Genomic DNA, 110,558 nt, shown 5'->3' with positions numbered 1-110,558 from the left:
TGTTTTTTGTTCATATCACTTCTATATTACATCCTCACATATGTTTTACAATTGAATGTACATGTATATTAAGTAAAAATGAAAGGCACAGCACATTAAATGTGATTAATTAAAAGTGCTCAATTAGTGTGGAATTTAATAAAAACATTTTTTTGCAGCTCAACCAGAAGCTTTTGATTTGGCAAATCATTATTATTTTCCTTTTTATCCTGGTTGTATTAATAAATAACATGTTAAGCCTGCTCACAACTCAAAGGTTGAGCTTATCGTCACGATTCAGCAGTTTTGAGGAAGTAAACTAATTTCTATGGTGAATCGTTTGTTGAGTTGAAGAGTGGAGTTAGCCTTACAGTATTTTATTTTTATTAATACGCATTATAGAAAAAGGATGAATGTCAATTCAAGAAGAATCAAGTTAGCAGGGCAACAACAAGATGTCACGAGAGCCTTTTTTTTTTTGTACTTTTTTTTCACACATTCTTTCGCGCTTGATATAAAACTCAAACAACAAAATACTTTTGAGTTACTGTGGAATTATCGACTCACAATGTCAATACAGCTCTTTGCTGATAGATTTATTTATTTTTTTGTTAAATTCCTTCTTCAGGTGATCTAGTTAATCATACCATATCATATCAGCTTTGCTCGGTCGCTGTGTTTTATTAAACGAGCCTGGTGAAAAGCAAACGCTTTCAAATAATGAGAGGAATTGAAATTTTATCACTGTGCAAATGTACAGTACTAATACCAGCATATCTAATTCAGAATTAGAATCTGTTTTGACTTAAAAAGTCCAAAATATTCTTGAACAAGAAATATTTAAAACAGCAAACACAGACAATGGCTTATAATTTTTCACATTTGTTATATCTGTTTAAGCAAAAACGAAATCTTTTTTACCCCGTTAGCATATTATTCTTCTCATTATCTGCAGTTTAAAGTTGTTGTACTGTAAATGTGACAAAATGTTAGCCGGTTCCAAATAAAGAACCGCACGACTCCAGTTGATAAATAATGCTGCATCATATTCTACATTTTATCATGTTTGGGCGTAGCAAGATAACGTAACAGGCTGAAACATTTTGGCCCAAACTTGTCCTAGATTTACTCTATAACAGTAATGTGATATAAAAGTATATGTTTGGTGAAGTTATCATGGATAAAGGCCAGTGAAGAGCGTCACTGTGACATCATATCATGTCAGCTTACTCTGTTACTTGAAATGAGCGACAATAAGAATCAATGTTTAATTATCTCCAGAATTCCAGAATCTGAACATTTTTTTTATAACATCAATGATAACTCAACAATTATATCCATCCAGGTAATGTACGACAAAATGTTTGCCAGCTTCTCCCCCCCCCATGTTGAAAAAGCAGCGTTAGATATTTCCCTTCTCACCTGCCCTTGGACAAATATCTCTTATCAGCATCAGCAGAGTGGTATAAAAAGACCAGCACAAAGCAGGGGGGGGGGCAGACTTTTGGGTAAAAGAATCAGACAGTACGAGGTTACGATGGAGAAAACGGCATTGTTTGTCTTTTCTATGTGGTTGATCTTCATGGGCATGAGCTCCACTCAGGTAAGAGCATTTCGATGACCTTTAGGGTCACTAATATATAATTTTTATGTATTGGCATTGCACATAATTTGACCTTGATTTATTTGACATTTTTTTGTTTCTGAAAAATCTCACGGCAATTACATAAAATGGATCGACGGAATAAATATACCTTCTTCCATTTAATGGAAGAGCGTGAAATTGTGTTTGTTACTCTGGTATCGATTGATAAACAGAAACTTTTTTTGTGGTTGTGAATTAATCATTTCTGGCATATTTCTTTAATTATTTCCAGGGCGGCACATGATCTTTTGCAGTAATGTTCCATGGCATGCTCAAAGTTGGATTCCACTCCAAAGTTCTCTTTTTTTTTTTTTTTATACAGAGCAAGACTTACCGATTTATTTTCCTTAATTTTGCATCAAAAAATTCATTTAGCTGCTGTCAGATTTTTTATTTATTTTTTTTACCCTTGATGAAAAAAAAACTGCCTTTATTTGGCAACTTTATGAAGAGTGAAGATGTAAAGTTTACTTGATGCAAATTAGGATTTAATATTTTCCATTTGCTATGTCATATATGTGAGCAGGCATTTAGCAATTAGTCTCAATTTCCTTTTTTTTTTTTTTTTTTTTCCGGGGGGCCCATGGCAGGTCGTCATATTTGACGTCATAGTTTGGTACCGTAATAATATTCTAGACGAATAGAGTAGCAAATCAGAAAAAATCACATCACACATAGAGTCGGTGTTCGTGTGCGTTTTTATCCGCCAAGCAATATGCAAAGCGTGGTTAATGTGTTCATGCCTCATGTAGTCAGCTGGACCAACAGGTGCGTAACCTTTGCATGATGTGACCGTGAATGATTTGCCTCTGGAACAGCAACTCACTATTACACAGCCATGTTTTATCTGACGGCTTTGCACGAACGGGAAATGTCGATTGTTGAGTGACACGGAGAGAACAATGAGAGGAAACTTTAATCGCCAACTCGTATCATCGCCCATTTACAAAAGCCAGTTTTTATTTAAATGAGTTCGCAACATTGCTTAAAATAATGATTGGGTTGATTATGATTTATAGTTTAAAATACCACGACAGTTTATTCAATATACTGCATACAAACTACAGCCCAACCAATTAATCTCTTTTTAAAATAATTTTAAATTGGCTAGACTTTTACAGATTAAACGCTAAAATATTTTCATATTAGTTTTACATTTTTTAAATTTATTTTAAAATGTTCTCCTGTTCCAGTTAAACTTGCTCTCTGTGCATCATATATTTCAAGCTAAACCAATCGGTTCATGGTTTTTACGTGTTTTAGTGCTTAAAAAATTCTCGCTGTTGTTAAATTAAAACATATTAAAGAACAAAGTGTTGTAAAACAGTCAAACATTTTTGATTTATTTATATAAAAAAAATAATAAATTATAATTTTTTAAAAATAATAAATTTTTATTTTTTTTAAATCAACCGATTAATCGGTTATCTATTTTTTATTATTTTTTGGAAGGGGCAAACAGTGACTGAGTGTACCTCATGTACAAGCCAAAAAGGCATGACTGAGGACAACCAACACGACAGTTCTTCCAAGCCTACAGCGAGCACACCGATGCCTGGCCACTCTTCTACTCAAGCCCACCAAGTTGATTCATCAACCGCAGCATCACCGCCACCATTGTCCACCCTTGCAGAATCAGCGACCACCACCGCCACAAGGCAGCCCGCAGAAACCGCCTCAAGCCCTGGAGAGACAACTTTGACCCCAACCAAGACACCATCCCCAAGTGAGACCACCTCTGCCAGACCTTCAGCCACAACATTAAAAGCAGGGACTACTTCTTTGTTTCAATTATCTAACCCAATGCTGGTGTGCGTAATCTCCATTCTAATCTGCAACGCGTAGAATGTGAGACCACGGGACTCTTGCAAAGGTTGAAAAATATTTATTTTCCAAGGAAAAGTCATTTGGGATTTTTAACGATTAAAAGATTCAATTCTCGTTTGTTGCTTGCATTGTCTGTCACTTCATTGTTTGTGTTTTCCATCAAAGTCAAATTAAGTCTTACTACCTCGAACCTTGATATGATAGACTTTTTATGTTCTTCAATAAAACTTAATTGAAAAGAATGACATTTGAGAACTCGGAGACAAATATGCCGCAAAGCATGACAGGAAAAGTCTACTAGAAGAACTGAACTTCATTTGGGGTTAACAATTGGTTATAGTTATTCAAAGGTGTGCACACTTTTGCAACTACATGACTTTATGTCAGTTCTTTTTTTTCCCCTTTTCCTCTCAAAATGATTTAATTATAATAACATTTTGTTTGCATCCATGCGAGAGCCTCCTTCGAGGGTGGGCGGGAATGAGGTTTTGCATTTGTGGTCCGTGACCCGGATGCAAAGCGAGAACCGCTTCCCGAAGTGGTACCAGGTGCACAATCTGAAAGACTTCAGAAAGGATAACAACTTGAATTTTGGGTCTCCATGTTTCCCATTCCATTTGATTGACCGTCAACCTCAGACAAGATCCCGAAAGAAATGGCTGGCCTGCAAAAAGGAAGACTTCAAATGAAAATGTCGAGGAGCAGAAAAGACGACGACAGACCTTTCAAGAGGAAATCATATTGCAATATCAAGTATCTTGTCCCGGGTTTCTTTTCACTGGCTCTGCTGGAATTTTTCTTTGTGCAGGTAACAAAACATTTTCTTTGCTATATTGGACTCACTGAAATGTAAAAAAAATGAAAAAAAAAAAAAATTATATATATATATATATATATATATATTTTATTTTATTTTTTTAATTTATTTATTTTTTTCTTGTGTTTTATTTTATTTATTTTATTTTTTTACAACAGTCTATTATACAAGCTGCAACCCCTTTTACGAATGGCACCATTATTACAAGCTGGCCTTCGAATAACACCGTCGCCACCACGACTACCACCTCGGTCTCTCTCGTCTTGACCACGACATCCCAACCTGCGACCACCAAGATTGTCTCCACGGCAACCAACGGGCATCATCACCTCTCCATCTCCGCCAGTCTGCTCATTGGATCGTGTGCATTTCAGGCATTTTGCCTCTGACGTGCACAAGCGACGCACAACTTGACGTGTCGACGTGAGCATGCAAGGAGTCTATTTGTGATTTGATCATTCAATTCGAATAATAAACAACAAACATGTATTGGTTATTTCAATATTCCAATTTGCACGCGGATCGATCACAACTAGGCCAGTCCATGAGGAAATCTGACGATAGATATGGCTCAAGCAATACAGTCGTATAATTTGTTCCTGCTCACAATATGACGCGTCATCCAATAACTCACAGGACCATTCTAAATATAACTCCCAAGGTTGTAAAAGACGATGGGGACATAATTCTTTTCAGGAAGAGGAAAAGAATTGAATTAAAATGTGGCAAAGGGGGGATCATATGTAATTAAAATTGCATACTGAAATTTTATTTTTTGTAACAGAACGAGTTGTTCGCCTGTGAAATACTTTTATGATAGGTCACTTAGTATGTGGCTGTTTATTACAAGAAGAGGAAACGCGTCATTTGAGGAAAAGGTGCTTTTGGTGTTTTTCCATCTCCCTCCATATGATCGCAATAACGATTTTCAGATCAATTTGTCCAGGCTAACCCTTTTGGTAGCCTACTGAAGGCAAAAAAAAAATAATAAAAAAATCTGACGAAAGTGGCTGCCTTTAATGAAAAGTTGGCTTGAGTCTATCACTTTCTCATAAAATCTCCCATTGCACAAGGAAATCATATTAAAACCAGTCTGTCAATTATCCACCATAAGAGGCTAAAGATTTGTTTTTTTTCCTCTTCATGATTAATCTCACGCACTTCCTTTTGTTGGACATGACTGCATCACAATTGCCTTGACACATGACATTCAACAAGAGGAAATAGTCGGGACATTTAAATTTAACCCAGCACAAAGAGGGAAGAAAATTCTATTTACATTTTGAATCAAATCCATACATAGAGTGGAAGGAATATTTGTTTTAAAAAACAAAACAAAACAAAACAAAAAAAAAACTTCTTGCTATGAGGCCTTCTTGGGAATGTTAATTGTGATCATTTTTATGAGATAAATAGGGTCCAAAAACTTTTTGGGGTTTAATTCTAGCATTCAAGGGTATGCAGTCCACTATTTAATATCGTGCAATGCTCACCTGCGATTTTTGCTCAACATAATTCTCTCTCTCCACACAACTTCCTGGAACCAAGGTCAGAGCATAAAAGTGAGCCATAAATTGACTCACCCGATATGATCGATGAAGCTCTTGTATAAAAGCGAGAAGAGACCTCGGCCTGTCATTGTCGGAGGGCGAGCGGGTGTACTGAAGACAAAAGAATCATTTTGGGATCATCTGCATTGAACTTCTCGTCTATCATCTCGACATCATGATGAATTTGGTTGTGGGACTTTGCATGGGGGCACTCCTGGCCTCAGCAATGGTATGACTTTTTATTTATTTATTTTTTTTACTCCATTATAACTTTGTAATACATTGACAACAATTTATTTATTAAGACAAAAAAAAAAGATATAAAAAAAGGCTCGATTAATAAGACTATGAAGCAATTTAAACAGAAGCTAAAAACTCAAAGTGAAATATTTATTTATTTTACCCTACCGTTATGTTGGAGGTCTATCTGAGCTGTTTGGAAAGCTAGACATTTTTTTTTTTTTTTTCGAAATTATCTTTAAATTGTGGTGTTATAATTTGTGGATAAATTCAAATTGAGTTACTCACATTGACGTGAATATTTTTGGGAAGAAAAAAAACAACAGCAGGATTAAAATACAAATGTTAACTGTATCGCAATCTATCAGGATAAAAATAGCTTTTGGGAATTTATGGAACCCGAGAGACAACTTGAACGTTTTATAACATGTATATTTAATTTATATTTAAAAAAAAAAAACATTTTTTCTTTTAACTCTATTTTGTGTTAAATTGATAGTTTGCAATAATTCATTCAAAGTATATAACGTCATTTTTTTTTTTTTTGTAACATTTGTGCTTATGCCCCCTTGTATGTCAAATGGATAAAACTACGACTAACAGCTCAAGAAACATCCCGAGGTCTCAAAACTAATTTATTGAATGAACATGCCTTTGTGGTTGAACAGGCTCAAGGAGCAACAAGCCAGCCCTCACCTGGAATAACGACAAACACCCCAGTGCCAGGCACCTTTCCTGCCGCGACAACACTGCCAGCCGCCACGACCACCACCAGGACTGTCACGACAATGACAGTCACCTCAAAACCACTCCCTCCTTTCTCGACCGCCAGCACAAATGCTGCCACGGCAACCACCCAACCCGCTCCCGTGACGACCTCCACGGCAACGACCCATCCCGCTCCCGTGACGACCTCCACGGCAACGACTCAACCTGCTCCCGTGACGACCTCCACGGCAACGACACATCCCGCTCCCGTGACGACCTCCACGGCAACGACCCATCCCGTTCCCGTGACGACCTCCACGGCAACGACCCATCCCGTTCCCGTGACGACCTCCACGGCAACGACACATCCCGCTCCCGTGACGACCTCCACGGCAACGACCCAACCCGCTCCCGTGACGACCTCCACGGCAACGACCCATCCCGTTCCCGTGACGACCTCCACGGCAACGACCCATCCCGTTCCCGTGACGACCTCCACGGCAACGACACATCCCGCTCCCGTGACGACCTCCACGGCAACGACCCATCCCGTTCCCGTGACGACCTCCACGGCAATGACACATCCCGCTCCCGTGACGACCTCCACGGCAACGACAACGACGCCTACAACCACGACGGCCGCCAAAACAACTCCATACAACAGAGGAAGCGGAGTAGCAACGTCGCTGCTGTTGCTCGGCGTCTCACTCTTTCTCAGTGTCGTCTTCCCATGAAGAAAAGAAAAGAAAAAAAAAAAAAGAAAAGAAAAATCTGCCTGTGTGACTTTTACAACTCAATCAAATGGTTCAATGTGTCTCGGCAAATAAAGATGAAATAATAGCTGATTAGTCATTTTAATGTGTGTCACATTGAGTCAGGCTGTTCATAGTTTTTGTTTATAAATTACAAACACGGTACACTCATGAAATAAATGTCTTACAGTACATTTGTGGAAGAGATCAAAATCCCGCACAAAGTCAGTTGGTCACGTTAGTTGCACCACACATATGTCAACATTAAAATCGGAATTCTTGTATCGCTTCAGTTCAATCTTCAGATCGGCAGATGGCCAACAGAGCTTCTAAATGATATCCCTTGAAATGTTTCTGTTGGGGAGAAAATGGAATGCTTGTAAAATAAATATTAAATCATGAAAAAAAAAAAAAAAAGGAATTTCGCATTTTCAACAAACAGTTTCCTATTCAATTTGCTTCACGGGATTTGCCACCTCACATCCTTCATTTTGCCCCACCCTTCTGTTTCAGCCAATCAGCTCTCACTCTGCTCCGAGATTATTAAAAAGGAGCCCCGAGGCTGTTTGTGTTTGCGGGAACCGATCAGTGGTCACTCACCTGCAGGGTCGTGTAGAGAGAAGTGCCTGTCAGTTTAAGGAACGCGACTCTGATGCAAAGTAAATCTTCCTCACTGTGGGACACCATGACGCCGTGCACGAGTGGTGCCTGTAAGAAGAAATTATTACACATGGACAATTTTGGAGCTCAAAACAGAAAGCGGCTTTATAGCAAATTTGACTTCCGGGAACGATTTGAAAAAAAAAACAAAAAACGGTTAAAGTGCGTCAATGCGTTCCTTCTCAAACCTCGTTTCCATCCCTCTTTAAAAGAGACAGCGACAGATCAGAATATCTTACCTTCATTTCGGTTAATCTTTTGGCAAGGTACAAATGGGGGTTTTCAATGCACTCCACTGTTAAGACACACAAAAAATAAATAATAAAAAAAACTAAATAAAAATGCTTAATAACAGTGTAATAGCAGCATTGCACATTTATAACGACAAGTACCTAAAACACTCAAACCCAGTTGAAAATCCCCGGAGAATTTTTTCTCCAGAGCTGGAATCACCATCTGTCCACGCTCCAGCTCCAGCCCCATCATCACTGTCGGTAAGACAAAATGAACGTGCTTTGAAAAAGAAACACCAAGTAATCACACTACGAAAATAAGTTCCCATTTTGTACCTCACCTTTCTTAAGATGGTTTGAATCTCGAGAGGTGAGAATATCAATCCAAGGAGCTGAGTTGGCTTTTTTCTCATTTAGAGATGCGGAGAGAGACTGAAAAAGTGCAATCAAGAAATCTGTTGAGAAGATTTCGGTAGATAGGGGGCAAAGGTTGTTTGATTGATTTTTACAAGTAACAAAAAAATGTCACCGTAACATTAAAACATAATAAAAAAAAAAATTACCTCAATGTCCCTTTGAACAAAGCCTGCAACATCTTCTTTCTTAATGGCGTGGGAGGAGAAAAAGATTTTCAAACCAATTTGAGAATCTGCTTGGTTTTAAGTCTTTAAACGTCATTCTTGGAACCGGTAATTTTGTTACAAAATGTGTAATCTGTTTTTAGAAGTTGCTACTTGCACACAATTTCAATTCTCTTTTACATTTAAGAAACATCTTCAAGGAGTAAAAAGAATATATATATATATATATATATAAAATTTACATCCATTGCATTTATGTTCAATAAATAAGAATTAAGGACACAAATTAAGAAAGCTTATTACATTGATCAGAGCTACGACGAGCTTAGCAAAGTCTCCACTGGTTTCTCCTTTCGCTTCCTTCTCTAGGTTCTTTTTATACACTGAAAAAGAAATGAACCAGTGACACAATTGACGTTAAAATAAAATCTGACACAGCTGATTTGATGGCTACAATCCATAAAAAAAAAAGAAAAAAAAATGCAAGGCTTGTGTGCTTACTTTCTTTATAGGCAACGCTGATGGCCCGAAGCTTCTGGCTTGATCTTGTACACAGAATCTCCAATAGTGTTTCCTCGTCTGTGCCAAAACCCTGCACATGTGCACAATTTAGCATACATATATATTAAAAAAATAAATAAAATAACATACACACCGCCATGGCCTTTTGAAGACGATAGGCCTCGTACTGCAATGGTGGCATCATCAGTTCCAGGATGAGAGCCTCCAGATCACCAGACAGAACTCTTTTCACGCCAGCTGTCAATTCCTGTATCCAAAAAGAGCAGTAAAAGTGATGATGAAATCTAAACATATATTTTGAAATTGAATCCCAACTTCTAAACAAATGGCTAGTTTCACACTTTAAGTGTTTTTTTCAACAAGCTTATTTAAAAAAAAAAAAAACAACAAAAAAACCCGACAAATCATTACATTAATTCATGAGTAGGATTTTGAGGCTATGTTGAATTATAAAATTATTCTGTTCCATCCAACTCCTGCTGCTGATGAGCAGATCATCTTGTCTGTTGTCTGTGATTTTTAATCTTTGTTCTGGGAGCATGGAAAAAACAAAATGAAAAAAAAAAAAAAAGGAAAAAAAAAGGAAAAGGGACTTAAACTCGTACCTTGTGGTACACCACATGTAACAGTGGTATAGGTGCAAGAAAAAGGCTCTCTTTGGACAAAAAGTACAAAATATCATTAATTAAATGCTTTCATTTAACTTACAGGCTTGACAAGAACTTGTTTTTGCTCGTCAGGAAAACCTGAGAAGCCAAAGAAGATAACCAACAAACTCCCTGCACACAATCAGACACTCCAAGCCCTTCGCCTTGTTAACATCAGTTTATATGCATTTTAAATGAGTGATAACTTCAAAGCTACAACACAAGAATGTCATCCGTCAGATCATTTTAGTTTATACTGAACGGTGAAACTCCCTCACTAAACAAAGGCGTGTTCTCGAGACATTCAAATGATGTTGGATGAGCAAACCAAAGTTATAAATGAGTGAACACCGCGTCTGGTTAGACTTTGACAGAAAACAGCAAATATTGCCTTTCTTTACCTGTTGTGTCGTCTCTTGATATAGTTTGGCAACGTCTTGTCTCTGAGCATTGTTGCGATTCGTTAGGATCCTCACAAGAGTAGCTGCATCTGCGGCGACGAAACAGACGCTCGGAATTTTAGTCGGCAAACAAAAAGGAATTCACAAGCCGCAACGCAGCAGTCCACTTTCGGATTACCTTTCTTCTCCACGGCTTGGTGGAGTTGTATCACATCTCTTTGTGGGTGGAAAGCGGAGAAAGGTCGCACAGTTCCAAGGGTACCCCAACACATTGTCTACATGAAACGAATACCCGAGGATGAATTCCGGCTTGTTATTTGAAAGTCTATTCGAGCCGGCGTTGAAATCGAAAGTGGTACTCACGTGAGACTTAAAATACTGCCGGTCCATCGTGTTCTTTCAAATCCCTAAAAATAAGGAAATGAAACAAAAGAAAGCAGAAGGAAACCCGCGATAGAATGCTGCGGCCCAGTTCGCGGCAGTGCTAAGTAGTTATGGACTAGAACTTTTTTTTTTTTTTATCAGCCTTGTCGCACCCCGCCCCACCTCCTGCACTCATTTAGCCAACCAGATTAGCGCTATCGTTCAGCACAGTTGCTACGGCAACCTACCTGTGCAATGTATTGTTCAGAATTATTACTTTGAAAAGTGCATTAGACAGATTTAGGTTCGAACCTGGTCACGTGATTAATTAACTCACCGGTCTGAGAGGAATTTCAGGGTCAAAAACAACCTTGCGGAAAATATATTTTCTTTCTTGCAGGGTCGTATTTGCACGGACACTCCTTAAATCCTTACATAGCCGAGTGAAGCCATCATTCTTTGGGACTTTTAACCTTTCTGAGCAGGTCGAAAAGAAACCCGACACCTTTGTGGTTATTACAAACAAAGCAGACGAGGGCGGGATCATTTCCCAAGTCCGGTACTCTGAGCTTCAAATGGAAAAATTATATATATATATATATATATATATATAAATAAATAAAAAAAAAAATTAATAAAAAACCAATTTCTTTTTCTGCTATGTTGCGAAAGCTGAAAAAGAGTTTCAACATGAAAAGAAAAAAAATGGCACAAAATGCATGAATGGATTAAGTGCAGGGTGGGAAATGATAGCTAAAGTCAATATTTAAAAAATGCATAAGAAAAACTGTTCAATAGAGCAGAAGAATGATACCTCTCACACACACACACACACACACACACACAACTTTTTATTGTCGCTTCGACAAAGTCGATATTTTATTGGCATTTTAAAAACACACCCTCCTTTATATATTATGACTTTAGTCGCTACATATATATTCCTCAATAGCAATTTCACAAAAAATGACTAGAAACATACGTACACATCCCACATACTGCATAGAAATGAGGAACACCATAAACATTTGAGACAATATAAAAATAGCTTTAAAATATTTAGCATAAAATTCTTTGGCTTTATCCATCAACTGTCCATTCTAAGCATTAAATGAGTATTTATATATATATTAAAAAAAAAAAAAAACGTGAGTGGAGTGTGCAATTGCAAACTGCAGGCATCAGAAAAGTAACGGTAAAGTCGAAAACTTACCCCCACAAGCTGTGAATACTTCTTCCCGTGCTCCGTATGCATACATAACACTAATATAGAATATTCTTTGGGGAGAGATATGATAAATACAATGATTAAATTAAGAAGGAAATTATGCAAAGGGACTGCTCTTGGGTGTAGGAATTATGGGTAATATCCTGATCAGGTCAAATCAGGTGATGGGAAGCTTCGCCAAAGTGAGCAACATGTCTTAATTGATCAACACGATCTCCCATTGTTGGCTTAATCTCTCGTCACTCTCGGGCATAATCACCACATGGTCCTTGTCATAGTTTTGACCACCTGGAAAAAAATAAATAAAATTTGTGTTAAATTAAAATTAAATTAAATTATTTATCATATTTTAATTTTTTTTTAATTACAAAATTGAACCCCAAAATATAATAATAATAATAATAATACAATTATTATTTTAAATGATTTAATTATTAAATTTAATTATTTTAATGTAAACTTTTAATTGATCAAAAAAGTTTGATGCGTTCATGCCTTTGACGTCAATGACCATTCCGGGGAACGTAATGCTGCTGAGTCGCCCTCTCATCTGAGCCATCCAAGTCTGATTTGGCTGCCTGCTCACGTTCCATAAAATCAATTTGGCTCCGGGCTCAACGTTGCCCATCACTTGAAGGCTCATGATGGGGGAAAGCTAGACAAAACAGCGGAAATATTCACCAGTCAGTAATATCATTGTTAAGTTTTAATCAAAGTATATGTTCAAAGTCATTACCTTGTTTTTGATGAGTCCATCCTGATAGAACCAGATGTCACTCATGGGCTCCACATCTGGTGAGACCACCACCCGCCCGGACTTCATCTCCTCCACCCCACCCTGGATGGACATGAGGTGATGGCTGTCTGCATTTCGGATGCGGAAAAAGTGGCGCTTCTGCAAAATATCACAGCATTGAACGAAAATTACAGCGAGAAGACAAAAGATAATATTTTCACAGTCCAAAACCTAAAACCGAATGAAAGCATGGTCGTGAAAATCTTTTATTTTCCTATGGATGTGAATTAGAATTCTGTCAACGACAGCAGAGATGACAAACCTGTCTGACCGGATACATTGAGCCAACAGTCTGAACAGAGCTGAACTTGGGCCAATTTGTGATTTCCATTGGCTCCAAAAGGAACTGGCGCCCCCTATAGTTGCCAAATTCACAAAGCACCCAGCTGGAAACAAGACAGGCAAGAAGTGATCAGAGAAATTCAACGTTAAAATGCTATTTTCCCATAAAAAAAAAAAAGAAGTCAATTTTCAGCGAAGTACATTTGATTAGAGGCACAAATGAGACATCGAAAATTCAAATAAACTCTCTTCCAGCGGCATCACTGATACCGAACCCTCCACACTGTCCTAATGGGATCATACCTCAAAGACTGCTCTTAGTTCGGTCAGCTAAATTTCCTTTCTTGCATCCGGGTCACTTCAGGTGTTCCCCAGGGCTCTATCCCGTGGCCCCTGCTCCTCATCGTCTAACTCCGCCATTTTACTTAAAATGAGTATTCTTTCATTTCTTCACGTATGATACCCGACTCTACATCTCCTGCAAACTCAAAGTCTCAGGTCCAACCACACCTCCTGATGATCCGTATTAAGTCCTGGTTCACCTCTAAATTCTTTATTAAGACTCTTTCCCACTCACATCCGGGAACTTACCAGCCACTGTTAACTCTGACTGAAAGAATGTGGTCATTAAAGCCCTCCGCGACCATGTTGACAAGCTCTGAGTCCGCTGCAATCTCCCTTCCCTCCAGGCCTTCCAGTCCAAACAATGAGATGGATGGAACTGAGAAACTCTGCACAAAGAGAGATGGACCTTGAGAGCCATGCGGGAAAAAGATCAAATCGATGTTGGTGTGTAAATGTATCCAAACCATTGGCACAGCCTTGACGGAGCGGATGAAGGTGCTTGGTGTGCAGCCCATGCTTATTAATGAGCTATAACCTCCTTCTGATAAGACATACATGATCCCGGAAAAGTCTTTATTCTCGTAGAGAACCCAGCTGAAAAAACAAAAAAAACAACAAAAAATCAGACTGACAGATAAATTTTTTTGTGCACATCGTGACGGGTTTAAAACCCCTCACCTTCCCCCAACAACTCTGCAGGACTTTGTCTGGAAATCTTCTGTGGCAGCGTCCTGTTTATAGTTGAAGATAAGGCACTGTCCCTTGTAATTTGGCTCCGAGAACAACAAGATCTGAGAAAGGGCAAATCAAAAGTTATTTTTGCCAAATAGGAGGACACTCATGGTCTGGCTATTAAAAAGGAAAAACACACACCTCATTTCTGGTCCTGTTCCCATCAGCTGGAGCCTAAAAGCCAACCGAGCAAAATTAATATTCATCAACACACTACACTAAAATGCAAATCATTTTCAGTTTCTCGGTGGCCTCACCAAACTAACGGGCTGCACAGAGCAGATGCGAGTGTCCCGGGATCCCCAGTCACCACTATTACTATAGAAGCCTTTCTCCAGGATGTACTGGTTCCCAGAAAAGTCCACGTGGGAGTAGGCTACCCACCTGGCAGGGAACAAGTCAACCAAACCATTAAATGATCCGTTTACATTTATTCCCGGAGTACTTTCAGTTTTGACTCACAATCCACTAAATACTTGGATGGAACGGGTGCTAATCTTGTAGCCAAAAAGCTCAACATCTGGAATGGCCTCCGTCACCTCGAAGGTGTTCTCCTCTTGGGCAACGGCACCCTCCTCATCCTCCGGCTGCTCGAACATCACCATTAAGGGGTCGCTGAAGTCCTATAGAACAATGAGAGGAACGGAGATGACATAAAACGTGTAAAAAAAAAAAAAAAAAAAAAAAAAAAAAAAAACTCCACACACTTCATTTGAATAGATTTGAATTTGTTTCAATGTTGATTTAATTTGCTTTCAATTCAGTGATTATATCACAAGCAGCCACAAGAGGGCGCCAAAGAACCACAAGTGGTGCTCAAAGCACACTTTGAAAACCACTCGTGTAGTCGTCGTAGTTTTGAAAATATGGACTCGAGCACTTTACTTGAGTATTTTTTTGTATGATTTTAGTCTCTCTTACTGATTTAAATTTTTTTTTTTGTACTGAACTAAATTTTCCAGTACCACATGGAAAAAGTCAATGTAACGCAGTACTGTTGCAGTTTGAAACTTTACATTCCATTGTTGCAAAACACCAGCTGTAGTTATCAAAACGGAAACATGAGAGAGAAAAAAAAAAGCAAAAATTAACATCCCGGTCAACTTACAGCTTGTAGAACCCGAACAGAGCGCAGCTCCGAGTTCGATCCTCCCCACACCCTCCAGTCGTGATACTCGCCTTCTTCCAGCAAGTACTGGTGACCTCTATATCCCTCCTTCTCGTAGCCCACCCAGCTACATGAACACAAACATGTTCTCAACATACAATAAATGCATTTCCATGACGACCATGACAATTTCAAAGCGGCACTCACATCCCTCCGTGCACTTTGACGGAGCCCACAGAGTACATGAAGGCGCCCTGCTGCCTGTCCATTCGTGTCATGAAATCTCTCATGTTCGAGGTGAGGATCCTTGATTTGCCGGTGAAATACGATCTTTCGTAAATCTCGATCTGCAGACCAGCAGTGTGGAAATTAAACGACGGTGTGGTGCGGCGGGAGTGTTTGAAAGTGAGTAAAGCTCAAAATCCTTGCATCGGTTTACCTTTGGTTCACTTATGTTTTCCACTCTTGGCTCCCCCTGTGGGAAAAAAATGGAACACCCATTATTACTGCCATATTTTTTTGTAAAAAAAAAAAATGTGGACTTGCTTGACTTACCACTTTGAGTGGATGCACCGACCCCACATAGGGTTGCTCAACACCCCAAGACGCAGGATTGGAATACCCGCCGACCTCCAACACGCGCGGCGAGCCCTCGAAAAAAGGTTTCGAAAATACGAGCCACCTGCGGAAAGCCAGAAATCATTCAAATCATCGCACTGCAACGTGTTACTTCCTGTTTGTTTGTTTTTTATTTCATTACTCACAGGCCAGCATTAATGATGATGGAGTTGGCCTTGATGGGGAATCCGAAAATTCGAGCATCCTCGGATGTATCTCTGAAGATGACTTTTTTACCCTCGGCGTTCTCCTCTGGGAAGAGACTAATTTCTGGGACACTGTAGTCCTACAGGATTGGAAGAGAAGTTTCTTTCTTCTTTCTTAAAAGTGTTTTTAAGGGAGTGGTTGCAAATTCGCATTTGCATTACCGATACCTTACCACTAGGTGTCACTAGAACATTTGACATATTCCACACATTGAGCACATGCATTTAGCAAAAAATTGCATCTTAATGTTTGGTTGAATTATAAATTATTATCACAATATAAACTCCTGCCGGAAATCAAAACAAAATTGTATCTAATAATTCAGCTCTATTGCGTTGCATTTATCGAAATTTACATTTCAATATGGAAAAGGCAGTTTATTCATATATCAAGTATTGACATTTTTTTTTTTTAATTTATCATCTAACCAGGCCACTCCCATTGAGATCTAAGATCTATTTTTTGAGTCAGAGTAATAACGTAGTAATAACACAATGTATACGGAAAAGTGAGAAAAAATAAAATCAATGAAAACATCACAAAACATACGCAAAGAAATGCATTAGGTCACTATTTTAACCCAGAATTTTTCTGAGATTTGTTTTCAGTTTTTCAAAACACAAGAGGGCGACATGACTTCCTCTTACCCTCACAGCTCTTCGAACGGATCCAATGACGAACTTCTTGGCCGGTTTCGTTTTCGCCTCTCCCTCCTTTGTTTCTCCGTTCTGCTCACCCGTTTGCGCTTCAGCGACTTTCTGTCCATTTGTCTGCTGCTCCCCCTTCCCCTCCTCCTCCGGTTGCTGAAAAGGGCAGGTCAGCTCGATGTCTCCCTCATCCAGGGCGATCTTCTCCCCTTTAAAGTTGCGTTGCTCATACAGCACCCACCTATAGCGGAGTAGGAACCCGTCAGTTTGAAGTTCTGAACCGTACTCGATTAGCAAAATAGCGCTTTAAAGGTTAATTGGGTTTCCACGGTGCGCAGTTTTCATGTGGGTGTGTTAACTATTGAAGGCATGTGGATGAACTATTTTGACACAACATGAGCACACCCGGAAATGAGGGTTTCGTTCGACAGAATGACGACAAAATAAAAAATTATGGGGCAACAAGGTGTGTAGTTCACATCCGCATTTATGGATTTGCATTTTAAAGACAATGCAACTTGCATTTGCCACGAGGACAACGTTGAAACGATCATGTTTGTTAGGCGGTTTACACATCAGTGGGATTTATTTACGTGTGTAAAAGCGGTTTGGACGTATCGAAATGTTCTCATACCCTCCCCGGACCACCCTGATGGAGATGGTCTCCTGCAGGTCCCAAGATGTTGAGTCAGCCACGTCACTGCTCAACTCGATCCTCTGGCCGCACATCCCGGGCCGGTCAAAAATGTACATCTGCGCACAAATTGCATTCAAAGTTTCGCGATAGTCAGAAGGGGCAAATTTATGGAAAGATGACAAAATGTAAACGTCAACATTTGTGAATTGAATATACATCTGATTTTAATTTGATTATTGTTCAGCCTCAGTTCAGTTGTCTTTAACTTTAAGCACATCGTATTTGCACGGAATCACAATTTTTTTCATTTCAATTTTATGTTTTTTTATTTCCCAATGCAAAGCTGACTTCGGGTAGAAAGTTTGTAGTTGAATTACGAGACATTGCCATGGTGAAGGCCATTGACATCAAAGATCCATTTTTGAGGACTACGATTGTTCCCCTCAATCTCAAAACAGCCGCTGCACACTCCGTCTAAATTACACAATCACCAAGTCAAGCCAGCGCTTTGTGCAGAGAGACTCACCTTCCCAGGACGCGGGTTGAGCTTCCCATGTTCCTTTTCTTTGGTGAGCTATCGGCAAAACAGATACAATCGATTCACAACTATTCAAACACAATCAAACATGACAATGGTGAACGAGATAAAGTCCCTTTCGTTGCATGTAATTCACATTCACATTTAATTTCCGACCAATGAGTGACCACGGGCCATCGAGCTGGACATTGTCTTGATTTTCTCTCACGTTATAATCCACGAAGGGGATGAAAGCGCAAACAAAAGTTTATGTTTTGTATTCCACCCAATCGCAATCAAATAACTTCAAACAAACAAACAAACTAAACAAGCACTATGGAAAATCTAACGATACATTTTTTATTGCCAATTGAAGTTCAAAGGCATCTGTGTTCAAAGGAATTTTCTCGTCTCCCCGACCGCATCTCTTTGTCAGACAAGTCTTGATTAATGTGTACCTGTTTAACCTGATGCCTCGCCGTCTTTTGCACACTGATAATGAGAGCGCATATTTAGCGCACTGAAACAACATTGAATGAATGAAGTCACTGTACGTTTCACCGTTTACACTTTGGCCCTTATACGCTCGAGGAATGTTCGGAAACGTCCGATGCGCTCGCTCGTCAACCCGAGGCCTGGTGTGCATTTTTGTGCGCGTTTCGATTTGGTATCGGGTGTCACTCCAATGATTCTGTGTGACAGCTCAGCAGCGGCTTCTGTACTTGGCTTAGAATTTGGGCAACAGGCGCCAAGGCACCTCCGCAACATACCTAGGAAATCACAATGTTTTAGGACAGGACACTCATGTGGGTCCGGGGAGCCACCTGGTGCCATGTTGGTGACCCCTGATAGAGGTCGGCAACCATTCACATGCATACCCAAGGAGGGGGATTTAGAATTTTGAATTAACATCACAAGCATGTTTTTCTTAAAGGGGCCGTCAACCCCAAAAACATTTTGTCACTTCACTCGTCTAAACATGGCATTCTGATGAATATAGCATTTGTGGAATAAGTGTTAAGCAACAAAATCCCCAAAAGTTTTTAGCTATCTCAGTAGGCGCTCATGTTGTCACTCCTGTCGACTGAAAAAGACATCACAGGTAACGACCAATCATGGCGCACCTGTTTTTTTAAGCTCAGGCATAATTGGTTGTTCGCTGAGCCATGAGCGGCTATGATGTCATTTTCAGTCGACAATAGTGACAAAATGGCCGCCCACTGAGACAGCTAAAAATGGGTGGATTTGACTGCTCAACTTATATTCCACAAACGTAATATCAATCAGAGTGCAATGTTTCAACTGGTGGTGCTAAATAGAACATAATCTCATTACAAAATATTTTGGGTTGACTTCCCCTTTAATTGGAGGGAGCCCGAGTAACTGGAGAACATCGAGTTTCATAGGTCATAGTTCATAGAGATGCCTGGCCTGGTAAAAATATTATAAATCAATGTACTTGTTATTCTTATTTTTATCTTTTCAGATAGCATTTGAAATGGATCACACATTTAGGAGATTTTTAAATATCTTAAGTGTTTTTTTTCTCATGAATGTAAAACTTTATGTGACCTCTTAATGTAATACAGCTGTGTGGTCTGATGAATTAAATAATTTAATGCCCACACGCAAACTACTGTCCATGAAAAAAAAAATAAAGAGGAATTTCCTTCAGGGCTGCTAGAAAATCTCTCCCGTGTTTCTGGAATGCGCAATTACAGCATACACGAATGTCAACATTTACCTACTGAACAAACCAAAAGAAAAATCATCAGCCGTCGCAGGTGATCATTTTGTCAGATGTCAAGTGTACTTCATCAAATATTAACGAGAGCAAAAGGCAAACCCAAAAGTCTGAAGGTGTGGCCGAGCGAGACAGATAGCTGAAATGGGTGTGGAGCGTGGGCGGCAACGTCGGCGATAGAAAAAAAGCGAGAAGTCGTGTGCCCTCAAGTCAGATGTGTCACGGACGGTTTCAACGCATGGAGACGTTGACAGGATGTAATCTTCAGAAAGCTTCGGCAAGCTGCACGAATCGGTCAAGCACCGACAAGTGTACTTTGCGCTTCCTGATTTCCCAGCATGCACCACTTCCCCTTCGTACACAAAGGAGGAGGATGAAGCTATTAATCGCATCCTTGTTCACTCCCATTATACAGGCGCACATTTTAAACGGGGAAAGGAATCGTTTACGACCGCAGGGCTTGGCTGACCTCATCTTGACCTTTGTTCAGTCCCTTTTTTCCATGAGACGTTTGTCCTCACTTTTATTTTGAAAGCTGTGCTTTTATTCTATGGGCACACAAGGATGTTTGTACAAGCGAGGTAGCGAGCACGAGCTAAGACTTGTATCTGCAATGAATTGAACCCTCTAGAAACTATTTAAAAAAAAAAAAAAAAAAAAAAAAAAAAAAGAAACTTGCAAAAAATGACAACAGGTGTCATAATTTTAACATTATTTCCTGCACAGTACAGGGAAAACGGAGAAGATAATACTGCACACCGACGCGGCGGGCCGGGAAGACGAAAGAAACAAAAATAGCAGTACTTTAGTTATTTATTATTCGCGGCTGAAAAATATGTTATTTTGAAAAACGACCGGCTTCTCTTCGTCAGATGACACGTGGCAAGATGCGAATTGTCTCGGTCGCATGACGCTAATTCTAAACCAACAAGCTAGCAAAATGAGTAATAAAAAAAAAAAAAAATAAATTAATTAAATTAAATAAAAAAAAAAAAAACAGACGATGCACGAATATATTTCAACATAAAAAAGATTTCAAACTAAAAACTAAAACTAAAGTTAAATCTAACCTCAAACAAAAAAAAATTCAATTAACATGTCTTGTCCCTCAGCAAGCGTTCCCATTTATCACGTGGCCGTTTTGCAAAATTAATTGCCCACATCTGTTTTAGATTGACTTTCTGCCAGCAAATCACACGCCACCAGGTGCATCTCAAAGAGTTGGCCCGCCCACCTTGGCGCAAAATCAATCTGCCGAATGAGCAAATTATTCTTGCGCCGATCCAAAAACGAAGATCCGAAGAGATTTGCGTTAACATGCGGAAGCACAAAAACAGAGAACGTGGCTAAAATATAGGCTGGATCTGGATTCAACAATAAACTGAACCCAACTGGTTGTTTCCTGGATTTCTATCCATCCAGTTGACCGTTTTTGCCATTCCTCCCCAAATCTTAACCGCTAACATATTTCTATGACAACCACGACGCATTGCTGTCGTGCCTTCACAGTCTGTCACATCTCAAACTCAATCAAACGCATTTGTGTAGAGAGTGGTTACCAGTAATCACCTGTCGACTTAATAGAAGCCATTAAAGTACTTTGTGTCATTCCTCTCACACGGGCTCAGGCTTATTACTTTGGACTTTTCAAGTTTCCACCATTTTACAGGTGCAGCATAGCAATCATGATCTCCGGGCTTTTGATGCAGATGTTGTTTACTTAACTTGTGCAAACATCGCTATGGAAACGACCAGTGGCAGCTCTTGGAGTGTTTTTGTGACACTTCCAAAGAGAGCAGAAGTCGACACTCCTTTTGGACGGACGGCACGGTAGAAGTCTGATTAGATAATCTGGTTTCGCCGCTTGTAGCAGTTTCTCAAGGATCTGCTCACTTAACTCATTTAATCACTAGAGGAAACCCCTCAATCACAGCATTTTTCTCGATTTTGACAGATTATGCAAAGCAAACAGAATATTGTGTTCTAATGCTCTGAAAACACGGAGTTATGACGCAAAAAAGAAGGAAAAGACGCATAAATACGTCTTTGGGAGGCAGGGACTACGTTTTTTAAAAGGTATATGAATGTCTTATGGATTGAATGAGTTAAATATCGTTACAGCGACCATTCAAAATAAAGTCGCACGGATCCTCAGCAAGATTAATGCGTCCATACCAAGAAGAATCATTAATTCGCTGCCGTTTATATTCAAACGAGGCAGCGACGTAAACGCCGCATGTAACGGTGTGACAAAAAGGGTCTTTGCGGGTTTTTTTTCGCTCGAACAACCCACATATGACATCACCTGCCTCGCCTACTTGAAAAGTCAACCTATTGTTGCGTTTTTTTTTTCTTTCATAATTGCAATGGCAACGTGCAGCACAAAGGATGATCGGTATGCAGCACACACCTCCTCAAAACAGTCGACGTTTAGCTTCTCTTGACTTGCTGCTACGACAACCGCTATTTAGTTTCTTGTCCAAGGATTTCAGATTTTAAAAGGATTTTTCTGGAAATGACTAATCATGCCGCGAGTTCAGGGAGTTAGTTTGTTAAGCAAACACGAAAAGGATAAGTGGGACTCACGTAAGCATCGGGAAAGGCTCTGTATTTTACATTCCTCTCTGGTTCAGTTTTTGGGATTTGAGGTCCTCTCAGCAGGCTGTTGCTGATCAGCGGATTCGGTTGCGTGCCCACGGAAATGGAATCGTGGCTGAAGCTCCTCTGCAGAACAGGGGTGCTAAGCGTACCAATTGGGGGGCTCACTGTCTGGCCAAACTTTGAGTAGGAGGAGGCGGGCTCAGTGGTGGGGAACAGCCGGTGATTCTCCAAAGAACTGGTGGGACTGAGAAGCCGACTGGCGCTGCTGCTGGAGGCTGACGATGTGATGCTCTGTTGTAAGGGAAGACTTTTGCGGGCGTTGTGGTCGTCAGAGGCGGTGGAGAAGCTGGATGAGGAGGCGGGGGGATTCATGAGAAAAGATAAGCGTTCAAAGCGAGATGACGAGTCCGTCGTGGTGTTGACTTCACTGAGCGTATTGAGAAGATTGGAAGAGCCCAAATCTGGGAGCGAGCCCGTGCGGAACACGGAGCGCTGGAATTTGTTGTTTTCCTGCGTTTGATCCACGGAAGAGGGTTTGTAACTTCCAAAGATGACGCTGTGGTCCAGGCGAGAGTTTGGTGACTGCTGTGTCGCGTTTCCGTTGAGGGATTTGTGCTCATCTGAAGCATCGGAGGATTGCCTCATGAGCATACTTTTGGTGGCAGATGCTCTGAGGGGCATGTCTCTCGTTCCAGGTTGCTCCTGATGGGAATCGGTAAAAATAGAAGAATAATAAACATTTCGTTTTCAGGATGGTCAACATGGAGCCTTCCTTTGGGAAGATTAAACAACTGGGCATGCCTGATGTTTTTTTTTTTTTTTTTTTGTATCAAGGGGATGCAATATGCAATATATTAATTCAAATACGTTATGTTGCCATGGTAGCAAGGATGATTATTTTATGATCATGGCAATTTAGAAAAAATACGCCTAAAATGTTTAATTTTTAACGATTAATTGAAAATTGAGTTAAAATCGATTGAATCGGCTTGAAATATGCATCGCTGTAAAAATAAAAAAAGTTAAAAGAAAAACAATAAATTTTGATCACAAAAGGATTTGCAATCATAACAGTCCAATCTATTGTGCATTTATTTCTTTTTAAGTTTAGTTCTGGCATGAACAAAACACCAACTGTTAGAAAAAATATATACTTTTTGTAACAAAGACAAAATGCAGACAAAGTAAAAAGCTATTTTGTTCAAGAAGAGCGACAAAAAAAAAATTCCAATCAAAATCGTTAGCTGGGAATCGAATCACGGTTTGGGTGGATCGTTACATCGATATTTATTCATAATAGTGCAAACTACTTGACAAGTGCTGATAATATTTTTTTTTTTATCTTCTCACTTTATCTTCAGATCATTTACGTTTACGCACTAGATCTGATTTTCAATTCGATTGTTAAATTGCACCTAATGACCTTTAGGTTTCGGCGGTGCTGCAAGGAACACACAATGATGCTTACACCCAAAATAAAAATGCAATACCTTCTTCATTAACTCCATGGGCGAGCGTGTGTCTCTGGTGATATTTCTTTTCAAGCCCAGATCAGCCGGGAATGTATAAATTCCATTGCGGGCCTCGGCAGCAGCCCCGGCTCCCGTCCTCTTTGTGGGACTTCCGATATCCGGGGTGACGGGGCTGGGGGCATCTTCGACGATTGGCGGCAAGGCGGAGACGGGGCCGGCGGCTGGCCCGCGCAGACTCATGCTTCTCGGCCTCAGCGAGGGCCCCATGCTCTTGAGGGTATCCACCAGGTTGTCCATGTCGAACTGGCTGCCGTCGACGTCAGGCGAGGCCGGGGGCGTGGAGGCGAGAGCCGCTGGGTCGTCGAGCTCCACGAGCGTGGCTTTAAACACGCCGGTAAAACAGGATGCGTCTGTGTCGTCTGCGGAGAAGGCTGAAACACAAGTTGGTTGTGAGTCCTGGCATGACTTAATTTTCTCCGCCTCTCCCTCCCACCATCCCTCGCTTTCACCTGCAGGTGCAGCAGACACGCCCACCTCAAAAGCTCCTCCCCACTAACCTTTTGGCTGTCTTCCAAGCTCGCTTTGGCTGCGGTAGCTGTACGACGAGGCCTCGGGGAGAACAGAGGAGTCGATTCTGGAGGAGGTGTGGGACAATCGGTAACTTTGACTATCGGACAGAAACGGCTCCTCTTTCGACATGACTCTCGATACACCTTCAAATGAATTTCTCCAGCTGTGTTCTGTGCCAAGAGTTGTTCCATTTGATTGCATTCTGCTGAAATCCACCGCATGCTGTTTGGGTGCGTTGCGGAATTGGTATCGAGATTCATCCAGTTTATCTGGAGGCGAATTTTTGAAGGGCAGGGAGCTGTTCAGGCTGCTGTAGCCTGAATTCATTTTGTCATCAGGTTGTTGGTCCGAGTGCGTCTTGGGATTGTTTACATTAAAGGCTGCACGAGATGCTGTGGGGGATCTGGAAGGAACAAGCACAAAAAAAAAAAAAAAAAAAAATCAATTAAAAAAAAGGGGATTTTTGACGTCCTTAGCCGTCAATGGCATTCAAAAACCTTTTTATTACGCTATGTTTGCCTTTTTTGGCATATCACACAGTTTTGAAAGAGCTGTGCAGCCCAAAACTGAACAAAAAGAATGTATGCAATGACTAATGCTTTGATCCCGAGATTTAGAGCCTCCATCTATTTTCAACAATGAGTGTGGTATGTTTACATTAACTGCAATAATATTTTCTCAATGACCTAAAACAGGATTATAATATTTCAATTTAGGTCTTGACACAAGATGAAAGTGAATTCATAAAAGATTGTTTTTTTTTGTTATGACAGCAAGCATGTATTGAGAACTAAAACAGATGATGTCACCATGTCTAAGACTCCATTACAATTTTTTTTTTTTTAATAAACCAAAACAGAACAACATTAATTCGATTCTCAGTCATTTAAACTGCGTACTCATCCTACAATCCAAACAAATGAAAATATTTTTTGTATCAACCGTGTTAATTTTATTGCATTCATTTATATCGCATTTCAGTTTCGATCGAGGTACTCACTGATGCGTCATTGATTAACAGCAAAGGTATTTTATATGAGCAGTAAATTATCTTCTAGAACATCAGGTACACTTACGGTGTCGTGCCGATTCAAAACACGACAAACACACAAATTCAAAACACAAACTCGTCATCAGAACAAACCAAAACCAGTTTCAAGCTTTCGCCAAGTTGGCGTCTGTCAAGTCAAGGTGTGGCCTTGACACACGGGTAGGCATCCTCTGCAAACTTGTCATTCCGTTCATGTCTAAAGTAGGCTGGTGCACAACGTCGCGTTGGCATCAAGCACCACGGGAAGCAATAATGCCATTTTTGAGATGGAGGGTGGGGGGGTATTTTTAGCCTTTGTAGCCAAATAGCCAAACTTGAATTAATCAGAATTTATTTATTTAAATTTGGGGTGGCTTTGATATTAATGTGGAGGACAAGGTGGAATGTGGATGGCATCATTCCTCATTTTAACGTCATGACGGTGCTACAGGTGAAACCTGTATGGTGTGTTGGCAGGGGCAGGGCGCTTTTGTCTTTCACTTAAGATTAGCACGATGACCACATTTCGAGCCCAGATTCCTTGAATTTTTTTTTTTTTGTTTTTTAATCACAATTTTGACAATTTCCATCTTCAGCTGTTTCCTAGTCAGCTTCTCACAAGCTCCGTCTCGGCTTTCTTGCGCTTTGGGGATCCATGAATGCATTCAAGCGAAAAGTCAAGTATTTGCTGACATCATGTGGCGTTAAATTACAGTGCAATTGCATCTCATTGCATTGTCAGGCTCAGAGATGGAAAGTAAAGTCGAAAAAAAATTGTCAAGTGTCCTCAAGTGGAGTTTTCAGCTCTATAGATTTGCCTGTCTTTAATTTTTAATCAAAATGGGGAATCATCTTTTTCTTTTTCTTTTTAAGTTTGCCAACTTTGGATGACATCACAACATAAAATATAAAATAAAAAAATAAAATAAATACATAAATACATTAAAAAAAAAAATAATAATATATATATATATATATATATATATATACTTTAAGTCAGGAAAAAAAAAGGGCCAGTTGTGTCATGGAGGAATGTGAACTAAGGCACATTAGCAATGATGACACATTTGGCAAATAATCCCGATCCGACGACTTACTTAAACGGATTGCTTAAGATTGTTGGCGCCAAGAAAAAAATTGGAGCAAATATGCAGTCTGGAATACATCCTAAAAGAAAAAAAAAAGAAAAATCTGTTTATTCTGTAAAACACTATTATGCTAATCAAAAATTTGGAAAAACAATCACATTCAATGTTTTTATTTATTTATTTCTTTTTTAATCCTACATTGTAAATTAATTCTGAAATCGAGAATGCAGCCACACGTCATTTACTGAAACCAAATGTGATTTCGATTTTAAAATTCTTGCCGTGATAACAGCTCGGCATATTTTCCCAATCGGCTTTCTGATGCGGATGATGCGATGCTGACCCGAATGACTTTCAGTTCACAGTTGTACATTTTCAAGAGTTAATAGCTGGGATTTTATTTGACCTCTTAATGTCTTTGAGATCACTTGAATGTTCCAAAAAATTTGACTGGTATCATTCTTGCATACACCAGTTTAAAAACAAATCTATTTACTACTTTCCTTTACTACCTACATAGTGATTAAAAATAAAATCCTGCTGGATTTTGTCTTTCTTGGTCACAATTAAATGAAATTAAATTCCATTATTTATTTATATTATTTAATAATAATCTATGTGGTATGTCGATTGTACGCAACAGTCAGATTTCGGAGTTATAACGTAGATACGATACTCATTATTTAACGTTCCCTGTTAGTTAGCGAACATATTGATATCGCATACCACCAATCAGTTTTCCATATTCAATTTAAGCAGAACAATGATCCAATCAGACAAAAGCTCATTTTTATATCAAATAATTAGAAATACAGCTGTCTTATCCGCCAGGCGTTTTTTGAGCAACTTGAATGGTGATTATCAGATGGTGGGTCGGCGCCCAAAAATCGCAGACAGCTCGTAAGAAATATTTTTTTCAAAACAGTCCTGAGGCCTGCCAAGTCCCCACAAACAACAAACGCAACATACAATCTTGGGTAAGCGTCAGGAAATGAATCCCTTGCGTTCTAGCCACTGGCTACTCTGTAAACAAATACAGAGCAGCTCAGCTTTTTGGCTAGCAAAGATTAGAGCTAGCTAGCAATATGTTTTTGGCAGCGAGTTCAAAACTACTGAACTAGAATAGCTTAAAAAAAAAAACAAACATCTTCAAAAGGCAATACACTGACATTAAAGACTAAAATAAATGTGGCATGGGACCTTTAAGAAATGTATATAAAAACCTCTATGTTAGCAAAATTGAAAAGAAAATTAACCTGGTCAGGTTGGCTCAGTTAAAACATTACCTCCTTGACACAGATTATTTTTCAACATGCAATAATATCAAACTCCAAGTGTGCCTCCAATACCACGTGTGTATTTGAAATGCAATCATCTGAGCGATTAGGGTTGACACATGGTTGCATAAACAACGTGGTCAAACTCCACCGATTCAAAACACGCATCCTCCCCTTTTTTACGACAGGAAATGTTGACATGTATGGGTCTTATCAAGTAACCACCCTGTAAGCTGAGAAAGTAGGCCACACATGGCTCGTTGTCTTGCTAGGAGATCTCTTTACATCCACACGGGATCATCCAAGACTTTCCCTTAGGCTACGCCGACAAACATTCGAAATGTCGGCATGTTCACTTGCAACAAGCTGCCATTCGCACAAAAGTGTTGGCGACTAACCCCATGACGATCGAGCGAGACTCTTAAAACCTGGACACAAAGACAATCTGTTCCCGTTTTTTAATTTTTTTTTCCCACTTACCGCTGTTTAAGTTGGTTTTGTACGTCTTGATGCTCCTCTCTCCCAAAGAGTTCCTCTGTAGCTCCCTTCCGAGGATGCCGTGCGTCTGCCTTCAGGTCGGACAGCTCAACTGTCACCTGGTCTTGCTGTACTCCGTCTCCTGCGCTCCCAGTAATCGTATCCGCCCACTCGCTCTCCTGGGTGAGCCTATTGTGTTCAATCGCAGTGGCGTCTGATTGCCGCTCGGCGCCGCGCGTCCATATTTTCGACACTCCGTCCGCACGAGTACAATCAATTTGGTCATATGCCTGTTCCTGGCTCGCTTCTTTAATTGTACCTGCAATAGGTACACGCTCCAAATCTGCGTCTTTAATTTGATACGTGCTTAAGTCTTTATCTTCCTGTTTTGTGTCGTTCTGAAACAAATATGGAGGACTATGCATATCTCGGTCCGATAGATATATCCCCTCGCTTAAGGGCTGCGTCTCTTCATCATGGTGCTCTGTTGTTTCAGTGACCTTGATCCTGGTTTCATCAACCCCTTCCCCCTCGCTGTTACCGGAGGGTGCAGCAAACTCGCATACCATTGGTGTTTTCACCTGCAGAACAGGTGCGGCCAGTAACTCCTGTTCTTTTATCTGTGGCAGTACTTGGGCGACAAACTCTTCATGACTTCCATCTTCAGCTTCAGGAAAGTCGGATCTATCATTAAGCAGTTCTTGAAATTGAAAATGTTCCGCTTGCTTGATTGTGTCTTCTGTCAGTGGCGCCTTCTCAAAGTCGGATGACCCCACGGAAAATTCTTCTTCTATCATGTCCATAATGTGCGTCTGCTCATCCAAACTGTCCATGTTATCCTCCTCTGCGCTGAAATAGAGGTCCACGGTGCTCCCATCGTCTGATCCTACGCTCAGATACACTGGGCTGCACGGCTTGGAAAAGGTCTCTGAGAGTCCGGGAGGAGGAGAAGAAACAAACTCTTTATCTGCATCCATTTTCCACTCAAAATCTATTGGTGTTGTCGAGTCATTTGATTTTGAGGCACAAAGTCCGGAATCACTACTCTTCTCGTCGGCGACTACCTCTTTTATGAGGATCGCCCTCCGTTTGGAGTCTGTAACCTGAGATTCTGTCCCGTGGGATGCGACATAGTTGGAAACAGGAGGGGCAGAGTTGGAAGTCACCGGGGCTGAAGTGAGGCCGACACGGTTTAATTTGGCGCCTGCGTCGGCGTGCATCAAATCAGGACTCTTGTCTAGTTGTTCAGAATAAAAATAGGGAGAGGACGGGAGATAGCTGCGAGGGATCTCGGGGTTTTTTAGATCCTCAGAGGTAGTGGGAGTATTGCAAGAGTAAAACCTCTGGTGGGAGGGCGGCTCATGGGAAACACTGAACGTATCAATTCTACTGGTGACACTTGAAGTTGATAAACACGAGTAAATACATGGATTTGGTTCTTTCTGAAAATGTGAGGACGTTTCAACCAGAAGAGGTCCTGGTTTGCTCGCAGTTCTGGTTTGGTGGGAGACTTCGGCATGACTTGTTGGGAGCGAAGACAGGATTTCAGAGGTGAAACTTCGGGGGAACAACGATTCGTAGAGGGCTCCGTAAACGACGTCTTGATTGACAGGGGGACTGATGTGATTGCTAATAGGGAACGTTTTGGTGGCACTCGCTGAAGTTTCAGTGGGAGGAAATAAGATTTCTTGTTGGACACTAGTGGATTCCCTGAAAGGAACAGGCTCAGCTTCATTAGGAGTGAAAGAGGGTTCACAATTTGGGGGTCCATAACCTTGGACGTTCATTTCATGATAGGATAGAGGAGCACTGCCGGTGATCAAGATGTCGGTGTTCGGTTTCTGGAGAGCGTCGCGTTCCTCGGGGAAGTTGCCGTTGACTTCTTCATCAGGAAGTTGATATGAAGCATCCGGCAAAGGAGGCTGGCTCGGCTGAGAGGTAGAACCAGAGGTCACCCCGACGGATTTATGATTGCATTCCGATTGATTGACCTCCACAGGAACTTTCAGGAGAGCGTCGCGTTCCTCAGCGAAGTTGCCGTTGACTCCATCAGGAAGTTGATACGAAGCATCCAGCAAAGGAGGCTGGCTCGGCTGAGAGGTAAAACCAGAGGTCACCCCGACAGATGTATGATTGCGTTCCAATTGATTGACCTCCACAGGAATGTTTTCTTTCTCTTCTGATTGAACAAGAACGACCCTATTTGGGGAGTTTTGACCTTTATCGTGCAAACGATGATCTGAGCCGTTTGTTCGATGTTCCTGAAGTCCAGGTTTGGCGGTCTGAGTGACAGGTGTTTGTTGTGAGAGAGCAAAGTATGATGCTAACAGATTTGAATGCATAGAGGGCGGAGACGGGATGTCAAAGGTGTCGCTGGTGTCAAGCGCTGGCTGAGACATGCTGAGCATTGCTTTTCTGTTGCCCTCATCGTCCTGGTCTACGTTTCTCTATGACAAGATCGCAAAAGTATCTAGTGAATAACCTGACAGATCTATAAAACATCTTAGTCATAAACAAAAATATTTCTACTATTACCTCATCATGCTCTTCAATATCAGGACTATGGAGGCCAAAAGTGCTTCGAGATAGATTCTCGTCTTTCTTCTTCTTGCGCTTTTTCAGAAGACTGAAGGAAAAGGTGGCAAATTTGTTGGGTTTATGGAGATCTGTCTCAGAGTGGCTCAAATCTTGGCCCTAAGGATGACAAACAGTGAGAATACATAAATAGCATATGTAAGCTCGTGTTAGGGGGTTAATTGAAAAACGTCAATCAAGACTACTTTCAAAGGAACCTTAATATAGGAACAAAAGCGATTCAACCACAAATCAGTTCTTAATCGACTTTACACGGACAAATGAGCTAACACGCCGTCTTCATTCCAAGCATTACAACCGCTCCACCCTGAACAAAGATTAAACGAACATGATCTGCTTAAACCCAAAAGCAGTACTGGTTTGGTAATATATGTATGAGGGCTCCAGACTGCCCCTAGACGGTGGCATATTGTCCTGTAACTTGAGACAGTGCAAGTTCTTTTTTTTTTTTATCTACTCACGCATGTGCGACCAGGATTTATTTTTTTTTTTTTAATTCCTGTTGAATATTTACTGATGTTGGCAAACTCTCGCTCTACACTTCAGTCCATCGATCAGTAGTGGAATAAAAATGAGTGGAAATGTGAACATTTACAGAACTCCCTAAAATGTTTTACTTGCGCCTCTAAAATTTCAGGTTAGGGGCTATTGTCCTAAGGAGAAAAAAAAAAAAACGTTTAGTTTGTATGTATGGTATATGTGTGTATATGTCTATACTAGGGCTGTCAAAATTAAAGCATTAACTCTGGAGATGAATTATAAAATTATTAATGCAATTAAATATGTTAACTCCGTTTTATTTATTTATTTATTTATTTATATTATAAGTCCTGAAAGGCGCTTCCAAATCTAATTTATTCATAATTATTATTATTATTATTATTATTCGTACCATCAACTCAATATGTGAATTTCCTGTCCTGGCTTGGTCCATTTAATTCTTCTAATTCCAATCAACCATTAAATCGTTAAGACGATCAGACTGACTGTAAAACTGTTTGTGGATGTTTTGCCGAGACTTGATGACAATTCTCGAGTGGGTGTGCCCGCGCAAATTCTTCCATCTGTTACGGATGGGTTGTCACATAAAATGAGAAGCCAAAACAACGATCAAATTGCACTGTAAGCTGCGATATGAAACGCTAATCACCGACAACAACTGAACAGTTCCAGTTTGAAGGCCAAACCATCCAAAAGGCATCACGTCGCTTTTAAATTACGTACATATCCTAACTAACATGTGCACAATTTAAATAATAGTAATAATATATATATATATTTAAATATGATTAAAATTTGCAGTTCACAAGGCTTTATGGGAACAGGTTCACAATTGTCACGGAATAAACAAACATGTCACGAGACCAGCACATTTTGCAGCTCACTTGATGCATGAAGAAGTCGCAGCTTGCCCTGCAGCACGAAAGCTCAGTAGAGCACTTGCACCCTCTTCTGGAGTGAACGGTACTCACTAACATTTTATTTTTTTGGACTATACCATGAGAGTGAGAGAGTGAGAGAGTGAGTGAGAGAGTGAGAGTGAGAGTGAGAGTGAGAGTGAGAGTGAGAGTGAGAGTGAGAGTGAGAGAGTGAGAGTGAGAGTGAGAGTGAGAGAGTGAGAGTGAGAGAGATAGAGAAAGAGAGAGAGAGAGAGAGAGAGAGAGCTTGAAATGATTTACATTTCGACAAATAACTGTTAAGAGTCTATGATATACAATTTGGGAGTACTGTAAATATTTTCCATCTTTGTAAATAGCTGTAAAAAAATAAAATAAAAAATAAGTGAAGGATGATTCATGTTAAGGTATTTTTCCAAGATTTATTTGGAAACATCTTCATGTCACAAGCAGGGAAAATGTAAATCAGAATAGTAGATCAGTGAAGCAAGAAGCAAAATGTTTCGTTTAATTTTCATTTTTTTTAGTTTTTGGTTATTTTTAGTAACTTTGACTAACTTTTATCTGATTAATTTTCAATCCATTTTAGTTATGCAAGTTGTGTGCCAAACCAAAATTGCACTGTCTATTGTTAGCTTTTAATGACTTATAGTTACAAAATAATGACAATGCAACACTGATCACATTTTTTTTTTTTTTTTTCGGGGAGATGTCTCAGTCTAAATTATCCTCCATAATCAGCGACAGTATGGGGTGGCGCTTGAAATAAAATGTCAAACAATGAGATATTTTTCTCATTTAAGCAGAAAACTACAAATGTTATAAATGTGCAATTTTAGCAGATCTGCATCCTTACACAAACTTTATACAAGTTCTCTTTACGGAAATCAGCCATCAGGTTGGACTGCAAATCAGGCAGCAAGAACAATACGACTTTATGATATTGTTTGACTAAAAACAGCCGCACGAAAAGAATAGCGCGAACATCGTTTGCATAACAAGAAGTTCCTGATTCTTGACAGGATTACAAACTCATCGAGTGGTATTAGGCCGGCTTCGCGTTCACACAGATTTGCTACTTTAGTAAATTGGATTTCCGAGCGGTGCCACTTTTCGACAATGAAGACGTCTGAAATAATTAACTCAAATAATTCAATTCCCAAAAAAAAAAAAAAAAAAAAAAAAAAAAGCTCAAAGTAAATACTTGGCTGACCTTTGACCTGGATGCCGTGGCATATATCGAGGAGGTCGTCTTGTCCAACACGTTGTCAGCCCAGCCGGGTCCATTCAGTGGCGTGGTAACGGGTTCAGCGGGACTGAGGATCACAAAGTGGCACAAATTAAGAAATTAGCGCCGTTTAATGATCGGAAATGATGCATAGCTCCAAGATGGGCAAGAAATACAAAAAAAAACAAAAAAAACACAACTGCTGCATGTTTTAATGACTTGCGGCCTGTCGCGTTCCAAAATGATGAAGGCTTTTGAAAAACTTGTCAAGTTTTATATCTTTATATCTTTGAGGAAATTTTTTTTAAAAATAAATAAATCACAGAAGAAGCTTTTTATTAATATTTTTATTAAATCCACAATGACGTTCATTAATCTCTCCACGACGATAGAAGGCACCCTGACCACATGGACGAGATACAATTTTTTATTTATTTTTTTTTTTAAAAACAACAATGAATCATTGCTTCGAGAATGTCGATGAGAACCGGCTAAACAGAGATTGACGTCGTGTTTGTTGGAACAGCATTCCTTATTCTGTAAGTGCCACTTTTGCAGCAAAGGAAGTGGAAATGTACCATTTGGGCTCATGTTAGCAATCAATCAAAAAATAATATACATTAAAAATAAAAATGATAATAAGCTGTCAATTCATGAGCCGGCAGCTACAATATTCACTTCGCATAGGCCGCTCTGCTTTGCACAACTGGAAGGTCCAGAAAGCCACATAGCAAAGTGACATCTCGAGCCAAAGTTAAAATTTATAGACCAGTGGCTCCAAGCCATTTTCACAGTTTTTTTAATTCCCGCACTCAAGCTTTGAAGAGATCTTTCGGGCCACGCTTCAACAATTGGCGTTTGTTTTATATGTAGCACATCCACAATACACACTACACGCTGTAATCGAGGAGCTGTGCCCCAAAAAAAAAAAAAATGCTTCAACAAAGGCAACCAGTTTATGATAATAATAGAAGTCGCATGTCGGAGCATGTTGACACGACGGCCCTTGAAAGCATGGACAAAACAAATCGAGGGTCTCGCCATGGTCCAATTTGCCCTTCCCTGCATCAGATTGCGTAATGGCAGGAAATGAAGTATCCGCTGGGTGTACGCGGGCATACCTGACAATCGTCAATTGAAAACAGAAGAACACACACGTACGTGTATATAGAGGACGCATTGTTATGCTTTTGACAAGCCGTCAGCATTCATTCTTTTCTTTAAATCCCTGTCCATCAGTCAGAGGGAAACACGTTCGGCCCTGCCTCGCGTCCATGTTTTTTTGCATGTAAAAAATGTTATAATGAAAAAAAAAAAAGGTTTAAAAATGAGTACAAACGACATAAAAATATCTATTTTAGTTATCGCTATTTAAAAAAAAAACACACATTCCACTATTAAGATTCTTTTCACTTTTTTCTTCAATTATTATTTTTGAGCCAAATATTACTGCTGTCAGTGCTCAAATATGTGGTTAACCTTTCCCCTAGTCATGCGGCTCTTGAGCAAATCCATCGTTTATTGGTCTTCACTAAAGCAAACACACACTGCCAGGCAGTGTAGTCCGTCAACGTGCGAGGAACAACACCATGGCTTTTAAAAAAAAAAAAAAAAGAAATTGGGGGCATTTCCACCATCTTGAACATGCAGCTACAACACACACATTTTGCCGTGTCCTCACTCACTTAAAATGGACATCCTTTTTTTTTTTTATCCTTGTTTGATGTAAAAAAAAAAAAAAAAAATAGATATGTCACCTTCACTTGACATACTACATCCACGAATATTAAAACTCATCGGAATAAAATAGTTGCCAGCATGTTAACGCCTAGAAGGCAAAAAAAACAACCTGATCCAGTCAAAAGGTGCAAAATACCAGCTCGACTCCATGCAAATACATAATTTGTATAATTTAATTTAATATCAGTGACGAGATACACAAATAGTGTTTCTGACCCTGCATGACTGAACCTTCCTCCAGTAAAAAATAAACAACATTGCAACAATCAGCTGAGTGTGAAATGTCTCACAAAATCAACACTGAGAAGAGTTAAAATATGTCTAAGGTCACATGCAAATATACCATCCCACTGCATCAATGAGATCCAATTTTGCCTTTCCTAACGGGTGTTTTTGGAATGTGGCAGGACACCAGAATACTCGGACACCCAAGGCAAGCACGGAAAGATCATGCAAACGTCACGCAGGAAATCGCCTCATGACGATGGCCTCTAACATGCATGCGTAAATGACTGTCTTGAAAACTATAGTTCAAGAAGCACTGCAGTTCAAATAATTTGGAATTGGCACGAGGTGCAAGATTCCCTCCTTAGTTGTGCCCTTCAGCAAGTAGCCGACTGCTTCACTCTTGTGTAGTTTTCTTTGAGTCATTTAATTAGTCAGGCTCGATTGTGCAGGTGCTCCTAATATAGAGAGCGACGACGAGTTAACCACAACGGGCAACTACAACCCAAACAAAGCATGATGACACTTTTTTTTTTGCAAACTTTACCTGAACACCTGTTTCTGAGAAGCGGGACTCTCCTTCGACTTTATCTTCAACTTTGGCAACTTGAACCTCTTTTTCTCGTCCGTTTTTTTGTCCGCGCTCTTCACCGACGACTCGCCCAAGTTGGGTTCACTCTTGGAGAAGAGGTTTTTGAAAGACTTTTTGCTGAGCGACTTCTTGGCCATCTACACGTTTGAGGACGGAGAAACTCCGTAGATGGGGAAAGCTCGCTGTAACTCCGATTACATTAATGGTGCGACGCAGAGACGCCGAAAGGATGACACTTTGTTGTCAGATGACAGTTTCCCTTCATGCAGCCTCTAGTGGACAAACACGGGAAGTGCAAGAGCAGACACGCCCACTATTACAATGGGAAGACGCTCAAGCTCTTAAAGAGATTAAAATAAAAATTAACGGGGCTCTATTAGTGATTATTGGGCCCCATTCACGTCTGGCTCTGGCTTGAAGGCGAAAATATTAGTTTTATCGTGTCTTAGTGTCATTTTTTTAAAGGTAGGCAATGTTTTGATTGGATGTAAATGTATAGAGGAGGTAAACGACTTTTTTTTCGCTGAGTCAAATTATCAAAACGGGTATGGTAAAAAAACGTATTTTATATTAGGACTTCGGTGCATTTCAGTCAGTTGAATCGCAATTTCTTTTTTTTTTTTTTTACAGTTTCTGCTTTTCCGTCTTCATTTTTACATCCCTATGTTATACTGTATCGTAAAATGTTCTCAATGGCTGACTGTATATACAAAATAATACTGAATTCTGCTTCGAGCACCATTGAAATCCTAACTTATTTTTTAGTTTGGTAGTTTATTCAAAAAGTATAACGTGCTGTACAGGAAACGGATGGGTGGACCAATATTTTATACATAATTTACTTTATGAATCTATCTGAGTTTCACTTTATAAAATGAACTGTTGTACCTCGTACAAATGTTGCGTTTTGAAAAGGTTCATTACCGTAACATTCTCTCTCTTGACGACATAGTGTGGTTACTCATCACAGCGCGTCTCTTGAATTATATTCAAGCAAGTTCCAAATTCAACCGCTGGATGGCGTCAGAATTCCACCACAGCACGAACAATCATTGACATGCGAGTGTCCTATTCTGCCACTGAGCAGCGCTACTATTATACTTTAAAGTCTATAGAATAGAAAGAATAGAAATCCCTTTATTGTCATTGTACTCAAGTGTGCAACGAGATTAGAGGGCTCCCCTCTCCAGTGCAATACAACAATAATACAGACAAATATATAAATTAGATAAATAAAGAAGACAGTGCAATGGAATTCAGTACTGAATAGGGCATATAGAAACACATCACAATGCTGTTTTGCGAGGTTAGGGTGGTCTCGTGTGTGTGTGAGAGTTCAGTATGGAGATGGCTCTCGGAAAGAAACTGTTTCTCAGTCTATTGGTCCTTGATTTGATGCATCTGTAGCGCCTGCCAGAGGGCAACAGGTCGAACAGGTGTGAGTTTGGGTGGGTATTGTCATTGACGATGTTGAGAGCCCTTCTGAGGCACCGGGCGGTGTAGATGTCCGACAGTGGGGGAAGAGGGCAGCCAATAATCCTTTGCGCTGTTTTGACTGTCCTCTGGAGCCTCACTCTGTCCGCCTCAGTGCAGCCGCTGTACCAGGTGGAGACACAGTACGTCAGCAGGCTCTCGATGGACGAGTGGTAGAAGGCCAGCAGCAGCTTCCTGTCCAGGTTGAATTTCCTGAGGACTATATAAACTGACCTACTGCAGTACAACAGAAGACAGCCTGCATAAAAAATAAATTTATAACGCCATCGTATGGACAAAATAAAGCGCCATATAATAAAAGTGCACAACATTTAAAATTGAGGACATGTTTCGCTCTCTCTCTCTTTTTTTGTTAACCACAAACGCCAGAGTATCAAATGGACACAACACGAGAGTGACTCATATCGTGACTTAATTAAATTATAATTTCTTCTATGTAAATCACATTAGTTTGTCCTATTTTCTACTTTATTTCATTTAACCCAATAATGATGTATTGCCAAAATACTGTTGTCAACTCAGAAATTACAGTAAACATTTACACTCTTAATCTTAACAGTTTCACCTTTCGATCTACTTATCATGTCCTGTGACCAACTCGTGTGTGTGTGTTTTTTATTTATTTTTTTATTTAACAGCCACACCCATGGCTGTACTTTGCATAGCCTTTCACTCCTGGCTTACAAACAACTGCAACTGAAAGTAAAGTCTGCGTGAGTCACACAAGGCAGATTATGTCTTTTATTTGGACTGTGGACCTACTGGGAAATGACTGCCACATAGCACGGGGTGTTTTGAAATTGAGTTGGGTCAAATAAAATCTCAAGTTATTGGGAGGATCCCTAGTGCCAAGGCATCAGGATAAAGACTCGCTCAAAAGACTGAGCTAAAAAAGAAAAGCTTTTTAAGAAGGAAATCAGATGGATTGGCATTAAATGAACCCTGACCTAAACCCGGTTAAATTCCAGTTTTCTGGGTTTGGTCATCTGACATTCTCAAACTGAGACAAAACAAAATGGATTTATTCATGTATCAATAAATTATTAGTTCTAAAACATCTGAATTCATAAATCTTTTCAACCTCGTTGTGCTGGAGTAAAAAAAAACGCAATGGCGTGAGAGACAGAGTGAGAAGGGAGCAGGCGAGACAAGTAATCCTCATCCACTTTGATGAATGATGACTTCAATGTGCAAAACCAACAGAGGTGCGCCGAGCACTGAGCTTTAAAATGAAAAAGAAAACATTTTACAGTGGATCTCACCCAAATTCAGATGCGATAGAATCCCGCTGTTGCTTGACCCGAGTGACGTAACAATTTGAATTGGAACCTGAAAAGACATCCAGAAAATATGTAATTGAAATCAATTTCTGAAGGAAAGCATCTTATTTTTATTCTTCATGAAATAATATATTTTAGAGGGTGTGTCTGATGTTCAATAGATCAGCTTTGCGCAAAACTTCCTCACGAGTCACTTTAACTCATTCACTGCCATTGACGGTTAAATACGTCAAAGATCCATTTTTATTTTATTTTTTTTACTTGGCTGGTTGTGAATGAGTTAACATATCTGCCTATTGTCTTAGAACCGTTAAAAAAACAAAAAAAAAACAAATAAGTAAAAATCCACAAGAAACTCGCCATCGCGTTATTATGATGCCGTTGGGGGTAATAGGTGGAGCTCTGCGCTTAACTGGTTTCAACTGATAAGTGTGCAGCAAGATAAGGAAGGAGAACGGTCAAGCTGGAGCCACCCATTTAATTACGAGCCCAAGAGGCCTAATCTATAAAAATTTCATTTACGCACATGAATAAAAAAAAATGATATCCTGCAATTTCAAATCTACACTCGACACACACAGGTGTCAAAACGCTTCGATTAGATTAAAAGTAGAGCTGCGCACGTGAACAAGGAAATGATTGTGAAAGTACTTTTTATGGTTGCACTGAATCACCCGAGCCTGGTCATCATTTCGAAGAAGAGAATATTTATTTTGAAGCCACCACACACACACACGTGATGTGTTGAAACAGGTCGTGTAAAATTCCTTTAATGTCCATGACTCTCGGAAAATGTCCAAAATTGGCTAATTGGTTTTGGTCACCCTGGGTGACATTTGATGCCATTGGGCATCGTAGCCACGCCCGATGAATCGCTTGAGTCGCTTTTGTATTTTCATTGCAAAGGTCAAAATGCATTATTAATTTGAGAAATTTCACCCCAAAAATTCTTTTGTCAATTCACGTTCGAATATTTTTACGTGCTTCCGTTGTCAAGGTGCACGAATGGCTTGAACCTCCGCATGCGTCTTGAGATAATCGAAAACAAATTGTTTGTAGGTATGAATACGAGCGTGAACTGTTTTGTCTATACCAGGCGTGGGCAAACTACGGCCCGGGGGCCACATCCGGCCCGCTGAACTTGAAATAAAACAAATGAATAAACCTTGTTAATGTTTTATTTTCTAAATACTGTGACTAATATATTTTTGTAATGCTTTTATTCACTTTCATTTCAAATTAAATGTATTTAAAAAAAAAAACAAAAAACAAAGGACAAGACTACAATTTTAACCGTACGATAAATAGTACGGCATGCATCGGTACAACCAGTGTCACATGACAAGTATTTGTGGTCGCATTTCAACGTGAATAGAAACAATATTTCCTGTCATTGTTGCTGAATGACAACAAAAACGCTTGCATGAATTTTCGAGAGATTTTACTCAAGCTCACTGGCGTAGGAGTTGCTGATGTGGCAGAGCAAGAGGAAATACAATTTTTTTTTTTTTTTTTTTAACTGGTGGAAGGCAAGTCACCAGAGGCAAAACCGAAACAGAGTGATCAACCAGCACAGAGAATGACTGGAAAGAGTAACATTTGATTTGTTGATGAAACTGTTGCCTCACGGGAAGAAAAAAGAATTTGAAACTGTGAGATGCAATCATTTGAGCTGGTTAAGTCAAGGTCAGTCGCAATTTTCATCCCAAGTAAACGAGCATGTTTCGGCCTTGTGACTTAACTTGCTGTATGAATTGTATTGAATTAATAGTAAAAGTAAACTGATTAAAGAAAGAAATCCTGGAACAGACGATTAACTAACCACATTTGGATTTAAACATTAGCTGGTGTCCGCGTCTGAATTTTCATATTTTTAAAATTCCGTCAAGAATATTACAATGCGACATTGCAAGCGGGGGAAAAACACCACCCAACATATATTGTAGTAACACATTTATTACACTATACCATATAAAAGTAGAATCAAAATAGTCTCTCACATAAATTCTTACCATCTCAAACCAGTTTCAACAATTAAAGAAAAAAATACTATTGGGTCAAACCTCATACAACAAAAAAAAAAAAATAGAAAATTAACACAATACATCCAGCATTGATTTAGTGGTAACATTTCTCGTCAATAACTAAACACCAAAAGCCAACTGGTCCGTTTTTTTTTTTTTTTTCTATCGTGGGTGCAGATGATATACTGCCGGTTTGGTGACTCATTTTTAAACATTGAGAGGAAACAGAACATCTGCACACACAATCAGCAATTCTATATTATTTGTAACTCCTAAAAAAATTATTCAGATTGCGTTTGGATTGTAACACCGGAAAATTTGGAATCCAGTGCAAAGCTACAGCTAACTACTTTATGACTCATCAATAAGGGTCGAAAACATTACAGTCGGAGATAAAACAAAAATTCAATTTTAGCCTGTATTTAATACTAAGTGATTTTAAACTTGCTAAATGATTCTAGAAAATAATTTTAAAAAATCTACATTTTGGCAAATGCTCATTTAAATTGAATTAAACACACCAGATTTGACCCTTTTCATTATAAATAAATAAATTAACAACTTGGAAAAAAATAATTTGTGCCGGAACACACGGCAAAACGACGCAAAAATAAAGAAAGCATGACAACGTAAGACATCATTCCTGAGTTGTTTTAATGTCTACCATCAGATAAACAAGAAAACGGCTAAATAAATAAACAGAACAGGTGGAAAACATAATAAGTTAACATGCATAGACACTGAAAAAAAAAAAAAACTACCTGAGTAAAAGAAATTTACTTCACAGCTCATTGGAAGGAAACACAATCTGTATAATGTCTAAGAAAATATCACGTCCCTGGGTTTGTCACCAAGTCCAGTCTTTGGAATGCTCTTATTTTGGTGCTGCTCTCATTTAAAAAAGAAAAAAAAAATCTTGCTGTGTTTCTCTTCTTCAGTCAAAACAGAGGCTACTTTTGGCGACATTGGTTTCTCTATTAGTGGTATTGTACATTTTTAAATCTCCTTTGCTCCTTTTCGAGGGTCCGTTCAGTTCGCGTCTCACTGACCCTCCAATTTCACCGGCGACCGCTTGTGGAGATGGACGACGCTCGCTCTTTCCTGATAGGCCGCTGAAGACGTGTGCTGGGAAACGGGAGCTGCTGATTGGCTGACAGGTGCGTTAATCGCCACGGTCAGCGCTTTGAGCAGAAAGGTGGCCTCTTTCTGGTCCTCCTTCCCTTCGCCTTCCAAGGTGCGAGCGAGCCATCTCTCCACAGCCTCCTCCACCTGTGACGCCGACGCCGTTTCCGTGAGCGTGTCGGCCTCCTGGCTGGCGTCGAAGCGCTCCAGCATTTCTTTCATGTGGACGTTGACCGGTGAGCTGGAGTTGGCCAGGCAGCAGCTGCGTTGGTGGATGCGAAGGGAGAAACGATGGAAGAAGGCTTGGGAACACAGCTGGCAGAGGTAAGGGCGGTCGCGGCTGCTGTGGAGGCGGCGGTGCAGCTTGAGGTGGATGTATTGAGTGAATTTGGTACTGCACAGCTTGCACTGGTAAGGTTTTTCCCCAGAATGGAGTCGGAGGTGCGTTTTCAAGTTGCTGGTGCTACTGAAGCGCTTTTGACACACCTGGAAATAAAAAAGAAAAAACAAATGTCAAAAGACTTCTCAAAGTACCTCAGGTAATGGAAAAAGTAGGGACAGACGGAAATATTGATGTTGGGTTTATTTTAGTCACAAGGTGCAATTACGCAATGTTGACGTGATTAAGGTAGAGTTGTTATTCCTGTTCTTTACCACAAGCATTCTATAACAGACCAGTTTTGTTTGCACTTACGCGCACTTTGTCACGTATGCAAACAAAAGCATACAAAAGTGAGACGTCGAGCAGTGATTGAATGTAATTTAAATAGACCGTGTTACCACAAACAATGACAGCCGGTGACAAATTACGCGAGACGTTAATAACAATTCCGTATCACCAGTGATTTCCATCTTTTGACAGTGAGAACAGCTTTTAGGTCTGTATCAGGGGTGGGCAAACTTGTTGATTGGTGGGCCACAATGGGTTCTAAAATTTGACAGAGGGGCCAGACCAGGAGCAGATGGATGGAGTGTTTTGGTAACCTCACCTCATCGGAGAAAAAAATAATAATTTTAATTTTAAATGAAAATGAACAAAAGAATTACATCAAAATATATGTCTTTGACAAACCACAGTATTTAGAAAATAAAACATTAACATGGTTCATTCATTTAATTTTTTTTCAAGTACGGCGGGCCGGATTAAAACGTTTAATGGGCCGCATGTGGCCCCCGGGCCATAGTTTGCTCACACCTGGTCCCCCCCCCCCCAAATCAATTTACCGATTAAAATCGATTTTCCTTTACATCGCTCAATATCGATTCATAAAACCATATATCGATACTTTTAATGGCATCTTTCGGCCTGTAAATGTACGTGACTTCACACATCACGCAAGCTCTTCATGTGAAAGTAGCACATCAAAACAAAATGGCGGAAGTAGTGAAGTCAATGTAACTTCTATACTTAATGTAAATAATATTTTGACTACCGCAACTAGTTACAGCAATTGCAGCATTGTTTTTTCGGAGAATGCCTTCTGCATGAAATCGAAAATCAATCAAACTGACTCGTGTATCAAATCGAATAGATTTTGAAAATTCGAATTGATCCAGAGTAATCGAGTTTCAACATACCTGACACTCATGTGGCTTCTCCCCTGTATGGACGAGGTGATGTTTCTGTAGATGAGCAAGCTGAGTGAAACTCTTTTTACACAAGTTGCACTGGAACGGTCTCTCACCACTGTGCACTCGTAAGTGGACCTGGAATCGGAAAAATAAAGGCAATGTCATTAAAAGGAGAGCTTATACGCACAGGTGGAAACGGATAGTCGTCGAAGTCGGTACCTTGAGATTTGACAACTGTCCAAAAGTTTTTGAGCAGGTGTTACATTCATACTTGATCTTGCCATTCTGCTTTTTCAGAGGATAGGGCAAGGATTTGTGCCCGGGACGATTGCGCAGCCCTGAGTTGCCTTTGGTAACATCCAATGTGAGGTTCATTGCCTCCTCGCAGCCAGAGGAAGTATGTTCTGGTGAGGGAAGCTGGCTCATTGGCTTGGGAATGGGAGAGAGCTCAGGAGTCGCCGGGGCGCCTCTTGGAGGGGACACATTAGGGGTTAGTTCTTTCAGACCACCCTGAGAGGATGAAGGGTATGGCAAGGACATTGGGAGTAGATTCGGGGTGCTGAGGTGAGGGTATGGGATTCCGTCCGTCCCCAGATAGCTACCGTACCGGAGGGATCCTCTAGAAGGCAGCATACCAGGGAATGGAGGCGAGTATGAAGGAAGGAGGAGGCGAGGATAGTGCGAGGCGAAGGGAGGAAGGAGCTGGAAGGTCGGCTGGACGGGTCTGGATTGAGGGTAAAGCGGGTAAGACGACACCAGCCCTTCTCTGTGGCCGTAGAGGCCATGGAGGTGAAGAGGCAGATTTCGTTGCTCTGGGAGGTGTTCCGCAAAGTAAGGAAGATTCATTCCATGGTTTCCTCTTTGTTCGGCCTCTGAGGGTTGAATGAACCCGGGATCCTCTTGGTCTCTGTGGATCTTCTCCTCTTTTTCAATCTTTTTGCTGAAATCCATGATTTGGTCATCGGGGGTATCGGGAGGTGTGTCTCTCCCCAACATCTCCACATCCACTTCCTCATCATTCCTCTCCTCTTTCACTTCTTCCTTCGTCCTCTCCTTGGGCCACATCTGCTGAGCGAGGTGCTGTTTGGCGTTCTCATGCTCGTCCTCGACATTCATGTTTTCTGCCACAGACACAAAATAGAACATGTTGAGTATTGGCAACGTTTGGTAAAAATCTAGAACACTACTCATAAACATATGTCACAGAGGTTTAAAATTAGAAAGTGATTCTAAATTTGATCCAGCTGCTTTCATTTGTTTCTCAGCAGCACTTGGGAACTAATCCACGTCTTTGTCAATTCTTGAGTAGATAACTGTAATTCACTTTATTTTGGAGTCAGCCAGCCTTCCTTCAAGCGATTCCAGCTGGTCTAAAAATGATGCTGCTCGCTTTCTTACTGGAGCTCGGAGGAGGGAGCACATAACCCAAATCTTGGGTTCTCTTCACGAGCTCCCGGTGCACTTTGGAGTTAATTTCAAGATACTTCTGTTTGTCTTTAAATCTTTAAATGGTCTCGCCCCAGTGAACCTCTCTGAGCACCTTCATCTCTCTGGTTTTCGTCTCAACATGACACTGCCGCTCTTCGGATGTTTTTCTGGTATCTGCTGTATATGTGTTTTAATCTGTAGCTTCCATCTATGTCATACTAATTAAACATATATCACCACATAAAAATATGATAAGATGCTGAGGCATACGTATCTTGAGAGACGTACCCACCCACATATGACACTCCCTGTGATGGTAAATGATAGTAGTATCAGGTTTGAGTCATAACACACACAAAACCATGAAGTTTAGGTTTCAGTTTGCGTCACGTCACGTCGGCGCCTCCGAACCGCTAATTACCGGATCATTTTACGCGCCGCATCAGCATTGTCGTTTCGTCATCCATCACTATTCACGTTGATGGCAATTACCTGATTTCCCTCTTTCCATCTGACTAACATGTTAGAATGTGCCTAATTGTTTGCCGGGGTTTGGATTTAACCTTGAAGCTAAAATGAAATAACTGGAAAAAAAAATTGTCCCAGATTACAAATAGTTGCGCAACCACAGACTTGTAATGGAACTCATGTGAGTGCTTTGAGGTCGTTTACAATGTAATTACACCGTCGTACCTTTAGTCACCAGGGTAAATAGTAACACATACGCATATTGTGTATTCAGTTGGCGTGAGTCATTCCACTTTGGAGCGATAGAGAATGACTCTGGATGAGGATATACTGCCGTGGTGTTTGGTTAATAGCGTTAAAAAAAAATGTCTCATTTCTAAATGCGTCGGCGCAGGACGTGCATGTTTGTAATCATTTGATTTGGTTCATTAAACCTCGACAGGTGGTATAACATTCACAGAGGGAAATAATGCGTCTTCATTTGCCGTGAAGGAATTTTCCAGCCAATCACAGTGACTGAGTCAGTGTCAAAGATCTATTTCAAGTCTTATCAGATTTAGACGAAAGAAAAATCAAGAAGAGGCACATTCTTCAGCGAGATGGATATCCCGGCAGAAGGATAGTCACAACATCAAATATGTCAGATGATAAAAAGCAAGATCTGGTCGTCTTAATCATACGAATATATTTCTTCTAATGTTGCACTCACTGTTTTTGGCGTTGTCCTGCTGACTGCACAACCTCTGAGCAAACTCCTGGCTGTACCACACCAGCAGCTCCTGTTTGGGCTCCACGGGCCGAATGGTGTAAAAGTAGATGTCTCGGCCATTCTGGCACGCCACCAGGTTCTGCTCGGTCAGAGATCGCGCCGGGTTGACATAGCGCATCCAGTTGCTCCTGTGGACGTCGTAGCCATCGATGAAGTTCTGCAGGTGCCCGTTGTTATAAATCTGCAACAAGCCAAAAATTTAAAATTGGATTTAACACCATTTCAAGTGTTAAACTTAGTTTGTATTCACGATGTAAAACCTTTATTTATTTTTTTTAATGATATACATATTTGCAATCTCCTAAAAACAAATCGAAAGTACGAACATTCACCATTGCCATGTACTGTAAAATATCCTCTGTCTCCTTCCGTTGTAATATATGATGTGTTACACTCCGCTCCTCAAGTGTGCGCAGCAATGTGCGTCGTGGGTGTTCTGTCACTCCTGCGTGTTTGTGCTTCATCTGTCATTGTATTTGAAGCTTGGAGGCGTGGTCCATTTTGCTGTGTCACGCTCTCTCTCTCTCTCTCTCTCTCTCCCTTTCACTCTCGTCATTGTCAATAGTCACAAATAATTCCGCTTCTTTTAGAAGGGGAAGAGAAAAAAAAACAAAAAAAACACACAGTTGGCCGGCAGCCAAATTATACAGGCATCTACTTGACTGCACTGAGCGGTGTTATTGAGTTCACGAGCGTGGCTTCCCACTTCTGCTCGTAAGGGTTACAGGAAATAAAGCCGGAAGGGAAATGCCGTGCGTGGGGAAAAGACTGAATGGGAATTCACTTGGAGTAACGATATTTCCTGAGTGACACAGCAAGTCTCAGTAAAGCAATCTAGTTTAAAAATTCAGGACCGCCAGTGATCACAAGTTATAAAAAAAGAGAAGGCCAAAGGAGGTCTTATTTTGCGTGTCAGCGGACTTTACGTGAAACGTCTTTATATGGCTTTATTGGAGGATGATTCAATGCTCTTAAGCGACGACAGCCAAAGTTGAGTCATGGCGTATCCGTTTTGTGTGTTGTGCTTACCCTCCAGAAGTATTTTCTGTTGGCCTGTTTTGGGACGTTTTCTTTGGTGTAGATGTCTCCTTGCAGGGGACCAAATCGGGTCCCTTGAGGAATGTATTCTTTGCTGAACACGCCGTTCACCTTGAAAACAGATCACGCGGAAAATGAGTCGATGATCTTCAAAATAGTCCACTAAATTGTTTTGCATAATGTGTCAATGTAATGCTGGTGGCTTCTTCACGTCGACCCAGACGGCTCAGAAGGCACGTTTAAACCTCCAAGGTGGCCTAGTTTCCGCACTAACGACTTTGCCAAGCGAATGGAATTACAGTACACTTTCTCTCACCTACTCCACTGATCCCTGACCTCTTTAAGGCAACACGCAGCAAAATGGCATTGACAAGATTCAGACACTTCATTGTTTATTCGAAGGATCGCTTGGCAAGTTCCTGAAAAGTCCTCACTTTAAATATATTTTGTTCGAAATATGATAAAATGAAAAATTTATTTTTCCCTGGTAAAAAAAATCTGAATTATTTTTTTACGGTGATTTAAAATCAGCTTTAAAAAAAAATATATATATATACAATTACACTGGTCAACAGCAAATTTTAATCCGAGATGGCTTTTATTCCGTAAACATTTTTATTTTTTTAACACCGGTTTAAAAATATTTTTTTCTAGCACAGCTGGTTTAGTTTTATTTGTTCTTAAATTGGACCTATAAAATCTTGCACAATATGGATTTTACTATGCGTTGCAATTTATAGCTGTAACGTTTCAGAAAAAAAAATCCAAATGTTTCTCAAATGGAAACCAGCACGACAAAAAATATTCATTGACGAAATATTTGATAAAAAAAAAAAATAAAGATAAATATATAAATAAAACTATAAAAATAAAAATAAATAAATAAAATAGTAAAACAATTTGCTGACCGGCTTTATTTTCTATCCTATCCACATAACAATACCAGAAAATTCAGACATTTAAATATTAAATTCAAAGCCATCACACATGACCAGCCTGAGATCAACCTTACGCAATCCACCCCACCCCGTCACCCTCACAACCAACACGCTGCATCTGTGTCACACTTTTCCTCGACATCTTCAGGAGCTTTGTGTCCCGTCTTTAAAAAGAACCCGCCCCCAACCCAATCCACTAAGTAAACACGCTCTCCCTCTTCCTGCCACTGAGCAACTACCCTTCAAAACGATTACAGGAGCGCCTTTGTGAACAGGTCAACTCTTAAAAACAGCACGACCTAAAAACCAAACACTTTGTGTCCTTCAAGAGCAGTACTTTAAAGTGTTTTTTTTTTGTTTTTTTTAAATGACGCCAAGGACAGGTCACAGAGGACAAGGGCGCGTGTGGCCGTGCGTGTTCAAGTGAGGTGATTCTTGGATGTGATGAACTGGTGTGACAGGGCGCATTGTGCTAAGCCGGCGTTGCGTGGCTAACGAACCGCTGTGCCGCCGTCGCGTTATCGCTGCTCAACCGCTCAGGTTGTTGAGAGGAAGGCGGAGGGCGAGTAGAGTGAGTAGGGGGGGGGGGGGTTATTTTGGGGAGGAAGCCGGGCCAGCTTGAGGATACCCACGCTATCACACTCACCCCCCCATCCCCCAATGCGTCATTATTTTTTTTTTTTATATTTTCCAGAATTGGAAATGGCTTGTGCGCTTGCCAGGTTGAGGGCTGATGCCTTGCTGGCCAGCCTGTTCCCAACGAAAGTTAATCATCTGGTTTTAACCTAAATCCCCCTCCGCCCCCCACCTTCTCAATACACCCGCACCGCAACCCCCTCTAACGTCAGCTAACTGGCACTTCACTGCCCCCCAGTCCCATCTGCCACGTGCTTTCAGGGCCCACTTCAGACTAAAAAGTTTATATTCGAAAAAAAAAACCTAAAACGACGATCTCGATGGACCCCCTTGCATCTTGACTGCTTAATATCATCAAGAAATAACGGTCAAACCTATGCGTCCAAATCCGTCGGCACTCACGAGCCACCAGTGCCGATTGCACGATAACGATCACGATGGATGAAATTTCCAAAGACGAGTTCCGAGAAGCGCTCAAAACCGTTGGAGTCTATTCTCTTCCACTTTCAGTATGTGTAATGGCAAGTTCGTCTTAAAACGCCCGACATGAGACTTTTCATGCGTCCACTGTGACTTCATCAGAAGTCATCCATTCACAAAACGCACAGAAACGTCAGCATCCTGGAATGAGTCAGGAAAAAAAAATGTTTCACCTTGACGACAGCAAGAAGAACGAGTCGTATTTTAGGAACGGAAACTAGTCTGGACCGGCGCCAGTTTGCTTAGAGCTGCTGACTTGAAAACATGTTTTTGTTGGACAACTTCCTTATTGGCATTCTTCATCGGAAAACACTGACACATGTGGGCAAAAGGAAGACGACCGCATGGCGATGGGTAACGATATGAAAATACCCATCCATGTTTGCCGGTAGAGAAACAGAAGCAGAAAATTTGCAATGAAACTGAAAGCAGAAGAGGACATTTGAGCCCATGCCATCCCTTTCACTCCGCTCTGGAAAACAACTCCCTCCGTTGCAAACCAAATATTTTTTTTTAATTAGATTCAAAAGCCAAGCAGTCAGCTGACTGAATTGTTATCGCAAAACGTCATGAGTCACCTGAGTGGAAGAATCGGTGGGAGGCAACGTGGGTGTGCATGGTTGTAAAGAAAGCAAACAAGGTGTGATAAGATCGACTAAGCAAAATGTCTTGACGTCATTGACGCTAAAGAGAAAGTAAAGCCTTGTTTAGTTTTTCTTCCGAGTTACCCAATGTAACTCGATATTAATCGTCCAAAAAATACAAATAAAAATTTCCATATTTGGGTTTTACATGAATCAAAACTGCCCTTACCTCATCTTTGCTGTACTCGAACGAAAGGTTGCGTGGGATGGAAGTCATGGCTTTTGGCAGGTTGAAACTCGGGTTCGACACCTGATCCGGTACAATGTAAGTACAGTTGAGAGCAAAGTCCACTTCCCTCCAAGTGCTCATATCACCCTGTGTGCTGTCCCCCTTCATTTTTTTTTTTGGGGACACTGAGAATTCACTGCAAGTGTCGGACGAGCTTCCGTTCGCTTTGGTTTAAGGAAGGCTTTGGTTTGCTTGGGGTTGATTCCCTCGGGTCTTAGGTATGTCGTTTAAAGCTCAGGATCTGAAAACAAAAAAAAAAGAAAGAATTAAAATTGATTTGCCTCGCAAAATGTGCCATACTATTACAAAATTTAAAATTAGTCCTATTAAAATATTTAAATGGTATCTACTTGCTCGATCCTAATCATTGACTTAAAATAAATAAATAAATAAATAAATATAAATAAATAAATAAATAAAAATAAAAATAATAAAATAAATAAATAAAAATAAATAAATAAAAAAAAATTAGACCAGAACAAGTAGCCAACTTCGAAAAAGTCTGCAATAATTCTCCCTCTGACTAAATTTCTCAAAACGTTACTTAAATGAAGAAAATCAAAACTTACTTGTGCACATTCATTCAGCTGTTGGAGCATCATTTCTTTGGTTAGGCCATCCCCGCCGTGGCTTCTTCTGACCTCACTTGCTCCCGTCTTCCTTCACTTAGATCCCGCGGTCACTCTTCCCACTGTCACCCGAAACTCTCGAGCCCGGATTGCGCCGAGCGTTTTAAGCCAGGAGGCCCGGCCAATGGCAAGCGACCGCCGTCATGTGATTGAACCATCTGACACACAACTGTTGGTTGCGGACAACAACAATCGGTGACGTTGTACACTTGGTCCAGCGAGTGGCTGTTGTGATGTATGCTTACACACACACACACTCACATGCACACACAAACACAAAGACGGGATGATAATGAATGAATAAAGGACGAGCAGATGGCTGGCCTGTTGCCACTGGAAAACACACTCGGAGAATTTTGCTTGGTTTGGCACATAATGAGCAATCTGTTGCCACTGTATCGCCTTGACCTATATCTCGCCGAGGAACATCTTTAACTAACCGCTCACACATATCCGTAAACACACACTTATATGCGTAAATATCTTCCGAGCGTAATCCGGTTTCCGAGGGTGTCGCAAATTGTGGACGAGCATGATTTGTGCTTCTCGCTCGAGTGCACTTGAAGATGTAGGCCAGGTCACCTAAGTGCACAGGAAAGAGACTTAGAGGACTGTCTGGTGAGCATCCCGGTTACTTTTAGACGCACGCAACTCTGTCCACTCACCTGACGGTTATAAATAGCTGGGAAAGTATTGGAAAAAAAACTTCATATATACATATATTGGTTTCAATATATTTTGATTGATGTACTTGTTATTATGAATATTCTCAGTTGGGAATTCTATATTTTAAAATATTATGAAATAATGCCCCCGTGTCTTTATTCTAAAGCCGAAACCCCCCGGCCCCCCCCATCCTCTTGTCTTAACTGAGATAGGAAATTGGCTGCCATATGGCGAGATTGCTTATTCCAGGAGTGTGGCTTGGGGGGGATAGAGGGGGGGGGCAGTGTAGTCGTGTGTATGCGCGCGTGTGCGTCTCTCCGTGCACGTGCAGGGTTTTTCACTGGCCCGAGCCCCACTGGGCTAATTTCTCTAATTTGCAGACAGTCTAGGCTCGGGCTCAGAAGCTCAAGTCTCCGAACTTGCGAGACAAGTGGCGAGTTGACCAGGCGCAGATCTTATTATAGCTGGCACATCGTGCCGTCCAGACACACTTTTCAAGAGGGGAAAACTCTTGTTGGGTAACAGGGTTGGAGGTGTGGGGCGGGGTAGATAATGGTCCAGACGAGATGAACGGATAAAGTGAAGACCTTAGGTCAGCTATACCGAAGCTGTCTGAGACTCGCAAAATTAGACAAAGGGATGTGAGCGGACACGTAAAGATGCGACTACCTGAGTGTCACACTGCATGTACACTTGCTTGTTCGGTCTGGTCGGCTACTTTAGGGTGATGCTGAAAATCCAGTTACAGACTCAATGTGAGCAGGTGAAAGGGAGCGAATAAAGAAAGTGTATTGGGGTTGACAAAAAAAAAAAAAGCAAAAAAAATTCAGTCGAAAAATTCTTGGTGTTGATTACATGTAGGAACGGAAAACTTCAGTGGCCTTCTTAATAATCTTTTGTCATGCGTGAAAAGAATGGCGTCATGGAAACAAAGACTCAGAGACAGTCAGGTAGTCAGTTTGCAAAGTGCACGTCATGGAGAGTGTTAAAAAAAAAAATTACAATTAAAGTCATTTATTGTGATGAAAGAATTTTAATCAATCCAAAAGGTTTTAGTTGCTATCCATGAACGAATTTATTGTTCAGTGAAATATCAACACCGAAGCACAAATTGACGTATTTCTCTATCTTGCTCATTTGTTGCGTTGCGATTTTCTTTCAGACAAAATGAAAGTGAAAATCCATCCAAAGGAAGAATTTTAATTTTCTGTCTGGCTCCTTATGACTCCGTCTTCCTCGGAATTCTTGCCCAGCCCATTTTTGTTTTGTCTTTCTTGGCTCAACACTGAGCCATTGTTGTTTTTGATCATTGTCTTGGTAAACTAAAAGCATCAGATCTTTAAAAAAAAAAAAAAAAAAAAAGAGGATTACGTACTGTTGATGCATTGTTACTGCACTCATGCACAGCAGAGAGAGTCACTTTTCAACCGCCTTGTTGTTTACCGACTGGTCAGCCTAGTTTTCGATCAGATCCCTTTAACCGCAGGGATTATCCTCACTGACTGCAAACCTTCAATATGTAAGATGGCATTATTACATTCGGTGTTTTGCTAGAAGCATCTGTGTTTTATGAGGTATTTTTGATCTTATCTTAATGGGTCAACCATAAAATCTTCTAGTCAAGATATTTTCATTGCAGGTTAAAGCCGCAGTTTATCTCGTATGATAAAATTAAGATACATAAGATTCATTTATTTGGACATTAATTTTAAAATATGAAAACAACACATAATACGGTCAGGTTACGTATTGCGGCTCATTTCATTTCATCATCTTGTCTGAGTCAAAGTCGGAAAAGTCCAAACAACCCTCTCATTTTCAGACCGCATTGTGGCAAGGTGGCCTCGTAAAAGAAGAGGAAGGAAGAAGATGGGCAAGCCAGAAAACTCGACATCATTGCGACACCACATTTGAAAACTTCCCATTAGTGTTTGCTTTTCTGATCTGCCAATTGTTTCCTCTTACGGAAAATACAACGGAACTGGCTTTACTGTTTCATACTGGGCAGTCGCAAAACTCACAAATAATCTTTGATATTTTAGCGGTTATAGTTTTAGAAAGGAGGAGATAAACCGAATATCCAAAATAATAGAACGCATATCTCCGTTTTGGCTGAACGGTCAACAAAATCCCGGAGGGTCACATTTATCTGCCACCTACGTGGTGGCGAGTAGGCAGGAATGCTAACCACAGACACACAATTTAGCGACCACAAAAAATAAAAATGAAAAAAAACATTGACGTCTCACAAATCATGATGTGTAGTGAATATAATTGTTAATTATTTTTATTTGTTTTTTTATCTTTAGGAAGTGGGGCACAAAGCAAGCTAACGTCTGCTATGCTACCATTAGCATCCAGGGACAAAGCATCGTTTCCTTTGGACAATATTCATTCTTAGCGAGGTATTAAAACCTGTCAGATCAGGCTCATGAAAACTTATTGAGGGGTGACAGAGGATTTAAGGATTTGGAGGGTCGGCTATGGGGTGGCGGAGTAGAACAGCGGATAAGAAAAAGGGTGAGGTAAGGGTGTAGCAAAGTCTGCACGCTTCTGGCTTGTGGTCAACAGGTGGGCCTAGCGCCCCCCCCCCCTCTCCCCCAACCCTCTTTCCTCAATCTCCCAGACCACCAGATAGAGAAAGACTTTAGCTCGGATCTGTCTGGCAGACAGCGAAGGGGATTTCGCACACCAAATCCAGCGGATCAATAAAAATGTCTGCTAATTAGGCGGTTCTCAAAAGAAGGAGGGGTGACCCGATGACGGTGACACAAAGGTAGGATGAGGCAAGAAAAACAAGAGCAGTCCATGCTGATTCACAGGTGAGGACAGATCAAGACAATCCCCAGACGGGCGTGCCTGGTGTGGAAATCGGGTGAAGTTCAACCTGTCTTACTCTTCAGGTCAATCCAATGAAGTCTTTCCAAGGATCACTCTCTTCCCCAATCAGAGGAACCTTGCATGCTGCAGTGATCAGTTTCTCTGACCCCAATCCGTCCTCCTTTTTCCTCCCACCTTTTCTTAGCCCTCCTCCTTGCTTCGGCCCCTCCTTGGCCCGGGCATCCCCACTTTGACCTAAATCTCCTCATTTAATCTTCTCCTTCTCGTCTTTTGGATAACAATCAACCCCCTAATTGTCTTAATCTCACTAGTCTTTTATTGTCTCCGGGGCGTCATGCGGACCGCAGAACAAAAACAGTCACCTTCGATCGATAGTTGGCAACAGGCCACAACTAGCGGGACGGCCGCTATTGATTCTGTCTAATGAAAGAAGGGCGGGTGCGCCTGCTTAGAAAACGCGTCGTTGTATCGGTTTTCTAGTTGACAAAAACTCACTGAAAAGAAGAGTGGCAGCGCTCGTAAGATGTTTTGAAGAAATAGCAACATCTTGAGCGCCTATGGATTAAATACAACCAGAAAGCAACAATTGTAAACACTTTTCAAATCTGCCCGCAAATCCTCTTTTATACGCTTCCTAAAATCTTTATGTTGTCAATGTCTCGAATGAGAAGCTCATGCGGAACTCTCATTTATTTGACGACACGAGCCGCGAGCTGAAGATATTAGCTTGGGAGCGGCGGTAAAACCTGGATCAAGCTAAGGTTAGGGGGCGATTTGCGTATGCTTTTGAAATGACAACCATGACGATAATCAAAAATATGCAGAACAATAACGGATTATCTAGTTGAGAAGCAGCTCCATCTGTTGAGAGGTGGCGTATACACGGGATGATGCCCTCTCAGTGTGTGTGTGTGTGTGGATTTATAAGCGTTTACCAATCAGCCAGCCTATATTAATCATACATAATACAAGAAATATTTTTCACGGCACAATGAGATTAGATTACAGAATGGCAAATTTATTAGATCGTCAATCACGAGGCCATACATGACCTGTTTTAATACACTCGTTTCAATCACATCGCAGCGTTTTATTATTTTCAAACTGGCACGTGGAATTTAGCAGGCTCTCTGGGTTTCTCAGAAGACAATTGAGAATTAAGAATTTCTATGTATTGATTTAATATCAAATGTTATTAATTCACGGAAGTTGAGATCTTCTGTACTGTACTGTAAGTGATTGTAATTTATCTTTCCAATGCAAGTCACAATGTTTCCAGTCTCACAACAGTTCAACCCCCGCCGCCTCCTTAAAGGCCCCCTCCCCACAACGGCATCTCCTCTGTCCCTCTCTCGCAGTGGGCGAGTCTGGGATGACACTGTCTGACTGCGCTCGAGCTGTAATCTGACATGGCTAATCTAATCGCTCAGTCTTCACAGACGAGTAAACTACCAGGTACTTTCCAGCCAATTAGGGGCCCATATGCACAGCACGCTATGCAGGCCAGGTCCGAGCGATGCGGGCACTGTAGGGGCCCAGCCAAGCGGCGATCCTCGCTGGAAAGCTCAGCAATGGCTCAGGCCGTCTGAGGCACCAAAGATCTGCTTCCATAACAGTCCATCTGCCTTTGGCTTGGCCTGGTCCACTTTCATCGCCAAGCGCTCCTGAGATTAAATTGGGTGCCAATTAAAGCACCTTTCAAGTCATCGCCAGTGGTGTCCATAATTAGTAACTTTTTTTTACAGTTTTTCCTTTCCTTTCATTTTTTTCTGGCATTATTTTTGAAAATTGTTCAAATCCAGGAAATAGACGTAGCGTTCCAGAAAATGGATGTAAATAGGGTCAGAGATCTTTTTAGATCCGACTTCATCATCAAGAGAGTCTCACTTAATCACCTTAGCCAAATTAGTTTGAAATTAGCCCTCTTACTAACTCTGGCTAATGTTTTTTTCTCTTCCTTCCCACCCCCTTTTCTCCCCAGTCGTTTTCACAGCTTTTTGGATTAGACAGATTATACGTCTGGATCTCAGTTTTTTGTTGTGTTTTGCTGGTCTCTTAGTTTTTGACGGGTAATAATCTCGGATACAAACTAACTCAACAGGTTGTTCTCCCCAATGAGGTTTTAATGTAAACTAACGAAATAAATGGAAATGCTTTTTTTTTTTTTAAATGAAAAATAATAAATTACATTTTATGTTCATAAAATTAACGAGAATTGTAGTGTAAATGGGTTTTGTTTTAGTCTTTGTCAATATCAGACATGCACTAATAAGATTATCACCAGTAGTTATTTCAGTATTGACGTTTGTCAAGAGTTGTTTGAGAATTGCAGTTTCCAAAGTATTGTGTTATGAAGTCTCTTATTTTTTATTTGATATTTGACAAATACTTGCGATCTTTAAAAAAAAAATAAGACTAAAACTAAGAAACTGAACAAAAGTAAAGCATTAAAAAAATATTGAAACTAACAAACTCTACAGATTGGTTTGAACTCATTTAAATTAAAAAACCAAAAAATACCCAAACGAAAAAAATAAAACAACAAAAAAATATAATCGTATATATATATATATATTAAAAATGTAAATAAAATGCAAATGCTAACAACCAGTCTAAGGCGTACTTTCACCGCTCGCACGAAATCAAACGAGATACACGCCAACTAATCAAAACTAGATTGATTGATATCTCATAAGGTGACCGAAACATTCAGAAACAAAAGAAGCGCTAGACAAATTAAATAAACGACCAGGGGCATTCAACCTCATTATGAGCCACTCCTTACAAAAAGTTGTAATCCTCTGAAGACCACATTAAAAAAAACAAAGACAGTCAAGCCCGACATATTCAAAACAAACACGTCGGGCTATTCTTGTATCTCAGCTGACAACTTGAGTTTGACTGGCAGCACATTACATAGTTAAGCACATTTCAACATGAATTAAAAAATGTGGAAATTACCTCAGGTGGTGTTTTGAACCTTAAACCATGGCCTGTCGAGGTATGTTGTGCTTCGTTTCCATGGTCGTCGGTTCCCGCACCTGAATGTGGTTGCTCATCAGCAAGGGGTTTCCATGCTTTTTGACGGACAACTTGTTTGACTGAAACATAATGCACTGTTGTTTAGTTTACTGTCATTTAAAGTCACCAAATCAAATCAAATACAGTGTTTTATGTACAGTATTTTAATTATTTGGGCAATTTTACAGACATTATATGAAATGTTAAATCATCATAGCTGACATACAGCCAGCTTTTTTGTTCTTCTCCGTTCATTAAACAATTCTGTTCTTTTAAATCCATGTACAATCCTTTTCTAGGCCAAATGTCACGCACCCTCCTCTTATTATTATTTTGATGAACTTTACTAAGACTGCCAGTTAGCAAATGATTGGAACATAATTCATGTGGTTTGGCAAGGGTGAACTCCGACGTTTGTCTGTCTAAATGACTCAGCGGTTTCAAAATTTGACAATGCCATGACATGCCTTAAAAGCAAATAAAAGTTCTTACTTCATCATTGTATGGGTTAGAGGGTTTCCGGTATTAGGAATTGCGTATTGCCCAATTTAATACAAAATTGGCACATTTGTATTATTTGAAATAATTTGTTTCTCTGAATTTGCAAGTAATTTTGGTGGGAATTGAATATTTTCTTCTACACGCCGTTGTCGCACCTGACAATTAGATGAAAGAAATTACCCTCAACCTTAGAGCAGCAAAAAGCAGGTCTAAGTTGTGGCGCAGGTGGTATAATGCAATTTTGATCACTTATGAAGTTAATTAATATATATGATGAAAGAAATTGAACACTAAATCCTCATTGAAATAAATCCATTGACGTTATAATAATTGTCATCACCGTGTAATAGTTATTAAAGCATTTGGCGAGGTGATGTCACTCGCAGACATGAATAATCGGGGCGGAAGGTTGCTCTCTAAGTTCCCATTTCTAAGAAATGACGTCACCTTTGTATCATTTATTCTTTATAAAAATAATTGTACATTTCGATCTTCTGCATTAGTAGCGGTGAGTCTATTCAAGCTTCCGCGATGTCAACGACTGTGTGCGCACCTCTCTTGCACGGAATTTTAAGGGAATGAGTGGAGCTGCTTGCTTTGACCAGTAAGTGAGTCAGATGTATTCGCTCCCACAACGGCGCAAACACTCCTTTTTATCCACAATAATGACAAAACGCCAAGTTATGGAACAACAAACCCTGAGCAACGCAGCTACTTTGAGTGTAAAGTACTTTAGTCAGTGGCGAGCGATGCATTTGCATACCAACATCATCAAGTTGCAGATATGGAAACAAATCAATTTAACATGTAACTGTATTAAGTGCATCATCTCCATGGAGAAGTTTAGAATGGATTTATTAATCTAATAACGTGACAAAATATAATGCGTTTTCCATGAAAAGAGATGGTTATTATTAAATCCATCAATATGTGCCGATCACGAGAGACTACCGACAGCCATCTCGCTGGCCTTGCCAGATCAAAATTGATAACTTGAAATGAAACAATCCCATTGATGATGAAGTTACACCACCCAGCACTAATGATTTTGAAGGCAATGGACAGGTTAGAATTTAAAAATAACATCGAACAACTATTTGAAATTATACAGTATTGTAGGTCAATGACATTGTTTCAGTCAGCAGGTTTCCTTGCCCAGACAGGCCACAGCAGACTATGTATATTATACTGCCCCCTACTGGCAATTGAAATTGATTATTCAAATCCTTACAATCCGTATAATTGATTATATGTATTCGATTGTTCATTAGAAAAATATTATATAATAATATAGTTTAGTGAGATAGTTAAACAGAGAAGTAGCAGATACGGGTGACAAAGACGGATTTTCAATTAAACCAAGAACACACCTTCCTTTAAAGATCTTGTTGCAGGTTTGGGTTCCTGTACACCACCGCCACCTGCTGGACAACCTTGTCCATGACTTGGATGGCCTTCGACAGCACATCACATTCAGGCGTCGATCTGTCGCCATCTTGTGGTCACGATGAGTAATGCTGTTGGTGACGTCTCAGGAATTGAAGAGCAGTTTAGCTATGGCAAGGTTGAGTTTTATGCGCTAAACAGTAAGTTGTCCTGTTGAAGGATACCAGTACTTGGTACAATTAAATCAAAATGGAAACAAATGGGTTGAATTTACTTTATTTTATTTTGTCAAGGTTCTGCCCAAAATAAATTAATTTGGATCCGGATACATTATTAAAGTCTACTTAAAAAATGTACCATGATCCTGTTGATTTTATTACATGAAACCACTTGACAGATTAAAATGGAGTAAATTCAATTTTTTTCCCCCCCAAGTGATATGGTTCAATTTGAATGGATGAAGTCTTCTCGATTGCCGTCTACAGCATGTTGTAGTGATTGCAACGTCCACCGAGTGGCATTGTGGCACTGCCTAAACTCCCTCTGCTTTCTGAGTAGCTTGATGGCGAGTTTAATGCTGCTTTGGGAGCAACTTTGTACGACAAGACAAAAAAGCATAATGGTTGCATGTGTAGCGATCACGCGTGGTCTTGAATAACTGAGGCAGTAAAGCGGGAAATATCCTTGATGGATGCTGCAGAAAAGCCATGATGGAAGACAGTGATAAATAGCCGCTATAGTAAACGATGTGACAATGAGAGGTACAAGGTACAGGCTATTAGATAGGGCCGCAAAGTGCTCTCAAGGAGAGTTTCAGGAGCCAGCCAGACTGATTGGTGTTTAAACTGTCCAAAAAGCAAGATAGAAGCCAACTACACCGAGAGAAGTTGTCAGTGCGGTCACTTAGAGTTTAATCTTGGCTCAGTGGGAAGTTCAGATTTTGTCAGACTGAACCCACGCCGCCTCACATAAGTACATCTCAGTGGAGAGATGCGATGGGAAAGCAGTGAAGGCTTCAGGAGGAGGATTTGCAGACAATGACTTTTTGCCACTCGGGCAAAGTGGCTGAGTGAAGCCGGGGAAAGACAAAGCCAGCCATAAGCTGGACCTAGGCCAGACAGAACGAGGTGCTTTAAGATCAAGCTGTTAAAAAGCTGCGACGCTCTTCCTTCCCTGAGGGATCTCTTCGCCTTTTGCTGCTTCGTTTCCTTCGTCAGCCCCTTGCCACTTTTGTTCCCTTCGCTCTTTTCCCAGAGCACGTTCACACAAGCATGCGTAACCTTCATCTCTCTGTGGAGAAACCAGCTTTTACCTAGAAGAATTTCTCACCTTCCATGTGCTGTTTCTGTCCCCCCTGGTTTGTTTACTCATTCCCGCCATAATGCAGGGATTAATTTCCAAAAGCCGATTTGAGCCGTGGCACGTTTCTGCAAAGAAAGGACAGGAGCAACTATACAGAGGGGAGGTTTCCCCTTCAAACTGCTTTAGAGGTGGACGGTCTCCCCTTTTTATTGTGCTTGCTTTAATCTTCACTCAGAGCCGAGGGAGGAAAGGGAGGGAGTGCGGGACGAGAGCGGAAGACGGCTCTCAAAACACAGCCGGGAATCACTCTTGCGTCCCGACTTTCCCATGGGCCTCTTTAAATCCTTACCTGACATTTCCTTTGTTAATCTATTTAAGGAATTACTGTATGAATCAAAATGCCTGGTTTGATTGGAAAAAAAATTGTGATAAAGGGCAGAGCACTTGAGATGAGAGGAACGAGTCAAGAAATGACGCATAAGGGGCCGTTATATACATATGTAGATTGAATAGATGCAAGGATGGAGTCATCAAGGTCAGATAACTGCGAGCTTAATCACTGAAAATACCTCAAGCGCACCTCAAATGGCAGCCAGAGATAACAATAACGACGCATTTTTAGGCTCTCCACCTATTATAACATTTTCCGTACGTACGTAATCAGTTCTGTTATATGTTGCGCAATCAAAACTTCCAACACATATTTCAGTTTGCTCCCCAATTCAATAGACCTTGGGAAAAACTGTTGTGACTGTATTAATGATCTTTTAATTTTATAATTATACGCGCATATAATGGCGGCACGGTGAGCGAGTGTTTGTGGCGCGTTCTCCAAAAAATGCTTATATTGATAAACAAATGGCAAAGAAGGAATATGGAACGATACAAATACTAAACAAAAGCCCCCCCCCACCCCCCCAAAAAAATAAATAAATAACACGGTGCACCGTAAATATGGAAATTTCCCAAAATATATTTAAATATTTATTGTGTTACTGATTTCCTAACTGGTCTTCTTCATTTGAACGAGTCCAACACATTTTCACCCTCTGTACCTGCCTGCTTGCAAGCACAGAGAAGAACGAAATTGTTGTCTGCCTCATCATAAATGCCTCGTAGCCTGTGTTATGGTTTAGCCTGAGGTGTTTTACAAGAATTGTTGTGTTGCTACAGCCCCTAGTATCGGTTTTCCACAAACATCACAAATCACTCTTTGGCTGTTTGTAGAGCTGCAATAACTCCATACATGACATTACCGATTTAAGAAAAAGTAGTTCTTAAAATCTAGGATGAGCATCAGATATAAAGTATCCCAAATATTATTTTTTGGTCGCACTCAAAAGTTTGACTGTTCTGCAAGCGATGGCGGGAATGTTTGATTGCGTGGGAGTCGCCGAAAGCTGCGCCCAGCGCTAGCTCGCAGATGAAACTCATTACGTCTCAAACTCCAATCCGCAATGCCAATAAGACAGCAATATAAAAAGTATGGATTGCAGCCGCCGCTGTGTTTGAGAAATAAATAAAAATTGAATAAGAATCTCTTTTTCAAATCCCCGGTCAAAACACACACACGATATGTTGTACGTATACACACACACACACACCCAGACCCGTGCGAGCGGGCACGAAAGCATGCAGCGGCGTCCACACGCCCACACAATCGCCCGCAGCAGTCCACCACAATCCTCATTTGCATTTGCAATAATTTCCCATACGCTGAACACCGGTCCAACTGTGGGTGTTGCATAATAAAGTAGTAAGTAATATAACCCCATTCCCGGAGAGAGCGACTTAGTAAGTTCACATGTTAATGCAGCCGGGGTGTGAGAGAGAACCATGAACCTGCAAAAGTATCCTTGGCGAAGTAACCAAAAGTTGAATTGGAGAGTAAATGGATTAAAGGAATTAACCTTGTAACAGATCCAAGTACAAGCAGCTCAGGTAGACTTAATGGGTGAAGAATGAGTTTGTTCTGAAGGCCAGTGGCTTGTTTCTTTGCACAGGAAGGAAAAATAAGAGCATACTTTTAATTGGAGAGGGAGCGAGAGGAAGGGAATAGATTGTGCTAAGATAAATAATCTAGTTTAGTTGGTGAACAGCGTCCAAAGTACAAAACGAGTTTGGGTATTTCTGATTTATAGTAGGGAATATTTTTGTATGGAAACGTCAAGTTTGAGTGGGGACATTTAACTCATTTGCAATCACGTTTTTGACTAATATCCGACATGGGGGTTCAAATCAGAACATTACAGCGCAGTGTAAATAAATAACAGACTTGCTTTTCAGTCAAGACAGCAATCAAAAGTTGAACTTCCTTGTCATCGCCATTAACCAGCCCTTTTTGTCCCCCTTTCGTTAATTTAAAGGTCATCTGACACACAATCTTTGAGGACTATGCCATCCATTGTCCTTTTCAACAGATCACTTCAAATGTTAAGGCAGTGAAAATTCGAGGTCCAACTCACAATTTGAATTCTGTATCGTTCCAAATCTGGAATTGTTTCACAGACTTTGCACAGTTTGATTGACGGTCACTTGCCGATCATCAACAAGGTGGCGTGCGTATTGTATTCTACAAAGTGATACTAGTTCCGCTAGTGGAAGTTAAGTTAACCATTAAGTGCAATTGGTTATTTTTATTTTATTTTTTTATTTTCCCATGTTCACATTTTAGAACAAATCTTTGTCTTGTTTTAAATTAACATTTGGGCACTAATGAATTTTAATGTTGTTCAGCTTGGTGGCACTTTTGAGATTTTCAGACGGCCGCTCAATGCATCACTATGACACATTAGGAACGATACGTTTGCTTATATTGGAGATTTTTTAATAACACAGTTCATAATTGTAACAACCATCAGAATTTCTTCTAATGGGTAAAAATCATCCAAAACTAACAAAAAGACATTTTTTTTTTTAAATATTCCAAACACCAGAGTTTGTTGGCCGTGGCCCTAAATTCAAACAAATAACCCCGTACACAGTGAGCAGATATTATATTCAACACATTGTTCTTCAAACAAATTATAAAAATAGATTTAGCATTTTCAAGTACATATTTACAGTATTAAACATATAATGGGAAGAGATGGGCAAAGAGAGGGCAACGTACATTTCATTCATTGTGGCAACAAGGTCCCGTCATTATTTATTTATTTTTTTTTGTGCATGTGAACGCATGAGGATGCATTTTGTTTGTGGCGTTGACAGAAATAGTAAACTTTCGTCATATTTATCTCTGTTCAATCAAAAGGCCTTGCAATCAGCTGACAAATGAAACCTTTCGAATTTGTCAGCTGCCTGCCCGAGTTTCTTCATTTTGACAATTACTAAGAGAGACGGACGAGAGAAAGCAGACCGACGCAAACTGTATTCGGAGGCAAATCCAAACCGGTTTCATTATTCCAATCAAGAAATCCCTTCCCGTTGTGAAATACGGTCATCAATGAACGCTCGCTTTCAAATCTGCTGTGATAACTTAATAAAGGCGACGGGGCAGATCACTTTACACAAACACCCGACAAAAATGGGAAACCGTAATCGCAAAAAAAAAAAGAATATCGTCATGACATTCTAATACTGTATTCACACACACACCACATCCAATGAGAGACTAAACTGCTCATGAATACACAGATACTGTGCGCAGACGCCTAACATCCTCCATTGGTCGTCTCGTATGAAACATGTTCAAGATGTCACAGTCATATAATTAGCAAACTATTTTTTTTTCCATTTACATTAAATACTTTAAATTAACCATACTAACCTCTGTTCATTAATAAATTATCTAGAGAGGTTATTGCTAAATAAATATGAGATTTGGGTCATCTTCCAGAGTTGACCTGAGTTTTAAAGAGAACTTTGTGGGAGCAAGAGGGGAAGATTACAAGATGACATCCGGGCTAAAAGGTGTGGAAATTAAATATTTCATTTGCACATCTTGAGAGAAAGAGAATAAAATCGTGAAACAGACAGTGACATAAATTAAGGGTGATCAAACACGCAACTCTTTTACAACACGCGCCCCCTGACAGCTTTTTTTCCCCCCATCAGTATTTAAAAAAAAAAAAAAAAAAAGCAGGCCGATATTCCTGAAAGTTCATTCCATCATCCCCCGGGCTAGAGCTCCATTTAGGCCTGTCGGCACACTTTACGCTCGCAAGCATCAGCCCCCGTTTATTTAAAGTGTTTTTGCAGGCCTCATTTAAATACGAAACTCAAATTTGTTGGACCCTTCTGCACGGGACAGCTCAGACTTTCCAAGTATTGACAGCTGCTGCACGGAGTCGTTGGATTACAAGCCTGCCATTTTTAATATTCAGAGATATTCCTTCCCCATCTGATATGAGATCAGGCATAGTGATGCTATTTCGCATCTTTCGATTATGTCCCTTTATATTTCAAGTGAATTCCGCCAGTGGAGGAGTGTCTTTGTCAAGTCTTGACTCAAGGCCAGTAAACAGTACTAAAAAAAAATACCAATAAAATAATTGTGGTAAAGGGAACAAAGTAGTCCAGTAACCTTTTGGAGTCCTTCTCTGCAGCCCCCCCCCGACAGTTCAGAGGTCACCAATCTGGAAGAGACTCTCACTTTCTATTGTGTTCACTCACCCATTCCAAACCCAGGACGATTTAGCCGACACAGTTTTTGAAGGTCTAAGTGCAGATAGAGGTCACAAAAAAGTCACATGACATCACTCCTCTGCCATCCCCCAATCACCAGAGGGTCTCGTCACTGAGGGGCTTCGTCGTAAAAGAAAGGAAGGAATTGCGGAAGGCATGAGGAAGAATGGGAAAGAGGAGTAAATAGAGGAGCGCAAGGTCCTTTTGTCTGTCCTTCACTCGGAAAGACAGTCTCTCTTGCCTCGTCTCCACCCCATCATCCACCATCTGCACGTACGTGTGAGCCTGCAGCGGCAGTGCCTTCGGCCGGCTGTTACACTTGCACGCCGCGCCCGTGCATTTGGATGACCTGGGCTCTTAGGGTCTGGATGGCCGCCAGGATCAACTTCTGGTGCTCCAGGGAAGTGATGCCGAGGCTCAGGACATCTCTGCAAATACACAGTTCGGTTTTATCCGAGATTAATTAACACGATAGGAAACAATAAACAAGGCTGCTGGTTAGCGGTTAGCATCGAGCGAGTTAGCAACAGCTCTCAAATGAGTCTGCTGACCTCATTGAGAGCCAAGAACTGAGTGTATGACTGTCATGACTAAGTCACTTGTGCTCTTTAAACTTGAGACACATTTTATTCAGCAACTCCAGGAGATAGCTCGGGTAAAATCATTTTTTTTTTATCTCTGGCTTGTTTTGCCGAAAGCTGCGTCACCGATGACAATGTGCATCGGCATAAAAAATGCATTATGTTGCATTAACTATCTATTGAAAAAAAATTGTTCCATGTTCTAATTAAACTACTCTTAATTTAAAAAGAAAATTTGATATTACTAAAACTTCCAACATGAAACCACCTAGTGGCAGTAAAATTACATGTTTTACGCTGTATTTCAATGCAACTAAAATATACAATATCTGTTTCGGGTAAACATATTTACAAAGCTTGAAACATTTTTTTTTTTTAATTAATTTGCAATAATCGTGACTTAACTACGGAAATCACATTTCGACTGACAGCCCTAATTTTTATATAATTTACGAGAACAGTGGTTGCGTGACTAATGCTGAGGCCTTAGGCATGGATGCTTTTCAAATAATAATCGCTAGTAAAACATGTAAATTACGTATAAAATATCAACAGAGTACTTTTGCGCATGTCATTTTTACCTTGCACGTTAATATGAAATTCGTGGCTCGGCCCATCCATTAGTCATAAAAAGCCATAAGTAGCTGGATTCAACTTCCACACAAAGCTGTTGCAAAAAGGCTTTTCTCAGCAGGGTTCTAGAAATTACTGCACTTCACCGTAAAACATTTTTATTGCTAAAAGCAATGTTTCGGACAGCGACGATAAGCTCATAACCATTTTTCACAATCGGTGAAAGTGAATCTATCCCCAATGACACAAAACAAAAGCTCAACGACGATTCGTTTGTTTTTTTTCCAAAGTGAAATCGGCAAGTTACAAACAAGCCTGTAGCGGTATTTATTCAGAATGATGGAGTAAAGCCATGAAGACAAGACACCGGGTAGCGAGAAAAAACTTCAACAGGAACGTGAGTGTGAAAACGTGTTGCAGAGCAGAGCTACTCACTGTACGGTCATCCGTGCCACCGACTCCAAATAGCAGTATCCCGCGGCAGTGAAGTTGTCTTTGTATCGGCCCATGTCTACGGCATCCAGCCACTCACCTACCGAGTTAAATGATGGGAAGGTGGGTAGCGGCCTCTCTGCTAATGTTATGGACGAACTCAGGGTCCTAGAAGAAGCGCCAAAAGGGGTTTTATGAGTCTACAGAAGGTTGAAGTAGAAGTTTGCAAGGCTTCTATAATGACCTTCGTGCCAACGTGGAGGAGCCAATGCCGTCGGGAGAGCGAATGCTTTTGCTGAGCGCTGAATGGATCTGACTAAAAGTGGGTCTCTCCGTTCTCTCCTTCTGCCAACAGTCGAGCATCAACTGATGCAAATGCGTCGGACAGTTGACCGGCGCCGGCAGCCTGAAGCCATCTTCGATGGCCTTGATCACCTACGGCACGGACGGTGGGAAACAAAAGACAATTCGATTTGAGCCGTTAGGGAGAAATGTGAAACTAATCTAAAAATCTCCCGAGGAGAATGACTCCATTGATTGACACAAATTTGAAAAACTGCGAGTTAACATTTCCGCTCAAATTATTCCAAAACGTCACTACCCTATTACAGGAAAATAAAAACTAACGTCCTAACGTCCATTTCAGTATGTCGACCTCTCTTCCAAGCTGACATTACATATACAAAGAAGAGGTCAAAGTTGACCAGAACTTAGCCATTACAAGGTGTCTTCAATCCTGTTCCTTGTCCCGCTGTCCTATGCTGCAACATACCTGATTCAAATGATCAGGATCGTTATCCAGTTCCTGCAGACCTTGTTGATGATCTGATCATTTGAATCTAATATGTTGCAGCGGGGAGAGATGGAAAACAGGCAAGAAAGCGGACTTCACGGAACAGGATTGAAGAGATCACAACAGTAAAACTAAACTGAAGGTTAGGTTTGGCTAGCTCAGGAATCAGCCACGTTAAATACGCAAAGAACCATTTGGACTTTCTCTCAAAAAGTCCCAAAATTTTGGACTACCTTCCTACCAGACCACCAAAATCCCTCTTAGGGTGAGCACAACCATAATGCTTCAAAGGATTTTAAGATGTTCTTTCAGATTGCTTGTTTCTAGACCCAGTATCGGTTTCTCATCCAGATGATACCACTTGTTTCCCCTCTGTGGGAGAGTTATGGAATTAAAAAAATATTAATAATCGGAACTGCAGTGATATATCACCTAGTTTAAAGGATAAGCAAAATTCGGGATCCACCTTTGTAATCAACTTTAATAAAGCTCGGCTCTCCCCCTCTCACAATCGGTAGAGCATGACCACGTCCCTCCAGACTTACTCAATGGTCCTTTCGCCTCCATCTAGCTAATGCCGCTCCCATTCAAAAACCATTCAGCATAACACCTCACTGGGGATTTCATCTTATCCATCCCTCTCCTGAATCACTCCAAGAACTACACTCTCCCGAAAGGAGGAGATACAACTCAGGGTATACTCATAAAAATTACATCTAACAGCTGCATTATTTCCTAAAACACTCTTGCTTCTCTCAATCTTGCCAATCTCCTCCCCTATTGGGCTCCTTAAGCTCCCGCCTCTCTAAAGAGCATTCATAAAATGCTTTTCAGCATTTGACATTTTCCATTTAATCAAAGCCAGCCAAGTAAAGGGCACAATGAATTACAGGTGGACAGGCTAACCAACAATCCCGTTATGATATAATGTATCAATTCAACGCCGATTAATATCCCGGGCGCTCTACAAGCTTTGCCCTTTGCCCCCCGCAAATGGAAAGTTTGATAATACGCGCCTAAACCGAGAGGAAACTTTGTGAAAGGGGACTGAAAAAGATCCAGGAAAAAAAAACAGAAGTTGCTTGCACCTGCTGATTATCTCATGCATATTAATTTCGGACTTTAAAAATTGGAACACAGGAATAATGGTTTGCTTTCTTTGCGCCCGCACCTGCATATTGGATACATTATGCGACTCCAATTTGCGCACATATCAGCAAGATAGATCTTTTAGATTCAGTGGATTCTATCTTCGTTTGCGTTTTAAAATTATTCTATTAAATTGGAATTATATTATTGTCCAAAGAGGAATGACTTTTACTTGAAAGTGAAATGAAACCATTTTGAAAGGCCAAGAAAAGTGAGCAAGCCTTTCTATTCACTAGGAAATAATAGCAACAGGGGGGGTTCTATCAACCAAAATAGAAACTAAAAATTGCATTTTGCCGAAATGTAAAAGAGGGATTTTCAAGACTTTTTAAGAACAGGATGGCATTGGAGGAGGGACAGGCAGCGGCCACGAGAAGGAGGTCACTGCTTCCTTAGGAGAAAACAGGATTGGTTATGGAGCTGATGCAGACTTAAAGTGGGGGTTTTGGCCTTGGAAAATCTTTCAGAGCGACTGCAGCTTCTTTTGCTTTCTATTAATAAGATCCAAGCAAGCTACGGACACCGCGTTCATTGAAGCAGATGGTGACAAAAAAAAAAACAAAAAAAACGAGTAAAGTCAACGTTTCTCACGGCAATTTCATCGGAAACAACTGACAAACACAAAATAAACCCTGAATTGACATTTTCATTTTTTATATTTTACTAATCCCACTGCCATTATTCTTCAGATAACATCAAACTAAATGATTTGACTCTCTAGAATAAATAAGGACTTACATCTTGGTTCCCCATGTCCCAGTAGGGCCTCTCCCCATACGACATGACCTCCCACATGACGATACCGAAGCTCCAGACATCTGAAGCAGAGGAGAAGCGATGGTACTGGATGGCTTCTGGAGCAGTCCAAAGCACCACACTCTTCCCGCCATGCTAGTAGATTAACAGAGCACAGCAAGGTAAGAGGGTGCAGAGAGTTCACGCTAAGAAATCTTCAATGAGAAGTCACGGTGTAATCGGAAAATCAAGAATCAAAAGTCACCCCTCGCTGAACCCCGTAATCCAGAAAAACTCTCCATTTTCATTATGGTAAAATGACGTGACCTCAAACAAACCCTGACAGCTAATGATTTGATCCAAATCTTATTAAAAATATCAGGCAAGCAAGCTTGATCCAGGGGTGATTAATGAGCTCCAAATTTAGAGTAAAAAAAAATGCATTCGGTTTTCTTACCAGTGTTGTGTAGATCGCTTCTATCTTGTCCTCTTGAAGAGGTCTGAAGCCAGACACTTTGCAGCCTAGGTTTGCGTTAACCAAAACCTACACATAAGGGACACCAAAATCAAAGTCTACATTTCAAGGGAGTGAAAAGACCAGGTGACATTACGATGTATGATTTTGAAGATTTTACAAGAATTGACAGCCTATTATGAGTAGAGAATACATTTTGGAAAAACTCCTCTCAAAATGTAGTACTTTTACTCCACTATTCTTTCCATCAGAGGTTCATCAATCCTGTTCCTCGAGGTCTGCTGTCCTGTCTGTTTTGCTTTTTTCCCTGCTGCAACACTGATTCAAATGATCAGATAATCAGCAAGAATCAGGTGTGTTGCAGCAGGGAGAGATGGAAAACAGACAGGACAGCGGACCTCGAGGAACAGGATTGAAGACTCCTGCATTTCATAGCTGATTTTCAACGGTTGGGTTGGGACACATTTTGGGTGGGCGTGGACAGCTCATAAAAATACAGTGCAGCTAAGCTTTTGGCTAGCAGACGTCTTAGCTAGCAATATGCTAACAATAATAAACTGCGTTAAAAAATGTAACATACTGTACATGTGTTTTTAAGGGCTATTTTTAACCCAAAAAAATCGCTCCTAAAATATCATCGCACTGGTGGACAAAACTTTTGTTGCACCAGACCAGGCCTGATCGCTTAAAATAAAATAAAATAAATAAAATAAAAAATGCGACAAGAGCACTTGCAATTTAGACAGCTTGGCTCCTTTTTAAAGAGGAACAAACCGACAGAGCAAATCGTCACGACAAAATGATTTTGACAGCATTGTCTTGTCATTTTCAGCTTCATGTATTCCTCAAATAAGCGACTGACAAATGACTGTCAAACACGCTTGGAGACAAGGACAAATTGTATTCTCCACGGCTGCCAACGGAAAACCGAGCCGGAGACATATATCAACCTACACACTGTAGTCTATTACGGCCCACAACAGCACCTGCTCTCTTACCTTGTGTGCAGCCAGGCGTTTGTGAACAAAGCCCATTTCGGCAAGGTACTTCATCCCAGATGCCACACCAGTCAGCATATCCATCAGCTGCATTACGCTCAACTGACCCTCATGTTTCTGTGATTTTCAACGTTGAAAAAAAAGGAAGAGGACAGCGTGAATAGAAGCGTTGGCAAGAAATGAGAAAAGCTTCTACGTTGGTGTGGAGTCGCAAAAAAAAAAAGAAAAAAAAAGTGACCCATTTGTTACTGTGGTATTATGTTGCGCTCAACTGGATGTATTGTCTTCATTAGGGGAGAAAAACAAGCAGGCCATTAATTCAAATCATTATAACCCACACTGAGCTGGTTCAGAGAGCAGAATACCACAGTAGCAGCTTATATCATCTTGAAGCAAAAACACCCCGTTTGTGTGTAATCGGGAATATTTTCCATTAAGCGTTAACAAGCAAACTGGCCTTGAAATGCTGAAAAATAGTTTGAATTTATGTTGGAGTAAAAAAAAAAAACGCCCCTTAAGGCGAAGCTATTAAAAATAGCAATGACCAAGATGTCAGAACTAGGAATTTAACAATTGATCATAAATCGATTTAATATCGATTTAAACTGCGTAAAATATGCATGGAAAAAAAAATAATTAAAAGAATCTAAATATATATTTTCATGATTAGTTCAGGCACTTAAATTAAAATATAATTTAAAGACTGAAAATGATTTTCAATCTATTTGTACAATTGTAAGAGTTAGTTTATGGAACAAGGGCAAAATGCAGATGTTAAAATCAAAACAAATTTTAGTTATAAAATTAGCTCTTCATTTAGAAAAAAAAAGAAAGAAAGAAATCGAACCAAAATCGGGAAAATAAAATCAAAATCTGAATCGAATCGAATCGAATCGGTGCTTGAGTGAATCGTTACATCGCTAGTTAGCACATATAAATACCATAAAAATCCTGGATGTTCATCATTCAACAAATTCTGTGACGAAGTGGAGCTTTTATGTCAACAAAGTTGCTACGTATGTGCCCTGCCCCCAAAAACAAACAAACTTAAAAAAAAAAATTAAAAAAATCGGTGAATCACATTTGCTATATTTGGAACAGTTAAGACCCCCCCACCCCACTATGCTGGTTTTATGTCCAGAATGGCAGAATCTAGAAACACTAACTTACCCTAAGGAAGGAATCCAAGGCCCCATTAGACATGCTCTCCACGATGATCATCATGGTGTTCCCTGAACACAAACAAAACAGGACACATTCACCTGAGATTGAACGGCGAGAAGTTACATCCTGGAGGTGAAGTAATAGAGACACAGCCACAAAGAGAGAAGAATAAAGTGAGGCCAGTCCTCTTGGCAGCACTGCAGGATTTGTGGCAAAGCCATTCTTCACTCAGTGAACTGTGGCGAAGCTGGAAGAACCTGCATGCTGCCCTAGCTGTCTCAGCAAGTTTAAGCACCCTTAAACACTCACTCGACAAGCGCACGTACACACGTGCGCGTGAACAGACACGCACAATCCAACAAGGTCCAGGTGCATGTTCCTGTATCCGGCACGGCTTTGAAATGCATTGTTTGCAAAATAACACAAAAATAGGAACGAAACGGCAAAGAAGGAGAAGAGGGGTGAGAAATTATTATGGCACACCTGTAAACTAATTATTTATGACTGAACAGTAGTTTTGGTCTTTCCGTTTTATTATAACCATTCGCGAGGCTGAACCAAAATGCTAGAAATATCTCTTGCGGTTTAATTCGTCACCCCTGTAAACAAAGTGCAAAAGCAAAATATTGAAAGGTGATATAATAATTCTCCGCAACGAGACAGAGCCTTGCAAATCGGCCCCGAAATAAAATTGAGAAATTTACACCTCTCAAAAGCTTTACTATTCCCACAATTTAAAATAAATATCTTTGATATATTAACTCATTACATGCAAGACATTTCTTTTTTCACTCAAATCACAAATTTGGTAAAAAAAAACGCGGAAAACGAGCTTTTGAGTAAAAGACATTTAACATCTTTTATTCGAATCATTTATGCTTTAGTGACGCCTCAAACCTATTTACAAAAGAAAAAATAATTCCAGTGTAACAAATTTACACTTGACAAGCTTTTCAAACTAGACGCTATTTAGTCGTAGTAGTATTTAGTTACGTGTGCGTGCATCAGCGATGCCATGTTAACAGGCGTCTAGCATGGTTGACGGTGACCTCATCCAAGACACCCAATGTTGCCATCTGTTTTTTTTCCCCAGCTGAATAGTCAACCCAGAGTTGGCCAAGACTTTTTTTCTCTGTCCATTCCCATAAAAAGTAGTTGACGACAATTCCCGTCGAGTTTGCGAATAGCAAACCCAGAACATGCAATGAGTATTACATATTTGTTAATACAGAATCTGAATCTTTTTTTCTTATTTTCTAGCGGGGAACTATGGATTTATTTCTCATGCAAGCACATTATTGATAAATCCCAACGTTAAAAAAATGCACGAATTCGAAGAGAAACCAAGGTACAAGGGGGCTATTGTTCGTCTTCAAATTAATAATCTATGCGTCTTGATGGTCAAATGAATTTTACACATTTAATTTAATCTTCTATTCCCTTGATTAGCCAGAGATATTGGCAGCACGGTGCGCTGCCATTCAAATAAAAGTTCCAACAAACTGGCTGAATTGGCTTTTCTACTCGGGCTATTAGTTTAGTTTTGATCCGTCCTCCTCTCTCATCAAATTGTATAACTATTGTTATTAGTTTCTTTGCTTAAATGCCCCACGGTATTCACTGCAGGGACGGTATTGTGTGCGTACGTGGCAAGTTTTATGAGGAGCCAAATAATCTGTCATAAAGAAATTTTAAGTTCATAATTTAATAAACAACAATGCTGTCAATAGACAATAAAGAAATTGTCTCCATAAAAACTCCCTCGGGATTTAATGAGAGCTCGTTAGAAAGCAAATTGAGTACAGTTTAAGGAGGAGTTTTTAGATAGGTGCCTCGTTTCCATTTGGAACCTGCGGATATTTTGTGTGGCTCAATTATAACGCAAAGGTGCACGCGCAATTTTAAGGATGGGATTTTAAGGATGCCGTCGCTTCGTATTCTGCAGGAGCGCGTGCAATCCCGCATTTTCCAATTCATATTTCATTAGCGGTGTCTATACCTTCAACATTTCATCAGATGAAAATGGCTGAGCTGAGCTACACCTGCAACGGCATAATTGGATCATACATCTCAGATCATGGCTCCTCAGCCAGCAAAGAAGCAGTCATTGCAGGCAAGGTCGAAAATAGCTGCCGGCAATCAGCAAATGTATGAGCACCGCTTCTCCCGCAACAGGTTTCCTTGGTGGTTTCCTTCGAAAAGGTAACAAAACAATTTATGGCATTTTCTTTAATCCTGTTACGTATAATCTTGGAAACGGTGCAGCAAATAGGTCATGAAAGTGGTGGGTGTGGTAGCAAAAGACGGGACTGCAGTAATTGACATCCCTGTTCCTATTGGGCTTTGAATGACAGCCAGAGGATGGACAAAAATTGTTTGAGGTATAGAATTAATCATTCAACATCTAATTTTGCACCATTTACGGTACTCAACGTATTTACATAAAAAGATTTAATTTGCATTTTTTTTCTTGGATTAACTCTAGAATGTTCTGGCTGTAAACCTCAAATTTCCCCATTGTGGGACTAATAAAGGACATCTTATCTTATCTTAATCTGCAACTATGTAAAGCACTCGTAAGTCATCTCCAGGAAAATCTGAGAAAAGTACTATATGAATAAAATGTAAAAAAAAAAAATAACCCGTTGTTTGTAATGGCTAAAAACGAAGACTGACCGGCCGACGTTATTTAAACAGAAGTGATTAAATACAAATAAATACCTAATTTATTTCCGCTATTACAAAGGCCATTTAAAGAAAATGTGAGGTATTTTCTGAAACAATTTTATTAGCGTGGTCATCATTAATTTATTTATGGTTATTTAGTCAAGGGGTCCTCAATCTTATTCCTCGAGGGCCGTTGTCCAGCATATTATATTAAATATTAATAATTAGCCTCAGGCTTTGTTGCAATGTATTTGTATTACCCGTCCGCACCCACCCAAAATGTGTCCTGACCCACTAGTTGAGAATAAGCGATGGATAGCAGGGGGCTTCAATCCTGTTCCTCGAGGTCCGCTGTCCTGTCTCTTTTCCATCTCTCGTTATCTAGCTTCTCCAGACTTGCTAATTATCTGACCATTCAAATCAGATGTGTTGCAGCAGGGAGACAAGAAAAACAGACAGGACGGCGAACCTTGAGGAACAGGATTGAAGACCTTCAAAACGCTTAATCTCGACTAGTTGGTCAGGACACATTTTGGGTGGACCGCTAATACAAATACATTGCCGCTAAACCTTAGGCTAATTATTAATATAAAATATAATATGCTGGACAACGGCCGTCGAGGAACAGGGTTGAGGACCCCTGGACTAAATAATCATAAAAAAATGACAAGGAGAATTCTTCAACCACAGAACTACAAAATTGTTATGAGCCTCATTTGTTCGTGTAAGTATATTTACTCAAGTGCTTGCTATGCTAATGACTTTGACGTTAGCAGTACTTACGCTTGACACAGCCAAACGGCACATGGGTGTACTATCCGTGTGACCGCGTGGCAGGTGTGTGAGATCGTAAACGCAATTGAAGAGGCTTTGTGTCTGCGTGTGCACACCAATTGTGTGAGTGTGTGTGTGAGATTGGAGTGTATCCTCGGGTCCCACTGAGTCTCTAGCACCAATTACTGTACCCTGCACATCTGCTGCCATCCTGCTGAGCGCAGTGTGTCCGGGCACCCTGCCCGTCCTCCGCACACACGCCTGCATCGCAAAAACTTTACAAACTCTTTAAGCGTCGCCCCCGCCCCTCCTCACCTGCCTCTGCCATTAACCTCCACCCTCGTAGCAGATCATCTCCGTCTCTCGTGCCTCAAGTTTATTTTTCCATCCTGTTTTCACAGCGGGGCGTCAATCGCTATCTGTCTGGGCCCTTATGTCGCTTGGCTGCTGGCGTGCGGCGTCCATTCAAGCACTCGCGATACGCTCTTACACCTTCTATCCTATTCCGCCGTGAGGTCTGGCCTTCCTCGCTGTGAGTGTTGATTCCTTCCGTGCGTGAGATGTTGATGTGATCGCAATGTCTGGGAACTCTTTGGAAACTTCCTGGTTTTTTTTCTGCTGTCCTGACCATTCTCTCCCCCCGTTTTCATTTCTTTCTTAACTTACACGGTTGAACCTCTGTGCGTGCGGTGCATTGAAATACATAGACCACTTTCGTTTATTTCCACCCCATTCCGAATTGCCACTTCTCCAATCCTATAAGATGCCACACTCCACTTCCCCCTTCTTCTTTTTAGTAAGGGATAAATCCCATTCACAATTTGATCCTTTCACACCGAAGATCCGCCCAAAGCTTCCTTTTGTCCGAGCCATACACCCCCCCCACCCCGATCTCCCTTACCGCTGGTGACGACGCCCTCCAGTCTGATGATGTTGGAGTGGTCAAACTGCCCGAGGATACCGGCCTCGCTGAGGAACGAGCGCCGCTGTTTCTCTGAGCAGCCCGCTCGTAACGTTTTTATGGCCACCGGCAGCTCTCTCTTGCTGGGCAGCTTGAGACAGCCGCGACACACCTCCCCAAAGTCGCCTTTTAGGAAGACAGACAAACGGAGGTCAAGCTCTCATACAAAACGGGACATAAACAGCCAGACATCAGACAAGAAAGGCGATCTTTGAAGAAATACAATCACATGCTGCTTCAGTTCATGAGTGTTTCACCGTTTTATTGCAGATCATCATTCATGCACCCACTAATATCACAGATTGTTGGGCTATAATTGTTTTTTTTTTTCTTTTTTCGTGCCATGACATGCCAAGTAGCACTGAGGTATACTGGAAGAGATGCAGCATAAATAAGAACAAGATGAGGCAAAGAAGGCCCCCAATTGTTGTTCCTCTGAGCATTGTTGATTTCTGTTTGTCTGAGTTGCAACTCTGTTCGAAAAAAAAGCAGATGCTTGAAAGTTTTTAATTAAGCATCCATGCTAAGTGCTGCTAGCTTAGCCCATCTATGGCATTTCTCAATATTTCTTTGCATTGGAATATTATTTATCATGTGCATATTTTACAAGAGTGTAGAACAGCACAAAATTTCAAGCCGAGGTTTTATGTACAGTGTTCTACACGTCAAAAGTATAAATCAGAATTATTGCGATTAAATGCCGACTAATTGAACAATATCCCAAGATATCACAAGAAGGTCAAGATGCTATTCATGTAGAATTCCACGCTTATTGATTGAACACGGCTGAAGTAATAGACGAGAGGAACATTCTTTTGGTTGAGTCATTACCCGTGTGCACAATTCTCTCAATCTTGATGCTGGAATTGTCCAACTCCTTGGCAAAGGCGTGAATAGCCTGCAGCAGGTCCTCACACGTCTCTGGGTCAATGTAGGTCCTCCGTGTGGGAATCTTGACTGAAAAGATATGAAAATAAATAAATAAATACATTTAAAAATGCAAAGTCAGATTTTTTCTCTCTTTTGTTTTAGCCAGTACAATTGTGATATATGCTACCCACTATGAGGCTAGATAAAGTTCAGCATTTTAAGATATTTACATGCAGCTGATATTAAACCTTAGACGATAACAATAATTTAGCGAATAATCTATAGCTTAATTAAACTACTATTTAATTGAGTAATATTTAATTGTCCCTAGAATATTCTTCTTTAGCTTTGCCAGGCTTGCATCTCATCTTTCAGCTGCTGTTGATTTAATTCAGTCTGGATAAAATCCATGCTCAATAGGGTATGATTCAAGAAATTGATGAGGTCAGTATAAATTTTTCCGTTTCTCTCTTCTGATGAACTCCATTATTTTATATGATTGCCTTGCCGAATGATGAAGGATCTTCCCGATCAATTTGGCCGCGTTTTTTTTTTTTCATGAATTTGCGTGTATTTCGGAGTTCATTTTGCTCCTGCCATCATGTATTACATCATCAATGAGGATTAATGATCGCATCGCATGCAAGCCCAAGCCATGACGTTACGTCGACCGTGTGGACCTTGTATATGTGTCGCCTTGAGCAGAACCTTTCCTTCTTGAAGCTTTAAGCCTTTCTGTCACTTTGGTTTCTCTTTGTCAGATTTATTTTACCAAATACAAATGAACTGTGAAATTGTATTGCATTCAGTTTTAGTACAAAGAAATGTTTTTACATGGCATACATTTTGTTGCTTAACGTTAGCACGACTTCTTTCTGTTCCTGCAGCGAAACATTTCCTCCGGTACGATTGTTAAAACGGCGCTACCAAAGGAGTAGTGGCGAGCAGGTGTCCCAGTCAGAAAAGGTAAGACTTCGAATCTTTGTCAGAACATCTTTGTCGAGTTTGCGAGTTCTCCCTTTGGTTTCCTTTCACATCCAAAAACATAATCTTAGGTGAACTGAGGTTTCCAATCCACACTTTCCATTTGTTGAAAAATGTTTTTTTTTTGCCAATAACATGTCGAAATCTATTCCACAAATCGCCTGATTTGACCTTGCCAAACTCTGGAGGTGGCAAGATGAAAGGCTCAGACTGCTTAAATCTGACTTTGGGTTCCTTCCACAAGGCTTTAAAGCGATCACAGACGGGCTTTTTGTTTTTTTTTTGTCTTTTCAGCCGCCTCAAAATGTTATCGTATTAAACGCACGCAACACTTGGAAAATTACAAAAAATGCAACATGGGCATAATCGGAGGTTGAAATGAGGACAAAACAGCTTCTTAATAACAGTGCGGGAATGAACGTCAGCAGAAAAGCCCTCAAAAGAAAACCCTCTCATTACATTATGATATTTTAATACAAATCCGACATTGTCAATGTATTATAGAATCCAAGACACCTTCTATCTAAAATCCAAACACCTCGAATAATTTCACTCAAGGACCTCAACGGAGCTGCTGTGAAGTTAATGAGACGACGGAACATTTTTGCAGATAATTGGAGCAGTCCTATTGACCCCAACTGTTCCTCTGCCCTAAACAAACCCAAAGCACAAACCCATTTTCGCGGCGAGACTCTTGTTTCCTTTATCAACTGCCAGTTGTGTTTACCAAGCACTAACGACTCGCAAATAAAGTAGCCAGCACGCAGCCAATAACCATTAACCAGCAAAGAGTAGCTCTTAATTAGATGACCTTTGTTACCGCATGTTCAAGATAATCTTCCAGGAAAAGGCCAGGTAGTTTCCAAAAACCGAACAGGGCCTTTGAAATGTGATTACAGCTCTGAATCGACCTGAGGGATCCTATTCTGGCGGCCTCATAACGGTTTATCGATCCGGCACACACACGTACGTATGTGCCGCGGTCGCATACATGCTTGCGTGCGCCTTGACAAATCAAGCTAAGATGCTTATTATAAAGCAAAGGGGAAACCCTTTCAATTTAAAGCAAGAGATGAGAGAAAGATTGAAGGGGCTTTTCGCTCAAATTGGCTTTTCAAACATGGCGCTAGCTTAAAACCTAAAGGGGATGCTGCCTATGTGTCCCATAAAACATAAAAGCCCGGCAATGGCTCAGAATCTTCGGAGACATACCCCGACATAGACATGCTTCATTGCCTCCGTGGCTGATTAGTCTCAGGGTTAACTGTGTCACTGCCAGGAGCAACGGAGGGGTAAGGATATATGGCTTTATAAATCCTGAATATACAATATCGGTACCGGAACCGTTTTAAAGTGACAGAATTTGACGTATTCATTGTAGTGCAAAATTGGCCTCTAGACAAAAGTACAGGAAATGACTTCAGCGACCTGGCCTGACCGCCACCGCGGACGTCTAACAAATTAATCAGAACACGAGAGTATACCCACTATTGGTGGGCACACCAGGCTGGTGAATATGCAACCTGCGGACCACCAGGGGCCAATGGCCGTTCTCGACAAAAAAAAATCCAAAACGCAATAGCATCATCATGCCTTGCGATCGCGATGCTATTTTCCCAATGATTTCCCCAGATACGTTCCCTCTCTGTTGCGCTTGCATTTTTTCCCTCCATGCAATCACTTTGAACAATATCTAAACCTGCATTTATTAAAGCAGATTTCCGATGATCCCGTTTGAGCAATGCCCACGACAACTGCCCTTTGGTTGCTTTCTAGGTCACACATTGGATTCACCCCGCAAAAAAATTAAATAAAAATCCTCCCAGCAACATCAATGGCATATATAAATTTTGCTATGAAAATATGATCATATAGAATATTTGTGATGAATCCGTCTTGTTTTCAGCAGAGATCAGAAGCGAGAAACCCGTTGATCTATCCTTTGTGTTGGTCGGCAGACCACTGAACCGTATTCATGAATTTTCCATGTGAGCACCAATATTGCTCATTTGGACTTTGAATTTGGACTCCATTTCAGGTGATTCACCGGACCAGCATGAGTTGTCCATTAAAAATCACTTCTGAACATCATTGTTTATTTTTAAAAGTCTTCTTAGTCAGGGTGAGAGGTGAACGTAATACCGTGTTGCCCTAATAAGAAATACATTTTGTTCAAAAAACTCATTTTAAAATCTTATTTTTTTTTGAAAAATTGCACAATTTTATCTTTAAACAAAAATTTAAAAAATATTAACGTTCCTGTGATCCGGTCAGGGCTCTATGTTTCTCCCACACCAACCAACGATGCTGTAGGTTCGCTGCGCAACAAGTGATGTAGCCGAAGGCGACTGAATTGAACAATCGAAACCATATTACCGTCACAGACTCACTCAAATTCACCATAATGAAAAAAACGCAAAGTTGATCTTATCAGGAACCAACATTTTGATACTCTACATATACCACATTTTATTTAAAAAAAAAAAAACATATATGCCCTGTGACACTAACATATCAAATCAAACTGATCAGAGAATTTTGTGAATATTTGTACCCTTAAAATATTCGCAATATATTCAGCCACATCATTAAGGGTAATAATACGATATTTTCGTTTACGTAGTTTAGGTAAAGGATGAAAAGCAAGAATGCGGACGACACGATCACACTGCACGACTACAAAAACTTTAATCTTGCAATGCAGCCCGCTCAGTTCTGAGCCAGAAATGGGCCCATGGGAGTCCAAGCGAGCGTGTGCTGGCTAAAGAGAACAAAAAAAAAAAAAAAAAAACGTCGTCGGGTCTATTTATGTGTGTGTCCATGTTCTCCGTAAACACCATTTCTTAAAAAGCAGGCCAAATGTGTGCACTTGCGTCAGCTTCTGGCATCTCTTTGTTTGGGCGGATTTAATTCCCAGCCGCATGGCTTTGGCTCATTATTCATCAAGCACAGTGCTCTGAAACCCCTCCTGAGGGCTCAGCATGCTGGGAGATTAAATACGCAAATGAGCGTGCGCACACGTACTACATTTACAAAACTGTGCACACACAAATGGAAAAGTCTAAGCACACAATTACCACTTAAGCAAAGCTTTGCCATGCACGCACACAAACAGGAGGAGATATGTCAAACTACCCCCATTCAGTCAGTGTCCAGCAAAAAAAAAAAAAAGCCGACAAGGTTTTTTTTTTTTTTTTTTTTAAAAGAAACATGTTTTGGAATCAGGATCCCTGACTTTTGCCTTCCCGTCCCCTTCTCCACATGTCTTGCTCTCCTCATTTCAATCTCTCCCCATCACATTCTGCTCTGCGCTAATCTGTTCCATCAGTGTGCCCAAAGTTCAACTAAGCATGCACAGTCCGAATTAAGAATTAATGCTGTTGTGCGTGTATACATGCAGCAAAAAAAACAAAACCAAAAAAAAAAAAAAAAAACGAGAAAAAGTACAAGCGCCACTTACACTGGAAGTAAAGTTCCTCGTCTCCTTCTTGAGAGGCTTTGCTGTAGCCGCATTGTCTAAAAAAGCGAAACAAAGACAGGCATCAGAGAGCGTTCCATCCCAGTCGGGAGACACAAACAAGCACCAGACGCTGTTTATCTTGCAACGCAGTCGTTTACACGGAATGTGCAATAACTGTGAGATGAGGGGAAAGCAAAGATGAGAGTGTCGGCTGCCGTGATGGAAGATACAGGAGAGTAATACAGAAGGCCCCCCCTTGATGCAATGGCGCCGATTTGCCAGAGATGGATCCGAAAGGCTGAAGGTCTGATTTGACTGAGCATGTCGCAGACACACACACACACACGCACACACACCGATTGGACTGGAATAGATAAACTCCTGTTGAACACACACCCGAGATTATGCATTTCACACAACTCCTTCGCCGCCACGAGGAGGAGGAGGAGGAGGAGGGGCGGTCGAAACAAGAGCAAACTTTATATATACTGACTGGCTGGCCTCTTTGGCTCAGAGGGAAATTTAAACTTGTCTCATAACCTTAGCAGGCTGGCGCACAGATGCGCGCAAGACATACACACGCACACACAAAAACTGGAAGAACCAGATTAAGAAGTGATGAGCAGACATTCTGGCTGGCCTCAATGTTTTTTTTTTTGGGGGGGGGATTAGTAAAATGGCTAGAAAGCAAGCCAAGAAAAAAAAAAAAAGTTACAGGCTTCTAACTAACAAAATGCTTCCAAATATTTATACAAAATCTATTACACAAAACAAAGTCAAGCTTTTTATAGCACTCAGACTTTGGAGGTTTATAGAAGAAATCAAAAAGGTTTTATAGATGCGATCATTCCATGCATTGACAGGGATCATAATTGTGTCAGGTAACCACATTTCATGGAACAACAAAGTGGAAAGGGAGCGTAAATCATTGGCGGCTAAATATTAAACAGACCCTGAAGAGTTGTTAAAAGGAGCATCCTTGAGGATTAAAAAAAAAAAAATGGATGCAGAAGGATTGTATCTTAAAATGCTTGCCATCATTTCATGTTTAGTAGCTTGTATTTTCTTCAAAAAAAGTGACGTGAAAAATTAAAATAAACTAATGTGAAGCGTAATTTCTAAGGCGCATGCTTAATTACTATACAAGTGTAAAAAGAAGTTAACCAATGTCATGAAATTAATCAACAACTTTAGCTGAATATGATTTTGGTAACAATCGGAATTATCTAATTATTTTGCAAAACAAATGAAAAATAGTATTATTATAATTTGCATGTGACTTGGTGAGCAAACCGGTATGGTCTGATAAAGCCGGATTAAAAAAAGTTACAGTCGGGCAAATGCATTATATTTAGAGAGCAGCTGCTGAAAAGTCGGCTCATTAGCAACTTTTGAACAGCTGTTGCTGTCTCTGCAGTCCACAGAACGTCTTGATGCAAGATCTTCTCAAGACTTGCAGTCATAAAGCTGTAATTTAGCCACCTCTGAGCAACCTCACATGAAGAAGCTAACTAGTTATATATTTTTTTTAACTCATTCACTACCATTGACGGGTATGTACGCCCAAAAAGTGCATTCATTTCACCTGGGCTGGTGGTGAATGTGCAACATCAGCAATCAAGTTGCTGAACAATGGTGTGCCAGTCTGTGGCTGCAGAGCGACTGAGCAAAAAAATATTGAATTGATCATCCGACTTTGAAAGAAGTAATTATTTTCAAAAATCCAGTGCATCCACCTTCTGCGCACATCAAACCGTTTGATTGAGCCACTGGATGCTGTAATAAAAAAAATACTAAGCCCGTGAGGTAGCAAAAATGACTTTGGAGAGCTTCTTTGGAATTGGGAACGCTTCATTCCAGAAAAAAAGAAAAATCAGATGTCCTACTTAAAATATGAGTTTTTCGCATCAGGTGATACTCCCACACGAAGCCCAAATACGCAATGAAGCCGTGGAAGGAGACATCAAATTCCCCCAAAAAGGGACAACAACAACATTCAGCTAGTGGTGACTTACATTTCAATTAATCGATTTAATTGTTTCTGCCTGGCTATCAAAATATCACTTCCTGTGTAACCAGCCCACGCCACAAAACAAAGGTTGCTTTGGAGTGCATTTTTTAAGAGATGTCAATGTTTCCTTTTTTCGGTCTCTCTGGGTCCCCATGCGAGCGTTCTCGCGGGGGGAGACGTGATCGAGGATGAGGCTGACACATCCCTCATCCAGTGTAACAGCGAGGTCTGAGACAAGGTCAAGGCCTTGTCTGTCAAAACACACCAGCAGACACATGCAACAGAGATCCTCGGGGCACGAGCTACCGCACAGAGGAGGCCAGACAACAATTGATAGACAAGGGAGCGCACGAAAGGCGGAGCGGGACAGAGACGCGCATGGAGGGCATAATGGGACCAAGAAAAACAAGATCAGAGACGTAGACGGGTTAGCGGCAAGGGAACATATCAGTGGGTAAAAAAAATATTTGGACAAATGTATTGGGATACGTGTCCATTCCGGCTGCGGGAAATTAAAATGCATCAAAATTTGAATGGTGGAGATTTTAGTCAATTTTGGAATCATTTTGTGAAGAAATGGAGGAAATCATAGAAAAGGTTAGTACCTGGCTCACAATCTAATTATTATATTTACAGATAAATAAATAAAATGACACAACACGGATATGAAACCACCAAGGCCCAAATATTGCTAATTTGCATAAATCTTGACAGAAAGTCAAATATGCAACCCGAGGAGACGAGACAACTCTAGGAAGGAAATATGGAGGAAGGGAGGTGTCATCATCACAGCGGGGTTAAGTCACATAGCTTGAATTCTTTCCCATCGATTCCATTGAAACGTCAGCTTAACTCATTTAATCACAGACATTTCACAAGAGGAAACCCCTCAAGTCCAGCATTTTTCTGTATTTTGACTGATTTTGCGAGGCCAACAGAATAATGTGTTCTGATGCTCAAAGAAGTTGGAGCTATGACGCAAAAAAGAAAAAAAAAAGGCTAAGACGTACAACTACGTCTTTGGGAGGCAGGGACTACGTTTTTGAAAACTTATATGTATGTCTTATGGATTGAATTAGTTTTTTTTTTTTTTAAATGGGGGGTTTCTTTTTGGATGTCAATTCAAAAACGGGTTACTTCTCAACATGCTGGGAGCTTATAAAAGGAACTGGGCGGAGAAAGAAGATACCTCTTTAGCCGATTAGCATTTTATTTGTATGAGCAACGCAAAAGAAAGAAAAGATACCACTAAGGGATAAATGCGATGGCAGGAGGACTGCAGGGAACTAAAAAGGGAAGATTTAGAGGATGGAGGAGTGGGGAATGCATGCCAAGTGTACCTGGGCATCAGCTGTGTGAAGGGAGGAAGAGGAGAGAGAAGAGGAGGAGGAGGAGGAAGAGTGGAGAAGGATGTCGAGAGCAGCACCACGCTAGCAGGAGTTACATTGGAGGAGCTTGAGCAGACACTGCTGGGAAGAAGACAAGGAGGGGATGGGGTAGGGGAGGGGCTCTTTTCAGTGCTTTGAAAGGCGGCGAGAGCAAAACATTTGGACTCATTAATTCCGCTTTTATATTCAAATATTGTCACCGCTGGCAGAAATAATAATAATGGATCCTTTTTTCGATGACATCTATTTATCTAATTTAAAAAAAAAAATAAAAAAAGACCTGTGCTCCCACGTGAATGGTAGATAAATACGGGTGCCAACTCACTGTATTACATAACTCCGACACCATTATCACAGCCCCGGCAAATGCACTGCAAACTAATAAGGATAAATACGCTGATGTATCAATGACATTAAATTGAAAGCAAAATAAAGTAGTTTCAACACCAAAACACCCACATTAAGACGGATACTGATATCCAGACGGTCGATAGTTGCAATTTGCAGAGAGAAGAAAATTGGAACGCGTCACGTCTTTTAGCAGCAAGAGTGTGAAATATGTCGGATAAGATACGTGAAATAATTCACAATCGCCGAGATTTGTTGACTTGTAATTTCATTGGCTGACATTGTTTTGAAAATACTTTGGAATTTCGACTAAATCACAAAACTGGTTCAATTGTTTAAGGCAAGGCAACGATGGCTCTACATAAGCGCTATTCATCCGCAGTCTGGACACAGAGGGAGTCACATCTCCCAGAAGTCAAATAAAACGATCAGTACATGTGTTGCTCATCTCTTAAAAAAAAATTATCGCATGGGTTGGAAACACGCTAGCTCTGCCCGGGCATCATGGTACCGTGTGCCATAATCAGCATTTACATGAAACTCCGCCCTTGCCAAAAGTGTTAAAAACGGTTTACTGTACTATAATTCTTTCTCATTTGTTTATTTTGACAGAAGAATGTCGAATATAATTTATTAAAGCACAGCCTTTAGTAGTACCAAACAGCAAGTTAAAACTCACTACTTTGTATGCAAGTGGAGGGAGAAATTTTTCACTGGGGTCCTTTTTACTTGACACACGTAAGTAATAATGAAGTCAAAACTCAGCCTTTATCACATGTTTTATAAATTTAACAATTACATGTGTGGGACTATTGCACTCGCACATTGTTTTGGGACTTTCTCTGCTGCCTGTTATTGAAGCATTATATGATATTGTTGACAGCACAGAGTTTTTAAACAGTTTTTCGCTGACACAAACTCAAAATTCACTCTCACTGCTGCAACCTGGAGACGGTTTACTCTAACTACCTTAACTCATTTATTCCCAGCCGTTTTCACAAGAGGAAACACCTCAATCACAGCGTTTTTTTTTTCTGTTTTTTGACTGATGTTGTAAGGCCTGCAGAATATTGTGTTCTAAAGATAAAAACATGGAGCTATGACGCCAAAAAAAAAAAAAAGGCAATGACTATGACGTATAAATACGTCTTGGGGAGGCAGGGACTACAATTTTGAAAACGTAAATATACGTCTAATGGATTGAATGAGTTAAGTGGGGAAAGATACTACTCATTTTCTGTTGACCCGCTTGTGTGCCTGACCACCCAGAAGCAGTCAGGAGCTTACAGTGAAAAGATTCAGAATTATGATAAATAGCTACAGGAGTGCTACAACAAAAGTTCGCATGAAAAGAATTGAAACCTAGCTAAAAAAAAAAAGTTTCACAAAAAGAGGCAAGTATGTCACTTTTGCACAGCAAAAGACAGATGAAAGCAAATCACACGTATTTCTCCTGCCATCTCCTGATACCTTGACCCTGCAGACGTACACCCACTCGATCACACTCATACACAGTGTTGCGACCACTGATGGGTGCGCCAACCCTTTCACTGACCAGTCAAGGCTGAGCTTCATGGAGAATGTTCGGCCAATGCCCTCGAACTCCGGCCCTATCAAACTTTGTCAGACACCAGTGTGTGTGTTTGACTGATGTACTTGTGTGCCAAGATGGATTTTCTGAGAAGAAACTACAAAATGTACTTCTCCTCCCGGTCTCGCCCATTAGACCAAATATTCGCATTTAACGTTGTGGTATGTGCTTGATATAGTGTATGGTAACCGTTAAGTAACAGCTGAATGAGACACTGACCATGAATTGAGTGCAGGTGCATAAAAGTCAGTGATGCGAACCACGACTACGCAAGAAACAGCAAAAGACACCACATTGAACAGCAGGGGGCGGCAGTGCCTCATTTGCCTACTAAACAGCACATCCTTGATGGTATCTGCATGGCACGATTGGTACCTCGACTGAACCGGTACTAAAAATTCATACTTAGCTTATAGTACTTGGTTTTGCCGATGAAAAACACCAATTTTTAATAAAGCATTAACCGTATAAAAAAAGCTTTCCTACCAACAGATATATCAAAATTTATGTCAGCACCCTTTAAATTTTTAAGCCTTCAAAATTTTGCAGGTGATGCAAGATCATTATCACCATTATCATCGTCTTGTGTCCGAGCCTCTGTGAGAGCATCACGACTCATTTGCATGTTTGCGAGTCAGCAGGCAGATCAGTGCATCAGAGACCCTCCAGCCGTGTCTTCTGGCTGGCTGTCTTTGCAAACACAAGAGCCTGATAATTGAGACATCAAGCCATTCCACTCCTTGTCTTCACACAAAACACAAAGAGCAAGATAATGGGGCTGCTGTGATGAACAATGGAGAACCCCTTTCAATGCAATGCAGTGATGAGGAAAAAAGAAATGGAGGGAAAGATAAGCATTATTACTCCATAAAGCGTGATGTGTGATGTGAATATTCCGCCAGTCCTCAAAGCGACCACCTGTATATGGCAGATTGTCATCTATTTTGTCTATTTCTACATTGGTGCTCAAGCATTCACGTGAGGCTTTGCATGGGGTTTTGAACACGTCCGTCAGGCGCATCCCATGAATTCCTTTGTTCGAGAGAGAGTGGGAGAGAAAGAGAGAGACAAAGAGAGATGGACAGCACTGGTTCGTTGGGTGTTGCGACTGACTAGAGCCCATTTCAACACCCAGTTGACCCCATCATTGAGCCTTCACATTTGTCTCGAACCGCTCCGGTGCCATCAATATCATATTTTCTTGATGGCGTTATCTGTCAGTCGCCTCCTCTCACTGGCCGCCGCATCAGTCACATGGGCACATTCTAATACAATCCTCTGCATCTGGTCTATTAAATACCAAATGTCAAGGATGTTAAAATGTATGATTGACACTGTCAGTGTTAATTTAACAAGGCCTTCAATAAGTCAGAAAAAAAAAAAATCTAAGCATCATTGGTGTAAAACTGCGCTGTATCTTATGCAATTAATTAATTCACTGCCAGCCGGGTAAAATGTATGTACTTTTTGGCTTCTATATTCGTCAATGGCAGTGAATGAGTAAACAGAATAACAGTGTACTATATCTACCGTGTTCTTAAAATATGTATTTGTTCACAACCAAAGAAAAATATACTGCACAACACTGAATGTGCTATTTGCAGATGTTTCAACAGACGGAATCCTTTTATTTTTGGATTAGCGTAATCTGGATTACACACACACTGAGTCGATGAGGCATTGTTTGTCGATGTCAAATGCGGGTTTGTGTGACATTTTTTTTTAAAGAGGAATAGAACATGAGGATGTGCTGTGTAGAGCCAACAAATAATGCGTGTGCATGTGCATCTCTTTGAAGCTTCTTTACCTCCTCCAGATGTGCAGTCCGACTCCCATCGACAGCAGCATGACAAGTGCCGCCACTGACACGACAGCGATAATCACCACAGGACTCTGTTCGCTGGATGCCAGCGCCACTGCAAAAGTCATTGAAATAGGTTGTTGCTAATGAAAGGAAAAAAAATAAAACATATGGATGACACTTTATCGTATTCAACAGCAACATGCTAATGTAGCTAAAAAAAAATGGGATAAAAAAACACTACACTTTTTCGGCATTCCTCATCCGCAGCAAACATGAAAATATAATATGCAGCATTGTCAAGTACTGTTTAAACTTTAGTATAATATTTCTTGGCTCCATTTCCCGTGTCGCGGCCAAGGATGCAAGTCTGGCTGCCTTGAAAAGTTTCTGAGGTCATCACTTGTTTGACACTTCTCAGCTCGCCCTGCGGCAAGAATAGACATCATCCATAAAGTTACTGCAAAACTAAGACCTCTCTTGCGAAACACAAAAAGGTCAACCGCTTTTTGTGTAATATTCTGCTCGGCCCAAAATAAAAGAACAAATGAGCCATGCTAGATTTGGTCTTTTGACCGCATGTAGGAGATGCTGCATGCGCGGAGCAGCTTTTAGGTAAATTTGCCCCTGAGTATAATGTGAAGCTCAACGGCACTAAAAATCCCATCACTGAATATAAAAATGGTTGTTTCCATTAGGAGTTACAGGCATAAAGCACACACACGGAGTAAAAACTACACTCTGAGGTGTTATCAAAGACAAACTGTTTCACAGCTCACCGATAAAATGTCGAATCTTCACACATTATCTCAAACACTGTCACATTGCTGACACTCTCAAACTCGAGACGCACGCCTCATTGTTTAGGCTGGCCGCGTGCCTACACAACCTCCCGCATCTTAAATCACTGGCTGCCTGGAGGTGCTCGGCTGAGAGGCATGAGCGAGGAGAAAGAGAACAGGACAAAACTGGGAGGAGGTGTTAAAAGGCTACTCACACTCTCCCAGTGTTTGCAGTTCCAAGGGAGCGCTGTAGGCTCCGTAGTCAATGGGAGAAGGAGAGGATGACGACGAGGAAGAAGAAGAGGAGGAGGAGGAAGAAGAGGAGGATGAGGGATAAGCAGAGGAGGAAGACGAGGAGGCGGAGGATGAGAGCGGGGAGGAGGACAGTGAAGAGGAGGGCGCTGGGGTTGTGAAGGGGCGAATAAGGAAGACATAGGTGGTGCCGGCTTTGAGGTTGTTGACACTGATCCGTGTGGCGGACGTCTTCACAGTAGAATAACTTTGATCCTTTTGCTCCTGTGGAGGCAGAACATGCAATTAGAGTAACAGAAATAGATTGAATCACTTTTTGACACGTTCATCACATGGTTGCACATGGGACCCCATTAGGACAAAAAGGAAAATAATACAGATAGAAATGTGTGCGTGTGGATCTCAACTCATACACTTCACCGGGTCAACTCCACATTGAGATCTATTTACGTGTCTTTCCAAAGTACAGTACAAAATGAACGCATACATTTTAAAATATTCCTGACATTATCTGAACAGATACAACTACCTGAAGGTAGCATCTAGATGTACAAGACAAGCCACAAATACCATGGAATTCCAAAGGCAAATAGCAACCTTGAAGAGGCAGCTCGAAGGGCAGCCATGGTCAAACGCCTAAAGAGCATGAGGCTGATTCTGAAAAGTCTGCTGAATGGCAAGAATATGATGCTGGCCATGTAATCAGTGATCCCACTGCCATCAAACGCTGGTCACTGGAACAGATGCAAGCCACTGATAAAGACAAGAAAGCTCCTTACAATGCAGAGAGGCTTCCACCCCAAGTCCCCCATTCTGAGGCGGTACACAAAGCGGAAAGAGAGGGGACAGGGACTTGTGAGGGTCATGGGCAGCATCCAGGAGGAAACTGCAGGCCTCCAAGAATACATCCAGACGAAGTCATCCAGGGAAAACATGCCTAGCGAAAGCCATAGACAGCAGAAACCAAATAAAGAGAAGGAGCCAGATGGGCTGACATGGAAAGACATGCCTCTGCATTGCACGTACCACCGACAAATTGAAGTGGACGACATCGAGACAACATACCAGTGGCTGGAAAAACTGGATTAAAAGACGACACAGAGGCAGGACAAAAAACTGGTCCTAAACGCACGATCAATAGAACCTGGGGTCTACCACATCAGACAGGACCCCCTGATGCAGGCTGGACAAAGAAGCCCCAGAGGAAGTGCAGCATATCACCGGAGGGTGTAAGATGCTGGCAGCCAATAAGTACGTTAGGCGGCATTACCAGGTAGCGGGAATCGTACACCTGTACCAAATGTGGACGAAAGATCGCAGAACCATGCATGCAGCCACCACCAAAGGGATAAATCAATAGGTAGGCAAGAATAATGCAACTTTTCACATTCACAACTACAAAAGAGAACTAATAAACTGCCTGATGCTGTGAAGAGTTTGTGATCACCAAATTATGCTAAACCACAATAATTTACTATAGCACTCATTAGATTGCGCAGGTGCACCTAATGTTGTGTCCTCTGAGTATATGCTGTTCATGCGTCTCTCGTTGAGAGAATGACTTAGACAAACAGCCATTACCATAATTGCTCTCGTCTGATGTTTTTGTCATTTGCCCGCGACTTTTGTGTAATTATCGTTTCGTATTTATCTGTTCTCAGGCATCATGACTCAAACTGACACCGATTTGCATGCAAAGATTTAAAAAAAGTAAAGCACATGATTTCTGTCTAGCCAATTGCGAGTAAACAGAAATGCATATGTGTCTTTTTTAGTCTGGTCATATGAGGAGAGCAGATGAGGAAAATTACTTAAAAAAAAAACAAAAACAAATTCTTGACGTGAGGAGAAAAATACCACTCACTGCTGTGTGTAATTTATTACGTTGAAAAATAAGTGGGAGCAAACGAGCAATATTTTTGGCTGTTATGTTGGCCCACAGTGTAGCGCAACACCTTAATAAGAGAAGAAAAATGATACCACAGCTCCTAAGCGATACCATTTTTTATTTTTTTCTCAAAATAACACTTCTACAGGCTCTTTGTTGCTGTGTAATTGTATCGCCTTTTCATTTCATGGCTTTGCAACAATGTTCCTGTCTGACTCAGTTATTTTCTATCCCCTTGCACCCCTTGCTTTTATCTACCACCCTCCCAAAGCTTCTTCCTTCAATTCTCTTCAGCTGCATGCTCTTGGAAAAAGTAAGCCATGTCATCTTCTCCTAATCTGATACCGGTCTAATACGTGAGCTAACCTGTTCTTTACCTCTGGCATCTCAATCTTACCAAATCCTCACAGCAAGTAGGAAACATATTTTAATAAATATGGCAAAGCATACTGAAGAGAAGGAGGTGTGAAAAGGGGTTGAGCGAGCGTGACAGACAACCCAAAAACGTAACGCTGCTTGAAAATACAACGTATGAAAAACGGTTGGTTGTGCGACAGCTGGGAGTTTACGAGCGTGGCAGATTTACTGTGAAGACTGTTGAGAACTCGTGTTGAATGAGTGTGATGTGACATTTTAAATGATCAGTAAAACACCTTTAAAAAAAAAAAAAATACATACGTTTTCAACTTGCTGATGATTAGCTCATTCACTGCCATTGACGGGTATAGACGCCAAAAGGTTCATTCACTGCCATTGATGGGTATAGACGCCAAAAATTGCATTTATTTCACCTGGGCTGGTATTAACTGACGAGGATATTAAATTACCAAAAAAAAAAAGAAAATCAAATCAGGATTTAATTAAATTCCATCGGTATCGGTGAAAAACAGACGCAGGTAAATTATGTTGTCGGACATCATTTTTTTCCGACTGAGTTGATCCACTGAACACTATTTCGACGACTTCCAGAGCATTTTAAAACTTGGTTTTACCTTCTCATAATATTTGACTTCATATTCCGTCCGGCTTCGATTTGGGGACGAAGGCTGCCTCCACACCAGCGTGACACTCTTTTCCTCAATCTTCTCGGCTCGTAGCTCGCTGATCAGAGATGAGGCTGCACAAATAGAAAGTGCGAGTGAAAAAAAAATAAATAAAAAAGAGAATAGAGATTGGAGAAGTCTGGTCGTCTTCCACATACACAAGACTTTCAATCGCTTTGTATTTGTCAAGGACATTAGGAACATTTTTGCTCCTGCAGTTACAGCATGACAGTGCAACAAAGGTCTTTTTTCCTCAGTTCAAAAATGGCTATTGATTTATTCAGCAACCCCACAGTATTTTCAGTTCAGATTTGAAAGAAAAAGCGTTTTATATTTAAGGACAGATGGGAGAGTCCGCCAATATTCTACTTTAGGGAGAAGGGAGAAAAAAGGAGTAGGACAGCAGTAATGGATTAGTCATTCAAGAGACCTTGTAACAGTGTGTGTGTGTGGGGGGGGGGTGTTGGGGGACAGAAGCACGTTGAGACTGACAATAGATCAATGCCGATATGGATTGACTGACAAGTTGGCATCGACAAGACTAAAGGATGGAGACTCTTCCAAATTCAAACAGCCATTTTTTTTTTCTTTCTCCGAGTCTCTCAATTAATCTAAACCGCGATAACTTTTTCTGACTCAATCCACGAGAGGCAACGCAAAAGCTTTCCCAGACAGATTCCTCATCTCTTTGGCTGGATGAACACGACATTGTTGAAGAATCTGTGTACCCGTCATTATTTGCATTTTTAATTGGCAATCAGCAAGGTGGCACTTTTTTTTTTCATTTTGTATTTTTGAGCTGAGCTGAAAATTTAATTAGGGGAAAAAAAAAGGATTTTCTTCCGTTTTGTGATGGCTTCATAAAGAAATTCTATGAATCAGTCACATTTTCCAAAAAAAACAAATAAAAAATAAAAATCATTCCGTCTGATTTGCATTTGTATATTTTGACACAACACCGACGGCGGCATAAAAAAAAAAAGAAAAAAATCGAACTAATAAAGCACTGTAAATAAATGAAACGAATAACAAAACCATACACCATCGAACGTACTATAAATATTTTATATTAGAGAAAATAAGGAATATTTCCATCATTTGACCCAATGCTAATAGTAGAGTAGAAAAAGGTTTTTTTTTTTTTTTTTCAATAAATTACATTGAATAAACATTAGGTCATTATTGTTTCCAGATTTCATCAAGCTCTGAAAAAAAAAGTTATTTCCGTCGTTTTTCTTTGTTTTTTTTCTCGCCTCTAGACAATTTCTTTGTCATCTGTCCTTTGCGGCGCTCTCATCAGTAACCTCAAAAGTGAACTCCCCTTTTTTTGCCGCCGCTGTCCTTTTTCCTGCTCATCTTTTCACCTGACCTTTAACCAACATTTCATCTATTTTGTTGATGGCAACCGCCGCACTTCAATATGTTCGACCTGTCACTCACTCAAGAGACAAAAACAGAAATAATACGAAGCTCCATTATGCCCCTCCCCGCTGATATATGATTCAAGATAACAGTCAAGAGAGGCAATAGATAAAAAGAAAATCCATCTGTATATATATATATATATATATATATATATATTTTTTTTTTTAAATAAAAACATTTATTCATGGGAAATTCCGTCTTTAATGTAACAAAGTAATATCTTCTGATCTCTTTGTTGTGGGCAGAACCCGAGTATGTTCTATCCAAGGTGGGCGTGTCAGTCAATTTTAGGACTGTCAGTAAAAAAAAAAAAAAAAAAAGCCTACCAGCCACACTTGTATTCATTTCTAACATTTCGAAACGAGAAAAGAAAAACATTTTTTGGGCGAAACAAATGGACAAAGACGAACTAAAACTCTCGAGACTCCGACGACAGGAAAAACCGCAGCTTAATACACTAACTCAAAAACGCAGAGTAAATCTGCTCACCTCACCTTTGACTGCAAGACTGTTGTTTGCACTTCTTTGCTTGCTTCATGCTGAATTATGCATAAGACTTGCGCTTGCCCCCAAATCCCAGAACACATTAGAGCTCAATCTCAGCACCAAAGAACACATTTGGATGATTTCGCTATAGATGTACACCCACAATCACCTTCCCGCTTTACACCTCAACCGCAGAAAATAACGGGGGCGCTCTCCACGGTGCACAGACGACTTGCAGGGTCCAAAGTGCGGGTCTGCATTTTTTTTCAAGCATGATGGATTCAACTAACAATTGTGTGCACCGTGCACAATTTGAATCCTTGCGAAACGTTCCGCTACTGTTCTCAAATGAGGAGCAGAGGTTGTTGTTTGGCGCTCATTTTTCTAGCGAACTCATGGACCAACAAGAATACAGGACAAGGTTTATCGTTATTATTATTTTTTTTTTATGTTACTTACTTTGCCTTCAATTTAGGTCTGACTTTTATAAATCAAAATTAGAGCTGGGACTAGGACCTAAAATGAAACGAAACGGAAGCAGAAGAACTAGGGTTGTCATGGCAACGATTGTACGATGTATCCCCGGTTTGGCATGCAGATTCCAAATGCCTCAACAAGGTTTTCTAGCACCAAAAGGCACAGCAACCGATCAGGATTATTGTTAAGGTAAGCCAAATTTAAAAAGCAAAACTTCTCCACAGTTAGAAGTAAAATGTAATACCCGGCAATATGAGGTACGTTCGTTAATTCACTCAGACACTCGAAAATTATTCAGAGCGCGGGTGTGTTCGAACAGACAGAGCACGCTCGCTTCTTATTAATTTCCGAATGCAGCTCAAGTCAGAAAAAGGAATCAGCAGCTGGTACTTAAACAGTTTCCATCTGGCACTGGATTCCGGCACTCCTCTTTTGAGGCACTCGGAAGAACCGAACGACTCATTTGAACAACTCTCCGAGGTTCTCAACGGTCATGCGTTCGGAGCGTTTTTTTGGTTATGAGTTCGAGCTCTACTTTCCTTGGTCTCGGTTTTTGTAAAATAGATTTCCCCCAAAAAATGCAACTCATACTCCGGGATCTCTATGTCAAAAAGTTCATTTCATGCAATCAGAATGTCGCAATACATTTTTGCAGAAAACAAATATCAGACGTGAATTGTATTTTTGTCACCAGATTTGATGTTGACTGTCATCTCAAATCTTTTTTTTTCTCTTCACTGACAGGCACAGAATGAGTTTCGCATGCAATCTAGAAGAGTTGGTGGCTTCCTAGGCTTATCGTCGGAAGTCATTCCCAAACCCACATCATCGAGCAGCAACAATATTGAGGAGACACTGATAGGCACTTGTCACAAAGACATCCAGCTTCAAAAAATGCCCAATTTGAAAGCTTTGCAGTGCACATACCAATCATACCGATAAGCCTTGCAGACTTCAAAGAAAAACAAAGACGAGAAACAGAGACGGAGCATATTAGGTGAAGTGTGGCACAATGTCGGAAGCGGGGGCATTTTGAATTTAAAGCATAGCTGCTGCCTTTATATGAGATGTCTCGTTCAGGCAGACACAAGGTAAATGCAAATTCCGTCAACAAAACAGAAACGACAGCAAAGCAGTCCCTTAATTACCGATCCTAGTTAAAAGTCCGTATGCAGCTGCTTTTAACTTTGCCTTCCGTATTCGTCGAGTGTGACTGAAAAAGATAGTTTCCTGAAAGACTCTTATGAATTTCAATTCAAAGCTGCTTCGTGATGCACAGCCCCAGTACAGGCCTCTCATTATGCAGACACTCGGGGGTTATGCGGCGGCTCGAGTTAGGGACTGTATGGCAGGTAGAGCCATGAATTGACTTTGGCACAAAATGGCAGCTGCTGCTTTGGGCTTTTGCAGCCGCATGTACAAAAGGCAAACGGGGTTTTATTATCAAAGGAGACAGATGCTGAACGTTTGCTATCACTCAGTGGAGAAATAGTGATTTGTGAACCCACCTTTACGTTCTATATCATTTTAAAGCGCAACTTTACATGTGACGACAGTGGGCCACTGCATGGCGTGGTGAACAGACAAAATGGAAGCGGTCGTCGAGATAGATTGAGGTCATAAAGACGCGCCTATCCGGAAGGGATGTTTTATGTTCAGGGTTAACCGAAAAGCAGGAAAGCCATTCCAAGCGGGGCTCGCACCTTAGTTAAAACGGATGGCGCAACAATTTATGTGCGTGAAGAGTGGGAACATTTAGTTTCTTGGATTTGGTACTCCCTGGAGCTTTGGGGTGGACCAATTGCGGCAAGCGATTCTATTGAGTGTAAAATCTGAATTGAGTGATTTTCTTGCATTGTGCAAAATCAGCGAGAACAGTCGATATTAGACACTTTAAACCAATTTTATTTCAAGTGTCTTGTTCACGTTGATTCATCGATCACAAATTGGCCCAAAGTCTCATTTTCCATGCATGGGATTGCGTCCAAAATTAAAAACATTGATGCAAACATACACCTTTATTCTATTCTCAAAATAAGAATTAATTAAAAAAAAAATTCAGCAGCTGGAGAAAGCGAAGGAATGAGGGTGCTAGAAATCTTCAGTGGTTATTTTTGTTCATACCAGTATAGGGGGGAAAAAAAAGGGAGGGAGGATATTAACTCATTCACTGCCAATGACGGCTATGGACGTCAAAAATAATTTTTTTTTTAAATTTGGCTGCAGTGAATGAGTTAAAAACACACACATGCACAGCAATTTTGGATAAGTCTATCGGTGAAATGCCCAACAAAGAGGACGCACGAAACATGTTGCGTCTCTGATCGGGTTTATGTGTGTACGAGAAAGAAGAAGGTGTCTATTAGCGTGACAAGGAAAAAAAAAAAAAAAAGAGTCTCAGTGATGGCCTAATTAAAAGTGTCAGTCAGTGGGCGGGTGGCCGCGAGCGGGACCAGAACGGCGCGCAAACAAGCGAGTTAGACAAAGAGTCAATTGGCAACTGATCACGAGGATGACAAAGATCTCGTCTAATTTATAATGACAGCTTGGAAACACCAAAATAAATAAATAAATCATTTGGAGGGTGTCGTCATTGATAAGAGGCTAATCCGTATTGTTGTCGTCATGGCAACACTTCACATTTCACTGGGAAAATAATGGCCTTTTGGATGCCTCTCATGCTCGTCTTTTGAAAAATATTTTTATTAATTTGTTTTTTTTTACTTTGGATCGTTATACCCTTGCCTGTCTCTTAGTCATGTACCTCCTCTGTGATCATTAGTCTCACCGGCGCCTTGTCAGACTTGCCCTTTCCCCATGTGTCTGTCAATCACTTCCTCGCCTGCACTTGCGCCTCCGACCTGCTTTAACAATCACCGACCACGTATATTGTCCTCCCATCATCTGCTGTCATCATCATTGATTCTAGATCGCATTAGAAACGTCGACTGATCAATCATAGCGACTAACGAGCTGGGATGATCATTCAAAAGTCCCAATAAGAAGAGGATTCCAAAAATGGATTTGTTACATTCACACACACATCCCTCGTGTGTGTGGAAAAGCGCTCGCGATTCATCCGACAGGCTAATTAACCTGTCAGTGACCTCCCAGGTGGGATCATGGCGAATTTGGCGACCAGTCTCGATGCAGTTTGACACAGCGGGACTCTTTTAACAGAGGCACCTTACAAGGTATTCAACAGAAAATAATTTTTATTCAGCCCCTTTGGCTTTTATTTTGCTCACCGTTTACTTGTGGAGAGGGTCTGCCCTTCAACCCCGGAATTATCCACACAGAATTGTGAGGTCACCTTCCCCCAAGCTTTGCTTTATCAAAGTGGCCATCGCACTTTCCGCGACAACAACAAACCCTTTAAAATCCATACCCAGAGCACACATGGCTAAAGATTCAATGCCTCTTCATGGACTCAAATTATAGGCCAAGAGGTAGGCAATTAAAATTCCCATCACAGAGTGACAAAGCATCTTAAGTGGCTGTGCTATAGTCCTGAAAAGTAGCTTGATGACTCTATTCATTTAGTGCCTGCTGAAGCCTCACCTTCCCATCACTTCTAATTAAGGAGGCAAAAAAAAAAGGATTCAAATGCCTCCATGCAGAGTGCTGTAGGCGGGGATGAGCAAAGAAAAGGTAGAGAGGTGTGAAAGTGGTTGGATGCGGGGGGGAAAAAAAAGCTATTGGGGAATTGATAAAGAAAAGCAAAGTTTTGTTTATTGACAGCAGAGTAGCTGTCATTCAGTTAGCAAATATTCAAATGTGAAATCCAAAAAAAAAAAAAGGGATTTCAGCGAGATTAATATTTGCAAACTCATAAATATTCATATAGTCGTGGACTCGCACATCAATCGGTGGTTGGGGGGAAAAAAAAAAAAAAACAGTGTTGAGTCAGAGTCACTCGGCTCCGTTTCCTATTTTAGATAAGATTAGATTCAGACTGGCAGACTGTTAATGAGTGGTTATCACGTAGCAGTTCGAAGGCTGGCAATTGGAATCCAGGCGCACGGATCCCAAGCACGGATAACACAGATACACGTGGGGGGACTCAGGAAAAGCGTTTACGGCATTTCTGACTGACTGACTTTATAAGAGAAGTGGCGAACATTCAGTAGCCTAACACGGAATATTTGAGTTAATGCTTGTTCATTTTTTCAAGTTGGCGCGTGATACAATGACGATTTACAACAATCCAAAATGTTCGGAATTCTTTAGCTATAGTTCCTACAGGAATTATCTCGCATTAGCATTAACACCAATCAGTGTTACTATATCGTCGCTATGCTGTGAAAATATGTATGTCCAATTTTTGTATTTTTTTTTTTTTAATTTACATTGCGGGATATCTGTAATGCGGAAACACCGTTAAAAAAATTTTTAAAAAGTGTTTTTTTTACAGAACAGCATAAACACACAAAACCAACCAAATACGAACGCTGAAAATATTAATGTGCTAAAAATTAGAAAGCGGTGCAGTTTTTCATTGTTTGAACTGAATTGACATTTCTAGCCGTTTTCAGTTCTTTTAGCTCATAACCTTAATCTTTCAGATGACTGGCGTCTACACGTCGACTCAGCGAGCTCCCTGTTGTCTTGACTGTCCTCAAGCACCACAACGACACAGTTCAGACAAAGGTTGCCATTGTCCGCACAGCATCTACGGGTGTCTGCACAAACTCCTTATCCCCGAGCCCCCTTTCCCTCCGCACCCAGAAGCCATTCTGCTCACATTGCTCCACCACTCACCTCTCCTCATCCCTTCAACTTCGATATCCAAGCGCTCCCTCTTCCCCTCCGCCTTTATTCGTCCGTCTCTCAGGCCCGTGTAACTCCGCGGGGACCAGCCATCTAAGCAGAGCCAGTAATCCTCTCAGGATATTGAAATGCCAATCCTTCCTCCTCCCTGACCCACCCCATCACTACAGCCATCCTGCATCCCTCTCTACTCCTCCGCCTCAGCTAAAGGGCTTTGGAAGTACCACCAGGGGCCGAGACATTCAAACCCGCGTGTTTTCGATCACTCGCGCGCGCACACAAAAGCCGTACAAGCCAGGGGAAGATACCATGGCGTCCTATCGTCCCCGCACATACGGGGATGGCCGCACGAGCCAATGCGCAAAAGTGCGTGGCATGCGAGATCGGTGCGGCAAACGCATGAAAAATGCTGTCACGCACGAATGGCCTGGTGCAGACGCTAGAACACGGCAACACACAAAACCCGCAGCGACTGAAGATAAGGAGCCGAGGGTAATTCCGATCCCGCATTTATCCAGCCCGTGCCCCATCCACTCACGCAACCCCTGCTACGTTTCTATCCCCAACCTCCAATTTATCCATCCATCCAAACATGCAAAACTCACCCCACACCCCCCAATGGCCCGGGGGTGAGTGGAGAAAAAAAATCCATCTGTTTGGGAGCAATCCACTGCTCCTTAACAAATCTGCAAACATCCCTTTTTATATCATTGCTGTCAGGCACAATCATGGCGTCTTCAAAAACATTTCAGGGAAAAAAAAACTGACTTGAGTTAACTACTAAATTGTTAAAATTGGGATTGTACCGTCAGACTTCACCATTGTCATGTTTAATTGCTAATTTTAATGAATAATTCACATTAACACAACAACATTTGATTTAATTTGTGCACCAATGTCAGTCTATGGCCTCAGATTATTTGCCCTCTTTGTAATATGCACCCAGCAACCAGATATAAACTACACACTGCAGGATAATAAGCTTATCATGCCCAGACAAACAGCCAAGGCACATGTGGTGCAGATAGCGAGGGAGATGCAAAAGATTGACGAGAGGAAATATTGAACGGTAATGGCGTGAGTCATGCATTTGCACAAAATAAAGCAAGTTTAATTTTGTGAATGTGCATTTGTAGCTTTTATTGGTGCAAATCGCTTTCTGTTTGTGTTGAAAATGTAAAAAATTTTGTGGATAAAAAAGATCATCATGAAATTATTAAATATATATATATATATATATATATAAAGAAAACTTTCATTTTTTAATATAAAAGATGCCGATGGATCAAATCTCCATTTATTGGAGGGATATATCTTAGAAGGAAATTGCACATTCCTGACAAGTTCATTCAAATGTCCAACCAAAGTCATTACATCATATTCTCTCAAACTGAGCCATACCATATCGAATCAAATCCCACCGAGTCAAACCAAACTGAATGGTTCCATTTTCAAATCGCCTTGAATCGTTTCGCACTGGTATTGAATCATATTTAGTGGAGAGACGCACACCCCTAATACATATGTATAGTTGTAGACGTTAAAAAAAGTCAATAATTAAACATTAACTTCTTAACATTAGCTATGACACCAACAATTTGAGGCTTTCATCCAGGGGTGGGCAAACTTTTTGATTGGCGGGCCACAATTGGTTCTAAAATCTGACAAAGGGGCTGGACCAGGAGCAGATGGATGGAGTGTTTTGGTAACCTCACCTCATCGGAGTAAAAAAATACATTTAATTTTAAATGAAAATGAACAAAAACATTACAAGAATATATATGTCTTTGAAAAACCACAGTATTTAGAAAATAAAACATGAACAAGACTTATTAATTTCATTTGTTTTCAAGTTGGGCGGGCCGGATTAAAACGTTTAACGGGCCGGATGTAGCCCCCGGGCCGTAGTTTGCACACGCCTGCTTTAATGGCTTGATTCTATTTCAATATTTCAAGTGGGGGGGGGGGATGCTCCAATCAAAATTCAAATGAATCAAAAGTTACACTGAAGGGATATTATAGTAGTTCATTGCAACGCTGAAGTAAAAACTTTTAACAGAACATTCAGTATGAAATTGGCGGCGGGGGAGAAGGAGGGCATTAACAAGCTATGATCAAGACAAAAAGCCTTCAATTGATGATGTTTGGTTTGCAGTCCACGTGCAGTCTGCACTAAGAAGGAGCCCCTTGAATTAGGAGGATTAGATTAGGAAAATCTCAACAGTCTATAGTTGCTGTATCTTAACGGTGGTGAAGAGGAATCTTAAAAACAGCAGAGTCAGACATGAAAGTGGAATGAGGCTTTTCAAGGTTGTGGAGGATGAAAGCGATACATTTTATACATTTCCCCTTTTTTTTGTTTTTTTCCCCCCAGCAGCTGAGCATGAAATGGAAGTTTTTCAGAGTTGCAACGTATGAGACAAATATATAAAGGCTTAATCAGGAAGTATCCTTTAGTTCAGGTGTGGGAAAACTACGGCCCGGGGACCACATGCGGCCCGTTAAACGTTTTAATCCGGCCCGCCAAACCTGAAAAAAATTAAATGACTAAACCTTGTTAATGTTTTATTTTCTAAATACTGTGGTGTGTCAAAGACAAATTTTGTTGTAATGCTTTTGTTCACTTTCATTTAAAATGAAATGTTTTGTTTTTTTTCTCCGATGAGGTGAGGTTCCCAAAACACATCCATCTGCTCCTGGCCCGGCCCCTCTGTCAAATTTTAGAACCCATTGTGGCCCGCTAATCAAAAAGTCTGCCCACCCCTGCTTTAGTGTATATGGTTTCTTTTTTCTGACCGTACAACTTTCTGAAGCCAGCTCAGGGATAATTTAAGGATTAAAAGGGGATAATGTCCTTTGTGATCACATTTAACATCACATTGACGGATCTGCTAAATTTAACGTGCAATTTTTTGACACTTGACATACGCAATAAAACGTGAGCAGGCTTTGTCGACAACATCACACTGTCTGCTTTCATATTATCACCCGAGTTGAATAACAAGCCACCTTTCGGTATGAAGCCCATTTTCCTGCGGTAAACTCAAATTAAAGCACGGAGCAAACAAAAACAACTTGCTTCTCATTGTTTTTTTTTTTCTATCATCTGCTTCTTTGTGGCGCATCTCTCAGGGTCACTACTCTCAACTTTCTAATTAGATTGCCGGTCTTTCGAGAATTTTGATTAGATTTTATATACATATATGATGTGCATATAAATGAGCATTTTCAAACACACACAAAATAAATAAATATATAAAAATAAATATACATATAAATAAATAAATAAAACTAAATAGATAAATAAATAAATAAAATAAATAAATATTTATATATCGGTTCAAATGGGTTACTAATCGTACTATTGCCAATCAAAAAAACAAAAAAATTAAAAATTTGGCTATTTACCACACCGACCGACGCAGCTGCTGCGGGTCTCTACGTTATGAGATGGAAGAAATATAAGAAATATAGTTGTCATTATTATCAATGTCATCATTATTACTTTTAATTCATCAATTAATTTTGAATTGCTGCACTACTTGTATTTACCCACCGGGTGTTGACCAAGCAATCTCACCGAACACGTTTAAAAAAACAAAAAAAACAAAACAATAATAATTCTCTCCCTTTCCACATTTGCAAAAAAACTGAAACTGTCAATTGTGAGATACTGTACCCATCCGTGATCATTTGAAAATCTTCACTGCGTTTTTTTGTACTCACGATTAGCTCCAGCTCAATGAATTTCCTGACACAACCTATAATCTAAAATAACATGATCATTTTATTAACCATGACTCACCAGGCAAGCTTGTTGACACATTGACTTGTGTGTAGAACCTCTTGTTGGGTAGAAGCTCAGACACTCCATTCAAAGCCTCCACAGTGAAAGTGTAGTTATTGTTGGGAAGGAGATTAACCACAGTCACCGTTCTCTCCGTCAATCCAATTTGCTGAGGCACAAAACCAATGCTCGCCCCGCAGGGCTCGCACTGCTTGCCAGCGCAGCGCCGACAACCCACGCTGTAGGTCAGATCCACCCGACCACCTGTGTCGGATGGTGCAGCCCATTCCAAGATTAGAGTGGACTGCTTTACCGTGTAGACCAAATCTCGAGGAGGTGAGGGGGGACCTAAAAGACAAGTAAATGTGCATTAGTTCACATCAGTCTTTCAGTTTTGGAGGAATATGTGAAGTAACTGAAAGCAGAGTAAAGTCTACGAGGCTGGAAATGTTACTTTTCCTCTAGAAGCTTATAGATTGACAATTAATTTTTGGTTCTCAATATTCTCCATAGAGAACATATAATGAATTTCGATCAGCATTTTCTGAAGAATTGTTTGGGTTGGTAAAAAAAATTTGAGGGTGTTTGTTGGTCCCCCCCATGGATAAAATTCTAGCTGTTTTGTTTTTGTTTTTTTTGCATCTGGAGAGGTTGGCCACTTGATTAGGGATAGCGAGGAGGACTGCAGGCCATTTTGTTTCCGTAGTTTTGCCCAAAAACATGCCAATAGCCATATGCCATATTTATGAGGGTTTCGTGCCTCGTTTGTGTCAACAAATCAATCCCTCTAATAATTGAAGAGAAGCTAGCAAGCCATGTTTTGATTTATTTAACGCACAAAGTGTGAGCGCAAAACCAAAAAAAAACTAAACTGCAGTCCATAAGGGCCTCTTGTACCTAGCCATGAATACAGAATAGAACTCAATAAAACTGAGGTGGCCCTCTAATAAAAAAATTGTGCATTTGATTCTGCCAGATATAAAAAGCTTTTCACAAAATTTCAACGTGCCATAATAAATCCCCCCCCGGATAACGCCTCGAAATTAACATCCCATCCCCATTGGCTTCTCTCGGTTCAATAGAATTTGAGGTTATATTTTTATTCTTGGCGGGCTCCCCCCAGAGTATGCAAAGTTATTAAGACTTCAACTTGTACGTGCGGGGCTCTCGCATGTCATTTTAAAGCCCGGAGAGCTTACAAATACAATAGAGTGCAGGTCAGCTGACGGATTTAATCCTTGCAGTATCTTGACTGACCCGTGCATGCCTTTCTCGCCGTGATGGCAGACAGAGGACTCAGGAGAGCTGATGTCCATGAAAGCCCATGCATTTTATATGCCAATGCGTATGCGACGTGCGTGATGAATAAGCAAAGGTGCGCCGGCGTGAGTGTGAGCAAAAACGTCACAAACCACAGCTGTCCCCCGCCCACTCCACCGGACCCACACAGAGAACAAAATTACATAAGATCAGAGCGTTTCGCACTATATTTGATGAAGGCCCAGATGGGACTTTTTCATGCGAGAGAACTTTCCTCGTTTCTGCTCTCCACTTCAAATCCGAGCGATTCGTATTAAAAAACATAACCCGCTGCCTGTCCCACTCTGCTGCTCTTGTTGTACACGCCATCTGAGACAAACTATCTTTTGATGTGGATTTACATAAATCCCATCAGCATGTCTGCCGCACATGTAAAGCAAACTCCAAACATAATGCCTCAACCTTTGCGACTTTTTGCACCCATCATCAAAATCTGGAGATGGTCTTCCGCGTCGGCGGCTGGCTCCAAGCCGCTCGTCAAAAGAGTTCTGTTTCATGTGGAGCAATTTGCAGGGGAATACATTGGCGAATATTATGCATCACTTTAAAAGATTTGTCATCTCCCCCGCAGTTAACTCTTTCACTGCCATTGACGGATATAAACGTCAGAAACGGCATTCTTTTCACCTGGGCTGGCTAAAATGTGACCATCATTGTACTGTCAGCAGCAGTTTCACATGCTAACAAATGTGTCTTGGGTGACATTGGAACTCTTCAAAAACTAAAAAAAATAGTATTTGTTCGGAAATTTGTGAAGTGAGCCGACATTAGGAATTATTTCAAGAACTATACGATTTATTCATCCCTTATGTTACGATTTACCTAATTCCAAATTCATAAAAACACTCCACCCTCTCTTCCCCTTCCCATGCGGAGGATTAGCCAAATCTGGGGATGATCATAATTACGAATCAATCGCGTAATTAATGTGCTCATTAGGGCTGCTATAAACGTTATCGCGCGCGGATCGGAGAGCTCAGCAATCAATATTGTAATTAAACCGCAGCATAAAAGCCGGGATGACCGCACACTCGTGAATCTGCGCACACGAGCGGCTGCGAATGTACGCATACGTAACGTGGACGCGCAGACCTAGTGACCTCGTGGTTTTAGTGCCCTGAGTACTCCCAGGATATACAGCCCATTATTTTGCCATCTAATTACTAAGCTGTTCTCTATGCAGAAATCAATTCGGCTCCCCTGTATGGTCTTTGTCCTATTGGCCCTGTAATGCATCTTTATTGGGGAGTTGTGGTATTTGGCATGCAAGAAGAGATGTGAGGTTGGGGGAGGGAAAGGGGCGGGCTCAAAGTATGAGGGATGAAATGATAATGTGCAGACAGTGGGGATGAGATTGCGGCGTGCCGTGTGCGCTTGTTGCTCGAGGACAGTGGGAAGGAATTTGAGTTTGACAGACGGGTGAAGAATAGCGTCGCAATATGCGCCTGCGTGAAATGGATGAACGGACAGAGAAAGGAGGAAATGAGAGGCGACAAAGGAGAGCGGCGGCGATGAGTTAAAGGGGGCCTATTATGCTTGTTCCAAGTGCTACCTTGCTATTTATTTATTTTTTTTTAGGGAGGGGGGGTCAGATTATATTTATTTGGAGTTCAAAGCTGCAAGGCCAGTCACTGAATCTTATCATTACAACACATTAAAAAGCAGCTTTAATGCATCTCATTCTAATATTATCAGACCATGTTTAAATAAAATCAGAATCTCCAATATAGCAAAACTTTTCACAATAAAGCGTTATTTTTTTCGATATTAGAAACATCAGAAAGCGAAGCTGTACTTTGTGCCGCCTTCAACCCACCGACAGCACTGAAGCAGAAAAATACTCAAAGCGGTTTCTTTTACTTGGATCGAGCTCATTATTTGAAGATGTTCAATGAAGGGGCGAAAAAAAAAAAAAACATAATAGCCCTTTAAGAAGTCAGACTGCATTGAGGTGGTCCATTGAAGGACTCTAATGCAGAATGGTAATATCGGCAAACGGAATGGATAAAGAGAAAGAAAATGGCTTATGGGTTTATTTTACGCGTAATGTGAACCTAATGTCAAAAGACATAAAACCAGGGAGGAATATCGGTGAGAGTAGGGATTAAATGTTAAACAGACAAAAAAGGGGTTCTGGTGGATCAAGAGAATACAAGTTAAAATTTGGATTGTATTATTTTTTTTTCCCTCACCAGGGGTGCATCAACTAAATCAAATCACAGCAAAGGAGAACAGGATTTAGCCGCTATCTCCGCATTCTTGAAATCATTGTGCAGCTAAATCTGGCCAAAATTAAACCGGCCTGAAAAATTGGTTTTAATAAAGAAATAAGATGTATGCTTGGGTCGCCGGCTGCAAAACACCTCGCGTTCGTTTCATGAATACAAAAAAAAAAAAAAAAAAGAGCAAGATGCATACTGCATGCTGTCGTTATCTCGGGGCGAGTGCTTGGCAATTTTTCAATGAAATCCAATCGCAGAGGAGGTACAAGAAGGGTGAAGGTTGAGGTGGAGGGAGACAGATGAAGAGGATGAGGATGGATGTTTAAGAAGGGTCGCAGGGGGAGGAGGCTGCAGGTCAAATGCGGGGGGGGGCGGATAAGAGGTTCTGGAGTGAAGGACAAGTAGAACACGTAGGTGAAGTGATTCCTTCATACGGCGGAGTTGACCGTCCAGATTGGCGGACACATGCGATTGCTCATTTGATACAAAACCATCCCCACGCAAGATGTGGATTGTTATTACGTGTGCATGGGGAGGAGGGGGAGTCCAGCGGAGTTCGGAAGTGGTCCTCTTTGCACACGCACGCCACTGAGCCGTCGTCGTCGGAAATGCTGTTTGCGGGACAGGGGAAGCACTCCTGCTGCCTGGACGACATCTTGTAAGATCCAGGGGGACATGCTGCAAAACACACGTGAAATATCAGATCCGGAGACGGAATTACATTTTGCAGCAGTTGTTTATTTACATGACAATTTGTCATATTGAGATCATGACATATACTGATAAAAATATATAATTTTTTTTTTAGGCATTTGGAAAGACAAATAAAAAATACGATCATAGTTTGCCGTGGAGTATAACTTCACGTCAGGCTCCACAGGCATTAGTTCTCAAAAGAGGGACAATAAGAACAAAAGGGAGATGAGGAAAATAAGTATTTGCCTAAACCCTTTTGACGGAAACAATTTTCACATCATGTCACAAATAGCATCAAAGAAGCACTGAAAACGATAAATGAATAAATAAAAGTGCCATCCTACAATTTTAACACATTCACTGCCATACGGCTATAAACGCCAAAAAGGCGCATTCATTTTAACTGGCTGGTAAAAAGCCTCAAACTCCCTTTCTTTTTGTCTTATAGTTATTTTCAACCGCCCTACTCTATTTGCGAGTCGTTTGAAGTACCTGCAACATTCCCAAAGTGCAACTGCATCACTTGAGGGAGCGACGCCAAAAAAAAAAAAAAAAAAAGTGGGAATATGGCTGAGGGGCGATAAGCACTCATGACCTCACGTGCGAGTACACTACTCACCATGCAAGAGAAGCTTAATAAAGCTCAAAGCGCCAGCTCGACAAGACGGCGGGCACAAACACGCGGCGAATAAAAAGCGGCTATTTCGCACTCTCGCCATGCGGTTTCATTTTCCACTTGCCATGCCTTTGGAGCGGGTGATAATGGGTGTGAAATCAGGATGCCAGCTCCTGTTCAATACTCTGATCTCTCTTCTGAGACTATATTATAAACAATGGGTATGCATTGGCAGCTTCTACTTTGCATTCTGCCTCTCTTCACGTTCCATTGTCTCCCATCAAAAACGCATTACCGCCCCAAAGGTCTACTTCTTGGAGGGGTAACACACTTCAGGCTTGAATCAAGTTTAATATTCAGGCCGTCAATGCGTAAAATTTAAAAAGAACAAAAAAAAAAAAATGAATGATCGCCGTTTGTTTTGCTTCCCCAAATATAACTTTTTTTTCCCACCAAGGGGAAGCTCTAAATTAAAGTTGCTGTCTAACAACTGGAAATTTCACCCCCAGCGCAGTTTAAACCCTGTTGAAGGATTCCCATAGCAACACAAAACAGCTTAACACCCGCGACTCCGTTCTTGGCGCATATGCCAACATCGTAAAGGAGCTGGAGAAGCGTCAAGGTCAAACAAGGTGACGCGAGTGCAGCATATTTACATCAATACAAAAGTATGAGTCAGACTCATAAAAGCTGTGCGCGGCAACAAAACCACCACAGCGGTGAAGCAAAGACCTGCGGTCAGGTGAGGCGGGTGAGACGGGGCCAGATAAATTATTAAAAAAAAAAACGAGATGATGCAGTCGTACTCTGCCATGCTGACTACACGCATTCACTGTTCTTCTTCTACACCAATGCGTAGCCATCAAGTGCAGCTGCGGTCCATTTATTTGAAAATGCTGCTTCTAAGGAAAGTTCAATACAGAAGATATTATATCAAACCTTTAAAAGAAAGTAATAATTGTACTCGTATTGCTCTATTTCTCGGTGCTGTTGTGAAGATGATGAAATTCATACTTATGATCCATAAAGGGATGAAATGTGATGCTGGATTTGTTATAAATCTAAAACACACGTTAGAAGCTGCGATTGGGAAAAAAAAAGAGAAAACTAGTCAAGACAAGAGCATTTGAGATCCCAAAGCTGTGCGTGTGGATTATTTACAGTCACACGGAGGTACGATAATATTTGCTGTGTCTTTTGCACAATGAGAAGAACTAACCTGAACAAAAGTCAGACGATTACATCTTGATGCGATATTTGTCAAGTCTTGTCGCTCGGACCAACAAGTCTCACGGCTGAACACGCGCATGTAAAATTGGGAATTGTGTGTTTCTTTTCTCGACAAAAGCTTGCGATTGACTTTTTAACGCTGAAGTGAAAAGCCTCTCGTTTTCCAAGCCTGAGGACATAACAAAAAGAGCATCGGGATGTATTCTTTGTTCCAGGATGTTATCCTTCTTTCACCAAGTGAGCGAACAACAGACCATCCGAGGGCGGTAATCTGCGCTAAACCACAAACATATGTCGGCAAATTGGCCGAGTTTGGTGGACAAGCTACAAAATTCACCACGCCACGCCGAAGAAGCATTTTAAAAACAGAGGGGGGTCTATTCCGCAATATGAGTTTGGGTAACAAAGGAAGCTCTGCCAATCGTCTCCCACAGCAAGAGGTCATTCGCGGGGCCACCAAAAGTCAATGCCGCGCAAGGTCGTGTCCGTCAAAACCGACCGTCAGCCGTCTGTCAAGAAAAACCATGCAACACAGGAACCGATTCTCACTCAAACCATGAGAAGAAATGTGCTTACTCCTTCATTCGCCTTTCATAGTCTTAATAAATACGGTGAACTGGAAATGAGAATTTTCGGG

General features: G+C 40.8%; 6 protein-coding genes across 9 annotated transcripts; 2 read left to right on the top strand and 4 right to left on the bottom strand.

Moving 5' to 3' along the window:
• The first annotated feature begins 1,431 nt into the window (after positions 1-1,431).
• LOC148321306 (uncharacterized) lies at positions 1,432-3,545 on the top strand. The gene is made up of 2 exons (XM_088319504.1): positions 1,432-1,582; positions 3,077-3,545. Exons 1-2 carry the CDS (start codon positions 1,517-1,519, stop codon positions 3,467-3,469), a joined length of 459 nt encoding a protein of 152 aa, XP_088175630.1. The 5' UTR covers positions 1,432-1,516; the 3' UTR covers positions 3,470-3,545.
• A 3,301-nt stretch (positions 3,546-6,846) lies between these two features.
• LOC148321305 (uncharacterized) lies at positions 6,847-7,500 on the top strand. Its single transcript, XM_088318287.1, has one exon. The coding sequence runs from the start codon at positions 6,847-6,849 to the stop codon at positions 7,498-7,500; it is 654 nt and encodes a 217-aa protein (XP_088174413.1).
• A 104-nt stretch (positions 7,501-7,604) lies between these two features.
• anxa14 (annexin A14) lies at positions 7,605-11,479 on the bottom strand. Its single transcript, XM_088319263.1, has 13 exons — positions 11,263-11,479; positions 10,926-10,969; positions 10,741-10,837; positions 10,563-10,651; positions 9,648-9,761; positions 9,494-9,584; positions 9,296-9,375; positions 8,975-9,013; positions 8,753-8,843; positions 8,571-8,666; positions 8,418-8,473; positions 8,119-8,226; positions 7,605-7,872 (listed from the first exon to the last, which is right to left on the bottom strand). The coding sequence occupies exons 2-13, from the start codon at positions 10,950-10,952 to the stop codon at positions 7,813-7,815; spliced, it is 948 nt and encodes a 315-aa protein (XP_088175389.1). The 5' UTR covers positions 10,953-10,969; positions 11,263-11,479; the 3' UTR covers positions 7,605-7,812.
• An 830-nt stretch (positions 11,480-12,309) lies between these two features.
• Positions 12,310-36,335, bottom strand: crybg2 (crystallin beta-gamma domain containing 2). Its single transcript, XM_088318975.1, has 25 exons — positions 36,034-36,335; positions 33,507-33,609; positions 30,837-30,995; positions 28,305-30,748; positions 24,417-24,832; positions 23,878-24,290; positions 22,373-23,089; positions 18,052-18,099; positions 17,523-17,641; positions 16,889-17,129; positions 16,181-16,320; positions 15,972-16,098; positions 15,856-15,891; positions 15,624-15,763; positions 15,417-15,543; positions 14,771-14,931; positions 14,566-14,692; positions 14,450-14,482; positions 14,255-14,367; positions 14,041-14,170; positions 13,823-13,962; positions 13,212-13,335; positions 12,890-13,048; positions 12,649-12,808; positions 12,310-12,441 (listed from the first exon to the last, which is right to left on the bottom strand). The coding sequence occupies exons 1-25, from the start codon at positions 36,213-36,215 to the stop codon at positions 12,350-12,352; spliced, it is 6,651 nt and encodes a 2,216-aa protein (XP_088175101.1). The 5' UTR covers positions 36,216-36,335; the 3' UTR covers positions 12,310-12,349.
• Positions 36,336-41,511: 5,176 nt separating this feature from the next.
• prdm1b (PR domain containing 1b, with ZNF domain) lies at positions 41,512-50,965 on the bottom strand. 3 transcript variants are annotated; one of them, XM_088319401.1, is made up of 7 exons: positions 50,770-50,965; positions 50,141-50,441; positions 47,265-47,384; positions 46,176-46,416; positions 43,790-44,691; positions 43,577-43,705; positions 41,512-42,484 (listed from the first exon to the last, which is right to left on the bottom strand). In XM_088319401.1, the coding sequence occupies exons 2-7, from the start codon at positions 50,306-50,308 to the stop codon at positions 41,918-41,920; spliced, it is 2,127 nt and encodes a 708-aa protein (XP_088175527.1). In that variant the 5' UTR covers positions 50,309-50,441; positions 50,770-50,965; the 3' UTR covers positions 41,512-41,917. The 3 variants fall into 3 exon arrangements, with proteins under 3 accessions (XP_088175527.1, XP_088175528.1, XP_088175529.1); XM_088319402.1 differs by lacking the exons at positions 47,265-47,384; positions 50,141-50,441; positions 50,770-50,965 and adding an exon at positions 46,562-46,713; XM_088319403.1 differs by lacking the exons at positions 47,265-47,384; positions 50,141-50,441; positions 50,770-50,965 and adding an exon at positions 46,568-46,695.
• Positions 50,966-63,376: 12,411 nt separating this feature from the next.
• epha10 (EPH receptor A10) lies at positions 63,377-108,056 on the bottom strand. Of its 2 annotated transcripts, XM_088318683.1 has the most exons (16): positions 107,902-108,056; positions 103,856-104,185; positions 92,842-92,966; positions 89,925-90,225; positions 88,934-89,042; positions 85,140-85,268; positions 81,789-81,844; positions 77,306-77,431; positions 76,415-76,600; positions 72,079-72,140; positions 70,909-71,025; positions 69,893-69,979; positions 69,439-69,591; positions 67,003-67,193; positions 66,762-66,926; positions 63,377-65,600 (listed from the first exon to the last, which is right to left on the bottom strand). In XM_088318683.1, the coding sequence occupies exons 1-16, from the start codon at positions 108,032-108,034 to the stop codon at positions 65,486-65,488; spliced, it is 2,385 nt and encodes a 794-aa protein (XP_088174809.1). In that variant the 5' UTR covers positions 108,035-108,056; the 3' UTR covers positions 63,377-65,485. The 2 variants fall into 2 exon arrangements, with proteins under 2 accessions (XP_088174809.1, XP_088174810.1); XM_088318684.1 differs by lacking the exon at positions 85,140-85,268.
• Between the last annotated feature and the right edge of the window lie 2,502 nt (positions 108,057-110,558).

Source organism: Idiotropiscis lumnitzeri, chromosome 16 (genome assembly GCF_059441095.1).
Source record: "Idiotropiscis lumnitzeri isolate Australia: NSW breed Sydney's pygmy pipehorse chromosome 16, RoL_Ilum_1.0, whole genome shotgun sequence".
Classification (NCBI taxonomy): Eukaryota; Metazoa; Chordata; class Actinopteri; order Syngnathiformes; family Syngnathidae; genus Idiotropiscis; species Idiotropiscis lumnitzeri.
The sequence above is the reverse complement of the archived record's forward strand: the minus strand, read 5'-3'. Positions and strand labels throughout refer to the sequence as shown.

Bases quoted from the DNA above. Each gene is read 5' to 3' on its own strand.
- prdm1b (XM_088319401.1), bottom strand. From the start codon at position 50,308: ATGAAGGGGGACAGCACACAGGGTGATATGAGCACTTGGAGGGAAGTG. The intron at 47,385-50,140 runs GTAAGGGCAGTT...TCTGTTTTCAAG, and splicing joins TCGAGTACAGCAAAGATGAG to GTGAACGGCGTGTTCAGCAA. The intron at 46,417-47,264 runs GTAAGCACAACA...GGCTTGTTGCAG, and splicing joins ACAGAAAATACTTCTGGAGG to ATTTATAACAACGGGCACCT.
- crybg2 (XM_088318975.1), bottom strand. From the start codon at position 36,215: ATGGCCAAGAAGTCGCTCAGCAAAAAGTCTTTCAAAAACCTCTTCTCC. The intron at 33,610-36,033 runs GTAAAGTTTGCA...TGTGATCCTCAG, and splicing joins TCTCAGAAACAGGTGTTCAG to TCCCGCTGAACCCGTTACCA. The intron at 14,483-14,565 runs GTGAGGCCACCG...GTTGGCTTTTAG, and splicing joins CTGTGCAGCCCGTTAGTTTG to GCTCCAGCTGATGGGAACAG.
- LOC148321305 (XM_088318287.1), top strand. From the start codon at position 6,847: ATGACAGTCACCTCAAAACCACTCCCTCCTTTCTCGACCGCCAGCACA.
- anxa14 (XM_088319263.1), bottom strand. From the start codon at position 10,952: ATGGACCGGCAGTATTTTAAGTCTCAC. The intron at 9,376-9,493 runs GTAAGCACACAA...TTTCTTTTTCAG, and splicing joins CAGCGTTGCCTATAAAGAAA to TGTATAAAAAGAACCTAGAG. The intron at 8,667-8,752 runs GTGAGGTACAAA...TCTTACCGACAG, and splicing joins TTCAAACCATCTTAAGAAAG to TGATGATGGGGCTGGAGCTG.
- epha10 (XM_088318683.1), bottom strand. From the start codon at position 108,034: ATGTCGTCCAGGCAGCAGGAGTGCTTCCCCTGTCCCGCAAACAGCATT. The intron at 92,967-103,855 runs GTGAGTCATGGT...CTATTTGTGCAG, and splicing joins TGTGTCAACAAGCTTGCCTG to CCTCATCTCTGATCAGCGAG. The intron at 69,592-69,892 runs GTAAGAAAACCG...TTAATCTACTAG, and splicing joins AAGCGATCTACACAACACTG to CATGGCGGGAAGAGTGTGGT.
- LOC148321306 (XM_088319504.1), top strand. From the start codon at position 1,517: ATGGAGAAAACGGCATTGTTTGTCTTTTCTATGTGGTTGATCTTCATG. The intron at 1,583-3,076 runs GTAAGAGCATTT...ATTTTTTGGAAG, and splicing joins TGGGCATGAGCTCCACTCAG to GGGCAAACAGTGACTGAGTG.